The 144,179-nt window shown below is 39.5% G+C and overlaps 1 protein-coding gene and 1 long non-coding RNA gene across 2 annotated transcripts; one reads left to right on the top strand and one right to left on the bottom strand.

Moving 5' to 3' along the window:
• Window positions 1-36,789: 36,789 nt before the first annotated feature.
• On the bottom strand, window positions 36,790-40,011 carry LOC105465639 (transcription factor 21). Its single transcript, XM_011714190.3, has 2 exons — window positions 39,212-40,011; window positions 36,790-37,336 (listed from the first exon to the last, which is right to left on the bottom strand). The coding sequence occupies exons 1-2, from the start codon at window positions 39,659-39,661 to the stop codon at window positions 37,247-37,249; spliced, it is 540 nt and encodes a 179-aa protein (XP_011712492.2). The 5' UTR covers window positions 39,662-40,011; the 3' UTR covers window positions 36,790-37,246.
• A 107-nt stretch (window positions 40,012-40,118) lies between these two features.
• LOC112423832 (uncharacterized) lies at window positions 40,119-107,750 on the top strand. The gene is made up of 3 exons (XR_011623371.1): window positions 40,119-40,471; window positions 80,729-80,803; window positions 104,977-107,750. It is a non-coding gene; the product is annotated as an uncharacterized lncRNA (long non-coding RNA).
• Window positions 107,751-144,179: the final 36,429 nt, after the last annotated feature.

Genomic DNA, 144,179 nt, shown 5'->3' with positions numbered 1-144,179 from the left:
TGTTATCTTTAATTTACTAATTCCTAGTTTATTCTGTTGTGGTCAAAGAACATAACCTATATAATTTTAATTCTTTTAAATATGTTGAGAGACTTGTCATATGATCCAGGATATGGTCTTTCTTGGTGTATGTTTATATGCACTTGTAAAGCACATGTATTCTGCTGTTGTTGAGTAGAGCATTTTATAAATGTGGAACACACCCTATTATTGAAGTTCTTCTATATCCTTGCTTATTTTCTGTCTAGTTTTTCTGTCAATTATTGAGTGAGGAGTATTGAATTCTTTAACTATAATTAAAGATTGCCTATTTGTCCTTTAAGCTCTATCAGTTTTTACTTCATATATTTTCTAGACCTGCTGTTTAGTTTATACACATTTAAGATTAAGCTATGTTTTCTGGATGGATTGCCATTTTATCATTATATAATATCCTTCTCTGTCTCTGGTGAATTTCTTTGCTCTAAAATCTATTTTTAATATATTAATTATAGTCACTTCTGCTTTTTTGATTAATATTTGCAAGTTATGTCTTTTTTCATCTATTTACTTTTAGTGTATCTGTATTATGTTATTTAAATTTTCATGTAGACATCATATAGTTGGATCATGTTTTCAAATCCACTCTGGCAATCTCTGTCTTTTAATTGATATATTTAGACTATTTTACATTAATGTAATTACTGGTATGTAACAAACTTAAGTCTGACATTTTGTTTTTTAATTTTTAATATTTCTTAGAGATGGGGTCTCACTCTATTGCCCAGGCTGGAGTGCAGTTGTATGAACATGTCTCACTGAAACCTCCAACTCCTGGGCTCAAGCAATCATTCTGCCTCAGCCTCCCGAATATTATAGCTGGGACTGGAGGCATACACCACCATGCCCAACTTGTCATTTTACTTTTTTGTTTATTCTAGTTTTTTTGGTTTTGTTTCTTTTCCCACCTTCCTGTAGCTTACATGAACATTTTTAGAATTCTATTTTATTATCTATAGTGCTTTTTGGTGCATCTCTTTGTATCATTTTATTAGTGGTTTCTCTAGGCATTACCTTACATGTTACTGTCTACTGGTGTTATTTCACCAGTTCAAGTAAAGTATAAAAATCTCACTGCTCTTTATGTGCATTTCCCCTTTTTCATTTGCAATATGATTGTCAGTCTGAAATATTTCCTCTACATATATTTAGAACTACATCTGACAGTGTTTTAGAAATTTTTGATTCAACACTCAAACATAACTTAGAAAACTCGAGAGGAGAATAAAAGTCTATTTGTATTCATCTATATTTTTCCTTATCTTGTTCTTTCTTCCTCCCTGAGTTTCCAAAGTTTCTTCTTTTGTCATTTTTCTTTCTACTTAAAAAAGCTTACTTTAGCCTTTTTTTTTTTTTTTTTTGTGATGGAGTCTCACTCTATCTCCCAGGTTGGAGTGCAGTGGTGCAATCTCAGCTCACTGCAACCTCCACCTCTCTGGTTCAAGCAATTCCCCTGCCTCATCCTCCTGAGTAGCTGGGAGTACAGGCGCATGGCACCAAGTCCAGCTAATTTTTTTTGTATTTTTAGTAGAGACGGGGTTTCACCATGTTGGCCAGACTGGTCTCGAACTCCTGACTTCAGGCAGTCTGCTTGCCTCAGCCTCCCAAAGTGCTGGAATCATAGGCGTGAGCCACCACGACCAGTCTTTTAGCCATTTTTTAAGGGTATGTCTGCTAGAAACTACTAATTAAAACTTAGTTCTCCTAGTTTTCCTTCATCTGAGATTGTCTTTATTTTTCCCTTTATTCCTGAAAGAAATGTTTTATGGGTGTAGTATGCTGCCTTGACAATTCTTTCTTGCAGCACCTAGAAATTATCATGTCACTTCTTTCTGGTTTACATTGTTTCTGATGAGAAATACATTGTTATTCAAATTGTTTACCCACATAAGTAAAGCATAGTAAAAAAAAAGATTTTTTTTTTGTCTTTCGTTTTCAGAATTTTAATTATAATGTATCTTAGCTTGTATTTCTTTGGGTTTATTCTGTTTTGGGTTCACTCACATTCTTGAATATGTAGTTTTATGCTTCTTGGAAAATTTAGGACGTTTTCAGCCATTATATCTTTGAGTACTTTGTAGTCTTGTCCTCTTTTTCTCTCCTTATAGGACTCTGATGACACGAACATCAGATCCTTTGTTTTAATTCCACAGATTCTTGAGGCTCTAATCATTTTTTTTTTCAGTGTACTTTCTCTCTGTTGTTCAGATTGTTCAGATTAGGTAATTTATATTGTCCTATCTTTTACTTCAGAGATTCTTTTCTCTGTCCCTTCCATTCTGCCATTAAGTCCATCAACTGAGCTTAATATTTTGGTTACTATATGTTTCAGTTCTAAAATTACTATTTAGGGCTGGGTGTGATGGCTCATGCCTTTAATCCCAGCACTTTGGGAGGCTGAGATGGGTAGATCACTGAAGGTCAGAAGTTTGAGACCAGCCTGGCCAACATGGTGAAACCCTGTCTCTACTAAAAATACAAAAAATAGCCAGGTGTGGTGGTAGGCACCTGTAATCTCAGCTACTTGGTAGGCTGAGGCAGGAGAATCACTTGAACTCAGGAGGCAGAGGTTGCAGTGAGCCAAGATCTTGCCACTGCGTGCCAGTCTGGGTGACAGAATGAGATTCCATCTCAAAAATAAAATAAAATAATAAAATAAAATTACCATTTAGTTTTTCTTTATATCTTCTTCCCCCTTTCTCCTTCCCCTCCCTTTCTTCCTCCTTCTCCATTCTCCATTCTTCTTCTTCTTGGCTGAGACATTCCATTTTTTTTTTTGAGGCTTCACAGTTTTTCATTTGTTTCAACCATATTTGTAGTTCCTCATTGAAGCATTTTCATCATGGCTGCTTTCAAATATTTGTTATACAATTAGAGCAGCTCTGTCATGTCAGTATTGGCATTTATTGATTGTTTTTTTTCATTCACTTTGAGATCTTCCTGGTTCTTGGGATAATTTTTAATTTTAACCTGAACATTTTTGTATCATGATATGGTGTGTTCTATTTAAAACTTCTGTTTCAGCTAGCTTTCTCAAACACTCCTTTGGCAGGGTCAAGTGGTAGCCACCTTATTACTTCCAGGCAGAGGTAAAAGTCCAGGTGTCCTGCTTGTCCTCCAGTGATACCTGAGGGTGGGGTGGGCAAGGGTAGGAATTCTGGTTTCTGTATCGTCTCCACTGACAGTGCAGTGAAGGGGGCCTTGTTACTGTTAGGTGATGGTCTTGACTCTCCCTTAGACCTCCTTTAATACCACCCCAGCCAGGAGAGGAAGGGCCACCTTATTACTGCTGAGTGGGGGTGGGAGTTCAGTTTCCTCACTTGGTCTTCACTGACACTGAAATGAAATCATTCCATGTGTTCCTCAGATTCCAAGGTCACTGTCTGGTTTGAGTCTTATGTTTGCTTAATATATATTATGTCCAGAGTTTTTAGTGGTATTTAGCAGTCTGAATAGAGAAAAATACATCTACTTCAGTTTCCTGGAAGCAGATGCCCTCAGTGAAAATTTTAAAAGTTTGATAACACTGAATATTGTCAAGAGTGTGAAGAAATCAGTACTAGGAGTATGAACTTTTTCAAATTTGGAAGAGAGCAATGCCCAAAATTCAAAAAGATCAGGAATCCTACTTGTAAGGATCTACTCTATACAAATACTAACATCAGTGATTTAAGAATAAAAATGTTTACTTTAGCATTGTTTGTAACAGGGAAACTAATAAGCAATCTAGCTATAAATAATGTATATAAAGAATATATGTGTATATATTCTCTAAATAGAGAAAAGTTTAAATATATATAAAATATATTAATTATCGTATCCATACAATGAAATTATAGGTGGCCATTATTAAAAAAAAAAAAAGAAGCAACAAAATAGGATATATAGCACTTTCCTTTTTTATTTTGGGTCAGTCTCTGTCACCCTGGCTGAAGTGCAGTGGTCTTATCCCTGCTCACTGCAACCTCCACCGTCCCAGGCTCAAGTGATCCTCCCACCTCAGCTTCCCTAGTAGCTGAGACTACAGGCATGAATCACCATGCCCCGCTAATTTTTGTATTTTTTGTAGAGATAAGGTTTTGCCATATTACCCAGGCTGGTCTCAAATTCCTGGGCTCAAGTGATCCACCTGCCTCGGCCTCCCAAAGTGCTGGGATTACAGGTGTGAACCACCACACTGGCCCTTCCCATTTTTTTAAAAAATGAAAATTGTTGAGTAGGATTTTGTATGTTTCTTAAAATTGATAACTAAGGCTATAAACTGTGGACAGAGAGACATCAAGTGTCCTATTTTAAGAAAGCTCAAACATTTGTGGGCTGACAACTCTATTAGAGCTTATAAGCAATGAGGCAAATTGGCACTACTACCTCCACTCATTATCCCTGTGCATCCTCCTTCCTCTAGTCTCAACCATTGCCCCAGTGCTCCCCAATAGCCCTATAAGCAGGAGACCTTGGCTAGTGGTAAGGTAGCGAAAAATATCTGTGGAGTCAGATGTTCTTGGTATACATGAAAATCCCGTTAATTCTCCGTTGGCTTCCCATGGAAAAGGGTGAGGGGATGCTTCTCCCTGTACACAAATCAAGTGAGGAAAAGAGGGGCATGATAATTGCTTAAGACATTGAGGGTACCTGAAAAAAAATCTCACACTGGCATCTTGTTCCCTAAAGGAATTTTTTGGATGCTAGCCTAAGTAGTTGCTTCATCAACTATGCACCTACATGAACAGGTGAAGACAGAACTGGAGACAAATGGCAGACAGATGAGAGTTGGCCATGGGATGAGGACCCTGATGGCAAGAGCACAGAGGCTGACGGGATTGTGAAAGCTGGATACAAAGATACAGAGACAAACTCCATTCCAGAGAGCTGTGCAGAAGGGCGGCTCCAAGGCATCCTGTCCATTCCCCTCTGGAAAAGGGCCTGCAGAACTTATTGTTGAGCCCACGGGAGAGGAAATATTTAGACTCTTGCTATCTAAAAGTTAGCCAGAGCAAGTGAGAAGCGGCAACAACCAACAGAGGATGAGGCCAGTGGGCAGTTAATAATAAAGAAAAATCCTGTCTCATACTCCCTTCAACCCCCAACACCAGAGACATAAGACCTTGAAGAAGGTAAAGGAAAAGATAAGTCAGACTCCTGGCCAGGCGTGGTGGCTCACGCCTGTAATCCTAGCACTTTGGGAGGCCGAGGCAGGAGGATCACTTGAGGTCAGGAGTTTCAGACCAGCCTGGGCAACATGGCAAAACCCTGTCTCTACTGAAAATACAAAAATTAGCTGGGTGCAATGGCGGGCGCTTATAGCTCCACCTACTCGGAATTGCTTGAACTCGGAAGGTGGAGGTTGCAGTGAGCTGAGATCTCACCACTGCCCTCCAGCCTGGGCAACAGATTGAGGCCATCTCAAAAAAAAAAAAAAGCTAGACTCCAGGCTCCTTTGCCCTCCACTTCAACCAAAGTGAATGAATTGGTGGAGAAGCTGAAGAGCAAACCCACTGCAGGTCCCTGGAGGGAGGGCCCACAGTCAGTGGAGGAGATGAAATCTACATCACATATGAGATCTGAGTGGTCAACTGGAAATTATTGAATTTATCTCTCAATAATAAGGTGTTGGAAAATGCTGTGGCATCAGCCCAAGATATTATTAGGGATCTGTTCCACACTAAGGAAAGGAGATTTGACACAGCATAGATTATAGAAAAATGAAACTGGTTTATGAATTATTCGTGTGAAGTTGAAGCTGTTAATCAACATGTGATATGCACATGTATGCACTGTACGTATGTTTGTATATATCTGTTTGTATATTCTTGTTAGTTTATATGTTTACATTTTCTCTAAGGGAAGAAAACTATTTAGAAGGATCCACACTCCATTATTAACAATAGTCACAAAATAGTATCTCTAAAGTTGGAATTTATAATAACCAACATGTTTTACATTTAAGAAACAAAAACGTTTCCTTTATAAACAATGGGTTGTACAGTTCCAGACAGATAAGAGCATGCCCATAAATTTCATAAAGATGAAAAAGGCTTTATTGATTGATGAGAATAATTGTTCACCTTTGCACCCCACACATCTCAAAGCTCCGAGCACCCACTGGCTTCACTGCCAAGCTGTGGCCTTTTGATTAATGAATTCCTAAGAGAATGACCCTGTCTAGGGTCATTTTAAATATAAGAATCCCTGAGGAATAAGGGGCAAGGGCTGGGCTGAAGTTTGGAGCTACTCCCTTAAAGTTATCAAAGTGGTGGCTCTGGCTCCATTGGGTCAGTTTTGGCTCCTCTTACCTTTCTGCTTTGTTGAAAGCTTTCATTCTTCTACTTGAAACAATGTCAGCTTCTTTGGGACAGCTATCTCCCTCCCCTCCTGTGGGTTCCTGCCCCTATCTCTGCTGATCTTCTGGGAACAGCTTCCTGGTGTTCTTTTCCCATTAGCTATAGGAAATCTCCTAGTTTCGATTCTGTGACTCACTCTTTAAAAGAGGGTTCTTACAGCACAGCAGTTTGCTTTTCTGGGACACTGTTCTTTCAGCTCTCAGTGGATAGTTTAGGGGGTGGTTGATTCAGTTGCTCACTCTCCCTGGAACAAATGCTCTCTTCATTATCCAGGCCCTGTGAAGCAGCTTGGCCTACTCCACTCCAGTCCTTTTCACTCATGGTGGTGTTTTTCTTAAGGCCGTCCCTATTGTCCTTCCACTCCAGTTTCCTTTGGGGATACACAGGTTATCAGATCTGCATGTTCCTTACCCCTAGTTGTAAACAGAGCTCAAGTTATTTCTCAAAGTACTTCTGAGTCCACGCAAGCCAAGGGGCATGACTGAGCCTTTGCTTTACATGTCTCTCAACATTTCGTAATGGTAAAGTTCATCAAGAGGCAAACATGACCAGACCACATGGTGGGGTGGTGGTGTCTAACTTCTGCTGACTACATAAATCAGTAGTTACTCAACTCAAATGCCACAAAGGGAAGTAACTTGCCTTTCAGAGCAATCCTTGGACAATTCTGGGAGTGGAAACTTTCTTTCTTTTTCTGTCTCCCTTTCTGTCTGTCTTTCTCAGTACAAGATCTATAAGTAAAGTTCCCAAAACCTGATTTGAAAACAATCTGGAAAAATAACAATGAAGTCAATGAAATATCTTGGACAAAGATTTAAAGAATAATATTCAGTGTTGATAAGGGTTTATTGTGATGGGCATTCTTGTATACTGCTGGTGAGGGTTTGAATGGATACAACCCTTTCGTAAAGCAATTTTGTAATATGTATTCATAAAATATTACTACTAAGATTCCATTACAAAAAACATAATCTAATAAACAAAAAAAAGTAAAAGAAAAAGAAAAATAATTTGAAAGGCAATCAAAGATTAAGGATGTATGAAGCTGTCCAATGCAGAATTACTTATAGAAAAATTGGAAACAGGGGTGCCCAAGATGGCTGAGTAGGAACAGCTCCAGCCTCCAGCTCCCAGCGTGAGTGACACAGAGGATGGGTGATTTCTGATTTCTGCATTTTCAACTGAGGTACCGGGTTCATCTCACTGGGGCATGTTGGACAGTTGGTGCTGGTCAGTGGGTGCACCCCAACCAGCGAGAGCTGAAGCAGGGTGAGGCATCATCTCACCTGGGGAAAAGCAAGGGGGAAGGGAATTCCTTTTCCTAGCCAAGGGAAACTGAGACACAACACCTGGAAAATCGGGTAACTGCCACGCTAATACTGCACTTTACCAAGGGTCTTAGCAAACAGCACACGAGGAGATTATATCCCACACTTGGCCTGGAGGGTCTCATGCCCACGGAACCTCCCTCACTGCTAGCACAGCAGTCTGAGATCTAACTGCAAGGCAGCAGCGAGGCTGGGGGAGGGGCACCCGCCATTGCTGAGGCTTAAGTAGGTAAACAAAGATGCTGGGAAATTCAAACTGAGTTTAGCCCACCGTAGCTCAAGGAGGCCTGCCTGCCTCTGTAGACTCCACCTCTGGGGACAGGGCATAGCTAAACAAAAAGCAGCAGAAAACTCTGCAGATGTAAATGTTCCTGTCTGACAGCTTTGAAGAGAACAGAGGTTCTCCCAGCATGGAGGTTGAGATCTGAGAAGGGACAGACTGCCTGCTCAAGTGGGTCCCTGACCCCTGAGTAGCCTAACTGGGGGACATCCCCCACTAGGTGCAGACTGACACCTCACACCTCACATGGCTGGGTACACCTCTGAGATGAAGCTTCCAGAGCAACAATCAGACAGCAACACTCACTGTTCAGCAATATTCTATCTTCTGCAGCCTCTGCTGCTGATACCCAGGCAAACAGGGTCTGGAGTAGACCTCAAGCAAACTTCAACAGACCTGCAGCTGAGGGTCCAGACTGTTAGAAGGAAAACTAATAAATAGAAAGGACACCCACACCAAAACCCCATCAGTATGTCACCATCATCAAAGACCAAAGGCAGATAAAACCACAAAGATGGGGAAAAAGCAGTGCAGAAAAACTGGAAATTCAAAAAATCAGAGCACATCTCCCCATCCAAACGAATGCAGCTCATCCGCAGAAATGGAACAAAGCTGGATGGAGAACGACTTTGATGAGTTGAGAGAAAAAGGCTTCAGTCAATCAGACTTCTCAGAGCTAAAGGAGGAACTACGTAACCAGCGCAAAGAAACTAAAAATCTTGAAAAAAGAATGGAAGAATGGATAACTAGAATAATCAATGCAGAGAAGTCCATAAACGAACTGATAGAGATGAAAACCATGACACGAGAACTACGTGGCAAATGCACAAGCTTCAGTAATCGACTTGATCAACTGGAAGAAAGAGTATCAGTGATTGAAGTTCAAATGAATGAAATGAAGTGAGAAGAGAAGTGTAGAGATAAAAGAGTAAAAAGAAATGAACAAAGCCTCCAAGAAATATGGGATTATGTGAAAAGACCAAATCTACGTCTGATTGGTTTGCCTGAAAGTGATGGGGAAAATGGAACCAAGTTGGAAAACACTCTGCAGGATATCATCCAGGAGAACTTCCCCAACCTAGCAAGGCAGGCCAACATTCAAATCCAGGAAATACAGAGAACGTCACAAAGATACTGCTTGAGAAGAGCATCTCCAAGACACATAATTGTCAGATTCAACAAAGTTGAAATGAAGGAAAAAATGTTAAGGGCAGCCAGAGAGAAAGGTCGGGTTACCCAAAAAGGGAAGCCCATCAGACTAACAGCAGATCTCTCGGCAGAAACTCTACAAGCCAGAAGGGAGTGGGGGCCAATATTCAACATTCTTAAAGAAAAGAATTTTCAACCCAGAATTTCATATCCAGCCAAACTAAGTTTCATAAGTGAAGGAGAAATAAAATCCTTTACAGACAAGCAAATGCTTAGAGATGTTGTCACCACCAGGCCTGCCCTACAAGAGATCCTGAAAGAAGCACTAAACAAGGAAAGGAACAACCAGTATCAGCCATTGCAAAAACATGCCAAAATGTAAAGTCCATCAATGCTAGGAAGAAACTGCATCAACTAAAGAGCAAAATAACCAGTTAATGTCATAATGACAAGATCAAGTTCACACATAACAATATTAACCTTAAATGTAAATGGACTAAATGGTCCAATTAAAACACACAGACTGGCAAATTGGATAAAAAGTCGAGACCCATCAGTGTGCTGTATTCAGGAGACCCATCTCACATGCAGAGACACACATAGGCTCAAAATAAAGGGATGGAGGAAGATCTACCAAGCAAATGGAACACAAAAAAAGGCAGTGGTTGCAATCCTAGTCTCTGATAAAACAGACTTTAAACCATCAAAGATCAAAAGAGACAAAGAAGGCCATTACATAATGGTAAAAGGGTCAATTCAACAGGAAGAGCTAACTATCCTAAATATATATGCATCCAATACAGGAGCACCCAGATTCATAAAGCAAGTCCTTAGAGACTTACAAAGAGACTTAGACTCCCATACAATAATAATGGGAGACTTTAACACCCCACAGTCAACATTAGACAGATCAACGAGACAGAAAGTTAACAAGGATATCCAGGAATTGAACTCAGCTCTGCACCAAGCGGACCTAATAGACATCTACAGAACTCTCCACCCCAAATCAACAGAATATACATTCTTCTCAGCACCACATAGCACTTATTCCAAAATTGACCCCATAGTTGGAAGTAAAGCATTCCTCAGCAAATGTAAAAAACAGAAATTATAACAAACTGTCTCTCAGACCACAGTGCAATCAAACTAGAACTCAGAACTAAGAAACTCAAGCAAAACTGCTCAACTACATTGAAACTGAGCTACCTGCTCCTGATTGACTACTAAGTACATAACAAAATGAAGGCAGAAATAAAGATGTTCTTTGAAACCAATGAGAACAAAGATACAACATACGAGAATCTCTGGGACACATTTAAAGCAGTGTGTAGAGGGAAATTTATAGCACTAAATGCCCACAAGAGAAAGCAGGAAAGATCTAAAATTGACACCCTAATATCACAATTAAGAGAACTAGAGAAGCAAGAGCAAACACATTCAAAAGCTAGCAGAAGGCAAGAAATAACTAAGATCAGAGCAGAACTGAAGGAGATAGAGACACGAAAATCCCTCCAAAAGGTCACTGAATCCAGGAGCTGGTTTTTTGAAAAGATCAACAAAATTGATAGACCGCTAGCAAGACTAATAAAGACAAAAGAGAGAAGAATCAAATAGATGCAATAAAAAATGATAAAGGGGATATCACCACTGACCCCACAGAAATACAAACTACCATCAGAGAATACCATAAGCACGTCTACACAAATAAACTAGAAAACCTAGAAGAAATGGATAATTTCCTGGACACTTACACTCTCCCAAGACTAAACCAGGAAGAAGTTGAATCCTTGAATAGACCAATAGCAGGCTCTGAAATTGAGGCAATAATTAATAACCTACCAACCAAAAAAAGTCCAGGACCAGACGGATTCACAGCCAAATTCTACCAAAGGTACAAGGAGGAGTGGGTACCATTCCTTCTGAAACTATTCCAATCAATAGAAAAAGAGGGAATCCTCCCTAACTCATTTTATCAGGCCATCATCATCCTGATACCAATGCCTAGCAGAGACACAACAAAAAAAGAGAATTTTAGACCAATATCCCTGATGAACATCGATGCAAAAATTCTCAATAAAATACTGGCAAATCGAATCCAGCAGCACATCAAAAAGCTTATCCACCATGATCAAATGGGTTTCATCCCCGGGATGCAAGGCTGGTTCAACATACACAAATCAATAAACGTAATGCAGCATATAAACAGAACCAAAGACAAAAACCCCATGATTATCTCAATAGATGCAGAAAAGGCCTTTGACAAAATTCAACAGCCCTTCATGCTAAAAACTCTCAATAAATTCGATATTGATGGAACGTATCTCAAAATAATAAGAGCTATTTATGACAAACCCACAGTCAATATCATTCTGAATAGGCAAAAACTGGAAGAATTCCCTTTGAAAACTGGCACAAGACAGGGATGCCCTCTCTCACCACTCCTATTCAACATAGTGTTGGAAGTTCTGGCTAGGGCAATCAGACAAGAGAAAGAAATCAAGGGTATTCAGTTAGGAAAAGAAGAAGTTAAATTGTCACTGTTTGCAGATGTCATGATTGTATATTTAGAAAACCCCATCATCTCAGCCCAAAATCTCCTTAAGCTGATAAGCAACTTCAACAAAGTCTCAGGATACAAAATCAATGTGCAAAAATCACAAGCATTCTTATACATCAGTAACAGACAAACAGAGAGTCAAATCATGAATGAACTCCCATTCACAACAGTTTCAAAGAGAATAAAGTACCTAGGAATCCAACTTACAAGGGATGTGAAGGACTTCTTCAAGGAGAACTACAAACCACTACTCAGTGAAATAAAACAGGACACAAACAAATGGAAGAACATACCATGCTCATGGATAGGAAGAATCAATATTGTGAAAATGGCCATACTGCCCAAGGTAATTTATAGATTCAACGCCATCCCCATTAAGCTACCAATGAGTTTCTTCACAGAATTGGAAAAAACGACTCTAAAGTTCATATGGAACCACAAAAGACCCCGCATTGCCAAGACAATTCTAAGCCAAAAGAACAAAGCTGGAAGCATCACGCTACCTGACTTCAAAATATACTGCAAGCCTACAGTAACCAATATAGCATGGTACTGGTACCAAAACAGAGATATAGACCAATGGAACAGAACAGAGCTCTCAGAAATAACACCACACATCTACAGCCATCTGGTCTTTGACAAACCTGAAAAAACAAGAAATGGGGAAAGGATTCCCTATTTAATAAATGGTGCTGGGATAATTGGCTAGCCATAAGTAGAAAGCTGAAACTGGATCCTTTCCTTACTCCTTATATGAAAATTAATTCAAGATGGATTAGAGACTTAAATGTTAGACCTAAAACCATAAAAACCCTGGAAGAAACCTAGGCAAATACCATTCAGGACATAGGCATGGGCAAGGACTTCATGTCCAAAACACCAAAAGCAATGGCAACAAAAGCCAAAATTGACAAATGGGATCTAATTAAACTAAAGAGCTTCTGCACAGCAAAAGAAACTACCATCAGAGTGAACAGGCAACCTACAGAATGGGAGAAAATTTTTGCAATCTACTCATCTGACAAAGGGCTAATATCCAGAACCTACGAAGAACTCAAACAAATTTACAACAAAAAAACAAACAACCCCATCAAAAAGTGGGCAAAGGATATGAACATACACTTCTCAAAAGAAGACATTCATACAGCCAACAGACACATGAAAAAATGCTCATCATCACTGGCCATCAGAGAAATGCAAATCAAAACCACAATGAGATACCATCTCACACAGTTAGAATGGCAATCATTAAAAAGTCAGGAAACAACAAGTGCTGGCGAGGATGTGGAGAAATAGGAACACTTTTACACTGTTGGTGGAACTGTAAACTAGTTCAACCATTGTGGAAAAGAGTGTGGCGATTCCTCAAGGATCTAGAACTAGAAGTACCATTTGACCCAGCTATCCCATTACTGGGTATATACCCAAAGGATTATAAATCATGCTGCTATAAAGACACATGCACACGTATGTTTATTGAGGCACTATTCACAATAGCAAAGACTTGGAGTCAACACAAATGTCCATCAGTGACAGACTGGATTAAGAAAATGTGGCACATATACACCATGGAATGCAGCCATAAAAAAGGATGGGTTTGTGTCCCTTGTAGGGACATGGGTACAGCTGGAAACCATCATTCTCAGCAAACTATCGCAAGAACAGAAAACCAAACACTGCATGTTCTCACTCATAGATAGGAATTGAACAATGAGATCACTTGGACACAGGAAGGGGAACATCACACACTGGGGCTTATTGTGGGGAGGGTGAAGGGGAGAGGTATAGCATTAGGAGATATACCTAATGTAAATGACGAGTTAATGGGTGCAGCACACCAACATGGCACATGTATACATATGTAACAAACCTGCACGTTGTGTACATATACCCTAGAGCTTAAAGTGTAATTAAAAAAGGATGGAATAAAATATTCCCTGCAAACTCCTCAAAAAAAAAAAAAAAAAAAAAGATTGGAAACATCTTAAATGTTCAAAAATAAATTAGTATTTATGCATTAAATGTGATATTTAAAAAATTTTAGTATAATGTTTTCCAAAACAATCGTATGACGTGGCAACAAGCTTATTCTGTAATATAAAGTGACAAAAGTAGAATATAAACTGCATATACAATATTAACCTAATTTTGTTATGTTTATCCTCTATGTCTCTGGAAGTAAACCCTTTCTTCCCAAGTGCTTTAAAATAATCACAATGATTTTTATGGTTAGAAAATCAAATTAGTTAACAGAATCTGTTTTAATTTGGCAACAGTCTGTTTTCGGGGTTCCTGGTTTTGGAGTAGAAGCCTCTCATCGTGGACTGTGTCTTTAAAGATTCTTAGCATTGGACTGGAAAAGCAAGAAGTTGGAAGCCAGTTTATTCACTCCCCCATAGAGGTGGTTTTAATTGTTCTCATTGCTTCATGTTCTCCTTCAGTCTTTGCCCAAGAACGTTTTTTAAAAAGTTGAAAATTGATGCAAAAGTGGTCATGGTATGAATCAGTGGAGAGGAAACAAATTCATTCATGTCAGCCAATCATTCTCTTAACCTGCAGAATGGTTAGACTTCCGTCTGTGGCAAGAGAAAAAAAAAGTTAAATTAAAAATTAAGTCCAAGTTGTGAACTAAGCAATTGCTAGTGGGGCATAAAATCAGAAGCAATTTAGAAATGTGTATCAGCATCCTAAAACTGGTCATGATCTTTGGCCCAGAAGTCTACTTCTGGAAGATGGAGACAAGGATCCAAGATGGGCATCCCAGCCCCAGGTGAAACTGCAAAATCAGACACAACCTAAATACCTGGAAATCATGGAATGGTTAGCTAAACTGTAGATGGAAGCAATAAAATATGATAAAATATTGAATGTCTTGAAAGTTTAGCAAGTTCTCAGAGTACCATGCTCTCTTCTCAGAGAGGGCCATCATCCTTCTCTTCTCAGCCCCATTTTGCTTATGCAGCCATAAGCAAAGTGGAGATGGCTCCCAGACGTAGTTTGTCCGGAATTGGTGGGTTCTTGGTCTCGCTGACTTCAAGAATGAAACCGCAGACCCTCGTGGTGAGTGTTACCGTTCTTAAAGATGGTAGTCTGGAGTTTGTTCCTGCAGATGTTCAGATGTGTCTGGAGCTTCTTCCTTCTGGTGGGTTCGTGGTCTCACTGACAGGAGAGAAGCTGCAGATCTTCACGGTGAGTGCTACAGCTCTTAAAGGCAGCACGTCTGGAGTTGTTCGTTCTTCCTAGTGGGATCGTGGTCTCACTGGCTTCAGGAGTGAAGCTGCAGACCTTCATGGTGAATGTTACAGCTCATAAAGGCAGCGTGGACCCAAAGAGTGAGCAGCAGCAAGATTATTGCGAAGAGCAAAAGAACAAAGCTTCCACAGTGTGGAAGGGGACCAGAGTGGGTTGCTGCTGGCTGGCCCTGGCAGCCTGCTTTTATTCCCGTATCTGGCCCCACCCACATCCTGCTGATTGGTCCATTTTACAGAGAGCTGATTGGACTGTTTAGATAGGGTGCTGATTGGTGCATTTACAATCCTTTAGCTAGACACAGAGTGCTAAACAGAACAGTTCTCCAAGTCCCCACTAGGTTCGCTAGATACAGAGTACCAATTGGTGTATTTTCAAACCCTGAGCTAGACACAGAGTGCTGATTGGTGTATTTACAATCTCTTAGCTAGACATAAAGGTTCTCCTAGTCCCCACTAGATTCAGGAGCCCAGCTGGCTGGCTTCACCTAGTGGATCCTGCATTGGGGTTCCAGGTGGAGCTGCCTGCCAGTCCCGAGCCTTGCCTGCACTCCTCAGCCCCTGGGTGGTTGATGGGACCATGGAGCAGGGGGCGGTGCTCATCAGGGAGGCTCGGGTCATGCGGGAGCCCACCTCGGGGCAGGGAGTGTTTGGGCATGGCGGGCTGCAGGTCCTGAGCCCTGCCCTGCAGGGAGACAGCTGAGGCCTGGTGAGAATTTGAGTGCAGCGCCTGCAGGCCAGCACTGATGGGGGACCTGGCGCACCCTCTGCAGCTGCTGGCCGGGATGCTAAGCCTCTCACTGCCTGGGGCCATCGGCGCTGGCCGGCTGATCCAAGTGTGGGGCCTGCTGAGCCTGCACCCACACCCACCGAAACTTGCGCTGGCCTGTGAGTGCCATGCTTGGCCCTGGTTCCCATCAGCGCCTCTCCCTCCACACCTCCCCGCAAGCAGAGAGAGCCAGCTCTGGCCTTGGCCAGCCCAGAGAGGGGCTCCCACAGTACCGTGGTGGGCTGACGGGCTCCTAAAGCACCACGAGAGTGCACGCCGAGGCCAAGGAGGCGCCAAGAGTGAGGGCTGCTAGCACATTGTCACCTCTCAATCCCCCCTCTAAACAGGACACCCCAACTGCTATTGGGGATTTGGCTGATGACTGCTCTAGCTAATTCCTGCTGAATAGAGGTGATGAAGGGGCCCTGCAGTTGTAGTGTCCTCCAGAGGGGAGCTCTCTATGCCAATGAAAGTACCAGTGGGTTGATCCAGGGGTCCTCAGTAGAAATTGTTAGTTGAGCTCATTTGGGGTTCCATTTGTAAGACCATCTGTAGCTTGATGGCCTCAATTCTAGAGGAAACAAATTTGACAAGAAGGTTAAAGATACAGGCCCAAAGGCTAGTAACAGCAAGATGACTGACAAGGGACTTAGAAAGGGGAGAAGCCATGTTGCCCAACTCCAGAGGTTGGCATAAGAATTTGAAAGGCATTGTCTGATTTCAGAAGCCTTTTCCTGTAAATACCGGGCGGCATCTCATACTATCTCTGACTGCTTAGTGTAGAAACAACACTCTTCCCCTAAGAAGGTGCAGAGTCCTCCTTTCTCAGCAGTGAGGAGGTCTAGGCCCCAGTGGTTTTGGAGAGTCACTACTGCCAAATAGTCTATTTGGGATTGTAAAGTAAGGATAGATTTTGTTATTTCTTGCAAACTGAGAGGCAGATATCAGTTCAAGTTCCACATAAGAAGAATATGCCTTGGCTGGGTAGACATTTAGAAATTTACCCCGGGGGCTTTTAAAGGAATAGGGTACACTGTTTTTTCTTTACTACTTCTCTTTTTCTTTCTCTTTGACTTCTTCTTTGTCTCTCTCTTTCTGACTCCGTTTCTGTCTTTCCTTCTTTGACTTTCTTTCTGTCTGTCTCTTCCTCTCTGCCTCCTTCTTTTTTTTCTCTCTCTTTCTCTCCCTCTTTGTCTCTCTCTCTCTGACTTTCTGTCTCTTTCCATTCTGCTGCCTCTGCCAGCTGCTCATGCTGCTGTTCTCCCCTCTCCTTCCCATTTTGATGGCTTTGGCAGTGTAAGACTGCCACCTTTTTGAGTTTTTGCACTGCGTGCAATAACTCTATAATTTCTTTGTGGTATTTAATGGGGGTTCCCCCAGAGGTTAGGAACTCCCATTGTTTCCATATTGCAGCATGGGCATGTAGGATTAGATAAGCATACTTGCTATCTGTATACACATTTATTCTTTTTCCCTTTCCCAGTTCTAAGGCTCGGGTAAGTGGCACTAGTTCTGCTAACTGGGCACTGGTCCTTGGGGGAAGAGGCTTAGTTTCAAGTACAGTTACATCACTAACTATGGCGTAACCTGCCCTTCGTATCACATTCTCCACAAATGAACTTCCATCAGTATACAGGTCAAGGTCAGGATTAGCTAAGGGAACTTCTAAGAGATCATCTTGGGTGGCATAAGTCTGGACTATAATTTGTTGGCAGTCATGCTCGATTGGTTCCCCATCCTCTGGGAGAAAAATGGCAGGGTTGAAGGCCACACATGTGTGTATTTGAAGCACTGGTCCCTCAAGGAGTAGCACTTGGTATCTAAGTAGGCAGTTGTCTGTTAGCCATAAACTTCCTTTGACACCTAGTACACCATTTACATCATGAGTAGTCCAGACAGTGAGATCCTTTCCTTGTATTATCTTGATAGCCTCTGACACTAAGACAGCCACCACTGCAACTACCCCAAAACAGTGAGGCCAGCATTTTGCTACTATATCAATTTCCTTACTTACATATGCCACTGGTTGTAGGGTTGTCCCACAAGTCTGAGTAAGGACTCCAAGAGCTATACCTGCTCTCTCTGTGACATATAGAGAGTTTTGTCCTGTGTGAAGGCTTAAAGCTGGAGCTTGTGCTAGGGCCTGCTTTAAAGTTTTGAAGGCTGTTTCTGCCTCTGGTTCCCATTCTACTAGATGAGTATTTGCCCTCTGGGTTTCCTTGATTAAAGTATAGAGGTGCCTGGCTATCTCGCTGTATCTGGGGATCCATAGTCGGCAAAAGCTGGTAATTCCAAGGAGCCCCCGTAACTGTTTTAATGTCTTAGGGTGAGGATAAGCTAGTATAGGCTGTATTCATTCCTTGCTGAGGGCCCTGGTCCCCCTGGCTAAGATTAGGCCTAGATATTTGACCTGCTGTAGGCAAAGCTGGGCCTTCGACCTAGACCCTTGTACTCTTGATCAGCTAGAAAGTTCAAGAGATCTAGAGTAGCCTGCTCGCATGAGGCTTCCAAACTGGTAGCCAAAAGTAAATCATCCACATACTGAAAGGCCAGAGTGCCTGGACTTGAGAAGTGGCCTAGATCTTGGGCCAGGACCTGACCAAACACGTGAAGGCTATCCCTAAACCCATGGGGCAAGACCATCTACGTAAGTTGGGACGTGTGGTCTGTCGGATCCTCAAAGGCAAAGAGAAACTGGGAGTCAGAGTGCAGGGGAATACAGAAAAAGGCATCCTTGAGGTCCAGAACAGTGAACCATTCTGCTTCCTCTGGTATTTGAGAGAGCCGGGTGTAGGGGTTGGGTACAACTGGATACAGAGGAATTACTGCCTCATTGATGAGCCTAAGATCTTGCACTAGTCTCCACTGACCATTTGGTTTCTATACTCCTAGAATTGGGGTGTTGCAGGGACTGCTGCATTTCCTTACTAAATCTTGAGCTTTAAAATGTTTAACAATATTCTGTAATCCTTTATGAGCTTCAAGTCTTAAGGGATATTGCCTTTGGTAAGGAATAGTGTTGGGGTCTTTTAACCTGATTTGGACTGGGCAGGCATTTTTTGCCCTCCCAAAGTGTCCTTCCAATGCCCAGACTTCAGGGTTGATTCCCTCCTCAAGTAGGGGACAACAAATGGGTGACTTGCTCCCCATATTCATGTAGATAACAGCTCCAGCATTGGCTAATATATCCCTCCCTAATAAAGGTGTGGGACTTTTAGGCATAACAAGAAAGGCACGTGAAAAGAGCAAAGTCTCCCAATTACAACTGAGGAGGTGGGAGAAATACCTGGTTACAGGCTGTCCCAGGATTCCTTGGATGGTAAAGGACCTTGAGGACAGTTGTCCAGGACAGGAGATTAACACTGAGAAGGCCGTGCCAGTGTCCAGGAGGAAGTCAATTTCCTGGCCCTCAATGGTTAAGCATACCCGGGGTTCAGTGAGGGTAATGACATGAGCTGGTGCTTGGCCCGGTCACCGTCAGTCCTGTTGTTGGATCATCTGGTTGGGGGGCTTCTCACCCAGAGAACCTTCCAGCGCTTGCCTCGGCATAGTGGACATGGATGAGGGAGCAGCTTGTTTCTCATTGGACAGTCTTTTTTTAAAGTGTCCTAGTAAACCACACTGATAACAAAGCCTACTGGGTGATTGGCCTGCTCCATTTTCTGTCCTCTCTGAACCACAAAGGTTTGTTTGTCTGAGGGCCATGACTAAGGCCGTGGCCTTTCTCTGATATCGTTTTTGCTTTTGGGCCTGTTCCTCTTGGTCCCTATTATAGACCACCAAGGTTGCCAGGTTTAATAATGCCTCCAAATTTTGTTCAGGGCCCAGGGCTTGCTTTTGGAGCGTTCTCCTGATATCTGCAGCTGATTGTGTAATAAACTTATCTTTTAGAATCAATTGACCCTCAAGTGATTTGGGTGACAGGGGATTATATTTTTTAAGGCCTCCCATAGCCGCTTAAGGAAAGCAGAAGGATTTTCTTCCTTTCCCTGAGTTATGGTGGACATCATTGAATAATTCATGGGCTTTTTCCTAATTCTCCTTAGTCCTTCTAGAACACAAGTCAACAGATGTTTACGACTCCAGTCCCCATGATCTGAGTCAAGGTCCCAGTGGGGATCCATACTGGGGATGGCTTGCTGACCGGTAGGGAATTTGTCCCTTTCTTCGGTTGTCATTCTATCATTTACTTGACTAAGATACCAGATATCTCCAAACTCTCTGGCTCCAGCCAAAGCCACATTCTTTTCATTAAAGGCCAGGGTTTGATCTAACAATAGCATGACATCTCTCCAAGTGAGGTCGAAGGTTTGCCCTAGACCCTGTAGGACATCTATGTACCTATCAGGATCATCTGAAAACTTCCCAAGGCCTTGATCTACTTTATATCAGAGAGGGAGAAGGGGACATGTACTCAGTTTGGGCCAAATTCCCCTTCCCCTACAGCTTGAAGGGGACATAACTGATAGCCTGGGTTTTTTTTTGTGGTCCTTTGGAGATTTCTTTGCTTATTTCTTTCTCGGCAGGGGAGATTAGAGGGGGATTATCATTAATAGGAAGGGGAGCTATAGGGAGGCTAGAATATGGGGGTAAGCTGAGAGGTCCTCCTGTGGGATGTAAATTGTAAGCTTTGCATAGTTGTGTATTCTCCCTCAATGAAAAGAAAGCTTGGACATAAGGTATTTCAGTCCATTTGCCTTCCCTCTTACAGAAAAGGTCAAGCTGCAGGATAGTACTGTAATTTGTACTTCCCTCGGGTGGCCATTTTTCCTCATCAGAGAGAGAACATTGGGGCCAAGCCATAGTGCAGAAAAAAATGAGCCACCTCTTTTTCAGGGTTTTTGGGTCAAACTGGTCCCAATGACTTAGGATGCATTTCAAGGGTGAGCCTGTTGATGCCTGAGTGTTTCCCATCTGAAAGACAAAACCACCCACAGTTTTGATTTGCTTTGTTTCTCCCCCTGTGCAAGAACCCACAACAGTCCCTGGACCCTGCTGATCGGAATAGTTGTGCTCACTGATGCAGCAGCAGAAACAACCCCTGCCCAAGAACCAGCAATGGTCCCTGGACCCTGGTGATTGGAATAGTTGCACTCACCAACACAGCAGCAGAAACACTAGTTTTTCCCCCAGACCACATGGAGGACTGAGGAAGGTAGGATTTAGTGGCCCTAACTGATGTATTCTCAAAAACCTGCACCCTTGCCAGTCCACCCAGACCACATGGAGGACCGGACCGAGAAAAATCAGATTTAGTGGCTCTTACAGATGCATTCTCAAAAACCTTTTAGAGTCCTAAGCATTCTCCTGTTAGTATTGGGACTTTACCCCTGTCCTGATGTTATGCCCCAAAAATGAAATGGAGGGCCATACCCTGAGGGAGGGAAGGGATCTCCAGGGTTGGAAGAGTTACACCTTTTGTCCTCATGTGAATACGAAGGATAAAATTGCCGAGGATCCCCATATCCTAGCTTCAGGAACAGCTTTTGTTAGGCCTGCTAGTCTAAGGAGGGACCCTAAAATTCCAGGTAGTCCCCTTATGATGGGGCTTCGGGCAAAAATTATGTCTTTCTGATTGGTGAGTCCAGATGCCTAAAGAAGGTAACAGAGTCTTGGAGTTTATACTAGAAGTCATTCTTATAGGAGAAACTAGAAAAGCACCAGAGACAGGGAGTGATTTTTAGAAGTGGGACTAACCTCAGAGAAGAGAGGTGAGAAAAAGTTTGTCTGGCTGGCATTAGGACCCAGGGGGCAAGAGTAAGGGTAGATAGAATAGATGGGTGAGTCTCGCTTGGGCGACATGCCTTTGAGAGTTCCGCTCATGGCCACAGGGTCAAGCAACTTGTTGTCAGGACTCCGGAGCTGCATGGCTTTCCTCTCAGTGGACTCTTGGCTCAGCCCAGAAGTACAGGAAAAGCGGAAGCTGATTCTAGGCAAACCAATGCTCCCAACTCCGAAGAGGCAGGGGTTGTTAGAGAGCCCTTTCCCAGAAAGCCTGACACCCATGTCTTAAGTCTGGCAGCCATGCTAGTCGCTTTTAACTGGCAGACAGGTGCCCGGTATTTAGCCCCTGAATTCTAAGGAAAAACAGGACAGAATAGCAAGCGAAAGGGGTCCGTTGGTGCTCACCACTCGGTGATAGTCAATGTCCCACTGCTTGGCCATAGGTGAAAGTCTCACTGTGATAGGCGAAAGTCTCACCGCTTGGCAATAGGCGATAGTCCCATCTGGGTCACCAAAATGTGTCCAGAATTTGTGGGTTCTTGGTCTCGCTGACTTCAAGAATGAAGCTGCAGACCCTCGTGGTGAGTGTTACAGTTCTTAAAGATGGTAGTCTGGAGTTTGTTCTTTCAGATGTTCAGATGTGTCTCAAGCTTCTTCCTTCTGGTGAGTTCATGGTCTCACTGACAGGAGTGAAGCTGCAGACCTTCGCGGTGAGTGTTACAGTTCTTAAAGGTGGTGCATCTGGCACTACTGGGGGACCTGGCACACCCTCTGCAGCTGCTGGCCGGGGTGCTAAGCCCCTCACTGCCCGGGGCCTTCGGAACTGGCTGGCCACTCCAAGTGTGGGGCCTGCGGAGTCCCTGCCTGCGCCTGCCAGAACTCGCACTGGCCTGAGAGTGCCACGCATAGCCCTGGTTCCCACCCGTGCCTCTCCCTCCACACCTCCTCGCAAGCAAAGGGAGCCGGCTCTGGCCTCAGCTAGCCCAGAGAGGGGCTCCCATAGTGCCGTGGTGCGCTGAAGGGCTCCTCAAGCACCACCAGAGTGGATGCCGAGGCCGAGGAGGTGCCGAGAGTGTGGGCTGCTAGCACATTGTCACCTCTCACTAGGGTCATAACAGTAACTAAACAGATGTGAATGTATAATTCGTTTCAGGATTTTCCCTAAATATTATGTAATGTGGAAAACGAATTCATTCTAATGAGAGAGAGAGACAGTCTTAGAAGCAATCTCATGCTCTTTTTGGTATTGGTCCTAACTAGTTTTTAAGACTTCCTGCTGCATACAGTTGAGACTGGGTGGGGTATTTACCAGGTCAAATAATAGTCTGGTTCAAAAACCTTGGGATTTTTCTCTAGAGTTATGACTTTTAAAAAATTGTTTTTAATGTTGGAAGGAACTTTAGAAATCTTACTGGCGAAGAAAACAAGGCACAGAGAGATTAAGTGACAGTCTGGATCATAATACCAAAAGACACATTTTTGAATACCATAATCCTTAATGTTGAAATCCTGAAAGAGCAAAATCCCCAAACTCTAAACTTCTAATATCTAAAATCCCCAAAATCACCATCACAGGATAGTTGGATCATATTTGACAAGCTCTTTTGAACCATCTCCATGCAAATTGCCCAAATCTATCCCTATTTTATACTTTTTTATATGCTGAATTTTCTTTTTAGTTTTCAAATTTTCTTTTCCTTTCTTTAAAAAAAATTTCACTATTTTAAATTGTCAGCATTTTTTTTTTTATAATTCTACATGCTATGTATTTAATCTTCACATCATTTCAGTATTGGAGGTACGAATTGTATAGAGACTTTTAGAGCATTCTAATTTGTTTTATACATGTTTTGCAAATTTGACTCCCTGAAGGTCCATTATCAGAATGTTGCCTTTGTATGTAAGCGTTGTGCATGTACATAAAAATGTTAAAACTTCTTCAATAAATGAATAGATGTTCTTTTGTACATCTGCATTTGTGAAAGATAAGATTTCTCAAGGTCTCAGCTCTTAGGGTAACTGTATATGTATGTGGTGGTGACCCATCAAGGTTTTTAATTGATCTTATCAGAAGATTATGGTTGTTCATCATGGTATTTCAGATGACCACAGTTATAAAGCTGGGTACACTCAACTACCAACCATAGTGATATGCATTGATCCATTTCCTTTTCTGACCTACTTCTTTATGAATACAATTTGTCTGCTCATAACTGTTTTGTCCATGTGACTGTTGTTAGTATACCTGAGTGTCTATGCTTGCAAAAATATATACATTATTATGGCCTATTTTATTATGTAAAGTGGCCTATGAAGTCTTCTGTTGCATTTTTATGCTTCTCAAGTAAATCCCCTTTTAAAAGTATAAGTAAAAATCTTTTAAAAAATTAAATTTTTTTCAGAATTATATTTTTGAGGTTTTGATCTTTTGGAATTCCAACATTCAGGTTTATAGCATTTGGGATTGTGTCTTTTGGAATTATGATCAGCTTCCATTAAAGGATTTGCTTGGGGTCAGAGCAGCTAGATGGCAGAGCCTCCATGTTCAAGTCTGCCTAAGAGCTTTTGAAATCACCACTTTTTGGTTGGTGTTGTGGGTCACGCCCGTAATTCCAGCACTTTGGGAGGCTAAGGTGGGCTTATCGCTTGAGCTTAGGAGTTTGAGACCAGCCTGGGTAACATGGAGAAACCTTGTCTCTACAAATAATATTAAAAAATTAGCCAGGCAAGGTAGCACACAGTAGTCCCAGCCACTTGGGTGGCTAGGTGTGAGGATCGCTTGAGCCCAGGATGTAGAAGCTGTAGTGAGCCAAGATCCTGCCACTGCACTCCAGCCTGGGTGACAAAGTGAGGCCTTGTCTCAAAAAAAAAAAAAAAAAAAAAAAAAAGGGAAATATTACTTTTTAAAAACCTTATTCTAATAAATTTGAATGTACCTGATATGAAATATTGAGAAAGATAGTGGAATTCAGTATTATATAATTTATGAGTTAATGTATAAGATTCAAAAGAGAAGAAAAAGCAAAAGACAGGTTCTAGAGACAAAAAGGTTTGGAAAGTTGATGAACTGTTTGAGGGGATGATCCCTAAGATGATCCAGAGGGCCTTGGTAGGTGGGGAATGAAAAGTAAGCTTAGCTATCACTGAGTTAGCTCTGACTCTGATGGTCTGTCATTCATAGGTTTTGAATTGATTTTCTAGTAATGGAGGTAAGTTTCTGTGAATACAGCTATCATACTTAAAAAATTTTTCACTTAGGACCAAAAGAACATATTTACAAGATGGCTGCCCATATCCATGTAGCAGAATGATGGCCCACAATGTATAGCTCATCTCCAAATGGCCAGAGTTCAATTTCAGCCTTGGGAAAATAAAAACCTCCAGGACAACTACCTTAGATACAGGGAGGGACCTTTTGGAATAACTTCTTCAGATACTTGCCCACTGTTGGTTAATTGATTAGTCTGGGATAGAGGCAGGTGGGAGTACTCCATTTTGGGCTAGCTGCATGAATGGCAGGCTGAGGTGTCAGTAGCTTAGTGTTAGAGTACGAGATGGGCAGCCAGCATGTCCTGGTAGCTGACCCTTTTGGAAACTGGCACAGCTGGCAGTTTTCAGAACACAAGACTGCCCTGTCCTGCCAAGTCCTTGCAGAAAAGTGATCGGGTCTTCTGAGGAAGACCCAAGCTGGAAGTCAGGAACATGTCCTCTCATTCAGCTACTTCCAATGCGTAGCACAGGGTCATGCATACAGTGGCCACTCAGTGATGATGCATATAGCCAGCCGGCCACAGATATAAGAGCAAGCCCCAGCAATAACAGTAGAGCCCAGCTCAGAGTGAAATAGGGTACCATACATCATCATTCTAAGATGCATTTTCTCCCCACATTTTCACTTTTTAAAAAAATTTGAGATGGAGTATCTCTCTGCCACCTAGGCTGGAATGCAGTGGCACAATCTCAGCTCACTGCAGCCTCTGCCTCCTGGGTTCAAGCAATTCTCCTCCCTCAGACTCTGGAGTAGCTGGGATTACAGTCACACACCACCACACCTGGCTAATTTTTGTATTTTTAGTAGAGATGGGGTTTTACCATGTTGGGCAGGCTGGACTCAAACTCCTGACTTCAAGTGATCCACCCGCCTTGGCCTCCCAAAGTACAGGGATTATAGATGTGAGCTACCATGCCTGGCCCGTTTTCACATTTCTAAAACCAGGGTGCATCTTAACATTGGTCTCTTTGTTTCAATGATTTGTATTGTTGGACCTATAATGGAATTAACTGCAGTTAAAGAATGTCTTTACAAAGATGATACTCTGATTCCACATTTAAAAAAAAGTTATTTTATGCAAAGAAAGTAATGGAAATAACAAAGTAATGTGTAGTAACAAAGGCATTTGCCATTGGAAGAATATCCGTGATTCCAGATTTTCTCACAAATTAACATCCAAGTGCTTTTTGGGGCATAAGAAAAAAAAGTAAACAGTAAGTAGATGATCCTGTAATATTTGGTTACTGAGATACAAAGGATTGCCTAACACATGCTGTGTTAGTTTCCTGTGGCTGCCTTAATAAATTACCACAAACTTAGTGCCTTCAACTGACAGAAATGTACTCTTCTCTTAGTTCTGAAGGCTGGAAGTTCAACGACAGTTTTGCTGGTTTGAAATCAAGGTGTAGGCAGAGCCACGCTCCCTTGGAGGCTTTACAGGACAATCTCTTCCTTGCCTCTTCTGGCTTCTGGTGGCTGCTACTCTTTCTTTGCTTGTGGCTACATCATTTAAATCTCTACTTCTGTCTTCACATCACCATTTTCTCTTCTGTGCATCAAATCCCCCTCTCCCTTTCTCTTATTAGGACACTTGTGATGGCATTTAGGGCTTACCCAAATAACCAAGGATAATCTCTCCATCTCAAAATCATTAATCATACTGCAAAGACCCTTTTTCCAATTAAGGTAATATTTGTGGTTTTCAGGGATTAGAATCTGGTCTCCTTGAGGCCACCATTTAGCCCACTACACAGGCCAAACAATGCAACTGGGGTCAGGGAAACCTCCAAATTTGTAAGAATAAGTAAAAGAAAGCCTGGTGTGACTAATTTATGTTGGCATTTTCATTATGATCCCTGCCAAAAATATCAAGAAAGAGTCAATATTCGAACTATAGCATGGGTATCAAGTTGCTCGGAAGAAAATTACAGAGATAACAGAGAACTCTTCTAAGAAATGTTCTTAATAAACCAGAAGATAAAAATGGGTGATAAATCACTAGATACTCACATTTCAAAGTGGAAAATTATTCAGTAGGGCCAAAGAATTTTTTTAAAAAACTTTTGTATGGTAGATTAATTATAAAAATGGTTCTAAATTTCCATACTTACACAGTCTCCACGTTCTAAGCAAAGTGTGTTTGTAGCTTCTTCTATTTTTTTTTTTTTTTTTTTTTTTTGAGACGGAGTCTCGCTCTGTCGCCCAGGCTGGAGTGCAGTGGCGCTATCTCGGCTCACTGCAAGCTCCGCCTCCCGGGTTTACGCCATTCTCCTGCCTCAGCCTCCCGAGTAGCTGGGACTACAGGCGCCCGCCACCTCGCCCGGCTAATTTTTTTGTATTTTTAGTAGAGACGGGGTTTCATTGTGTTAGCCAGGATGGTCTCGATCTCCTGACCTCGTGATCCACCCGTCTCGGCCTCCCAAAGTGCTGGGATTACAGGCTTGAACCACCGCGCCCGGCCGGCTTCTTCTATTGAGAGGTAAAATTTATTTCCCTATCTCTTGAATCTGGGATGCCCTCATGACTGGCTTTAGCCAATAGAACACAGCAGAAGTGGCACTATGCCTGTTCTAAACCTAGGCCCAAGAGGCCTTATGTCTTTCTGTTCTCTCCCTAGTTGTCACAAGAACAAACTAGCCTATGGGATGATTAGAGATGCATGGGTTAGCTGGGCCCAGTGGCTCACGCCTGTAATCCCAGCACTTTGGGAGGCCAAGGTAGGTGAGTTGCTCGAGGTCAGGAGTTCGAGACCAGCCTGGTCAACATGGTGAAACCCTGTTTCTACTAACAAAGAAAAAAAGCTGGGTGTGGTGGTATGTGCCTGTAGTTCCAGCTAATAGGGAGGCTGAGGTGAGAGGATTGCTTGAGCACGGGAGGTGGAGGTTGCAGTGAGCCAAGATTGTGTCACTACACTCCAGCCTGGGTGACAGAGCCAGACCCTGTCAAAAAAAAAAAAAAAAAAAAAAAAAAAAAAAGATGCGTGGTTCAGTTTTCCTCATACCCTAGCCAGTAACCAGTCAGCCACAAGACATGTGAGTGAGGCCATTCTTGACCAGCTAGCTCCTAGCCAAATAGACAGCCAGCCAAAAATGAATGGGCAAGCCCCAGCAAGAACAGTAGAGCTCAGCTCAGATCAGCAGACCCTCTTAACTGACTCAAAGACTCCTGAGTAACAACTAAAGCGCATTGCTTTTAAGCCATTGGGTTTGAGAGTGGTTTCTTCTATGACAGAAACTGTTACATAATAAAAAATCACAAGACTTTCATGACTGGGATTGACTAAATGATTCAGAATGAATTAGGCTCTGAATATAAAATAATTGTTGGAATATTTTAACTAGTTTATTTTGCATACATTTTCCTTTTATGTATCCTGAATGGCAATATAGGATTAAAATAAAGTTATAAATAAGTCTAAAAGGGATCCTTAAGAAAGTATAAAATACAAATTCTAATTTTAAAAAGGCTTAATGTCATGCTTTTCTTGGAAATATTTCTTTCCTTTGTACGGCTACAGTTTTAAAAATTTCTTTTATTCAGGGGCCCTCCTACATTCAAAGCAGTTTCAACAAAATACAAGAATTCTATACTCAGCTTTCTGCTGCTTTTTCACTATATAGCTCTTGGTAACTTATTTTCCATCTCTGAGTTTCAGTTGCCCTATTTAAAAAAGTGAGGATGATAATACCTCTGGGTCAGGGTTGTTTTGAAGATGAAATATGATAGCGTCTATACATGTGCTTTGTGAATGCAAATGGATGAAAAAGATTAAGAAAGCTGAGTCTGTCCCGGTATTTCTTAAATGTGCCTTATAATAACATTTTACTGGCTAAAAAGTGCTACTGATTTCCTCAATAAAATTGTTCTAGTCCGTAAAGTAGGTCATTTAGGTTATATGAATTTGTTTTGTTGTTGTTGTTATCTCTGCTCCTTCTCCACATCATAGACACAATAAGACCTGAGAACGTGGCCTTTTTCCAAAAACATGTTGCTCCCCATTGGAGGAGCAGAATAAACCCAGGTGGTCCATATGTAGACATCCCAGCCCTTATGGCATTATATTATGTTTGTAGCAAACTGATTTGGGATTCTTGTTGCATTCAAAGCCTCCATTGCAAAAAGCTGCCCCAGCCAACAGCCAATCCATCTCCTGCCAACTACAGCTGATGGGATAAGAGGCATACAACTGCCTGAAGAATCTAATCAGAGCCTTCTAGAAGAAGTCAATAGTGGTCCCTATCTTGAAAATTCAAATTCAAAAGATGTGGAGATGTAAGCTTTGGATAGTTGAGTTTGCAACTGAATTCAGTTCTTGTAGAATTGGGGCCGCAGTCAGCAACTTAATAAACCAAACCTATGTGAAACAGAGAGTTCAGAAGCCGTTGAAAGTGAGCCAGCACAGAAAATTAGGTTGCAGAGGACAAAATGCAGAAGACTGGCAGCGAAAACAGAGACAAAGGTCCAGAGAGCTCCAGCTCAGAGAGGAGAGAGTTTCCCTCCTAACTTTTCAGTTTCCCAGGAGATATTCCCTAATTCCCAGTTACAATTTATTTTCTGCCAGGAGATGTCAGCCAGATTCCCTGGACTATCTTTACAATACCTCATTCCCCTTTTTATTTGAGCCAGTTTGTATGGATTTTTATTCCTTGTAACTATATGACCCAGTTAGTTTTTTAAAATCCTCCTGGATTTAGAGATGTCTTAGATTTCTTTTATTCCTTGTTGGAGAATATTATTTTGTGACATAATGTAAAATATAGATTTGGTCTCTATCCTGGTTCTTGGCACAAGAGCTTCTAAGACCTTTGGAATCTCCTGAGTGATAAGAATTTTTTTTTTTTTTGCATGCCAGTGAGATGGTTGGTGGCTGGAATCACTGCATGGTCCATAGACAGCTACAGCATAGGGGCTGGTTGCCCGAGGAACAAGCCTTGTGATTGGAGGGTTGGCATTTTCAGCTCCACTTCACCTCCAGAGAGGCAAAAGGGACTGGAAATTTGAGTTCAATCCCTAATGGCCAATTGTTTAATCAATCATGACTATGTAGTGGGATCTCCACAAAACCCCTAAGCAACAAGGCTCAGAGACCTTTTGGGTTGGTGAACACATCCTCTTACTGGGAGGGTGGGACACTCTGCCCCCATGGGAACAGAAGATCTCATGATGAGGACCCTTTCAAACCTTGCTCTATATACCTCTTCATCTGGCTATTCATTTGTATCCTTTGCAATATTCTTTATAATAAACTAGTAACTGTAAATAATAAACTAGTTCATCTGTGTCCTTTGTAATATCCTTTATAATAAACTAGTAACTGTAAATAAGTGTTTGTGAGCTGTTATAGCAAATTAGTGAGGAGTTAGCATCAGAATGGAATTGTAGGACTCCTAGTTGGTGTCCATAGAGAATTGGAGAATCCATTTGTATGGGGGAAACTCCACACATTTGGTGTCAGAAGTGTTGTGACTGTATAGAAAAGGAGAGTTTTTCTTTTAGGTAGGATAAGTATGATTGTTAAAAAAAAAAAAAAAAAAAAAAGGAAAAAAAAAGGCTGGGCACGGTGGCTCACACCTGTAACCCCAGCACTTTGGGAGGTTGAGGCAGGTGGATCACCTGAGGTCAGGAGTTTGAGATCAGCCTGGTCAACGTGGTGAAACCCCGTTTCTACTAAAAATACAAAAATGAGCTGGGCGTGGTGGTGGACGCCTATAATCCCAGCTACTTGGGAGGCTGAGGCGGAAGAATCGCTTGAACCCAGGAGGCGGAGGTTGCAGTGAGCCGAGATCTCCTCATTGCACTCCAGCCTGGGCAACAAGAGTGAAACTTGGTCTCAAAAACAACAACAAACAAAACAAAACAAACAAACAAACAAAAAAAACCAAAAAAAAAAAAAAAAAGAAAAAGAAAAGAAAAAAAAAGGGGGGAGCCAGGAGTAGTGGCTCTTGCCTGTAATCTCAGCACTTTGGGAGGTCAAGATGGGCGGATCACCTGAGGTCAGTAGTTTGAGACTAGCCTGGCCAAAATAATGAAACCCCATCTTCACTAAAAAAATACAAAAATTAGCTGGGTGTGGTGATGTGCACCTGTAGTCCCAGCTACTTGGGAGGCTGAGGCAGGGGAATTGATTGAACCTAGGAGGTGGAGGTTGCAGTGAGCCAAGATTGCATCACTGCTTTCCAGCCTGGGTGACAGAGAAAGACTCTGTCTAAAAAAAAGAAAAAAAGAAAAGAAAAGATAAGAAAAGAAAAAAAATGGTAGGGGAAGAAGCTACTGAGTGGGAGATGGGTGCCTAAACTTAAGAGATTTGAGGGCAGCAGAAGATGGTGGCATTCACATAAACTACAAAAGATGAATGATGCTAGATGAGATTCATTAGTAAATGATCCCAAGAACCAAGCAGAAAACTTTAGAGGTGACTGTTTCTCAGCAATGGTCAGAGTGCTGGTGGAAGACACATTGTTTTGAAGGACACAGTGCTTATTATGGACCCTTGTCTGAGATTTATTGTGAAAAAAAGAATCCATGTGTGATGTCATGTGGACCAATGTTTCATATTAATCCCCCTTCAACAAGATTGATCGTGTTTTTTTCCAGTATAGATTTATTTTTACTACGGAATAAGTGTCTGTTAAATGTTTAAGTATTAAGGTGTATAACCAAATTCTGAAATTAAAATTAGACAATATATTTAAGCCACTCTATGGTCCTCGAAGTGCAACATAACCTCACTCAGCAGACACAGGTATCTCTAAGAAGCTTATCACTAAGCTTTGTGCATTCCTTTTTGAGCACTTGCTGTGTACCTGAGACTGTGGTAGGTGCTGAGAAAACCAAGGGAGCCAAACAGACGTGGTTCTTGCTTTCATGGAGCTAGAAGAGATAGAGAAAAACAGAAAGGAAAGAAAATAACAATTACCTATTATCACTAAGTTGATAAGTGCTGAAATACAGAAATAAGGGCAGGACCTACAGTAGATAAGGTGGTGAGATCTCACTAAAGAAAGAAGAGATCTAAATGATAATCTGTTTTAATCTAAATGATAATCTGTTTTAATCACACTCAAGGTGATTTGATGCTATTGGATTATAAGCATTCAATGATTGTTTACTATTGTCTAGCTAACTAGGGGAAATGCATATCGTCCTTTCAGGCACTTTTGTAACTTAGTGACCAGAAGAAGCGGGGGGACCAATATTAATTAGTGTCTATTATGCTCCAGGCATTGTCCAATTACACATTATCTCAAAAAAGTAGTCATTATTATACCAGTTTTAGAGATGGAAGAACCAAGGTCCTGAAAGGTCTAGTATCTTGTCCAAGGACTTAGTCAAAAGCTCTTTCCACTATACCAGGGTCTCACCTATATCTGTGAAAAGCAATACGCTATTTCCTCATCACCAACTGGATTAATTTTAAAATAAGATCATGTGAACTACTTAATGCCTCAAATCATTTTCATTATAAAACAACCTTTTAAACTAAAGATTCTAGTCTACAGGCCATGTAAATTAACATTTAGTAATATATTTTACTGGAAAACGGGAGAGCGTATTTCTTGAGCGCTGCCAACAATCCACCGCCACCTGATTTCGCCCAGTCCCATCATACCTACTTGCTTTATTCTTTTCTCAAATGTGCACCCAGACTTCAAGGTAAGAGGTTCAAGTTCAAGTTCAATTTAACCACAACAGCCCCATTGCCATTTTGCCCCACTACTCTCTATCTTTTCTATCTTAGAGCCTCAAAGAGTTAATGATTCATTCACGATTCAACATTTATTGAGGTGTCAGGCACTACACTGAGTGCTGGGTACAAAAGACCGCCTGACTTTGTTTTTGAGAAGTCTGTTCTCATCACTCTGGGGCGTTCTAAACGGATACTCTCTCCTCCCTTTCCCACCCTTTCTCCCCGTTCGGCCCTGGGAGGGGCTCTTAAATAGCCCTTGGAGGTGGTTAATCTTTCGGTGAACTGGAAGGAGGGTGGGCCCGCGCAGCCTGCCCAGACCCGAAGATCAAAGGCGTGTTCCTCTCAGACGCCTGGAGGAAACCCGGCGGACTCTGAAGAATGCTGTTGGCAACCAGCGAGTTTCCAAGGGCAGAGCCAGCATTTGGAGCGAAGGATGCAAAGCTAAGAAAGGATGTTGGCAGGACAGCTGTGCCCCACTCGCACCTGGGTTCCCCGCGGTGTGCGGATGTAACCCAGAACCTGCCCTGCGCCTCATCTCTGAGCCAGCGGATCTGCGGCGAGACACCAGCTCGCTGGCCCGGAGATTGCACCCGGAAAGGGACGGAAAGGAGGCTGTTCGGGCTGGGGCTCAGAACTCTTTCCCCGTCTCGCCTACTTCCAAAAACTCTTCTCCCAGGCGGGGAAGCTTCAGAGGCTGCTTCGCTCCTTTGCCTTTGCGCTCAGCTTCCCGCTGCCCGCGAGCTCCCCAAGCACTCCTGCTGCCCTCGCCCCCAGCCCTGGCTTCCCTGCAACCCGAACTCCAGGCCGACTTCCCGACGTTTACAGTGCCGGACCAGAGCAAAGTCAGCCACTCGCAATGGAGTGATGGGGAGATTTTTTCTGGCCTGAGAATGGACAAAGGGACTCTCCTGCAGGGGACGTGATTCCAGGGCGCCCAGATTTCTCTCTCCCTTAGAGGTCGCAACGCAGCCAACAGAAGTCTGGCTTTAATCCACTCAGGACTTAAAAACATCATCTAATGACTGAAATCTGTCTGAGAACACAGGATGAGCGCATCCACGTCCACACACCCGAGTGGAACAAATCTTTTATTTTCTGAAGACAAGTGATTTGAAGTCCAGACTGAATCGCATTTAAGAATTAGGAATCCACTGCGTGCCATCCTGGAGTGAATAGAAAGTTAAACTAAATTGGAGTCCAGAATATGCAGCTTCTTTAAGAAAAAAATTCCCTCTGAAATATTCTTTCCCACTGCATTAAGTAGTGTTCCTCATGAGAAATCTGAAAACATTGATTGTTAAAATGTGGTCCTGGGACCAGCAGCACTGGCATCACCTGGGGCCCCACTTCAGACTCCTGGACTCAGAATCTCTGGAGGGTGGAGGCGTCTAGGTGATTCTGAAGAACCACTGGCTTAAAAGTCTCCTTGGTCAGTGTTTTCCACTAATCAGTAAACATATAGAGCCAGCGGAGCTGGAGCTCTGTTTATCACTTCTCCTTTTAGAATGAAGTCTCTGTTTGACAGTGGGAAAACCTGCTAGAAGGATCCTGAGTTGCTTGTAAAGTCATACAAGCAATGAGAGAGAGAGAGAGAGAGAGAGAGAGAGAGAGAGAGAGAGAGAGAGAGAGGACTTCCCTGGCTATAGTCCAGATTGGATATCTGTCTGCTGCTGAGAACTTGCAGACTCACTTACTTGAAACACTTCATTCTCCGTTCAGGCATCTGTAAGATGCTTTGGTTGTTCTCCTGGTTCTTTCTAAAAGCACCTTCTAAGATAGTTTTCATAACCTAGAGGTCACAGGCAGGATACTCCCCACCCTTAGCACCCCCCACTCCCAACTTCCAAACTATACTGGCTTGAGGTCAGGGGAGTTCCCCATTCTTTCTGTGAAGCTACTCACCCCCTATTCAAATTGAGACACACCAACTACCTGGGCTGGAGCTGGAGCAGGGTAGGCTGGGAGTTTTACCCTTCTGGGAAGACCAGAGGAGAGACACCTATGGTGGGTGTGGGTGTGCTGATGATCTGGAATGGGAGAAGGGCCCACTGAGAAGAAGAGATGGTTAGACTGTGAGTGAGTGTTGGAGGTATGTGTGGTGTGGTCACGTTGTCATGTTCCTGGGCTAGTGGCAGCCACCACCCAGTCATTCCCACCTTGATCCTCACTCCATTCAATGGGCAACCATGGGGACCTGAGTGTGCCCAGGTCCCTCCTTGGCTGAGGCTCCTGATGGGACTGGGCAGCCTCATCATCAGACACCAGTGTCAACCTACCTGCAGGTGCCAGGCCCTGACTTTCCTCTTTGGATTTCTAGGAAAAAGAAAGTTCTGGACAAATTTAGAGAACATTGGGGAGAGGTGCAAGGTGAGAGAGAGACAGAAAGAGAGAGAGAAAGAGTCAATAGATACCAAAAAGAGGTATTTTCGTTCATGGAAAAAAAAAAGATCATTGCCTGGACGCTATAAACATACACCCCTTGGAGCTTCCTGCCTGAGATACTTTCAGTTTGGATCTAGGCACAGATAGTTCACTACCCGCCACTTAGTAAAAGTAACTGACATTTTCATTTAATCTTACCTTTACCAAGGGATTTTACAGATATAATCTCATTTGAGCCCCACTAAGGCTCTGTAAGATGAAAGGGGAAGGTCTGCATATAATGATTATTATCATTCTCATCACCTTTATCCCTGCTTGCAGGGATGGGAAAACTGAGGATCCAGGCTCTTTCAAGAAACAGCTACATGGATGCAGAACCAGGGTCAAATCTACGTGTTCCCTATTCATAGCCACATGCCTCCTGCTTAAAGCAAAGGCTTCAAATTATTGATAGGCAACTATAGACAGCCATGAAGGCTTTCTAAAAACCCATGTGTAGATTGGCATTGTAAGGGAATGAGCAAGAAAAAGCTATTTCTCTATGGACGGCCTGCCTGGAATCCTCAGAATTTAGCGCATTTTTTTTTTTTTTTTTTTTTTTTTTTGGTAAAAACGTGAGTGGGAGATTGGAAAATTTGCGAAACTTGAAAGACAAACAATTGAATCACACTAGGGACTCTTTGATTTGAACTCTGGATAGGTTGAGGCATGGGCTCTACCCCTTTGGTAGAAAGGACAGAACACATGAATTTGAGGAAGGGGACTCTGGCCAGAGCTTGAAATGTGTTCTTGAAAGTCAAGTTGGGGTGGCGGTGGTGGGGTGATGGAAGGGTATCTTGATATCTTGAGAAGTCCTCCATGTGCAAATAGACAGGCGGAGAAGTCACCGAAGTTCTCAGCCCTTGGAGAATGAGGAATTGCGCTTGGTAATGTGGTCGCCACCCCTTGGTAATGAGGTCACTATAACTGACAGAGAGCACACCTGGCAGAGCAGCTTCTCCAGTCAGGACCAGCCTAGCAGGATCCCTCCTCTATGGCCAGGCAGAGGGCTCCACCCGAGGAGCGAGAAGCGGCCTGTGGGGTTGGTGGAAGGGCGGAGAAGCTCTCGCTCCAGGTACCAAACTAAGCCGAGAAAAAAGGGTAAAAAATCGAAAAGAAAGAGCAAATGAAGCGGAAGTTTCAAGGCTCTCTGCGAGGAATAACAGTATAAATAACCGAAGACGTCTTGTAAACACTGCGGTCATAACCCCGAACATTAAACAGCCCCGGTGGCATCTGGCGCATCGGCTGCCGCGGGCTGCTCTGGGGCAGTGAGAGAGCCGGGTCCCAGGCTCCTCTGCCTTGCTTCTCTGTTTATCTCAACTTAATCTTCCCCTAGGAGCTGTTCCGTAGCCTGGAAAATGTTTAAATTAAAACCCAGTCCGCCGGAAGTCGTGGTGGGAGCTAAACGCGCCGGCTAACCGCAACCAAAAGGCAGGCATGCAGGTTTGTTGTTAGAATTAATTAATGGGTTATTAATAAGAAATGTAGATAATGTATGCTGCAGAACTCTGAAAATCCTGAAACACACCCTAAGGGTTATGGAATTTACATCTTCCATAGCTTCTATTATTTCTTCATTAGTTTGCAGCTATACCCACACCTGGAAGGTGACGAAAGGTGGAGTTTACTTTCTCGCCCGTGTCAGCAGTCATACTGTGGAATCCATGAAAGCTGGATTTCCTTTTTCTGGTGCGTTTTTACTTTTGAACTGTGTAACTGTGGATAACTCTAATACTGCCCATTCTTTGTTTACAGTTACATAATTTCTATTGTCCTTAAAAGTAACCGACATATTTCTTTTTTAAGGTTTCAGTAAAAAACGTAATCTGCATCTTCATTATGAAACTCATATGCAATTTTCTTCTATCTCTAGAATTTAGATTGATGTTTAAAAGAATCATTTTCAAGCTTCCCCATAGTTTCCCACTTTTCTATTCCAAATATTTTTAAAAATCACACAAAATGTCAGAGCTTTTAGCAATATAAAGAAAGATTTTTATTTTCAAAAGTAGCAAAACTTGTTTGAAAAAAATATATATCTTTAAGTGAATTACTTTATAAATGTGACTGTCAAAGTCAGCTATCCTATGATCTACATTTTACAACATATTGTACAAAAGATACATTGATAGGCTCTTATCTATTTATACATTTATAATTACATATTGCACTTGGACCAGCAAGGCTTGCAGAGTCATTCACGGTAGAAGTTAATAAAGTTAAATAGATGGGAATCTTTGCAAGTACAATTGATCTCCTCTGGTTTGGAAACGAATCTCCTCGTCGTTGTAAAGTGTTCTCGCGGGGTGGGACAGCGAGAGGAGCATTGCGAGGGGGAAGCAGAGACAGAGAGCACGGAGGGCAGGGGTCGACTTCCCGGGGCCCGCTCCCCCCGGGGGCGCGCCTTTCCCAGACTCGCACCTCCAAGGTCAGGACGCCGTGGTTCCACATAAGCGGCTCGCTGTCACCACTTCTTTCAGGTCACTCTCGGGTTTCCCGGCCACCAAGAAGGGCCACGTCTGCGGGAAAGAAGAGGGTGGAGGAGGTAAGTAGCCGTGGCGGAGGGGGTGGGGTGGGCTCCGGGCCAGAGATGAAAGGAGTGGGGGCGGTGGGGGCAGGCAGTGCGCTGGAGAGACCGATTATCTCTGCAATGTTCTCCCGGTCCTAGCGCACCCTGCGGCTGCATAAAGCAAAAAGCTGCCTTGGCGCCAAGTCACAGCTCGAGGTGGTGGTGCTGATGGTGGTCTTTTAGAACGAGAGCCAAAAGGGCTCATACTGGGTTCCTTGTGAGACCCAATGCAGGAAGCCCTGGGCAAGCCGAGAGTGGGTGGTGCTGTGGCACTGCCTGGAAGCAGACGCTCTGGCAGCCTGAGCGGGGAAGCCCAGAATGACCTTGTGCCTGCTGGGCACCGAGTTGGGGGCGAAGCTGCCTCCTGGCCTCTCTTCTGAGGCGGTGGTCGGGTTTCAGGGCCCTGTCGCTTTCATCGTCTTTCATCGCCATCTATTTCCCTAGCCCCGACTTTCGTTTCTTCCATCGCAAACACCGACTTTGACTACAACTTCTAAATTAATCACCATCTCTTAAGGGAAAAAAGAAAAAAGCTAAAAAAACTACATTGACTTTTAATTTAAGATCGTCTTCATGCTGGACTGAGAAAGCATGCTTTCTCTTCCTTTCTCTGGGCTGTTTTATAATAAAGTTCATTTAAGTTTCTTATTTAAAGATGAAGAGAGTAACAATTGTAAATATTCGAGGCAGCACTTTCATTTTAGGTGAAGATATTAAAAAGCTATTTACTCATTGGAAAAAAAAAAAAACCCAAACTTTCAGTTGGAGGGAAAACTATTTTTCATGGCAAAATGTGGTTTTGCATCTTCTTCTCCCTCAGTTCCAGAAACCAATTCGGTGAGAAGACAATTCAGACCTCTCTCACTACTGCTCTAGTGCTGGCTGATAAGACTTGCCTTTTAAGAGGAAAAATCTCTCATACTTATCATATACAAACAGAGGTCCTAGTAAGTTGTTGTTACTGTTTTTCTTTAGATCCTAGAAGTTTTAAAATAAAATCAAATAAAAAAATTAAAATGTATTTCTTAAACAGTAAAATGCATTTGAGAAAAAAGTAGACTCAATGATTATCAGTTTTTTGTATTAAAAAAGTTAGACTCAATGGGCATTACTTTTTAAGATAAAAGGTAACTTTTCTTAAATCTTGAATGAGAGTGACCTGTTTTAATATTTATTAAACTCATACTAGTGAGGATTTACTGATTTTGCTGATAATTACTGGAACTTCTAGGATTTAAAAATACTAATCCACTTATAGGAGAAGCACAGAACATTTAAGTGGTTGGGGGCTTACATTGACAATTTAGGGGGGGCATAGATGTGTCCTTATATAATGGTCCTAAATATGCTTGTGAAAGAAACGGAGGTGGGTGTTTTTATTTACAAGGAAAGGAAAATCAAAATCCACTCTCAGCTAAAAGAAGAAAAAAGGATTAATAAAATGCCTCCTCGGCGTGAGGTCTTGTCAGTGTTCTCAGTTCCGCAGCAGCCACTCTACCCCAGGGAGGATGGCGATGGAGCGGGCTCGGGGGATCCCTCCTCTGTGCCAGCTCAATACACTTGCAAACCTTTAATTGGGCTGCCACGTCAAACCCTTGCATAAATCACTGGGCTGGTAGGGCAGAGAGCGAGGGTCATGTCTAGACCGCCCGCCTCTGGTCCCTGGAGGCTCTAGGCCCGCGGTGGCCGAGGTGTATAAGTCACCGCCACGCCCGCAACCCCACTCCCAGCCCCGCGCGCACTCGCGCCCACCGCTGGCGGGACTGCGGGCGCGCCTGGACTGCAGGCTTGCCTGGACTGCAGCAGCAGCCCCCAGGGCACTCACCAGATTGACGGGGTGAATGTACCCGTTCTCGTATTTGTCGTTAGCCAGGATCTGCCTCAAGTGGGCGATGTAGCTGGACGCCAGCCTGAGCGTGTCCAGCTTGGAGAGCTTGGTGTCCGGGGGCACCCAGGGCAGGGTGGTCTTGAGTCTGGAGAAGGCCTTGCTCAGCACTCGCATGCGGGCCCGCTCTCGCGCGTTGGCGGCGTTGCGCTGGACCTGCTTCCCCTCCTGGCTGACCCCGCTCAGGGAGCTCTTCTTGGTGGGCGCCTTCCTCCTCTTGCCCAGGCCGCCGCGGCCCTTCTGGGGAGACCCATTCTCACAGTTGGAGCTCTCCTCGGTGCTCTCGTTGGAAGTCACAAATTCCTTGTTCGAGTCCATTTTCAGCCCGTCACATTCCAACATCTCCACCTCTTGAAGGTCCTCCACATCGCTGAGGGAGCCGGTGGACATGTTTGGGGGAGTGGACGAGGGAGAGAGGGAGAGAGAGAGACAGAGAGAGAGAGAGAGAGAGAGAGAGAGGCAGAGAGAGAGAGAGAGAGACCCTGAAAGCAAGGGGCCTCCCGAGTGTGGCGCAGCCACCTCCTGTTGGGAGCTGGAGTTGGGGTCTGGTTGGGTTTCACAACCCTTTCCCCTTCGCAGAGTTGTGAGAAGGAACCTAGAGGACTTCTGCAGCAGAGGAACCGGCTCTCTGTTTCCCCACTCCCAGAGTCGTGGCCGTAGAGGAGTGTGAGCGAGCGCTGAGGAATTTGGTGGACACTAGGAATTTATCTGGGGAATAGAGGGGCGGATCTTTGCAGCCCAGGGGAGGGGCCTGCCAGGCCCCAGCAAAGCGCTTAGACCCCTTTCACAACCGGAGGGAAACTCATTGCACAGACCCTAATTTGCAACTTGTAATGTAAATCAACTCAACTGCATCATGTACTTACCAGCCACCTCCTCCCAACTGTGGCCGGCCGAGGAGAATCATGTCCTGTCCATCTCTAAAAGGCCTTTCCCTCTTAAGACATCACAGCTGGTTGTTACTGAGAACTTTAGAAAAACGACTAGGTCCTTTGGCTCTTTCTGGGCCTTCCACCTACGAATCTCACAAGCACTCCATTCCCTCTCTCCTCCCAAGAAAACACAAGTTAAAATACAGGGAATATCAACTGCATCCTGCCAACACCTCATAAGACTCCAAGGCTTTACCAAGATCTCCTTCCACCTTCCCCGGGATAAATGAGGACAATTGCTTCCTAGAATCTTTATGGTGATGGAAAAGTAAGTATAAAAAATTTCACCTACACCTGATCATTTTCAAGACATCAAAGGACTGTCTATGTGTACACAAACCTACTTGATTTGCACACTCAAACCCAACACACACAGCTTAGTGGGAGTGGGTAGAGAATGAGATAGGGCAGTATGAGTGTGTGGAAAATATTATGTTAGTTGATCATCTTTTCCTAATAAGTGGAAACTTTCTCCTCTTTTTTTTTTTCTAGAAATGCATTTAATATTGCCTTGAGAGTCTTAGTTGCTCTCAGACATCACCTTGCCTGGCACTTTTTGTGATGCACCATCCCTTTCAATGCTGCTGTTTTTGTCCTCTTCCAGCCTCTTTGGTGCCAGTGTTCCTCACATGAAGCTGACACTACAAAACACAAAGCAAGATTATCCTTTTGAGAAAGGTTCTTTTCCATCTTTAACCCCAGCTCGAGCCATCTTTCCTAGAGAATAACAAAGTCTCCTGGGAAGTAGGTAGAAAATCACAGGGAACCAGAACCTAGGGACCAGATGAAATTGATGCAATGAAACCAGGGAAACTGAAGGTGTAAATCTCTCTTACAATTTCTTTGCCAGGTTTTCTTCCCTTGCAGATAGGCATTGAAGTTGGGCTGGAGCAAAATGTGAGAGTGGTTTCTGAGTGGTTGTCTTAGGGTCTGAAGGCTTCTCCTACATTAAGATATCATATCTCTAATCCTAGGCTCAGCTGGGAATTCACTAACCTCTAACGCTTTGTTTTGCTAGCAGGGTCTTGTTTGCTTTCCCCCTATGCTGTAAACTAAACAGGTTGTCAGCAAATCAGTCTTTATTAATGAATTAGTGACCCCTCTTCCATAATATCTTCGCTGAGGATCCAAAATTTGTTAATCACCAGTGTAAAGATTTATGAGCTCTCTTATTTTCTGTTGTTTGTGCAGGTGGAGATTTAAATGACCACATCCACCCTAAGATTTATTGTGAGAATGATTGATGTTATAAACCAGGAAAGGACTCTTCCCACAGCAGGGATGACAGAAATATCAAGTTGAAGTTGCCTTTGTCTTCACGTACAAATGACCCAGTACTACAACACAGAAAGTATAATAATTTCATCTGAGGTTCAAGACAGCAGTAAGAGAACACCCAGCAGGCCTGTTAAAATTTTCTTTACTAACTCCCCAACTAGTTTCCTGTGATTTGCTCTCCCTTCTCTCAGTCTTGGTAAAACATGAAAGTTAAAGTTATTTTTAGAGTAAAGAGCTCTATGAAAATGGGCATTGGCCAATACTTTGTGAAATGTGTGTGTGTGCGCGTAGCTACTAAGATATCTGCAAAATAACTACAAATAATTAATTTGGGCTCTGGAATGTGATAATTATTATAAAAATCCAAACTATGGCCTTACTACATACCAGGCTATTAAGCTGTGATTTTTCTTGTTGGAGTCATTTTTTTTTTTTCTTTTTGGCTCTGGTTCTCTGTTACACCTTAGTTAATGGACTGCTCAGGCTGTCTGGGGGGATAACAATCATAGTAATATGTACCACTGAAAAGATTTCTGTTGTCTGTATATTTTTCAATGTTGGAAACTTAAAAGTACCAATTTCTGGAAGCATGTAAAACCAGCCTCATGTCATAGGCTTGTTTTTATGCTTAGCAATTATTTTTCTTTATAGCCATATAAGAAATAATTGTCGCATGTCCATTTATCTTGCAGTGAGACGTTTAGGCTGAGAAAGGCTAGTGGTCTGATAATACATTTTGGAGTGTTTCTAAAATTCTGTAAAAGATGGCTTCCAGTTTGGGAGTAAGATTTGAAGAATGCTGTTGCTTATGTATCTTGATTTGAAGTCTTGGAGAAAGAATATTCATATGAAAAATACTTTTTTCTTTTAAAATTTTGTGTCTATCCCTGCTAATAAACACTTAGGGACAAATGGGTGGGGCAAATGACTTCTTGTTGGACTCTACTGAGCAAATCAGTTAAGCTGTAACTTAAGCTGTGCCAAATTCTCCCAAAATGTAAACTATATTCTGTGAGAAGAGAAGCACTTTGGAGAAGCTGTATTAACCCTTTTGGTACATTGACCATTTCTGTTCCAAAGCATGAAACAGAAAACTAGTGATTTGAAAGTATGAGATCATTTCTAAAAGTTCTTACCTGACTTTTAAGAAACAGTTATGCCCCAGAGGCATCTGGCCAATTTGCTGCTCACTTCTAACAATTTGTTTTGCAAGAAAGACTATCTTTGAAAGATTTTAGTGCTAAGGAAATTTTATCTCCAAAAGCTGTAAAATGAAGATTAGGCATGGAATGTACCCTTGAACTTAAATCCTGGTTTATCAACTGATACATTTACAGGAAGTTCAAATTTGATTCAGTTGCACTTGGATGGAATAATTTGCTTCCTTTTTTATGAGAAGGAAAACATCATAGGCTTCCTTTGAACTGACTTCACATGCCATTACATAATCTTTCTCAGGGGAAAAATATGCGTTTAAATTTAAATTTTAATCCTTTTCTCTTTCTACTCATCATTTGGTCAGGAGAAACATAGGCTGGCAAATCGGCAAAACTGCCCATTCTCTTTTTTCTTCATTTCTAATTAGCACCTCCAGATGTTTTATTGATTTTGTTTGATGGTAACTACCACCACTTCAAACATTTGCCAACTTTCTATGCAAGTTGATGCCTTTTCTTTTTTTCATGGAGTCTGTCTTGCTCTGTCGCCCAAGCTGGAGTGCATTGGCACGATCTAGGCTCACTGCAACCTCCATCTCCCAGGTTCAAGAGATTCTTATGCCTCAGCCTCCCGAGTAGCTAGGATTACAGGTGCCTGCCACTACGCTTGTCTAATTTTTATGTTTTTAGTAGAGGTGGGGTTTCACCATATTGGCCAGGCTGATTTCACACTCCTGACCTCAGGTGATCTACCCACCTCAGCCTCCCAAAGTGCTGGGATTACAGGCATGAACCACCATGTCCAGCCAGGTGCCTCTTTTTTGATTTTACATAATTATCTCCATACCCTTTGTTGGCTGCTGATTGATTATTGTCTATCTCCTACCTATATGCTTACCAAAATCTGACTTTGTTTCATTAAATTTTAACTTTATTTCATAAAGTGAGCATTACCTCTCTTTGCTCATTCTAAATTACAGTGGTGCTGGCCTGTTATGTTTTGGCAGCCAAAGTGAATATAGCACTAGTGAGCTTGGTGGCTAGCTAAGAAGGTCAATAATAGTGATGCTAGGTGTTGCTGCTACCTTTACCTGGCACCAGCTGGGAGATGGTATATATCCTGGATGGTATAAATCCATTCAGTAATCAGAAGTCTTCCACGTGTTCAGTATACCCTAATGCCCTTTTTTCACATTTAATTCAGTGAATTGTAGATAAGATGCCACAGTGCTAAGATTTAAAGCTGGCAAATAACAACAGTAAAGTCTAGAGAAAGATTCTGCATGGTTCTTTGAATCCAAGAATTAATCTTGCATTTCACATGTTCCATTATACAGCTTTGAAAGCAGCCAAGCCTATGTGCTTGAAAGTCGGAGTTTACCCTAAGGTGTAAGTGGGCCAGAGAAAACTCAGGCAGACAAAGAGAGTTAAAAATTTTGCAAAGCCAGTTTAATGTCCTCCTAAATTTTCTAATACTAGAATAATTTTATTAGACCCTGTCAGTGTTAGGAAAGAGAGAGAAAAGGACTGAACGACTCCTGAGTCAGGTACCATGCAAGGACCTTTGCCTCCATTCTCTTGTTTCATGTATTTTCTCTCCTTTCTGTTGGCACTACTAAAGAAAGAGCTGCCACATGAAATGAATATTGTATTAGAAATGCATGCCAGAGGCTTTCCCCTGTAATAAAGTTTTAGAAAAACTGGCTTGAGTGATGACTATTCTGTATCTTAAAATAAAGCTTGAAAGCAAAACCTCCCAAGTTTTCCCAAAAAGAATAAATCTTCTAGGTTGTATGGGAGACCCCTTTAGTGCACTTACATGTTACATATAGTTTATTGATGGGCATAAAAAAATACAGGCCAACTTGCTGTCAGCCTCCTTCCTGTATGGAGGCACTGGAATCAAAGGCTCCTTTGGGTGATTATCTCTTTGGGATTATTTCCTTGTGGCAGGTGCTTTCAGTTTTGAGGAACCAAGAGTCGCAGGAAAGTACTGAGTGTGAATCCTGACTTTAGGAAGATGAAATATTTCCAGGCAATGAAGCATTTTAAAATAGAGACACAAAGTAATAGTTTGTCAGAATTGGATAGGGCTGAGGACCAAGGAGGCGGTAAATAATCACAAACTCTGTTCCAATGAGATGTCAGGGACAGTACTGCCCACCTAACCCTGCGTCCTGATTTGCCTCGTATTATTCCTTCCACTGAGTCACATTGCCATGAATGGTTTTTGCTGTTTGAATAATTATAGTAAATGTGAGAAAGTTTCTATTCTGTTATTCCCTATTTAGAATATATAACCATTGATCCCTAAATTATACAAAATGAGATAGACTTGAGCTGTCCTGGGATATAATGCTTAGAACCCTGTCTAAGATGGTTTAAGTAATGTAATCGCCAGAAGGACTTTGTTAAAATAGAAATCTCCTCTCTACCGTAGAAACCTGATGGGCCACCTGAGGGCCACTCATTCAACTAACATATCCCCAAATCTGCCCTCTTCTCACCGTCTCCTCTGCTAAACACTGGATCAAGTCACTCAAGTCACTCAGATGATAACAGTCTCTTAAAGGGTCTTTTTGTTTCCATTCTTGTCCTCTTAAAATCTATTGTCAATAAAGTGTTTCAAGTCATTCTCCTGCTTAAAATCTCTTAAAGCTTCTCATTGTGTTTAATATAAAATCCACACTTCCGATTGTGGCTTGGGTGACTCTGGTTTGCTTGCTACCCTTTAACCACGCCGGCCATGTCTGTGCTCCTCCAAGACACCACACCCGTGCCTCCCTCAGCACCCTTGCCTTGCTGGTTTTCCTGTTTGGATGTTTTTGTCTGGCTCTCTGCATGGCTGAGCCCTTAGATTTCAGATCTAAGCTCAACTGTCATTTTCATGTGAGAACTTTCCTGAGCATCCAATGAAGAATATTTTTGTTCCATGATTCTACTTTATTTATTAATAATAAAAAACAGTAGCTAACATTTACTATTTACTACATACCAGGCACTGTTATAAAGCCCTTTCCAGTTTAACAAATTTAGCCCTAGTAAACAATTTTATAAGGTAGAAAACTTATAGATGAGAAAACTCAAACACAGAGAAATTAAGAAACTTATTTAATTCATAAAATTAGTGTCCTACTCGTCTATTGCTGTGTAATACCCAAATTAGTGACTGAAGTTATTATTTCTCTTGGTTCTATGGGTTGACTGGACAGCTGGGTGGTTCCCACGTGGGGACTGTCACAGTGTTGCAACCAGAAGGCGTCTTACACGGCTAGAGTCATGTAAAGGCTGGACTAAACTGAAATCAAAGGGGACTTCTTCATTCACACATCCAGGCCTCAGCTGGGATGGCAGGGGCAGCTAGTTCTGGGCTGGCATCTCTCTCCAGACAGCCTCTCCATGTGGCTTCCTCAACCTGACAATCTTAGGTGGCTGAAGTTCTAACACAGTAGCCAGCTTCCTTCAGAGTGGGCATCCCACAAGACCCAGATGGAAGATGGAAGTCTTCTTATGACCTAGCCTTGGAAGTTATACAACGTCACTTCTGCTTCACTCTGCTGGTCAAAAGCGAGTTCTGGGGCCATCCCAGATTCAAAAGCAGGGCTTGTATAAGAGCATGAATACCAGATATGGTTCAGTGGGGGAAGTGGGGGGTTGGGTGGGGGTCATCCTTGGAAGTTGGTTACCACAGTGCATAAATGCCAGAGTCTGGACTAATACACAGACAATCTGACTCTTGAGCCTTCACTTTAAACCACCATGCTCTAAAATTATTATTTTTTAAAATTTTATTGACTTTGTTATTATCTCTCTGCCAACCCCTCTCTAACTATAATCAAAGCTTCATGAGTATAGGGACGTGATGTGTCTTGCTCAGTTGGGTACTCAGAACCTAAAGCAGGGCTAATATATAATATGTACTTTATAGTTGTTGAATGAATGAATGAATATCTTATCTTTTTAAAAAATTACTCAGCTCCCAATGTCAGGTATTTTAGATTTTCACATTTGGAAGGTACACTGTAAACTGTAAAGTATAATAATTATTTAGGGTACTAACAAACCTTCAAAACACAGTGGCTCAGACAAGCCACAGATTTACTTTTCTCTTTCATATCAGTGCAGACCTAGGCAAGTGGGTGACTCTGCTCCGCAAGGACACCCAGGGATCCAAGTTTTTTCTACCTTGTTAGTCTGTCATCCTTTGGGGGTGACATATCTGAGTGAAGCCAGCTTACCTTCACCAGCCCTGAGGAGGTGGGAAAAGAGGATGGGGGGCAAACAGATTCCTTGTAATAATGGGATCTGAAAGTTACACATATAAGTTCCACCCCCATCCATTGGCTTCTTTAGCTTCAGGGGAATTTGGAAATATGGTTTCTAAATATGCTGTGCTAAAACTTAGGGTTAGGGGGAATCTATTAGAAAAAAGAAGGGGAGCCTGTTCACAGAATCTGCCAGTGTATTTATAGCATAAATGATAAAGTTAACTATAATGTAAAGACCTGAATCTTTTGTTTGACCCTGATGTAAAGTTTACTTTCTGTATAAGCTAGCTTTATTGTTTTTATGCAGATGACAGTTCTCTGTGAAATTATAATTAGTCAAAATCTAGTGCTAATGGGCTTCAGGTCTCATTTGGAGCTCAGAATCAGTTGAAAAACATTTAACAACTCACCTCTGGCTACATGTTTGAGGTCACACACCAATGTGAGGCATTCCAACGAATGTTGTCATTAACTTACCTTCAAAATAAAAGCTTTATAAAATTACTACTTTTGAGGCTAGACCAGTAGAAATGTATAGGTTATATTTACTAACAATCATTGGTACTCACTAAAGCCCTCCAAGTTGTTTTACAAGAGTTGAGAGCAGCTCTTTAAAAAAAATTGCTCTGTCACTCAGGCTGGAGTGCAGTGGCACAATCTTGGCTCATTACAACCTTAGCCTCCCAGGCTCAAGCGATCCTCACACCTCCTCTTCCCAAGTAGCTGGGACTACAGGTGTGTGCCACTATGCGTGGCTAACTTTTAAATTTCTTGTAGCGATGAGGTCTCATTATATTTCCCAGGCTGGGCTCAAACTCCTGGACTCAAGCAATCCTCCTGCCTTGACCTTCCAAAGTGCTGGGATTACAGGCAGGAGCCACCACACCCGGCCTGACATATTTTCAAGGTTTGATAGTAGGGTGCTGTTCTAGTCAGTTTAGGCTGCCATAACAAAATACCGTGTGGCTTAAACAACAGAAATCTGTTTTCTCACAGTTCCGGATGTTGAAAGTCCAAGATCAGGGTGCCAGCACGATTAGGTTGTGGTGGGGGCTCTCTTCCTAGCTTTAACTTTAACTTCATTTAACAGCCTCCTTCTCACTGTGTCCTTATGTGGCCTTTCCTCTGAGTGCATAGAGAAAGACAGGCAGAGAGAGAGAGAGAGAGAGAGAGAAAGAGAGAAATCTCTTCCTCTTATAACATCATTGGCCCTATTGAATTAGGAACCCCCTTTAAGACCTCATTTAAGTGTAATCATCTCCTGAAAGTCCTATCACCAAATACAGTTACACCGGGGGATGGGACTTCAACATGAATTTTGGAGATTCACAATTCAACCCATAAAATTCACTATTAGAAATTATAACCAAACAATGTTTTTGTTTTATTATTATTCCCAACTTTCCGCCTATTCAGGATTAAGAGAAGATGTGCTTAGGACTCTTCTCTCGTTTGAATATTTACTGTAGATTTTATACCATTGGCAATAATGGCAACAACAATAATCCTCAAGCATTGGCTGTCTTGATTTTCCTTTTTGAGGAATCATTAGGATGAACTGTACATCTAGATTCATGATCTATGATGGGGGCGGGGAGGTCATCTGATTCTCATTCCTAAAATTTGCAGAGAGAGGAGGACTATTCTTTAGTTAGAAGCTCTAAATGAATTTTAAAGAACCATTAGTAGAAGATTTTAGGAATTCTTTATCTAGGGCATTTGAGTATACCACACTGCTCCCACACAGCAATAGACATGGGTTAGATCAATTTACTAATAACATTTGCCAAATGATTTTGGTGGGTTACTCCATAGACAAAACAAACAGTTGATGGACTGCACTGGGGTCTTTTCAACTGGTCACTCTGACATATTTTGGATAAAGCCAATATTATTTTAAGCTAGAATGTTAAGCAGATACTACACTTCTTCCTCTCACATGAATAAGTGAATTCTTTTTCCTCTCAATCTAATTGCAAAGCCATCTACAGTGAAATAACTTGCCCAGGAAGGATAGGATTCACACTTCTCAAATGAATTTGAGTGGAAGAGTAAACTAAATGTTGGATGGAAAGTATAAAGCTTACATCCTATCAAATTTTAAAACATGAAAGTCCTTAATAGAATTATGATTTTCTGTTCATTTTATATTTTTCTCTTAAATTATTGCAGTGGGAAAATACTCCTGGACTGTGAACCAAAGGACCAGGTCCAAGTTCTGCTTATACATGTAACTAGTTGCATGAACTTGGACTGAGCCCTCTAACTTCATTGGGTCTCAGTGTCCTTTTTAATGTGCTGACAGCAGGGATGGGTTCCATAGGGTTAATTGAGATGATGCATACAAAGGGATTTTGTTTAGTGCTTAACATGTAGTAAACATTTATAAATACTGGTGGTTGCTGTAATGGTAGTTGTTGCCATCTCTTAGGCCCTTTTTAACAGCAACATTCCATTTTTTTCCATTTCCATTTTTGGCTAGGGGTAAGATTTTATAGACTATAGCAGGGATAAGATTTTATAGAACATAAGACTTTCAGCAATAACAAGATAATAATAATAACTCAAAATGAGTAAAAGATGATAGTCATATGTTTGCATCCTGAAAAAACATAGACTTGCATTGGATCTTTTATGGAAAATGGAGCCAAATTTGCTATTGCTGATGAGGGAAGCCCTCAATCAACAAACCAACCAAATAAACAGAAATGCTTTTTAAAATGATGCTGTTGATACTTTGGGAGGCTGAGGTGGGAGGGTCACTTGAAGCCAGAAGTTTGAGACCAGTCTGGGCAACAAAGTGAGATCCTGTGTCTGTGAAAAATAAAAAAATTATCTGGGTGTGGTGGCGTGTGCTTGTAATCTCAGGTACTCAGGAGGGTGAGGCAGGAGGATCACTTGAGTCCAGGAGTTTGAGGCTGCCGTGAGCTCTGATTACACCACTGAACTCCGGTCTGGGTGGCAGAGCAAAACGCTCTCCAAAAAAGAAAAATGATGCTATTGAATAAAAACTTTAAACTTTTAGAAAGAAGGAATAAATAATCCATGCCTCTCTAATAATAATATTTACATATGATTTCCCATTAAATGGGGGCAGATAATAGAATCATTAAGCATCCATTTCAGTTTCACTTAAATATATACATTTTATTTTAATTTTCATATATGCATTCATATTCATATATATTTTCAAGTATTAAAAATCACCTGAGAACCAAATCAGTTATTGCATGTATTGTTTATCATTTTGTCTTTAAGAAGAAATTTTAAAAATTATAGTATATTGTTATGTCATAAAAAGCATTGAAAGGCTTAAATGTTTCACCTTCAATTTTTCTATTTCTACCAAGTGACTCTACTTGATACCGATTATTTTGCATCCTTTTCTCCCCCTTTAATTATCTTTTACAAAATGTTCAAAGTCAGTATCTTAATGATGAATAATCTTAGAATAACTGTAGTTTATCTCCTCATGCCTTGTGGACTTTTATCCACTAGATAAAAGCTTCATGGACTTCCCAAGCAATAAAGAATTAGCCTTAGAAATTTTACATAAACCATTTAGGTTAGGCAGCATTTCCATTTTTCCCCCTTATTTTTAAATAACTTTTCTCACTGTGGAAGAGACTCTTGATCTGACAGATGTCTTTTCTTTTCCCCTTGGGCTCTTTCAATTTGTGTTGTAAATTTTTAAAAAATCCTTAAAAGACAACATGAATTTAATATGCTTGGTAAGATGTGTTCTTTTTTTTTCTACAAAAATTAAACATTGACATATAAAAACAACTCACGTTGTAAGGGGCTTCCATCTTTCATACTGAAAGTGTTACTGACACATACCATGTGAAACGAGTTAGAGAGTAATTTTATCTCAAAGCGTCTACAGATTTTTTTTGTCCTTCACCTATACAAAATGACAAATAGGAATAAAACATTCTTTATCACATCCTAGAATACTCGTGAATTTTTATATCAAGTGACTGATGTCTATTTTTCAAAAAATATTGTTTTCGTGACATGAAAGAAAAATGTAGTATACACCAGGCTGATGGCTGTTTGTAAGATGGCAGCATACTTTGTCATCCCACAGATTTTTTCGACAGGAAAAATGTTGAGAGGGACGATATCTTTTTTGACTGCTTGTTTCTGAAATGTTAAATAAGCTACATTAACATGCTTCACTTACATTGTTTCTAAATATGCAAAACCATCAGAGGAATTTTCGTCGTTAGGATAATCCATGCCAATTTTTTTTCTCCAAAAATATAAAGATAACAGACAAACTGGTATTTTGGGAAAGAGCTTAAATTATCTAAACAATTGCCTTCCTTCCTCCCTCTGCTTCACAATCATTGTAAGTTCTTAAATATTCTAAAATATTTTAGCTTTCTTTTCTCATATTTTAATTTTTGGTCTGGGCCAGATTGAGGTAAACATGCTCTGTTTCACTTACAATTACATCCAAAATAGTGGGATCACTTTGTCCAAATCATCTTTTTATTTCTAGTTTCCATAGTTGATTTCCTTTGATGACATGCACAATGTTAACTTCAGTTAACAGCTACCACTCCACAACCAAACTCGACTGAGAGTTGTAAACTTGTGGAAACAAAAAAACTTAAATGCCTCTGACAAAAGGGAAAAGGAGTTTTAAAAAGGTGGGCAAGGCAAAAGTTATCATGAGGGCTGTGGGTAACTCTACAGTGTAAGTAGCTATTGACCTGTCTACCAAGTTACTGAAACCTCTCCCCAAGCTCCAGGAAGGAAAATAAAGTGTTAGTAGAAGTTTCCTGTAATCCTTCCTCATTGTGACATAAGATCCCTTGGGAAATCTGCTGCTGTTGTTGGATTTCTCTGCTTCTATGTGGAATAGTGGTTATCTTTCCAACGCCATATTCTAGGCCCCTTAGCGAGTGGTCCAATTCATTCTTACTCAGATACCATCTTCATCAGCAGGTCTTCTCAAATTGCTGTGTTTTTAAAATTCTACTTTCACTTCAATATGGGCACATAAACAGAGTGTGTAAATATTACAGTTTAGCACTGGAGCTCTTTCTTCAAAATGGCAAACAGCGTATAGATTGCATTAATTGACTGAAAAGAAAAAATTAACCAGACTTAGTATTTTAGGGATATTATGACAGAATTTCACTTTTTAGCAGCTTTATGGAAGTATAACTTGCATACCATAAAATTACCTCTTACAATTCAATGATCTTAGTAAGTTTTTAGAGTTGTGAAACCATCACTACAGTCCAATTTTAGACCATTTCCATTACCCCAAAAGTTCTCTCCTGCCCATTTGCAGTTAATCCTCACTTACCTAGCCCCAGGCAGTCATTGATCTGTTTTCTGTGTCTAAACATTTGCCTTTTCTAGACATACTATAGAAATTATAAAACACATGAATCAGAGTATGTAATCGTTTGTGTCTTCTTTCTTTCACTTAACATGTTTTTGGGGTTCATCTATATTATGGCATATATGTATGTGTATTTTGTTCCTTTTAATTGTTGCATGGTATTCTTGCATTTCAATTTTTAACCAGATATTTGGCATATTATGGAAACACAGATTCAGCTAAAGGACAGCAGTTTTGACTTTAGTATTAAGAACTATATATTAAGTGTTTTAAAGAGAAACAAAATAAGTACTTTCCTTTCACTTCTGAAAACCACAGTGGAGTGTGATGACTACTTCTTCCAGTTCTTACAACACTGTAATTTGTTGTGGGAAGGTTATAATAGATAGACCAACTTTTTCTTTCTATCAGTAATTCCTGAGAAAGAAACTATGTTACTACCATGATCTTTTCATGCAGACACTGGCTTGGATATATTATTTCCGCTTCTATTCTGGGATTGCGTTAGGTATGAAGAAGGAGGAAAAAACTGAACAACAATACAAGATAGAAAGCAAAAGCTTAATATTATGCACCAGGGATATTGAGACAAACTACAGCTATATTCAACATAATGGATGAATCATAGAAATGTGCTTAATCATAGGAATATTGAATGAAAAATCAAGCCATAGACTACATACAATATGATTGTATATTGTATATTGTGTGTGAGAAAACTATATAAAAACATAAGGGATTGTTGAAAACAAAATTCAGAATGTGATTTTATCTGGGATTTCAGGGGTATGTGATTGGAGGAGCACAAAAATAGATTTATAGGTGTTGGCAATGTAGTTTTTAGGTGTTGAATGGTGGTTCTGGGTGTTTTAAATGAATGGTGGCTAAGGTGTTTGTGTGGATCAAATATTGTGTAATTTTGTACTTGTATGATATGAAACCATGAAACTCAATATAACCTCAGAAGTTTTATAAAATCATTAATTATACCTTCTGGAATAATGTAGAAACTGATTTATATTTATGATGATGATAGCCATTCTTTCATAGTACTGAATTATTTCCATTGTTAACATTCAAAAGAAAAGCTACAGTCCACTCTCCAGCCATATGCCAGGAAGAATAAACTGTTGAAAGTGGTAACTTCAGTGAGACCAAACACTTTTTTTACCCAGTTGACTGAATATATTTGGGGTTTACCACGTTAGCCTTTGGGACTGATTGTTAAGTTATTTTTTCCATTCACCTTTTGAGATTTTTCACTACTCATTAAGCACCTCCATTAGAGAGGAGGGAAAGGGAAGGAGAGGAGGTGAAATTCAAAACGCTCAATGTTATTTCAGTGTTGGTTAGCAAGCTGTACTGGTGAGAGTTATGGGACAGACACCGAAATTAATAGCCATACCAAATACTTTGGATTATCTGTGAAACTCACTATCTATTGAAAGGTGTTCTTTAAATAGAGTTACAAATAAAAACAGCCCTTTTGGATGGGTTCTGCATCAAGTGACAGAAAACCCATTTTGACTTAAGAAAGAAATGGGGAATTTATTGGCCTGTATAGGTCAAAAGTCCAAGGATATAGTTGCCAACTATAGAGCTTAAATTATTAGAAATCAGTCCACATTTCTCTCTGCCTTCTTTTTAATCTTTATTTTTCGAGAGAGACTGTCACCTGTTGCCCAGGCTGGAGTGCAGTGGCACCACCACAGCTCACTGCAGCTGCCTAGGCTGAAGAGCAGTGGTGCGATATTGGCTGACTGTAGCCTCAACCTCCCACGCTTAAGCGATCCTCCCACCTCAGCCTCCCAAATAGATGGGACTACAGATGCACGCCACTATGCCTGGCTAATTTTTATATTTTTTGTAGAGATGGAGTTTCGCCATATCAGCCAGACTGGTCTCAAACTCCTGGGTTCAAGCGATCTTCCCACCTTGGCCTCCCAAAGTGCTGGAATTACAGGTGTGACCCACTGTGCCTGGTCTTCTCTGCCTTCTGCTGGTTGACTTCTGTGTCAGGCTCCAAACGGCATTAGAGTCACTGCCTGATGGTCCAGACCTCCTCCCAGGCATAGCCTTGGTGGGAAGAAGAGGGAATGCTCTTCTCTTTCAGCTCCAGCAAAAGGTTTGCAGCTGTGAAAGGCCCACTGGACAGCACAGACTTAAACCTGAACAAATCTGTAGGTTACTTGTTCTCTCTACTCTTTCCCCCAGGCACAGATGAATGTTTTCATGTCATATCTTTGACCCCCACTTTCACCTATACTAACTCTTGTGATCAGAATTTTTTCTTTCCCAGTATTCTGAGCTTGCTTTTGTAAGGCCACTGTCACATTTCTAATGAAAAATACCAATGGCCTTTTTCTTGGTTTTCATCCTTTTTGTTTTTTTCGTACAGCATTGGTAGCTGGCTTATTATTGGTTTATTATAAACATTTTATAGTGTTTACCACCAGTTTACACAAAGAATGCATAAGTATATTTTTTATGGTAAAGCTTCAAATAAAGCAGAATCAAAATGAGAAAGTTTCACTTCACACTGCTGTCCTACGCTCCTTTTTTCTCCATGTGGTGGCCAAGCTTGAAGTCCACCAAATACTTGTAGTCTATGAATATCTATCATCTATCAATATAGATATATAGACATGTTTGTGAGTATATATTTTACATATATTTTATAATGTTTTAAATTTTCTTGTTACATATTTGGAAACTTAACCACACATATGTTATTCTGTGATTTAATAATAGGGCTTGGAAATCTTTCCATGGTAGCAAGCATAGGATATTACACAACCTTTCCCAATGGTTGTGTAATATCCTGTGGTATTACATCATGATTTAATCATTTCCTGATTGATAGGCATTTAGGTTAACTTTTAAAAATGTTATTTCAAATAATGCTATATCACTTTCCAAGTCTTTAGTTAGTAGTTGTACATGTATGGTTGTCCAATTAGGTTTTTCTTCTGGATTTAAATCCTGCAGTTCAGAAATGAATCTTCAAATGCTTTCTGGTCATTTCCTTATGCACTTGTCTCACAGGCAGCATGCTCCAAGCTAAGCTCTTTACTTTCTCTTTCAAACTAACTGCTACATGTCAGCATTGATCATTGATGAGAAGGAAGACTTGGCTATTTGATAAGAAGAAATAACTGGGATTTCAATGAAATATTTGAGAGAATTTTGATTGAATTAATTTGAAATCATTACTGAATGTTAGGTATTTTGTTAAATTATAAATTTTGATTTATTAGTTGTATAAGTAGGGTTTGCATTAATAAAACCATAATATCAATAAGTTGATCAATATAAAAAGTACAAACAATAGGAATTATTCCTGTCCAAGCAGGACTCTCCTTAAATATATAAAATAATGTTATCAATACCTATAACAACTCATGTTTCTTGCCTGCCCCTCAAGCTCCTTTTTCATTTAGCAAATATTTATTAGTACCTTCCATGTATCAAGTAATGTACAAGAATCTGTGGACTTTTATGGTTTGCATGTCTCTTGTTCATCTCCATTTCCATCTTATTCTTTGGGTTGAAATACAAGGCACAGCATCTTGTTTCAGCCAGCAGGCTGTACTTGCAAGCTGCAAATCAACAGATGAAATGCTGAATGGGCATTTATTTTCTCCTTTCATTTAACGCACATTTTGAACTGTCATATTTTCCTGTTTTAGTCTGTTTTATTAATTTAGATTTGTGCCTTAAATAAAACAATTGAGTTTTTTTGGCTGCAAAATAGCCAGGTCTGAAGCAAAAGGGGATCTTTAGTTTATAGTGACCTTTCTCTTCTTTCAGTGAACTAGCTGCTGGAGGGAAATGAGTGTCTATGAAAGGCAGAATAGTACAGCTAGGTTTGGTGCCAGATGAATGGATCATTCTGCTCCTTTCTGGCTGCATGAGCTTGGGCATAATTAACCTATGTAGCTTCATATGCTTGTTTTGAGAATGATGTGAGGTTGTACAAATACACACACACAAAAAAAATTAGCACATTTTAAGTACTCAATAAGTATTAACTCATTATTACATGCTCTATTTGTGTTTCCTGTATGTTCCAGTTTAGAGGTCTTTTTCTGCCATTTTTTAAAGTAAAATATATTATTTCACTTATTTAGATATATACCTTAATCTAAACTTTCTAGAGAAATCATCATTCTCTGTATAATGTGAACTTTTAATGAATTGTCAGCTATCAATCCCAATTCTATGTGCTTGAGCAAACAAAGTTACCATGGAAATCTCTATATAACAAAATGATTATAAAACCCATATAATTTATGTATTTTAATAAACAATGACTAAAATGTGAATTTCAAGGCAATCAAAATATTTGAGATTTTAAAATACTTGAATTTTTGCTATAAAAGAATTAGATCCACAGTGTTGTCATAATTTTGGTAAAACTACGGAGCTGTGTTATACATGTGACAGATATAAAAACACCGTTCTACATTTAAAGAAGTTAAAAGCAAAGAAATATATTTGAAAAATCTGAATCCCATGCCTCTTTAATGGCCATATTTCACTGTGATAATATTATACTTTACAGTTCTTCAACACATTTGGTAATTTCATACAAATATAAACTTTATATGATCCTTTGTAACAATTCTTTCTGCATCTGGTGTTAAGTATTTACAAGAGTGCAAGCTCATTTCTCAATATTAGCCTCCAAAAGTATTGTTTTCATATAAAAGGTGGTAAAATAATTTGTACCAAGTTGCACAGAATTAGCTGTTTTATATTCACTAATTACTTGCTTATTAAAAGCAAATTTAGCAATTCAAAAAACCCTGTAATTTGAAGGAAAAGATTTACTGTGTACCAGGTGGGTTGAGGGCTTTACATGCATCATCATATTCAATCTCATAATAATGTGTCTAAGTAGATAATATCTCCCTTTACACACATAAAACCAGTACTTAGTAAGATTGTTTACTCAAGTTCATTCTTTCAAATCAGGAAGAAGCTGATGAAATCCAAGTCTTTCTGAGTGATATTTCTCCATTGCCTCACACCACTTCCTAATTATCTGCTTGTTGTAGAAATATTTCTTAGTAGAAAAACTTCCAAATTCCTTTATTTGTTAGGGGGACTGATGTTCTCTCAGAGATGGACTCTTGGATCTTTATAGAATTGTTCAAACTATTTCATTTTTATTTTATTTTACTTATTTATCAACAAAATTTTAAATATTTATGTATTTATTTTTTAGAGACAGGGTTTCACTCTGTCACCTAGGCTGGAGTGCATACTGCAGCCTTTAACTCCTGGGCTAAAGTGATCCTCCCGCCTCAGCCTCATGAGTAGCTAGGACTATAGGCACATACCACGACATCTAGCTAATTTTTAAATTTTTTGTAGAGACGGTGTCTTGCTGTCTTGCCCAGGTTGGTCTTGAATTTCAGTCCTCAAGTGACCCTCCTGCCTCAGCCTCCCAAAGTGCTGGGATGCCCAAACTATTTTAGGGACTTGGCTTAGTATCTTTGTAACATGTGTAGATAGCTACTAATTGCATATATATATATAAACTTATTAATTATGTCTCTATTTACTTGAGTTTAAAAATTGAGATACTCCTGTTCCCAGGGGAACAGTCTTAGTCCGTCCAGGCTACTATAACAAAATGCCCCAGACTGAGTAATTTAGAACCAATAGAAATTTATTGCTGACAGTTCTGGAGGTTGGAAAGTCCCAGATCAAAGCATCAGCAGATTTGGTGTATTTTCCTCATAGATGACACCTTCTGTGTCCTCATGAGGCAGAAGAGGCAAGGAGGCTCCCTCTGGCTACTTTTATTAGGGAACAAATCCCATCCATTAAGGCAGAGCCCTCATAACCTAACCACCTCCTAAAGGCCCCCTCTTAATACTATTGCATTGGAGATTAGGTTTCAACATATGAATTTTGGGGAGACACAAACATTAAAACTATAGCAAAAACCAATACTGGTTTTTGGTGGGAGATAGACGGAGTGTGGCACATATACTTATTTATTTAGTGTTTTAAATATATAGAAATGAGTAGTGCCTTCAATGTGTTTTCTCATGGTTTAATATTATGAAAAGTTACTATTACCTGCTATGAAGGTGAAACTTGTTTTTGTAGATAATTTTCTGAGTGATCATATTAGTACTAAAACTCACTTATAAGACCAACGTGATAGATAGGAAGTACAGTATAAAGAGTATAGACTTTCCTGGAGTCAGACTGCCAATGTTTGAAACCAGCTTGTTTTGCTACTTCCTCACTAGAAAACCTACTTGAGCTCTCTGGGCTTCGATGTCTCCATCTGGAAAGTAGGGACACCAACAGTTCCTATGGTGAGGATTAAAATACATATAAACTCTGCTTTGGAGAGCTTGGCACATAAAAGGTATTCAGTAACTCAGAGCTGTTTTCATTAGGTTCTTTAGTAGTTAGCCAAATCTCGTAAAGACTTACACAAAATATTTTACCGAACTGCCATTACTTAGATCAATAAATGAGAACTGAGCAAGATCACTGTTCTTAAATGTTAAAATAAGATTTAAGTTAGAAAAGAGAAAGGGAAAATTATCACAGACAATTAGGGAATCAGAAACATTTGAAGAGATTAATTACTAAATTACTTTAAAGAAATTTCTCCTTAAAGAGTAAACACCGATTATTTTGGAGAAAAATATGATATAGCAAAACTTAAACTAGAAGAGACAAAAAAAAAAAAAAAAGGAAAAGAAAAGAAAAGAAAAAACCCTAACAGTTCTTAGAAGAATTGAAAAGCTGTCAAGACTTTCCACTGTCCCCTCATCAGAAAAGCAACAAGCTTAGATGTTTCTTTCATGGGATTCTATCTCTAAGGAACTGATAACTCCATTATTACTTATACAGTTTCAGAGGATAGAGGGAAAATAAAGTTTCCAAATTATTTTTATGAAGTGTGTATAACATTGATACCAAATGTTAAGAACGCTAGTGCACTTGAACCTGTGCATACGTATACCCAACCATCCACCATATCCAAGAACTGTGGCCTATTTTCATCTAAATCTTTGCAAAAATCCTAACCAAAATATTTATAAAAAGAATGAAGCAACATATGAACAGACTAATATGATACATATAAGTACATTTATACAATTTTATGTGTATGAAAATGATGTTTTAGTATCAGGCACTCTACTATCTATTAACATACTCATTATATTCATATGTCAGGAAAGTCACATAGTCATTGCTATGGTCTGTGCATTAGTCAGGGTTCTCTAGAAGGACAGAACTAATGGAATATATATATATATATATATATATATATATATATATATATAAGTCTATGTGTATTTACATATATATATGTATATGTGTATCTGGCCCTGATGCCTTCGCTGTATATGTATATGTGTGTATATATATATATATATGGGAGTTTATTAAGTATTAACCCACATGATCACAAGGTCCCATAATAGGTTGTCTGCAGGCTAAGGAGCAAGGAGAGACAGTCCAGGTTCCAAAACTGAAGAACTTGGAGTCCGATGTTCAAGGGCAGGAAGCATCCAGCATGGGAGAAAGATGTGGGCTGGGAGGCTAGGCCAGTTTCTCTTTTCACATTTTTCTACCTGCTTATATTCTAGCCATGCTGGCAGCTGATTAGATTGTGCCCACCCAGATTAATGGTGGGTCTGCCTTTCCCAGCCCTCTGACTCAAATGTTAATCTCCTTTGGCAACACCCTCACAGACACACCCAGGATCAATACTTTATATCCTTCAATCCAATCAAGTTGACTCTCAGTATTAACCCTCACAGTCTGGCTCTGTGTCCCCACCCAAATCTCATCTTGAATTGTAATCCAAATTGTAATCCCCATGTGTGGGGAGAGGGACCTCATGGGAGGTGACTGAATCATTGGAGCAGTTCCCTCATGCTGTTGTCATGATAGTGAGTCAGTTCTCACAAGATCTGATGGTTTTGTGAGGGGTTCTCCCCCTTTGCTGTGCACTTCTTTCATTCTTCTCCTTCGAGATGCCATGTGAAGAAGGACGTATTTGCTTTCTCTTCCGCCATTATTATAAGTTTTCTGAGACCTCACCAGCTCTACGGAACTGTGAGTCAATTAAACCTCTTCCCTTTATAAATTACCCAGTCTCAGGTATTTCTTTTTTCTTTTCTTTTTTTTTTTGAGACAGAGTCTCGCTCTGTCTCAAAGCGAGACAGAGTTGGAGTGCAGTGGCGCATCTCGGCTCACTGCAAGCTCTGACTCCAGGTTCACGCCGTTCTCCTGCCTCAACCTCTTGAGCAGCTGGGACTACAGGCGCCCACCACCACACCCGGCTAATTTTTTATATTTTTAGTAGAGACAGGTTTCACTATGTTAGCCAGGATGGTCTCGATCTCCTGACCTTGTGATCTGCCTGCCTCGGCCTCCCAAAGTGCTGGGATTACAGGCGTGAGCCACCGTGCCCGGCCAGGTATTTCTTCATAGCAGCATGATAATGGACTAATACAGTAAATTGGTTTTGATAGAGTGGAGTGCTGCTATAAGGATACCTGGAAATGTAGAAGTGACTTTGGAACTGGGTAATAGGCAGAGGTTGGAACAGTTTGGAGAACTCAGAAGTAGACAGGAATATGTGGGAAAATTTGGAACTTCCTGGAGACTTGTTGAATGGCTTTGACCAAAATGCTGATAGTGATATGGACAATGAAGTCTAGGCTGAGTTGGCCTCAGATGGAGATGAGGAACTTGTTGGGAATGGGAGCAAAAGTGACTCTTATTATACTTTAGCAAAGAGACTGGCAGCATTTTGCCCCTGCCCTAGACATCTGTGGAACTTAGAACCTTAGAGAGATGGTTTAGGGTATCTGGCCCCGATGCCTTTGCTGTTCCAGCCTTTGGGCTTTGGAGTGTCTGAACCGACTCAGGGCAGAAGGGATCCCCCAGCACAGCACAGCCGCTCTACCAAAACATGGCCAGACTGCTGCTTTAAGTAGGTGCCCAATCCCATTCCTCCTTACTGGACTGGACCTCCCACCAGGACCTCCAGCCACCCCTGGCCAAGCTCTCCAGCCAACACAGATCTGAATTCCCCTGGGGCAGTGCATCCAGAGGGAGGGGCAGGCCACCATCTTTGCTGTTTAGGCAACTTAGTTGTTCTAGCCTTTGGGCTTTGGAGAGTCTGAGCCGACCTGGGGTGGAAGGAATCCCCAGCACAGCACAGCTGCTCTACCAAAATGGGACCAGACTGCTGCATTAAGTGGGTGCCTGACCCTGTTGCTACTTACTGGTTGGGACCTTCCAAACAGGGCCTCCAGACACTCCTGCCTGAGTTCTCCTGCTGAGAGAGATCTGAATTCCTCCTGGAGCAGCTCTCCCAGAGGGAGAGGTGGGCCACCATATTTGCTGTTTGGGCGTCATATCAGCCTTTGGGTTTCAGAGTGTCTGAGGTGACCGGAGGCTGAAGTGGACCCCCAGCATAGCATAGATGCTGTGGCAAAACATGGCCAGACTGCTTTTTAAAGCAGGTCCTGATCCCAGTTCTCCTCATTGGGTGGGACCTCCCATCCAGGATCTCCAGCCACTTCCTACAGGTGTCTTTGGGCCAGCAACAGTTCTGTAACTCCCTGGGACAAAGCTTCCAGAGGAAGGGGCAGATTGCCATCTTTATGATTTTGCAGTCTTCACTGGTGACACCTTTAGGTTCTGGAAAATCCAAGGTGACTAGAGACTGGAGTGGGCTCCAACCATACCACAGCAGCTCTACAGAAAAGTGGCCAGACTGTTACATGAATGGCTATTCCCGTATCTCTTTACCAGGCAGGTCCTTCAGGCCTGGGCCCCCAGCCACCTCCTGCCAGAGCTATTGAGCCAGTACCAACTCAGCAACTATCTGGACGGAGCCTTCAGGGGCAATTGAAGGCCTCTTGGCCACTCCCCCTGTGGTGGAACTGTCCTTGCCACCTCAGACTAATGAAAGAGCAAAGACCCTAAGTGCCTTATCCATACCTCCAACAAGTTGTAGTCAACCTAAGGAGAGGAGGCCAGTCCCTTTCCCATAAGTCCCACACATTCCCCCTGGCTCATCACTAGACAGGGAACCCCTGGCTTGAACTCACAGCACAAACCCTCCATCTTGCTGAATGAACTGTGTGATTGCTGACCTGCATCTCTCTGGGATGGAGCTCTCAGGAGACAACCAAATGGCCCATGGCCACAGCCACTACTAAGATCTCTTCCTCTGCTGCCTCTAAGCTGGGGAAGGAATATAAACACTGAGATTGTCCCAGAGCTACAGTGGGCAGCCCAGGAGTGCCAAGTTGTGAGCTACAGGCAGCACTCAAGGGGGAGAGGAATCCACACTTTCAGAGAACTGAGAGGGAACATGGCTGCAACTGTGAGGAAACATAGGGGAGCCACACAACTGGGCAAGAGTCTACTAACTGAACAATATGCCTCGGTGTCACCCACTGGATCACACCCAAAGGCTTCAACACCAAAAATACTTCACTGACATACCTCTGAAGCCAGAGGCAAGAAGTCAGCTTCAAATAGAGACCCTACATAAAGCCTTGTTCCAGTGAAAACATCCAAAAAAGAAGTCTATTGACCGTACTCAGTGTACACTGGAGTTAAAGGAACACTCACACACAAAGAACTCCAGTAACTCAAATGGCTGGAGTGTCATATGTCCTCCAAACAACTACACCAGTTCTCCAAAAAGAGTTCCTAAACAGGCTGAACTGGCTGGAATGACAGAAATAGAATTCAGAATATGGATATGAACAAAGATCATCAAGATTCAGGAGGATGGCAAAACCCAATCCAAGGAAAATAAGAATCATGATAAAGTAACATAGGAGCTGAAGGACAATATAGCCAGTATAAAAAAGAAACCAGTGGTTCTGACAGAGCTGAATAATACAATGTAAGAATTTCACAATGTAATCACAAGTATTAACAGCAGGATAAACCAATTCAAGGAAAGAATCTCAGAACTTGAAGACTGGTTCTCTGAAATAAGACAGTCAGACAAAAATAAAGAAAAAAAATAAAAAGGAATGAACAAAACCTCTGAAAAGTATGGGATTAGGTAAAGAGGGCAAATCTATGAATCAGTGAATCTATGAATCACTGAAAGGGAGGGGGAGAAAGCAAACAACTTGGAAAATATATTTCAGGATATAATCCATGAAAACTTCCCCAACCTTGTTAGAGAGGCCAACAGTCAAATTCAGGAAATATGGAGAACTCCGTCAATATCCTACACAAGAAGATTATCCCCAAGACACATAATTGTCAGATTTTCTGAGGTTGAAATGAAAGAAAGAATGTTAAATGCAGCTAGAGAGACACAGCACGTCACCTACAAAGGGATCCCCATAAGGCTCCCTGTCACCTACAAAGGGATCCCCATAAGACTAACAGTAGACCTCTCAGCTGAAACCCTAAAAGCCAGAAGAAATTAGGAGCCAATATTCGACATTCTTAAAGAAAAATATCTTCAACCAAGAATTTCATATTCAGCCAAACTAAGCTGCCTAAGTGAAGGAGAACTAAGATCCTTTGGAGATAAGCAAATGTTGAAGGAGTTCATTACCACCAGACCTGCCTTACAAGAGAGCCTGAAAGAGGCACTAAATATAAAAAGGAAAGACTGCTACCAGCTAATACAAAAACCCACTTAGACACACAGACCAGTGTCACTGTAAAGCAACCATACAAACAAGTCAACGTAATAGCCAGCTAACAGCACAATGACAAGATCAAATCCACACATATCAATACTAACCTTGAATGTAAACAGGCATAAATGAGCCACTTAAAAGGAACAGAATGGCAAGCTGGACAAAAAAGCAAGACCCAATGGTATGCTGTCTGCAAGAGACACATCTCACACATAATGACACTTACAGGATTAAAATGAAGGGATGGAGAAAAATCTACCAAGCAAATGGAAAATGCAGGGGCTTCAATTCCAATATCAGAAAAAACAAATTTCAAATCAACAAAGATATAAAAGAACAAGGAAGGGTATTACATATGGTAAAGGGTTCAATTTATCATGAAGACCTAACTATCCTAAATATATATGCACCCAACTCAGGATAATGAGTTCTTGATGAATTGAGCACCCAGATGTATAAAGCAAGTCTTAAGAGACATACAAAGAGACATAGACTACCACACAGTAATAGTGGGTGACTTCCACACTCCACTGACAGTATTAGACAGATAAGGCAGAAAATTAACAGAGATGTTCAGGACCTAACCTTAGGGTTGAGCCAAATGAATGTGATAGATGTTTACAGACGTCTCCACCCCAAAACAACAGAATATACTTTTTTTTCATCACTACATGGCACATACTCTAAAATCGACCACATAATTGGAAATTAAAAAGTCCTCAACAAACGTAAAAGAGGCAAAATTATACCAGACACACCCTTGGACCACAGCGAAATGAAAATAGAAGTCAACACAATTAATCTTGCTCAAAACCATACCATTACATGAAAATTAAACAACATGCTCCTCAATAACTTTTAGGTAAATAATAAAATTAAGGCAGAAATCAAGAAGTTCTTTGAAAATAATGAGAACAAAGATACAACATACCAGAATCTCTGGGACACAGTTATGGCAGCATTAAGAGGGAAATTCATAGCACTAAATGCCCACATGAAAAAGTTAGAAAGATCTTAAATTAATAATCCAATTTCACAACTGAAAGAATTAGAGAAGCAAGAAAAAATCAACCCCAAAGCTAGCAGAGGATGAGAAACAACAAAAATCAGAGCTGAACTGAAGGAAATTGAGACAGGAAAAACCATTCAAAAGATAAATGAATCCAGGAGTTGGGTTTTTGAAAAGAATAATAAATAAATAGGCCACTAGCTAGGCTAAAAAAGGAGAACAGAGAGAAGATTTAAATAAATACAATTAGAAATGATGAAGGCGATGCTACTACTGACCCCACAAAAATAAAAGCAACCATCAGAAACTACTAAGAACAGCTCTAACCACACCAGCAACAAAGCCTAAAAGAGATGGATAAATTCCTGGTCGCATACACCCTCCTAAGACTGAGCCAGGAAGAAATTGATTCCTTGAACAGACCAATAATGAGCTCTGAAATTGAATCAGTAATAAATAACCTACCAACAGAAAAAAGCTCAGGACCTGATGGATTCACAGCTGAATTGTACCAGATGTACAACGAAGCACTGGTACCATTCCTATAGAAACTATTCCAAAAAACTGAGAAGAAGGGACTTCTCCCCAACTCATTCTATGAGACCAGCATCATCTTGATACCAAAACCAGGTAGAGACATGACAATAAAAGAAAACTTTGGGCAAATATCCTTGATGAACATTGATGCAAAAATCCTCAACAAAATAATTGCAAACCAAATCCAAGAGGACATCAAGAAGCTAATCCACCATGATCAAGTAGGCTTCATCCCATGATGCAAGATTGGCTCAACATATAAAAATCAATAAATGTAATTCATCACATAAACAGAACTAAAGACAAAAACCACATGGTTATCTCAATAGATGCAGAAAAGGTGTCTGATAAAATGCAACATCTCTTCATGTTAAAAGCTCTCAATAAACTACATATTGAAGGATCATATCTCAAAATAATAAGAGCCATCTATGACAAACTCACAGCCAACATTATACTGAATGGGCAAAAGGTGGAAGCATTCCCTTTAAAAACTAGCACAAGACAAAGATCCCTTCTCTCATCACTTCTATTCAAGATAGTATTGGAAGTCCTAGCCAGAGCAATCAGGCAAGAGAAAGAAAGGGCATCCAAATAGGAAGAGAGGAAGTCAGACTCTCTTTGTTTACAGATGACATGATTCTATATCTAGAAAACCCCACAGTCTTGGTCCAAGAGCTCCTTCAACTAATAAACAACTTCAGTAAAGTTTTAGGATACAAAGTCAATGTACAAAAATCACTAGCATTCCTATACACCAACCACAACCAAACTGAGAGCCAAATCAAAAAGGCATTCCCACTCACAATTGCCACACACACACACAAAAATAGCTAGGAATATAGTTCATCAGGGAGGTGAAAGGTCTCTACAATGAGAATTACAAAACACTGCTCAAAGCAATCAGAGAAGACACAAACAAATGGAAAAATATCTCATGCTCATGCATAGAATAATCAATATCATTAAAATGACTGTACTGCCCAAAGCAAGTTACAGATTTAATGCTATTCCAATCAAACTACCAATGACATTCTTCATAGAACTAGAAACAATTATTTTAAAAAGTATATGAAAACAAAAAGATTCCAAATAGCCAAGGCAATTCTAAGCAAAAAGAACAAAGCTGGAGGAATTGTGTTATCCAACTTCAAACTATACTACAAGGCTACAGTGACCAAAACAGCACGGTACTGGCACAAAAACAGTCACATAGACCAGTGGAATCGAATAGAGAGCCTAGAAATAAAGCCGTACGTCTACGACCATCTGATCTTTGAGAAAGCTCACAAAAAGAAGCAATGAGGAAAAGAGTTCCTATTCAATAAATGGTGCTGGGATAACTGGCTAGCCATATGCAGAAGATTGAAGCTGGACACCATCCTCATACCATATACAAAAATTAACTCAAAATGGGTTAAAGACTTAAATTTAAAACCCAAAACTATAACTACCCTGGAAGACAAACTAGGCAATATCATTCTGGACATAGGAATGGGCAAGGATTTTATGACAAAGACTCCAAAAGCAATTGCAACAAAAGCAAAAATTGACAAATGGGATCTAATTAAACTTAAAATTTTCTGTACAGCAAAAGAAACTATAAACAGAATAAACAGGCAGCCTAAAGAATGGGAGAAAATATTTGTAAACTACGCATCTGACGAAGATCTAATATCTACCTCCTATAAGGAACTTAAACAAATTTGCAAGAGAAAAACAGCCCCATCAAAAAGCAGGCAAAAGACATGAACAGACACTTCTCAAAAGATGACATACGGGCTGGGCATGGTTGCTCATGCCTGTAATACCAGCACTTTGGGAGGCCGAGGCAGGCAGATCACGAGGTCACGAGATCGAGACCATCCTGATCAACATGGTAAAACCCCATCTCTACTAAAAATACAAAAATTAGCCAGGTGTAGTGGCTTGTGCCTGTAGTCCCAACTACTCAGGAGGCTGAGACAGGAGAATCACTTGAATCTGGGAGGTGGAGGTTGCAGTGAACTGGGATTGTGCCACTGCACTCCAGCCTGGTGACAGAGTGAATGGAACTTTAAATTCTTTTAATTCATTTCATTCTTATTACCACTCTCTGAAGCAGGTGCTATTGTTATTTCTATTTTGTTTGTGAGAAAATGGAGGTACAAAGTGTTTATGCAACTTACTCAAGGTCTCATAAACGTGAGTCTATGCTCTTAATCAGTATAATATACTTCTTCCTGTACAATCTAAATCTCACCAAGGAGCATTTTCATAACTTGGGAGAAAACCTTCTGCCATAAAACCATAGTTGATCTTGGGTAAGAAGATTCAATATTTTGAAGACACCAATTATCCTTATCTAATTAATCAATTCAGTGCAATCTCAATCATAATATATGTACATTTTTTAAAGCTAGGTACACTTGTCCTTATATTGCCAGAAACATTAAAGAAAAGAATAAGTAATAAAGTAATGAGGGAGGAATTTTTTTATGTATATAGATACACTAATATATATTAGTATAATTAGTATATATACTAATATATATTAATATATATATTAACTAATATATATACTAATTTAAATAATTATGTGTTGACACCTGAGTAAACAGACACATTATTCAACCAATGTGAAGAGCCTAGAAACTCAAATATAAATAAAAATTTAATTTATGGGATAGCTGATATTTTAGATCAATGGAAAAATATATTCCATAAATTGTGTTAGGACAAATAAACTGTATCCTTACTTCACTGTTTGAACCCAAATAATTTCTAAGTGAATTGAAGATTTAAAAGTAAAAAATGAAGGCTATAAAAGTACTAGAAGAAAAATGAGAAAAGTTTTAAAAAATGTAATTTTATCGTGTGTGTATGTATACAGGGGAGGGGAAGATTTAAAAGTAAAAAATTAAGACTATAAAAGTACTAGAAGAAAGTGAGAAAAGTTTTTAAAAATGTAATTTTATCGTTTGTGTGTGTATGCAGGGGAGGGAGCTTTCTTAGCAAATATAAAACCTAAAAACCACGAAAGAAGATTGATAAATGTGTTTACATATATGTGTAAAAATAAAAAGACACATTTCAAGTAGAAAAACATTTGGAAATATATGATAGAAAGACAGCTCATTTCCTTAATCTATCAAGAAATTTTCAAACCAATAAGAAAAAAGCCAACAACTTAAATTGCAACATGGATAAAGGAAGAATACTTCTATCGTATAATCATTTTGTATTTTAAAATTATATACACGTAAAACTTTTGAACAAAAAAGTAGAACATCATTATCCTGTGATAAACCACCTCTCTATATATCTTCTCAGATCTTTTTTATGATTTTATTTTTCACAAAAAATGAATTATGTTTTATGATAATCCATTTTGTCATCTAACATCATAAACATCTTTGGATGTCATAAAATTTTCTTCTATGACATAATTGATGACAAAACAATTTTTCATGTTGTATATATTTATTCCTAGTTTTTTATTACTGTGAATATTCTCTAAGTAAAATCTTTGTGTCTATCCTTATTTTTTTTATCAAATAAACTCCCTGAAACAGAATTGCTAAATTTAAAGGGTATATGCATTTTAAAGTCTTTCACTAATGCCTTTGGACATTCCTAGGTGGTTCTAATTTACACATTCTCAAACAGTATTTGGGAGTGGCTCTTTCGTTGAATTCTTGTCAATATTGTGTGTTACATATTAGGAAATTTTGACTAATTAGACCACTCAAAAGATAATACTATTATTATTTTAATATTACATAAATGATTACAATTGAGATTGAATTTTAATATATATGCATATTGGGTTTTTTTTTTTCTTTTGTGAGTTTAGGCATCTATTTAGAAGAAATTAATGCTGTGCCTACTTGGCTAAAATAAGTATCTGGACTGATCATTTTGCTTTCCATAATCATTAAGTAGGTAGTCTTGCAATCAGTTTAACAACAGTGCCACAAATAGTATCTTGACTAATCTCTTAAATCGCTGCTTTTGTCGGGAACCTATATGTGCAGATTCCCCAAGCAGTCATACAAGAAGGAAAGCCTGATGAATTTTCACAAAATTTAGATGGTTCTCCAGTGTTCATGCAGACAGTAGAGTTTTTACAATTGCTTCCTCTACTTTTTTTCTTATAATTTCTTTACATAATAAACCCGATAATTAGAACTCTCCCTTCAACCGGATTGGTTTCATTTCCAACAGTCAAGGGAAGACACAAACAGCTCGGTGTTACATTGTCAATTAAACCAAGGTGGAGGAGGGGGAGGGTGGGCACAGTGATAAATGAGCAGTCATTTCAATGTTTTCTTTCCAGCCGAAATCAGAGCCAGATTACACTTTATCTCACCCTGACTTTTAGCAAGATAGATAGCCACGCAAAATTTTCAGGTTCAAATAGTCTCCATCAAAAGGGCTAAAACCCTCATCTTCTGGCCACATTGAACTTTCATCTTTTTAACTCAAGGGATCTGATTCCTTTTACTGAATAAGAAAGTATTTTATTCAATTTATTCTCCCGGTCTTAGGTCTTTAACCAAAATAAAGGCAAACAATTAAACAAATTAACCTCGCTGCTTCATGCGCAGCTTTTTAGATATTGTCCTATCTAAAAAGTGCTGTTTAAGATCCTGAAAGCAAAGTGATTAGGTTTACTTGTTATCAACAGGGGAGTTCTTGTTCAGAACTACGTATTTTAGGTATCTAAGGCTGCATATTCTGATAAAACAGCGCTGGCCTTAAAGCTGAGGCAGCAATAAATTACATTAAAAGTAATAGACTTCCTGAAAAATAATTCATTTTGATTGCATTGCAGTTAGAAATTTACCTATTTATGTTTGTGCGTAGATATTTAATACAAATATCTTTGTTTTCAAAGGATTTTAATGTATCACCTAATATGCTAACAACAGAAATAAAGCTCAGAAAAACAGAACGAATGAATTTGGCGGTGGTTTGTTCTTTTCACATTAGGAGCAAGGCTTGCAGGGTTTTGGAGCGGATCTACTGCAGAGTCGCTGACACCAAGGGTTATCTGCTGTTAGGAACTAGTATATTTTAGTTACCTTTAATATTAAGTGGAATTAAATTTCACGTTGAAATCACTTGTCAGCGCAAAAAAAAAAAAAAAAAAAAAAAAAAAAAAAAAGAAAAGATTTCTAAACGACCTCTCAGATCTATGACCCGGCTGCTGCCAGATCAAATGCCTTTTATCCAGGTGAACCCTTCGCGGGTACTGGGTCACCTGCAGGGTAACTGGGCAGGAGCTCAGATTTGGTGACCGTCCCAGAAGCTGGGGAGAAGGTACCCACGGAGAGTTAGCGGAAATCTCCCTTGGAGGCCTGGAGGCAGCAGTCCGAACCCTTCAAGCCCCTCAAGCCAGAGGGGGCACCCTGGCTGGCTGGGGCCGGCAGGGCTGCAGCCGCGCGTCCGCAGGTGAAGATGCGCTCCCGCGGGGCATGCACGCCCCCTGGGGTCAGCAGCAGGTGGGAGGATCCTACCTTCCGCCCCAGCACCGACTGAGGTCAGAGGGACTGTCCTCTCTTGCACTGCCCAATTTGTCAAGGTCCCGTATCGAATAAATAGCTGTCTCCCCAGACCTTTATAGTGACTAATCCAAATAAATCGCAGTCACTTTTACTGTGCGTTTCAGCGGGCAGCCTGGCTTTAATGGCTCTGCCTCCTAGACCTCCGGGGAAGACTCGCCGCGGCCTCTCCGCGATCCTCAGCTCCCCTGTCTGGCCTCAGAGCCTCAGCCTCCCCTCCGGGTTTCGTAGGGTCACTGGGAGCGGTCGCAGCCCACCACCTGTACGCTGGCACTATCTGCTGACTGGAGTTGCCCTCTGGGGTCCCCAAGGTTAAAAGCGAGGGTAAAGCCTCCCACCTTCCATGTGCGCCTGTCTAATATGGGCTCTCCTCTGAGATCTTGTTTACTCCCTACCTTTCCACCCTCTTCCCCCTGCTCCTCTAAACCTCCGAAATTCGAATTATCTTTCACATTCCACTTAAACCCCTTCGGCCAGTCAATCCGGATGTTACCGATTTCCTCTGGGATCTTTAAAGCTTTGATCCGCAGGTTTACAGCTCCATCTTACGCACTCCCATCTTTCCCCTCTGGGATCCCTCTAGCTGCCTGCTCAAAATACCTGCTGGCGCCAGAGGAAATTCACATGTAACAGATACCCAACGGGTGTGAAACCAGCACTCTGCTTCCAGGGTCGTTTTCCTCCTCACCTTCCCCATCAAATTGTCGATTAGTGAGTGCTAACACTAGGCATTATTGTGAATCATGAGTGCGGGGCTGGAAGATATGGAACCGCTTTAATAGAGCCGATGATTGCTAACTTACACGTGGCATCGAGCGCTCCTCCCTCCTCTACTCGGGGCAACCCTGGGTGCCCGACGTCTGTAAAATTAATATGAGCCCCAGGATTGGTCCGCAGGTAGCTTTTGTAAAGGGGTCCAGAATGACTTCAAGCAAACTTCAAGATATCTAAAGTAAAAGATAATTATCTTTTAATTAGAAGCAGTTTTGCTTCTAAAACTGTTACTGAAGTAGAAAAAAAAAATCAGAAGAAAGCAGCAAATCTCACTCATTTTATTTTGGTGAAAATAAACTACTAGGAAGATGCTACTTCTAGTAGATGAACTACTACTAGATGTTACTAGGTAACATCAATTTTGCAATGAATTTATTCCAGATGTCTTTTACATTTCATATATAAAGTGAATTATCCATGAAAATAACCACATTATATGAATGCAGATGGCCAGGATGTTGAAACAAATGAAATTGGCTTCAGAGAGAAACAGTAAATAAAAGGGAGACACACTTTCCCTCCCTAAACATTTGCAAGAGTGTCAAGTAGGTTTTATTTGAACCAAAAACCTTATTATAATATTTTTTTCAAAAGAGCAAAAACTGGTGGTCCATTAATAACTTTTTTTATTGTTGTATTTTTCTCATTCAATTTATTATTTAATATCTGATCTTTTTCAAATTTTACACTTTACAAATCATTTGGCATACATGTGATTATCATCAAAACTGTTGAACTTTATAAAATACTGAAAAAATGTATGTGTTGTGTTTAGATTCCTAACATTTGAATTTCTTGGGGAGATAGTGGATAATCCCCAGTGATTTTATTTGAACATCTCACCTGACAATTGTCTTTCAGAGGAGGTGTGGCTCTGGAGTTTCTGCCTGGCTCTGTCTTTATGCTACTGAGCAGAGTTCTAGGCTCTCAGTAGAAGCTCACAGAATTCCTTTTGATTGATGGTGAGGGGTGATGGCCCATGCAAAGGTCTCTACTTCCAACTTCCCTGTCTGCTATGGCAGCTTCAGATTAGCTCGGTGAGTGTGGGGTGGAATTTTCAGTCAAGATGCATAATGCCTCATGGTTTACTTTCTACTGTAGCATCACTCTTACTTATGGAACACTGTTGAGCAGTTGCCTCATTATCGATTTTGGAGATCTTGGCCTATTTGTTATTTAGAGATGGATTTTAAACCGTGATAAAGATAAGGTACAGATCTACACTGAGAATTAGTAAGATCTTCCTTTGGAAAAAAATCTACCACATTTCAGAGGTTTGGAACTGTTAGTGGAGCCAAGAATGACATATAATTTTTGTTACTTGAGGTCTTTCTCATTTATCCAGTTTTCCAGTTTGCTTTTCTGCCAAACAGAAATGGCAGAAAACATCAGCATATGAAAATTTTAACTAGAAGACAATATCGTCTAGGTTCTGGGAAAGCTAGAATGATTTTAAGGAGAATACCAGGGAGAGCATAAGAAATATTTTACAAATTACATTTAGATGTCAGAGTTACAATTGTTGTTTCTTGAACCTTTTAGAGAACATGAGGGATTAGGATTATCAAATTAGATTTCTAAGTTGTCCATCATAGATTTTTTGTTTGTTTGTTTGTTTGAGACAGGGTCTCACTCTGTCACCCAGACTAAAGTGCAGTGGTACAATCACAGCTCACTGCAGCCTCAACCTCCTGGCCTCAAGGATTCTCCCACCTTAGCCTTCCCAGGTGCACGCTACCATGCTTGGCTAATTTTTGTATTTTTAGAAAATATAGGGTTTCACCATGTTGCCTAGGCTAGTCTTGAAGTCCTGGGCTCAAGTAATCCACCTGCCTCGACCTCCCAAAGTGCTGGGATTACAGGCATGAGCCACCAAGCCCGCATATGGAATTTATTTGATGGTTAAATTGTGCAAGGTCAGTTACACTGATTGGATTTTCTCACTCCAGAGTTTGGTAGGTGGTAGAGCATAACACTGTTGCTTGAGATATTAACTTATCCTAAAAATAAGTCATTTTTGATAACACCTAAGGTAAAATTATTAGCTTCAGGTTAATAAAGCATGAAAACAAAGTTTCATTTTGTTAAAGTTGAGGTAAGTTATTATAGCATTAGAACAGACAAAAAACAACAACAAATGAATGGGGAATAAAATATTAAGATCAAAACAATAATTTAACGCCAATTGTGATAATTATATCACTTTTGATTATCTTCTTTTGAAAGTAAAATTTACAAAAGTCTATTGTACTTTTAACTGTCTCAGTATTTTTTTTTTAAAGGGAGAGATTAAGAAAAACCTTAAAAACAGTTTAGAAATACAGGAATTACATTATTAAAAAAGTACAGCCAACAGTAGTTTTCTAGTGAATTTGAATTGTGAAGGAAATTAAGTAGGTAACAGTGCTTCCAAATAACAAATCTAATCTCAGATAATTATTCAAACCTCTTCTCCACATTTTCACCAGAAACCTCTTGCTCATTGGCAGTCACTCCCATTCTCCTCTCCCAACCCCAGCCCTATGCAATGACTAATCTATTTTGTCTTTATAGATTTGCCTATTTTAGAATTTCATATAAATTGAATAATACAATTTGTGGTCCTTGATGGCTGGCTTCTTTCACTTAGCATATGTTTTTGAAGTTCATCCATGTTGTAGCATGTATCAGTAATTTATCCTTTTTAATGGCTGAATAATATTCCATTGAATAGATGCACCACATTTTGTTTATTCATGCCTCAGTTGGTGGGCATTTCGGTTGTTTCCATTTTTTGACTATTATCAATAATGGTGTTGTGAACATTCATGGCCAAGTTTTTGTGTTCTCTGCCTTGATTGTGTAGATAGCACCAAGCATGACTTGGTCTGTATGTCCATGTGATATTATGGAAATTTGCTCCCCACCTTGAAGAAGTAGAATTCTAATCCAAGTTTTTCCTGTTCATTTACCAGGTTGAGAGTTGTTTTCTCTGATACATGCATGTGGTTTATCTCTAAGAAGTACCATAGGAATGAAGAGTTGTCTATTTATTTGAACCAGTTGGAAACAAGGGATCTAGAAAACAGAAAAATATTTGTATTGTTTGCATCTAGGCAAATTAATATAATTAACCAAATTAAGTTACTTTCAAGTGTTAGGAACTAACTATATTTGCTTATGGACTTTCCATCTGGTACAATTTGGATGATTTTTTTTATTCTGCTAATCCCCAATTCTTTTCTCTTTTTTTTTTTTTTTTTTTTTTTTTTTTTTTTTGAGACGGAGTCTCGCTCAGTTGCGCCCAGACTGGAGTGCAGTGGTGAGATCTTGGCTCACTGCAAGCTCCGCCTCCCGGGTTCATTTCCTGCCTCAGCCTCCTGAGTAGCTGGGACTACAGGCGCCCGCCACCAGCCCGGAAAATTTTTTGTATTTTTAGTAGAGACAGGGTTTCACCGTGTTAGCCAGGATGGTCTCATCTCCTGACCTCGTGATCCGCCCGCCTCGGCCTCCCAAAGTGCTGGTATTACAGGCGGGATAGACTGTGCTCGGCCTACTAATACCCATTTCTTGAATGCTTGCTATTGTACTTCCTATGCAGAAGGCCCCCGATTTACAATGGTTTAACTTAACAATTTTTCAATTTTACAATGGTGTGAAAGCAATATACATTCGGTAGAAACCACACTTTGAATTTCGAATTTTGATCTTCTCCTGGCCTAGGGATATGTACGATACCCTCTTCTGATGCTGGGCAGTGCAGCTCCCAGGTAGCCACACCATCCCAACAGTAAACAACAGATACTACACAGTGCACTGTAGTCAATAAATTACATGAGATATTCAACACTGTATTATAAAATAGGCTTTGCATTAGATAATTTTGCCCAACTGTAGGCTAATGTCAGTGTTCTGAGCACACTTAAGGTAGACTAGGCTAAACTATACTGTTTGGTATATTAGGTGTATTAAGTGCATTTTCAACTTATGATGGTTTCAGCTTACAATGGGTTCCTCAGGAGGTAACTCCCATCGTAAGTGAAGGAGTATCTATATTCCCATAGAATATGCATCTTACACTTTATGTAATATTCTATTCCATTTGGTAAGCATAGCTTCTTTAACCTTTTTTTGGTTTGATCCTATCTAGGAATATTTGATTTCTATGGCAGCAGGCTTATTTGTGTGTGTGTGTGTGTGTGTGTGTGTGTGTGTGTGTGTGTGTTTAGGAGGTTTAACAGAATACTTCTGGTATTCTGTCTTGCAATGGTGATGAATCTGGCTCCACCACGTATTTTAAAACAATGTTTCCAAAGTAGAACTCCAGGGTCATAACATGGTATGATATTGGATTGTCTGAATGGCTGTTAGCACTTATACATGTTCTCTGTATAAAGGGGTTATACATTCATTCAACAGATATTTATTGATTTCCAACTATAGCTATTAAAATCTCTCTGCTTTAGGATATTATAAAAGTGTTATTTATTATACAGATTCACCTGGCACCTCTTAGACTATCTGAGACCTTTTTGGAACTCAAAAGTTACATGGAACATGATCTGTAGCACACAGCAGTTTACTGTCTTTGAAATAACGAATGTAACTCCAACTGAATTAAGGTTTACATTGCACAGAGTGAATTATAGAGCTAGTCGTTATTACTATATAGTTAATACACATTAATAATTGCAGATAATTCAGAAAACTTACTTTGGTAGTATCAGCAACGCTTTTGCAAAAGTCTCAATGTATATGTTTTTTTTGTTTGTTTAGTTTTGTTTTTTGATTATTTTTGAGACGAATCTCACTCTGTCAGCTAGTCTGAAGTGCAGTGATGTGATCTCAGCTCACTGCAACTTCTGCCTCTTTGGTTCAAGTGATTCTCCTGCTTCAGCCTCCAGAGAGCTGGGACTACAGGCGTGTGCCACCAACTATTTTTTGTATTTTTTGTATTTTTAGTAGAGATGGGGTTTTGCCATGTTGGCCAGGCCGGTCTTGAATCCCTAACCTCAGGTGATCTGCCTGCCTCGACCTCCCAAAGTGCTGGGATTACAGGCGTGAGCCACTGTGCTTGGCCAAAAATCTCAACATATATAATATTTCAAATGAAATAAAGTAGATCTCTTTCAATTAGCAAGAAAGAATCTTAGATTCTAGTTATTCAGGCAACTATGGCATCAGGGTTAAAATAATAACCCCTGAAAAAGATGTCTTTGACTCTTTTATAATCTCAGCAGTCCACACCCAGTATTATATCTTGTTTGAAAGAGAATATGGGCTTTCCTGGACTGTGTAAGCTGTACAGTTAATGCAATGAGATTCAACAGGATTTTAGAGCTTTCCAATTCCCTTTCTCTCATGTGTGATCTTGATTAAATGCATCTGTATTCTAAACCTTGATGCAAGCTAATCCCTTACCTTGAAGTCGCTTTTTAAAAACCTGTATAGGCAAGAAGCGTGTTTTGGAATTGGGTACAGCTAGTTGTCTAAGAACAGAATTTTAAATATGGTAGCATGGTTCTTGTGGTATGGAGTTCAGGTGAGGATACTTCACTCAGTTGACATCTTATTGGCTAAAGCTTTTTACTGACTAGCACTTCAAAAGATACTCTACACAGCAAACATTCTCTTGAGTGTTGGAAAGCTTGGTTCCAAGTGTGCTTCTACATGGAACCAAGGATATTTGGGTGTTGAATACCGTAGGAAGGTGCTTTGGTGCAATGAAGAATGTCAGAACTGTTTGACAAGGTACTTGGGCACACCAGACATAAGCTTCTTCATTGCACAACTATTCTCTAGTAATTTTCTTTGCAAGAAAAGAGACCTGACTTCCTTTCATGGATATAAATAAACGTAATATTTCTTATAGCTGTGTATATTTATCTTCTTAATGACACAGAAATTTATAACATAAATATGTTACTTACATATCACAGGACAAGTAGCAATTTATAACATAAATATGTTATTTACATATCACAGGACAAGTAGCATCTTGACGAACTGTCCTCAGAATAGAATACAGTAATTAATGTTTGTGTGTGTGTGTGTGTGTGTGTGTGAAAACAAACACTTTTTTTTTTTTGAGACGGAGTCTCACTCTGTCACCCAGGCTGGAGTGCAGTGGCCCAATCACTGCAAGCTCCGCCTCCTGGGTGCACCCCATCTTCCTACCTCAGCCTCTCGAGTAGCTGGGACTACAGGTGCCTGCCACCATGCCTGGCTAATTTTTTATATTTTCAGTAGAGATGGGGGTTCCACTGTGTTAGCCAGGATGGTCTCGATCTCTTGACCTTGTGATCCGCCTGCCTCGGCCTCCCAAAGTGCTGGGATTACAGGCGTGAGCCACTGTGCCCGGCCGAACAAACACTTCTTTAATAATGACTTTTGAAACAAATGATGAAAAGTTATAAATGAACCATCAGTGTTCAAATGAGGTTTCTGTGATTTTTATAAAGGCATAGCATCTTACAAATACTACAAATTAGTTGGTGGATATTTAATATGATAGAAACTATTCCATCTGAATTTTCTAGGAAAGTCAAAGTAAATTTGGTATTGTAACTCTTTTAAGCCAAATTAATTGGGTTATGTTTTCTTTTTTTTTTTCTTTCAACTTTTATTTTAGGTTCAGGGGATACATGTGCAGATTTATTACATGGGCAAATTTCATGTCGCTGGGATTTGTTGCATAAATGATTTTGTCACCCAGTGAGCACAGTACCCAAAAGGTAGTTTTTTGAACTTCTCCCTCCTCCCCAACTCCACCTTCAAGTAGGCCCCAGTGTTTATTGTTTCCCTCTTTGCACTCAATGTTTACCCCCCATTTATAAGTGAGAACATGTGGTATTTGGTTATTTGTTCCTGCATTCATTCACTTAGGGTAATGGCCTCCCGCTGTGTCCGTGTTGCTATAAAGGTCATTTCATTCCTTGTTATGGCTGCACAGTATTCCATGGTGTATATGTGCCACCTTTTCTTTAGCTAGTCCACCATTGATGGGCATCTAGATTGATTCCATGTCTTTGCTATTATGAATAACGTTGTGATGAACATACATGTGCATATGTCTTTTTAAACTATAGATATTTTGACATTAGTAGCATGCAAATCACTTTCTAAAACCATTATATAGACTGTCTAATGGTGTCCAGTTAAACTTAAAAGACACAAAGATAAGTGAATAAATAAGAGAATGAATGATGGAATAAATATACTATAAAATCCAGGTATCTGTTTTCTTTGTAGGAGGGAAGAACAAATTTATCATGGACTTTTGAATCTAATTTGGAAATTTGCATTTTATCATCTTCTCTCTTGTCTCCTTGCACTATAAGAATACAAGTTACTATTATTACTACCTGGAAAGTTAAACAGTTTGGGCTATTTTACTACACAGGCTTTCAAGGCTTATATTCTAGGGAAGAGGGAATGAATATTTGGAAGATAAGCATGTATCTCATTGGGAATTTAAAATGTTTTAGTTTAATTCTTTTGTAGATTCTGTGTTAACGGGAGGGGGCTGGATCTTGATGAAAATACAGAGGACAAAGCAACTGTGGTAAACACTGATCTTCCCACTTTAGGAACCCGAGCTCTATTATTGTCTAACACCATGAGTGCCCAGTGAATGTCCAATGATTGCTTGAATAATTACTATGTGTTCAGAGATACAACTCTGTGCTTTTGTGTGTGTGCACATGTGTGTGAAAAAAGGAGATTTAAAAGACCTTGAACTTGCCACTCTGTAGTAACTAACAAAATTAGGTACATAGTACTCAAAATAAAATTTCATATTTAGGATTGTTAGAAGAACAAACAGAAAATTATTAAATGTTAAATTTTGTAATAGGAGACAGAATAAACTCAGTTTTAACTATAGTACAGTATTTTTTTTAGCAGCAATCCTTACAAAATACAACTGAAAATCAATTACATAATTTTTCCTTCAAGGAAAGAACTCTTTGGTTTCTATTACTCCTGTGTTTCTAATGTCTTTGTGTATTTAAAAGATGGGTTAGGAGATCAATAGACAAGTCCTTGGAACATTAAAAACTATTATCCTAATTTCCTTCTTTTAAAAATATGCATATTTAATCTATTTTGGAACAATCTGAAAATTCAGGAAGCATAAAGTAACAGATAATTATAACCATGACTCAATTCTGATTAAATCTCATAATACGACTATCTTTCTTTTTTTAATGGTTGCCTATTCAATGTGCTAAGTAATTAACACCTTCTATATATTACACATGCAACAGAAAGATTACAGGATCTCATTGTGCAAAATTGGTGTAAATGAATGTCTCTTAAAGCTTCTGTCATTTTGCATGGATAAACAGAAATAATAACAAGTATAACAAATAGACCAACATTTGCTTCTTTTATTTTGAAATTAAGGGAAATACGTCCAGCCGGTGGTAAGAGCTACACATTGTTTTATTTCAGAGGAAATGGACCTTTGAAGAATTATCTGTGTTCCTTTTGGTTGTTAAACTTTCAAAACATGTACTAAAACAAGAAATAATAAATTATTGTTGTATACAACTCTTTTTTTCCCAGGAAAGAACAGTGGAAAACTGAGAAATTATTTATTCAGTCCAATTGAATCACTCTCATGAAATAAAAAATACCGCTCTAAGAAACTGTGACTTCTTTTATTTCAGATAACCCAAACCTGTCAGGGTAAGCCCAATCTACACCATCACTTAAAGCTGACAGGAAAAAAAATGTATACTATAACTTTTAGTTCAAAATAAATACCACTATGCATGTTTTTATAAATTATTCAAGTCAGAATTTAAAAATTATGTAGCATTCAATATTAACTGAACAATTCAGAATAGCAGGTTTTTGTAATTAATATTTGCACAGACTTCTAATAATTATTAAAATGGCCTTTATTTGTTTTTTCTTGCCACTGACCTATAGGATATAGTAAAAGAAGACAGATCAGTCTCTCTCCTGATAAGAAGAGTCACTAAGAGGAACATCTGCAACAACTAGGTTGTGTGAGGAATTTCTTTTTTAAATGTACATAAAAATATGTTAATGTACACTGCCTTGGGTAGATGAGATGTGTTATTTCTTTAATAAGTTTGAAAACATTTACAGAAAAACAGTTAACATAGGTACTTGTTTATTTCTTATAAAGGAATTAGTAAAAATGGAAGTTCCAGAAAATGCTAATTTCTTAGAATAAGATCTGTTTAAATTTTTCCAGTGCATAACAAAACACTTAAAACATTTTTTAAAACATTAAATTTAACATACTGTGTTTTAGAAACTATATGAAAGCAACCTGGATTTAGAGGGTTTAGACCAAGCCTTTGAAGTATCTTAAATCTCCTTGAGACCTAAAAGACTTGTTTATAACTAACAGTTGCTTTGTAAAAACAACATTATGAGATGTTTGAAAATTTTCTTGTTAAATTTTTATAAGAATATTTCAGTTGGGGAAGGAAGCATCTGCATTGCAAGATGATTTTTATTATTGATTTATTTAATCTCAGGAATGGAGAACAGGATGCCTTGCAGGGAAGTTTATCTGTGGCTTGTAAACATGAAGCGACTGAAAATATGGCAAGTTCTATCATCTTTGGATGGGCCTAATAATTTCTCATTATGAGTGTAAGACTAGTGATATGGCATCTTTAGTAGATTTTTGTGTGTCTTTTTTCTGTAAGACTACTGGAATTTAATCCTGGTTCACCCAAGTTTGAGAGTACACTGTGAGACTATTGAACAGATCAAAGCCACTAACAAGTAATTTTCTCCCAAGTTTTGCTTTTAAAGTGATCAGAATTTATTTAAAACAGATTGACATAAGAAACTTATTTGGAAATAAAGTCTGCATTAGTATTTGGAACTATTGATAGGGAGAGAATTTTTTTCTAAGAAAAACATTTCACTGTCTTGCTGTATAATAGAAGAGCAGTTTTCACATTTGATCTGTGCCTCACTCACTCTTGGCTATGTACTTTTGTAACATCGTCAGACTTTGCAAGAGAAGGTCAAGAAATAGAGGGAGATTCAACAAAGATACCACATTCGAAAATGCCAAGTTCTTATTTCTCTACTATGAATTAGTCTTCTAGTCATTATTTCACTAATTAAGTCCTCCAGGAAAATGTGAACTTAAATTTGTACCACTGTTGAATCCTAAAGTAATAAAACAGTTAGGTTTTAATTAAGAGATTTAGTAGAGAGTTCAATATACTTTGCATTTTACTTGTATTATTAATATATACTTTAGTATATATTAATACTAATATAAATATATTTAATAAATTTAATAAACATAAATATATTTAATATTAATATATTATCTAAATCTATTTAATGTATATTAATATATTATCTAAATATATAAATATAGATGAAGTGTACTTATTTTTTCTCTTTTCGATCACATATGCATTCTAGAATTTTCAGAATTGGTTGCAGTGACCCCCACAGTTTTCCTCCTGTTTTCTCTAGATTCATTATTCAGACTATTAACAACTTACAGTCTCCAATACTTTGTCCTTACATCTCAATAATAAATGTATTTTGGTCTATTTTTTTCTTTAGATTTTGAGGGCTTTATTATTACAGGGTAATAGTTCTAGATTTCTTAATATTTTGGAAATTCTATCATTAAATTACTGAGTGATTTGGGGAAAGCTGTTTTTTTTGGGAAGAATTGCTTTGCATTTGGTGTTTAGTTTTGTGTTTTTAATCCTAAATCCTATACTATTGACAAATTGGACATATTTGTGCTTATGTTGAAAAAAATGATTTGAGATTAATCTTTTTCTTTTTTAAACAATCTTGCCCTGTCACCCAGGCTGGAATGCAGTGGCACGATCTTGGCTCACTGCAACCTTTGCCTCCCTGGTTCAAGTGATTCTTCTGCCTCAGTCTCCTGAGGCAGAAGTAACTGGGATTGTAGGTGTGCGCCATCATGCCTGGCTAATTTTTTGTATTTTTAGTAGAGACAAGGTTTCACCATGTTGGCCAGGCTGGTCTCAAGCTCCTGACCTCAAGGTGATCCATCTGCCTCAGCCTCCCATAGTGTTGGGATTATAGGCGTTAGCCACTGTGCCCAGCCCTAATTGAAATTAATCTTATAAGAGTTATATTTCTACTTCTCTAAAGAATCAGTGTTTATTGAGTAAATATATTCATTAAAAAGGGCAGGCTATAAAAAATGCATTAGATATGATGTCATTTTTCTAAAAACAATATACACATAGGAAAAGATTTAAAAGGATTTACGTCAAGGTACTTGGTGGGTTTTAAGGAGATTTCCCTTTGTATATCTGTATTTAGTAATTTTTCTACAGTGAATCTTAATTGATTTTATAAGTACAATAAATTTTAAAAATAATTCATGTTTTGGAATTGAGTATAGAAAGCTAGCCACACTGGATCTTGATAGATTGAGGTACACTTTATACTTTGTCAGCAGTTAGGTCAGAAGCCACATCCTCATCTGAGAGCTGAAATTGGGTGTGGGGAGGATGATTATAACTCAAGAATTGTTGAGTGCTCAGCTTGCAAAGAACTCCAGAGCTGCTGCTAGGGCAGTCTTCTCCTCCATCCTGCGGATGAAGTCACTGAAGCCCTAGCTATGAGGTCATGAGTCCAAGTTCACATGGCTACATGGCTAAACCTGGTTTCAAGAAGTTCTTTTCTTAGAGGTCACAGATTTGTGAAACATTGGCTGCTATGTCAGGTCTGCAGGCCTATGAATATTTAAGAATTTGGGATTTGTGTCTGCATTTAACAATCAGGAGTATTCATATAAAAATCCAGATATCTAAGTTATCTTGAGAAAAATCTTGAAAAGCCATACTTCATGTTCTTTTCCTGAGGTAACAGGTGGAATGGGACACGGATTGCCCATTTATGAGGGGCACAAAATTTGTTCTCCATTGATCTCACAAGAACCACCTGGCCCCATAGGCCTTGGAATTAGCAACTTCTGTATACTGGCCCCAAACAATGAAACAGTGAGAGCGTGATTCTTCATTGATAGTAATTAGGATCACCAAACACCATTTCTCAGAATGTCTTCTCAGAATGCTTCTTTTCCTCCTATACTATGTCATTTGGGAATCATTACTGAAGAGTGAAAAAAACTCATTACTGAGCTATTACTCAGTAATAATGAAGTTCTTATTAGAGTGAGAGGGTGATTCCTAAACAACAGCTTCGAGCACTTAGTGTCAGACTAAGTTAGGAAACAAATGTGGATTTGTCAATCCTATGATACCTGGATAGTCAGAAAAGAGAAAGCAGCAGAGGAGATGGCTCTGGCTCATTGGGCTTTCCTGAGACGAGTTTTAGACAGCAGGAGGTAACATTGCCTTCTAAGGGTCTTTTTTCCCTTGACTCATAAACCTTCCACTTATATTCATTTATATAGTTATTTATACTTGATTTTTAACTCTGACAGCACCATGAAGAAAGCACGTTTAATCCACAATGTGAAAAATGCATTGCTAAGTCTTGACTTGAGTTCAAAGTCAAGAGGATGTCTTAGCTGTGATGTTATTTCTAGAGTATCCCCTCTGAAGGCAAATTATCAAGATTTGTTAGAGATACCTATTCATGTGCATCTTACTAACCCTTTCCCAAGATGGAAGCGGATTCTGAGATGGATGTTAGCATGACAATTAAGGGTAAATGGCAGGACATTTTTCTCAAGAGGCAAAGAAAAGCCATATATGGTTTAAATGGGATGCCAAATAAGGTACTTGCTTTTCCCATACTTTATAATGCTGACACTTACATCTTGAAGACATTGTAAGTTTGGATTTGTTTGGAGGTTCCATTATACACTGTCATACATGCAAAAAATTTTATACATGCTATAGTTAGAGATTCCAAAGTACTTTTGGTTATTTTATACTTTTCTAGAATAACTCTCATATGTTGGCTCTGAATGACCAGATGACTTGCTTACATCTTTATAGCTGCATTATTGAACTTGACCAGTTTTATTTGAAGGAAAATATTAATCTAAGCAGAAGCATTCAGAACATGTGTGTAAATCATTTCTCCCAGTACACATTTGTTTTGTTGACTTTAGTTCTCAGTGTCTCACCAAGCTGCCTCTAGCACCATTTTCTTGTTAATCTAAATAGAGAAGTCTTCTTCAGTCCTGCATGACTGTTTACAATTTTGCATGACTGTTGATCAATTTTGTTTGATTTTTAAAAGTTTTAAAATTTTAAATCAATTTTGTTTGATTTTTGTTTGATTTTTAAAAGTTGTTATTAAACCTAAAGAGAATACTTAATATTTAAAGCATGCCACTTTAAACATATTTTTCCTGGTTTTATTCCTAATTTAATAATTAGGACATGAGAAACTGATTCCTAAATAGTTTTTGGCTTAAAATTACACACTTTTTTTTTTTTTTTTTTTTTTTACACAATGCTTAGCTATGGCTTTTGGCCAGCGTTTATTCCTTGCATGTCATTTGTGAATGCCTTCAAATAAAAAACGTGCAGAGTTGAATTTATATTTTTGGCTTCAGAGACAGCATAAAAACTGTTTCCATTTTAATTTTAAGCTAGTTCTGTAAAGAGATATAATGCTACTTAAATTTTAAACACATCAAGAATCTCAAACGGGGCTGTGTTACGTTATCATATCTGGTCGTTCTTTGCATTAGGATTATTCCTAATGTTTTGCAATGTTCACTACTTGGGCATCCAAAATCTCAATAACAAACCAAGACCCTACAGGGTCCCTATTCGAGAGATACTATCAAGAGTAAAGAATAGTATTGAAATACACTTTTGTCTTTAAGACCAGTTTTTAAAGTTTTGGGTTCACGGGTTTCTCTGAGAATCTAACGAAAGCTGTATAGCCTTCTCCAGAAAAAGGCACACACAATGGAAAAATCTGAATATTCAGTAAAGCTCTCATCATGTCTCTAAGTTTATAGATCACAGGTTAGAGAGCCCTGTGACAAACTGATATAGATACATGTTCATAGATATGTATGTATGCACTGTATATGCTATAGGATATACATATATTTAATTTTTTAAAAACTTCCTTTAAAATCTCCTCAAGTAGTTGAAAGCTCAGAAATCTTGGTTGCGTCTAAGGATTGTTTACTTCCATAGAAGGCAGGTAGATGTACTGAGTTTTAGGAATCAATATATTAATGAAATAAGAATGTGTCTAAAACAAGCAACTGACCTAAAGGTAGGTTATCTAACTGCAGTTGTATGACGCCATCATACCCTCATCCCTTCAACAGTTTTTGACTTCTAGCATTCATGACATGCCATTTTTCAGACGTGTTTATAAAAACAGATATTACATTCATTGTCTTCAGTCACATTCAGATCAACATGTTTCTAATTTTACTTTTGATGTCTTCTTTGGATACAGGACAAATTGAGAAGTTTGTTGTATAATTCCAAAGTTCTTAGAAATGTCTTATTAGGTTTTTTCATGATTTTCAAGTATTTTGAGTTTTTATATATTTCTTTTTGTTTGTGTTTTCTGTTTTCTTTCTGTTATTCTCAGAAAACATACCGTGCATGATTTCAATCCTGTGGAATTGATTGTAATTTGGTTTTTATATAGCCCTTTTAGTTGAATGTTTTGGATGCACTTAAAAAGGCTATTCTGCCACTGTTGGTTATAGTGTTCTGTATATGTCAATTAGATCAAGTTGGTTGATATATCTTTACTGATTTTTGTCTATTTTCTTGATTACTGAAACTGGAGTGTTAAAATCTCCAAATATAATTGTTGTACTCGGTTGAGTGGTATTCCTCCAAAATCTATGTCTACCCAGACCTGTGCATGTAACCTTATTTAAAAATAAAGTCTTTGCAGGTATAAGCAGGTTAAAGTGAAGTGGGGCTGGATTAGGGTGGGCCATAATTCAATGGTTGGTGTCCTTACACACCTAGAGATCTGGACACACAAGTAGAGGGGAGAAGGCTATGTGAAGAAGGAGGCATAGATTGAAGTTATGGTCAAGGAATGGCAAGGACTGACAGCAAACACCAGTAGCCTGAAGAAGGAAGGAAGGATCCTTCCCTAGGGCCTTTAAGAGAGCATGTCCCTGCTGATACCTTGATTTCAGACTTATGGTCTCTATAACTGTAAGACAATAAATTTCTGATGTTTTAGGCCTCCCTCCCCCACAAAAATAAAAGGTGTTAGGATGCAATAATTATTTTGACAAATTTCTCTGAAAAGCTTTAAAATTTTTAGAAAGCAAAAATACTCCATCACTATCCTGATAGCAATCAACATGTAGTCAGATGCTTTAGCTAGCATAGTCTTACTAATATTTGTGTCAATGAGTAGGGTTGTAGTATTAAGATTTTCAACATGGTAGCAAATATTTGTCCCCTGCACTTCCAATTATAAGGTCAAATTCAAATAAAAGTAAGGACACAAAGATGAGAACCCTCATCCAAATTTTGACGTAGATTATTATTTATCAATCATCAATAGACTCTGTGCCAAGCACTGGGCTGGGCGCTGTACCTTTTGAGGATTCAAAGGTAGAGTAAAAGCAGTCCTGTCCTCAGGGTGCACTGGACACTGTGCCGGGGAAGACATACAACCAGCGACACCGTAATATGGGCCATCAGTACTCTAATAACGCTGACAGGAGTGATGTTTCAGAAATATTTCTCAGTTCGTGTTTCCTTATTGGCTAGCTACGCTTTCTCTCCCCGCTCCTTGCCGATCTTAAGGAATACAAGAAAAGGGCAGACCACAGCTATTCAGGAGAGAAGAGCAGTCTTGGTGAGATTGCAGCAAGAAGGGGAAGGTTGGTGGGCGTGGTGGCGAGTGCCTGTAATCCCAGCTACTCTGGAGGCTGATGCAGGAGAATCTCTTGAACCCGGGAAGTGGAGGTTACAGCGAGCCGAGATAGCGCCACTGCACTCCAGCCTGGGCGACAGAGCGAGACTCCGTCTCGAAAACAAAAACAAAAACAAAACAAACAAAAAGGCTGGGAGTGGTGGCTCATGCCTGTAATCCCAGCACTTTGGGAGGCCGAGGCAGGTGGATCACCTGAGGTCAGGAGTTCGAGACCAGCCTGACCAACATGGTGGAACCCGTCCCTACTAAACATCCAAAAATTAGTCAGGCGTGGTGGCACATGCCTGTAATGCCAGCTACTAGGGAGACTGAGGCAGGAGAACAACTTGAACCCAGGAGGCGGAGGACGCAGTGAGCCGAGATCGTGCCACTGCCCTCCAGCCTGGGCAACAAGAGCGAAACACCGTCTCAAAAAACAAAACAAAACAAAACAAAACAGACAAAAAACCCTGTACTAGAATAAGTGCTAGTTCTCTCTTTTCTTTAAAGACAGGCAAGATGCAATGTTTTAATTCTCATTTTACCTAATAATAAAGGATGTACCGTTAAAATCAAGTAGGAATTTATCCTTGTCTTATTGTCATTTTTTAAAAATTGTGCTATTCTGCACAGGACCAGTTTCTCTAGAATGTTTCCTTGCTGACTTTTCCTCTAGTAGTATCAGTTATACTGAAAATCACTTGTATTCTTTTGCTTTATTTTACTGGGCACCATCAAACTAACAAAAGAGGAGAATAACAGAGAGTAGAAGATGGAGGATTCAAGGGAATAGGACACCTGTGTCCTAACCTCCTCCTGGGTATAGATCCCAGGTTGGGGAACTCTTTCCACAAGCCCAGAGAGAACTGGTAACAAGAGGGCTGGGCGCGTGCCAGTTTCGATCCAGGCAGGGCCTCCTGGTGGAGCGCCTGGGATCTCACGGGCACCTGGTCCCCGGGCGGGCGGATTCAGCCCCTGGGGAGCAGGCGCGGGAGGAGCCCCGATTGATTCTGCACGGGATGGGCCAGGACTCACCGGGCCAAAGGCGGCGCCCAGGCAAGGGGCGCGGATCCAACACAGCTCCTTCCCGGTCCAACCGAATAAAACTCCCAGCAGACCACAGTGAGACCCAGTGGAAAAGGCGCCCTCTGCCGGAGAGGCACAGAGGGGCGGAACTGGAAGAGACAAAAGCCAAAACACCTGAACATTTATTCCAGCGACTAGAATACTTCAAGGAGGAGGCAGGGGGGACGCGTGCCTTGTCAAGTTAAAGCGGACAACTTGTTCCTTCTCAGCACACCTCACTCCCAACTATCCTGCAGGATGGAGGTGTATCAGGAAAAAGAGAGCAGCCGGATCCCTTACCTGAGATCTAAAGAGGCCACATTTTCTTCGCAAGCGTTCTTAAGTCAACTGGGAGGACAAAGATTGCCTGAGTGCTTGGCTTATATGGTTTCATTTCTGTTTTCCAGTTGTCCCTGTAGGCATGGTCAATCTCTGCATAAACAAAAAGAATAGGTTTAGGAGTAAAGTATCCCTGAAATTAAGATTCTAACTGTTCCCTTTCTAAGTGTATTTTAAAAAGACACACCCAATTTCTTGATGTTTTGGATTTATTATTATTATTATTATTAAAGACTGGGTCTCACTCTGTCGCCCAGGCTGAAGTGCAATGGTCCGATCATAGCACACTGCAGGCTTGAACTCCTGGACTCAAGCGATCCTCCAGCCTCAGCCTCTCAAAATGCTGGGATTACAGAGGTTAGCGATTTCTCCCGACTGCATTTTGTTATTCTAATTGCGCGGCTTTGTCTAGTAAATGATGGAGGACTCAACGGAATAGGGCACCTGTGTTCTAACCTCCTCCTTTTGGGTAGAGATCCCAGGTCGGGGGCCTATTCCACCTGCCGGAACAGAGAAGTGCGGCTGCGCGTTTCGGTCCGGAAGAGGCCTTGTATCAGTGGTAGTTCTCCATGCCTTTGTATACCTCTTCTGTTAGTTTGATGGTGCCCAGTAAAATAAAGTAAGAGTACGACTGATTTTCAGTATAACTGGTACTACTAGAGGAAAAGTCAGCAAGGGAACATTCTAGAGAAACTGGTCCTGTGCAGAATAGCACAATTTTTAAAAAGTGACAATAAGACAAGGATAATTTCCTACTTGATTTTTAATGGTACATCCTTTCTTTATTATTAGGTAAAATGAGAATTAAAACATCGCATTTCGTTTGTCTTTAAAGAAAATAAAGAACTAGGACTTATTCTAGTGCAGGGTTTTTTTTTTGTTTGTTTTGTTGTTTTTTGTTTTTGATGGAGTCTTGCTCTGTCGCCCAGGCTGGAGTGCAGTGGTGCGATCTCATCCCACTGCAACCTCTGCCTCCCGGTTTCAAGCAATTCTCCTGTCTCAGCCTCCCGAGGAGCTGGGATTACAGGCATCCGCCACCACGGCCACCTAATTTTTGTATTTTTAGTAGAGGCAGGGTTTCACCATGTTAGCCAGGCTGGTCTAGAACTCCTGACTGCAAGTGATCCACCTGCCTTGGCCTCCTAAAATGCCGGGATTACAGGCCTGAGCCACCGTACTCAGCCTTTAGTGCAGGTTTCTACATTAATCTTTCTCTCCTTTCTTCTTGTGAGCTGACTATCAAGACCAGATTAGGGTATGGGGTTGTTTCCTAAGAGACCTATGCTTGGGGGACGTGTGTTTGTTTTGGGAGTATGTCAGTGTGTATGTGTGTGTGAGTATGGTGGGCAAGGGAAAGAAAGATGAGATCCACCCTCTCAGTTTAAGGTAGCCTAGGTCTCAGGAAAGAAATGAGGTATGAGCTGCATAACATTTGGGTAATGAAGCAGGGCTGTGAAGAACCAATAGGCCTCCAATATCTCCATTGATGGCCATAGGCATGGAATCAATGAAATGGATGAGAGTAGGTTCCAGGTCAGGATCATGACCAGGGAGTTGAGAATTCACTTTTCTTTCTTTCAGAAGACCAATTTTAATTTTTCCACCCAACAGGGGTCAGCAACACACAGAAACTTGTCTTAACTAACTCTTTCCCCTTCTTTAAAATATTATGTATATATAGATAATTTCTCCTGCTTTAAAAATTATCTATAAAATTCTCTCTCTACATATATTGATAATTTTTAAAGAGGAAGATATATACATAAAGATATATATGTTTACTATATAGATAATTATGTATATATAACTTTTATTTTATATATTTGATAAAACAAAAGGGAAAGAGAGAGACATATGCGTGTGCACTCTCTTTTTTACCCAAGTACCTATGGCTTTCTAGTGCTTTGCAGAGTACTTTGAATAAGAAGGTTCAGAGACATCTGAACATTATCTGTGAAATTTTGCTATTCTGATTCTTTTAAGGTGGTATATTATAAAATTTTTAAATGTACAAAGTTACTTTAAAACAGCCAGTGGGTTAGTAGTTGGTAATGCTAGTAGCTAATAGTAGATGACATGTAAGTGCTCACTATGCCACTATGCTGGGCAACACAAGCAAATACCGCATGTACATTATAGGACTTGATTCTCTCCAGCCTGATAATACCAGCATGTCTCAGGCTTTCTGTGTGGTATCCACTGCACTAAACACTTCAGTATCCACTGCACTAAACACTTCAGTGCATTTATTTTTTCTTAACCTTACAAAATGGGAACTGCTATCAATTCCACCTTAGAAATGAGAACACTTTTGATTACCTCTGTAAAAAAGAAAAAAAAAGGAAAAATGAGAAAATCAAGGCTTAGGAAGGTTAAATAATTAGCTTAAAGTCACACTGGTAGTAAATGGCGGCACTGAGATTTGAGCAGGCAGACTGGTCTTCGCCACTCTATTTATTATACATTTTACACTATTTTACAGAGGAGTTAGTTGAGATTCTTTAGAGGTAAATCAAATCATGTTACTCTTATTCAGTATCCTTCAGTGATTTCCCATTTCTATCAAAGTAAAATCCACATTCTCTATTATCACGTACAAGGCCCTCTGAGTTCTAGTTCCCTGTTACTCTGACATCACCTGCTACTGCTTTCTTGTTCTCTGCCAGCCATAGCTGTCTCTTTGCTCAACATGCCAGGCAACACTCTTCTGTCTCAGGGCCTTTGCACTTGCTGTTTCCTCTTTTGGGAATGCTTTTTTCTCAGCTATATGCATGACCTCAGGCCTGGTGAAGCATCACATCAGGAAGTTAGGGACTACTCTATTCCAAGTTGCTACCTTCCTTTCTACTCCTAATCTTGACATTCCCTATCCTTCTCTCATTCCTTATATTTTTTCTTAAATGTCTGTGTTTTTAAATCCATCTATTTATTAACAGTTATTCTTCCTCTTTAAGATATAAACATCACAGAGGGTGGGTTTTGCTTCCCTGTTTAAATTGCAGCATCAGCATTTACAATAGAATGTAGCATAGTAACAGGCACTCAATAAGTATTCGAATGAATGACAAGAGCTTAGGAAACTCACCCAAGTTCACACAGTTAGCAATAGGTGAAGTGATCTTTGTTACAAATCCAGTATTGGATTTATCCACCTATCAAACACATAAACCATCTTCCTGGACTCTTCTTAGAATTCCCTTGGTCTTTAATTATAATAGACTGGGTAAGCATGAATAAACAAACCAAACAGGAAAAAGGCAGCATTTGTTACTGTCTCTTAAAGTGGGATACTTTAAAGTGAGATCAAATCAGAGGCCAGGTCAGGGAAAGGGGACACTGGTCTTTAACAGAAAGGGAGTTGACAAGTGATGAAGTCAGGAATGTGCTGATGTTTCTGGGCTGCGTGAAGGGGCAAAGTGTGGGAAGGTCCTGGATGAAGCTGGTGTTGGGTTAATTAATTAGGGTGGGATGCCTGTGCATTAAGGGGAGGAAGGAACCAAGGGGATTGATTTGGTGTAGACTGGAGTCTCAAGTAGCATTTACAAAGGATCCTGGAGGCACAGGAAGGATGGGAGAAGTGTTGGGTACAGCTCAATTTGGCAAGTGGCCAAAGAAACATGTCAGATATTAGTGAAAACAGGCCACAGCTGCTGCACTTTACAAGCTAAATGGCAGGCCTTTCCTTAGCCCTCCCCCACCCCAGCCCATCTTATGTCTTGTAATAGTTATTTTCTTCCTGAGACAGCCAGCCATAACTCAGTTCTCACTTGAGGGCACAGAAGAAGCAAAAGGATGCCGAGGCTTCATTGCTAAAGGAAGAGGGTTCAGAGCATGAATGAAAACTCAATTTATCCTGAAGCTGAGAATTTAAATGTTAGTGTATTGAAGACCCACCTCTTTCATTCCCAGGATCATTAAAAAAAAAAAAATCATGGTTATTTCTCTTTAATCTCATGATATCTAAACTTGTCATTTCTAAGATTTCTAGAATACTTAAAAGTCTTTGAAAACTGTTTTCCTCTTCAAAATGTATTCATACATTTTGCATATTTGTATATTTCTCCTTTCTAGAAAAAAGATCCTAGATAGTTCAGAGTAAAATAAATGTGTGTGTGTATTTTTATACACACACACACACACACACACACACACACACACAAACACTGAAAGAGAACACATGTTGTTACTGAATAATACAATTTGGTTAAGCTGCTTGGTGGCATCTCTTCCCCTGTCTTTCCCACCCTTACCATACAAAACTTTGCAATTAGGTGCATGGACTCTGGAACTCATAGCTTCGTTTCAATCCGGGCTCTGCCACCTTCTGGTTGTGTAATAGTGTCCACATTATTTAGCTTTTATTTTCCTTAATTTTCCTCATTTGTAAAATGAGGCCAAAAATAATTAACTAAAGGACATTCATAATAAAATAGTATTAAATGTTAAATATTACTATTATTTGCAGACATTATAATTTTTTTTTAAGTTCAGGGGTACATGTGCAGGCTTGTTACATAGGTAAACACTTGTCATGGGGGTTTGTTGTACAGGTTATTTCATCACCCGGGTATTAAGCCTAGTACCCATTAGTTATTTTTCCTGATCCTCTCCCTCCTCCCACCCTTCACCCTCGATAGGCCCCAGTGTGTGTTGTTCCCCTCTATGTGTCCATGTGTTCTCATCATTTAGCTTCCACTTAAAAGTGAGAATATATGGTGTTTGCTTTTCTGTTCCTGTGATAGTTTGTTAAGGATAGTGGCTTCCAGCTCCATCCATGTTCCTTCAAAGGACATGATCTCATTTTTTTATGGCTGCATAGTATTCCATGGTGTAGAAGCACCACATTTTCTTTATCCAGTCTATCATTGATGGACATTTAGGTTCACTCCATGTCTCTTCTACTGTGACTAGTGCTGCAATGAACAGAGGCGTGCATGTGTCTTCATAATAGAAAGGTTTATATTCCTTTGTGTATATATACATCCTTTGTGTATTTTTATATTCCTTTGTGTATATATATAGAGAGAGATTGCTGGGTTGAACGATCTTTCTAGCTTTAGGTCTTTGAGAAATCACCATGCCGTCTTCCACAATGATTGAATTAATTTACACTCCCACTAAAAGTATATAAGCATTGCTTTTTCTCTACAACCTTGCCAGCATCTGTTATTTTTTGACATTTTGATAGTAGCCATTCTGACTGGTGTTAGATGGTATCTCATTGTAGTTTTGATTTGAATTTCTCTAATGATCAGCGATGATGAGCTTTTGTTTCATATGATTGTTGGCCACATGTGTCTTTTTTTGAGAAGCGTCTGTTCATGTCCTTTGCCCACTTTTTAATGAGGCTGTTTATTACCTCTTATAAATTTGTTTAAGTTCCGTATAGATGCTGGATATTAGACCTTTGTCAGATGCATAGTCTGCAAAAATTTTCTCTCATTCTGTAGGTTGTCTGTTTACTCTGTAAATTCTTAAATAATTTTTGTACATATTTGGAACTTCATATTGGCTACTCATCGTTTAAAGTCTAAAGGGGGTGGAAAACTGGTTTCTTAACCGGTTTTATACAGCACTTAGGAAAACTACTTCAACACTTTTATCATGTTGAGGAAAAGAAAACATAATTACAGTTCTAGTCAAATGATGCTTCTTATTCTTGATGAAAATATAAATGTACATGGCATATGAAAAACCCTTCTATTTAGTGAAATAAAAGTTAATATAAAATTAAGAGCAGGTTCAACATTTAGGAAGTGAATTTATTAAGTTTTCTTAGTATCAATTTTTCTTTCTGACATTGTCCAAATGTTGTGTGAAGGTTTTTTAAATTATTTATTTATTTGTTTTGGTAATAACACTCATTTGAATGCTGAGATGGTGTAAGGTCCATAACCCCAGGAACTACCTGCTGTTTAAGATGAGGAAAGTGGTGGTTTATCAAGCACATCTGATAAGAATGAAGATTTTACTGCAATTTCTTCCTTGATTTCTTCTAACATGAATTGATACCTATGAGAGCATTGTAAAGTATGGATAAAGCTTGTGAAAAGCATTGAAACCAAACTAAATCCTATGTAAGTTATCAATGAATAGATTTACCTCAAATTGCTAATTTTAAGTGCTTTATTGGTTAATCAGTTGTTCTGTGGTCAGTTGATTATTTAAACTAAACGAATTACTGATTTTTAAAAATCAGGTGCTGAACCTTGTTAAAGCGACTAGATATAAAAAGTCGCATAAGACAAGTCCTGCCCTTAATAGAAGTCATTTTGTATTAGAAGAGATAGAAGTTATCATCTTTTAATTGTAATGCACATGGTAATGCTATGAGAATATAGATCAGAAGGATGCTAAAAAGACAAGGGCTAATTCTTCTAGAAGTAAGGGGTGTGGGTGATCTTGAAGGATGAACAGAGGTAACACAGTGTTAACTCAAAGAGCAGCCAGAGAATACTTGGTGTTTCTGGTACATGCAAATAGTCTGTTGAAGCAGGAGTGTAGGTTGCATGGTGGAGACTGTCATGACATGTGACTGGAAAAAGGATAAAGCTGAAAACAAGGCAATGATGATGAAAATGGAGAGGAAAGTATTTACTTGATAAACATTTTGAGGTATGATAGACAAGACATGGTGACTAATAACTGTGAAGGTCTAGGGAGCTAGAAATTGGGGATAAAGTGGCTTGAGTTTGTAATATTATCTGAGATAGGAAACACAGCACAAGTTTATTTTTGTTTTATGCTTTGCTTTTGCTTGGCAAGGATGTGCGTATTGCTAATTCAGATTAAAGTATTTTGAGTTTAAATATTTTGTCACCATGCAACCAAAACTACCTTTGCCTTACTGTCTCTGGTATTCAGCTAGTCACAGCATCCTCTTAACTTGTATTTGCATTGTGTCACGCATCTCATGGCTGGTCTCATTCATTTTTCATCTCTTATGGAATGTTGTGTACCTTTTTCAGGGCTCTTAGTTTTTAATGCTAGCCACAAGCAATAGAACTGGCTAGTACCAACTAAAATAAAACAAAGAAAGCTCTTTCTATGATTCAAATAGGACACATACCCAAACAATGTAACCCATTCCCCTGGGCACAGTATTCCAGGTGACTGTTTTGGGCCTTAGAAACTTCTAGATCCCCAACCAGACATGAGAGTTAGCAAAGGAAGTAAACAGTTCATTTGAGTGCACCAGGAAACTTCTCTCCACTCACAGATACATTCCTATTCCTGCGAGTTATGCACAAGTCAATAAATATTAACTAAACAGTTGCAAATACAACTAAATAAAAGCTGAGACTTTTAAAATCACTCAAGAATATGCACATTGTAAGCCATTTCATAGGAAACCGCTGCGTATTTGTTTTTGCTCTATTTCTTAACACAGTTTCTTAAAAAATCAGCTTTGGACCCAGGTGCGGTGGCTCCCACCTGTAATCCCAGCACTTTGGGAGGCCGAGGAGGGCGGATCACGAGGTCGGGAGATCGAGACCATCCTGGCTAACACAGTGAAACCCGTCTCTACTCAAAATACAAAAAGCTGGGTGTGGTGGCAGTCTCTTGTAGTGCCAGCTACTTGGGATGCTGAGGCAGGCAGATCACGAGGTCAGGAGATTGAGACCATCCTGGCTAACACGGTGAAACCCAGCTACTTGGGAGGCTGAGGCAGGAAAATGGCGTGAACCTGGGAGGCGGAGCTTGCAGTTAGCCGAGATGGCGCCACTGCACTCCAGCCTGGGCTACAGGGCAAGATTCCGTCTCAAAAAAACAAAACAAAACAAAAAACAAAAAAAATCAGCTTTGGCAGAAGAATGGAAGATCCTCTGTAAATGGGTACTTGAGAACTTGGGCTGTGTTCATAATTTTCTTCTTAAACTGACAGCCTTAATTCACACTACTGATGGATGAGCTATATATTTTCTCCCTTTAAAACTGATTTCTAACTGTAGTGTAAAATGTAAACATAGGCTGGGGTGCGGTGGCTCACGCCTGTAATCCCAGCACTTTGGAAGGCGAAGGTGGGCAGATCTCTTGAGGCCAGGAGTTCGAGACCAACGTGGCCAACAAGTGAAACCCCATCTCTACCAAAAATACAAAAAAATTAGCTGGGCATTTTGGTGTGCACCTGTAAACCCAGCTACTTCGGAGACAGAGGCACTTGAATCGTTTGAACCTGGGAGGTGGAGATTGCAGTGAGGCGAGATAGGGCCACTGCACTCCAGCCTGGGTAGCAGAGCGAGACTCCATCTCAAAGAAAAAAAAAAAAAAGTACACATATAAAAGTGATGTATATTAAACAAAAGCATATTTTAAGAGTTTTTAAAACAGATGAAGGCAAATATTCTTTTGGTTTATTAATTTATATTTAGATGTTAGTCTAAGAGTACTTTAAAGTACATATAATTGTGACTAGTATTTAATTTTAGAGAACAGTTATCCAATTTGTGGACTCAAAGATATATGAAGTTTTAAAAAATGTCATTAACTTTTTACTTTTGGTCTTGTTGTAATTAATTTGTGTATTTTTTCAGGATGAGGATAGAAAAATGAAGCAAATCAATTCTGCTCCTTGAATATAGCTCTAGTACAAAGTCAGGTGGAGTTGAGAAGATTTAAATTACTCTGGAAACTGGAATAAAGTTTCTAATGATGTGTACATTTAGATTTATTTGCACCAGTTCTTCCAGTTACAATGTAGAATTGAAAAATGGATTTAAATTATAGGAACCATGCATATTTCAATGCTAGAATGTCTTCATTGGAGAGAAAGAAATACAGAGTCAATAATTTGATAGCATATTTTATTTTTTTCCTGTAATTTGTACAAATGTATGGGCTACACATGCAATTTTGTTACATGCATAGATTGTGTAGTGGTCAAGTTAGGGCTTTTAGGGTATTCATCACCCAAATAACGTACATTGTACCTATTAACTAATTCCAAATCATCCTTCTCCCTCACACCCCTTCACCCTTTCAAGTGTCTGTTATCTATCATTCTACTCTCTACATCCATGTTAAGACATTTTTTGTTTGTTTTTAGCACCAACTTATGAATGAGAACATGAGATATTTGTCTTTCTGCTCCTGGAGTGTTTAGGTTAAGATAATGACCTCCATTTCCATCCATGTTGCTGCAGAGGACATGATTTCATTCCTTCTTAAATGGCTGATAGTATTCCATTGTGTATATATTCCACATTTCCTTTATCCATTCTTCCACTGATGGACACTTAGATTGATTCCCTATCTTTGTTATTGTGAATGGTGCTGCAATAGACATACGAGTGCAGGTATCTTTTTGATATATTATTTCTGTCCATTTGGATAGATACCCGGTAGTGGGATTGCTGGATTGAATGGTAGTTCTATTTGAGTTGTTTGAGAAACCTCCATACTGTTTTTCCATAGAGGTTGTACTAACTTACGTTCCCCTCAATAGTGTGTAACGGTTCCTTTTTCTCTGCATCCTCACCAGCATCTGTTATTTTTTGTCTTTTTGATAAGCGTCATTCTTGCTGGTGTGAGGTGGTATCTCATTGTGGTTTTAATTTGCATTTCTCTGACGTTGATAATATACTTTATAAAGAGTTAAAAGTTGATTTATTTAAAATCTTCAAATGCTTTAAATATCTAATAACTCTTATTTGTGGTTTCCAGAAGAAGAATTGAGTCAGTATTGCTGGTTGTTCTGCTCAGAGTAAGGGCTCCTCTCTGGCATAAACAGTTATTTTACTCATTTCCTTTTTTAACATTAAGTTTGAGAATGTAACAGTTGCTAGAAAAGGAAAACAAAAGTTTTTTAGACATAAAAATCTTAAGAAGATATTTTAAAAAAGTTTTAATACTTGATGAGTTCATTTAAAAGATTTCAAAAGTATTTCAGATTTGACTAATGTACTTATGTCAGAGTTCTTATCAGTTTTGAATAATTTCATTTTCAATTCATTTAAACTTGAAATGCTAGTACAGACTATAAAAATAATAAAATTAGTTATTTAATATTGATTAAAAGCTATCGTAGTAGTTTTAATTGATAATTTCAGTTTTATTTTTTCCTCAGTTGAGGTTACTAGCAGAGCCATTTCTACATTGTTGACACGCAGAATTTTCCCTCAGAAAGTAATCCTCTCTTTCTTACCATGAAGCCAGAAACCTCATGTATTTCCTTAAATAAGATTACCTACTGTAGAGACTCCATTTCATGTTCTAGAATTTTCTTTCATTTTCTCTGTTAAAACTTCTTTTGTCTTTCCTCTTGGTTTTGAGCTCTGTTCCTAGACCATCATTAAAGCGTTAATGGCCAATAGGCCTTAATAATAAGGTATGCCTTCCAGGCAACATCTTTCTATACTTCTAAGACAAAGTAATTTTAAGGAAAAAAAATCAGGAGTGCTTTATTTGAAAGGGAGCCTTTTCATTGTTTCCCCACATCATACTTCTAGAATCTGCTTGCCTAGTTTGGTGCAGTAATTTCTAATAATCCCACAGAGCATTTTATAGGTCACAACTTGAAACCATATGAGATTGCTGACTTGATGGGCATTGTCATACTCTAGGGCAGGGTTCTGAAAAGAAGATGATGTCCCTTTCCCTCCTCCACCCCAAAGATATTTGGTAATGTTTGTAAACATTTTTTATTGTCACAACTGGGGAAGTGCTACTGGCATCTAGTGGGTAGAGGCCAGGTATGTTGTTCAACATTCTATAATGCGAACAGTATCCTCCTACAAGGATTACTTAGCTCACAAATGTGAATAGTGCTGAGGTTGAGAAATCCTGCACTAAGACACTACCAGCCTAGGATGCAGATAATTAATCTAGCCAAAAGGCTTTCCTGTTAGTCTGGAATCAGAAGTAAAGTAAGTTTTGATTTACCACCTAGAGTGGCATGGCTATTTATGAGATAGTCTACTACTTTCTTGCTTTGGCAGAGATAAATAGTTAAAATATATATATTTTCAAATTGGAATTTAAATTAAGCATTCTGTAATAAATGAAACAGGGAACTTTAGAGTTTTGCCTTGGTCATTAATATTATAGTTTTAGAAATAACATTTTTAGTGCTTTTTCTTAGTGTTATTTCCCCACTCAGATTCTTTTCATTTTCTCCAGTTTGGGACAGATAACCCAGCAAGCTTCTTGGGTTTGTGTGAATGCACAATATTTATTAATATTTACTGTATTTTCTTCTGTTTCTTTAAGTTACATCTTTCTATGTTTGAGTTCCTCAAAGCTTTCTATAGTTTGAATCATTCACGAATTTATTCATTAAATAAATGGTTATTGTCAATTGATCCAGATAAAGTATGTTAGGGCTACAATAATGAATAAAATGGACAAAAATCCATACAGTCAAGGAGTTTATATTCTAGTGGAACAGAGAGACAATAAGTGAAAATACACCAGAAGATTGCATAGGGATGAGTGCTGTGGAAACAAGAAAGGAAGAGAAGGGGGAGTTTCAGGGTGAGGGATGGGGGTAAAATTTTAAATTGATTGACAGGTAAAGACTAACTGAAAAAGTGGCATCTGAGCAAATACCTGAAGAAGATTGGGGAGTGAGCTGTGTGGAATTCTGGGAGAAGTACATTTCAGGAAGGGGAAACTACAAGTGTGAATGTCCTGAGGCTGGAATGTGCTTGGTCTGTTTGAGGACAACAGAGCAGTCCGCATAGCTGGAAGAGAGCGAACTGGAGATGAAAAAGCAGCAATGGAGTCAGGGAGGTGATGGATGAAAGGATCATGTCAGAATTTACAAGGTTGTTGGAGACATGTTGGCTTTTACCCTGAGTGAGAGGGGGAGCCATTTGAGACTTTTGAGCAGAAGCATAACAGAATCTGACTTGTGTTTTAAAATGATCACTTTTGACACTTGCTTATACACTGTTGGTGGGAATGTAAATGAGTTCAGTCACTGTGGAGAGAAGTTTGGAGATTTCTCAAAGAGCTAAGAACTACTATTGGACCCAGCAATCTGATTACTGTATATATACCCACAGGTTCTACCAAAAACATGCACCCATATGTTCATTGCAGCACTATACACAATAGAAAAGACATGGAATCAACCCAGGTGCCCATCAATGGCGGATTGAATAAAGAAAATGTGGTACATGTACAACATGGAATACTATGCAGCCATAAAGAACTAAATCATATCCTTTGTGGCCACATGGATGCAGTTGGAAACCATTATTCTAAGCAAACTAACACAGAAACAGAAAACCAAATACTACATGTTCTCACTTATAAGTGGGAACTAAATATTGGGTACTCGTGGACTTAAAGATGGGAACAATAGATACTGGGGAATACAAGTGGGAGGAGGGAAGAAGAGGGGCAAGGAGTGAAAAACCACCTATTGTCTACTATGCTCAGTACCTTTATAACAAAGGTATGATTAGACCTGCACATATATCCCTGATTCTAAAATAAAAGTTGAAAATACTTATCAAATAGTGTTGTAGAATTCCAAAAGAAGATAATTTATTAAACTAAAATTTTAATAATTAAAATAAATAAAATGTTCACTTTTGCCCACTATCTGGAGAATAGGCTAGTGGAGAAAGGGTATAAACCGGAAGACAGGATAGAAACCTGTACATGGTGTCTGGACCAGGGCGCTCGAACCTAGAGTGGCAGATCTATTGGTGGATTTGATTTAAGAACAAGAGAGGAGCCAAGAGTTTTAGCCAGAGCAACTGGGGGACCAGTGTGCTAGATTGTTTTACTCTTTACCAAATATTTTAGTTTTACTCCATGTAGGCTCCCTTCCTGTAAGGGGACAATACACCCTTTCCCTGTGGAAAATGGGAAACCATTTGACTTGCTTGATCAATGGAAGTGGTCAGAAGCTTTAAGAGCCAGCACTTGGTTCATGTGTCATTTTTCCTTTTGCCACAAACCCAGCAATTTTCCAGATAAAAGTTGCTCTGTCAGTCTGGCTCCTGGAGTAAAGCTGATGTGGATGGCAACTACAGGAGACAGGCAGCAAGAAATAAACCTTTGCTTTTGGAAACTGGTACAGTGTTCAGTTCATTTATTGCTGCAGCAGAACCCAGCTGAGCCTGACCAATACAGATAGGGTGGGCATTAACTGAGATGGCGATGTCTGCTGGAAGAGCAGGTGTTGGATGTGTATGGAGAGACCAGGAGTCTCAGTTTAGGTAAGTGAGATTTGAGATGCCTATTAGACATCCAAGTGGAGCTGTCAAGTAGCTGGTTGTCTATAAAGAGCTGGAGTTCAAGGAAGAGGTCGTGGGTAAGGATCTACATTTGAGAGTCATCAGCCTGAGACTGAACAAAATTACCAAGGGAGTGTGTAGATGTATAAGAAGCCTAGGAACTGGGCTTGGGAGTATTCCAACAATGAATAAATGAGACTGAGAAGGAGCAGCCATAAAAGAGGAGGAAGACTAGGAGAGCATATTATCCTTTAAGCAAAGTGAAAAAAGTATCTCAAGAATGATCAGCTTGTCATATGGTACTGATACATCAAGTGAGGTTAAGACTGAGAATTGACTTTGTGATGCAGCAATGTGGAGGTCACCAATGACCATGACAGGAGCAGCTTAGACAAAGTGGTCTGTAGGAAAGCCTGAATGAAACGGGTTCAAGAGGGAATGGTAGGAAAAGAGTGAGTCAGCAAATATAGATAACACTTCCAAGGAGCTTTCCTGTAATATGGAGCAGAGAGTGATAGCTGGGTGATATGGTCTGACTCTGTGTCCCCACTCAAATCTCATCTTGTAGCTCCCATAATTCCCATGTGTTGTGGGAGGCACCCAGTGGGAAGGACCCAGTGGGAGGTGATTGAATCATGGGGACAGGTCTTTCCTGTGCTGTTCTTGTGATAGTGAATGGGTCTCATGAGATCTGATGGTTTTAAAAATGGGAGTTTCTCTGCACAAGCTCTTTCTTTGTCTGCCGCCATCCATGTAAGATGTGACTTGCACCTCTTTGCTTTCTGACATGATAGTGAGGCCTCCCTAGCCATGTGGAGATGGAACTCCATTAAAATATCTTTTTCTTCCTAGTCTCTGGTATGTCTTTATCAACAGCATGAAAACAGACTAATGTACTAAGGAAGGAAATGGGGCAAAAAGGTGTTTGTGTTTTGCTTTTTTTTTTTTTTGGTGAGATGGGTAAAGTGAAAACTTACTGATTTGCTAATGAAATGATCCAAGAGAAGAAAAACAATTGATGACGCAGGTGAGGAAGGGAAAATTGCTGGAGACATGTCATTTAATAGGCCAGAAGAGATGGGATGTGGTACACAGATGGAGATGAAGGACCACATACAGTCCATTTACAGGAAGAGGATGGGAAGGAAAGTACGTGGATATAGATGGGTGTGGGGTGAGAGCTTGTAGAACTTCTGGTTGCTTCTGTTATTCTCATTAAAAATGGAAGTCAGGTCATCCACTGAGTGCGTGGATGGGGAAAGAGCTGCTAAAGATTTGACATAGTTGTGTGTTTTTCTCCATCTATGTTCAGTTGGATGTAATGTAGGTGTGGAGTGATGGAGAGATGCATATAACCATGGTTGGAGGTTTTCCTGGCAAATTCAGCAAGGCAAAGGAGGATGAAGTGTTTGGGGGTATATTCAGGGGAGCAATTACAGTTAACAACCATGGAATTTTAGGTGGGTAAGGAGAGATGTGAGGAAATGGGGGCATTGAGAGACAGTGAGAAGACGATACTGTAAATGGATTGGTGAAGTTGAAGTAGAAGGAATACATTGCAAAAACAGAAGCTGTTGGTCAGAGAATGGGCTGCTTAAAGTTGAGATTCTAGAAAGGCTGCAATTGGTAATGGCAAAGGCTAGGGTATGTCAATGGAAATGAGTAGGGTGTAGGGCAAGATCCTGGAAGTCTTTTACTCTGAAGTTGTTCTATTTAATTCATTTTTTTCTTAAGCATTTTCTTTCATTGAAATTCCTCAATTAAACTCATATTTCTTGTGAGTTCCATCCATACGGATTTCAAATCTAATGAAAATGGACAAAGCCAAATTGAATAAGGAAGGAATTTGTTGAGTATTATTTCAATAACTAAGATGTGTTTATATCAAATATGACCTAATCACTCATTAAAGTCCCTAAATATATTAGACAGTTAAAAATTGGTTATTTATTTGTTTAATATTTGGCTTCATGCTACCTTTATAAATTATTATCTTTAATATCACTCTTCTTACCATCATCTATTGAACTATTTATATTCTTAAGATATTGTTTAGTGTTGGGCAGTCACATTGTTATGTTGTGAAAATCAGATAGGAGATACCTAATTATTCAAAAAGGTGAATGTATTGTTTATCTTAAACAATGGAGAAAGTCCTGTTTTATACTTATGAAATCACAGAAATATAAGTTAACTTTGAAGCATCAGTGCTGCAGGTCAATTTTGGATGTTTAGAAAAACTTGATGGTAATCATTGAATTTATATGAAAAAATAATTACAAACAATTTAAAGTCTGAGATTAAGAATGAGACTTATGGCTAAGGAGAAGATAAGCTTATTGATCCTAACCTGACTGATTTTATGTCAGTCTTTTACATTGACATTTGATTGATATAAATCTCATACAACCCCAAATTTTGGATTAGTTTTTTTTCCAAATGATTTCCAATGAATGCAAATTCATATGTATTTCTAATTTACATATATGTTATATAAATTTAATTTTGTGAATGATTCTGAGGTTGTTAAAGGTCTCTAAGGCAGAAGCTATTATCTCCCAATTATCCTTCTCCTTTCTTTAATATAAATACCTGATTTTGTCATAGCATTTTGCAGCTTAAAGACTGCATTTTCCAGGCCTGAAAGCAGCCCAGTGAGCTTTGGGAGTAGGTTGGGGAATTTTAGGTGGTTCTTCTTAGAAGTCTTCTTTAAAGTGAGCATGCATGCCCTTCTTTTCTCCCTCTGTCTAGTTTCCTGGAACTCAGATATACACGTGATGTCTGGAGCTCTGGCAGCCATTTTGGATGATGACATGAAGGAGTTACCAGCACTAAAATTGCCAAAGAAGACCTGGAAGGTGTCTGGGTTGCTGAAGAGCTCATGAAGCCACTGCATCAGGCTGGACTGCTGAATATCAGTTTTCTTGACAGAACAAAATCTTGTTTGTGTAAATCACTATTATCCAGGTCTCTCTTAGTTGCAGCAAAATTCAGTTTCTACAGATAAAGTAAGAATCATTCATTCTCATCCCACCCATATGTCTTTTCAAGAAATTTTTCTTTTATTGACTGATCTTCTGATACCTCCTCATTTCTCTATAACTTCCTAGGGAAAGACAAACTTTGGGTGGGCCACTGTTTCCATGTACAAGATTTCTAGCCATTTGTCTTGGTGTTCCACATCTATGACAGCAGTTTGATCTCATTATGAAGTAACAGCTCAAACAGTAGTTCTACATGAGGATGAGGGTGGGGGAGTTGTAGAATCATTTTGGGGAGTTTTTCCAAACTACACATTCCTAGCTCCATTATCTCTGCAGAGATTCTGATATTCTTTATCAGCTCACATTTGAGACTTACTTATCTGTAGCACATCCGCAAGTTTCTACTTGCTTCCAACTGGCAAAATGTAACATTAAAAACAAACTAGAAATTCTGTGAAGTGAAAAACTGCCTAGAGCATTACAAGATAGTAGAAAAAAGGTATATATTTTTTAATATTTTGAAATCCAGTTAGAGGCTCACAACCTTTTAATTTAAATGTGTCTTGAATCTTAGTTTGAAAAGCCTCAGTCAAATATAAGTGGCCTAATGTAAATGACCATATATTTTTTCTCCACTAGTTTCTTCCTAGAATTGCTCCTTCAGAAATGTGGGGAGAAAGTTTGGAGGAAGACACTGGGCTATATGTCTGTCAAACCACTATTTTTCTTTTCATTATCACACTTTCAGTAATATATATTAAACACTAAACATATGTGTTGCTGTGCTAGGTACTATATGCATTTGCCAATGGCAAAACACAATTATCTCCTGTTTCCATCAAAAGCTCTTCCAGGTCTCTGTGGGAGGACTCAGGGTCTTCTTTTTACTCTCTTGGTGGGTGGCCTGTTGATTTGGGCTTACACGGCTCAGCATGTACTCATTTGGCTAAGCAGTAATTAGACCAAGACTGTGGCATTTCTTGCTTTGTCTACAAGATGTGGTGATAGAAGGGACAAAGACTGAATTATATATATACCTGATATATTTGATGAAGAAGTAGTGTGTTCAGGACAGGGGAACTCTATAAATAAAAATAATCAAAAACAGAAGCAAAAAGTGAAAAGAGAGCAGGATTACATATAACAAGGAAATAACCTTAGCTCAGATGTGTGGCAGCAGCATTGCCGATTTTAAAATTGAAAAACAAATCGTAGACTGCCTTCAATGATTAGTTCCACAATTAGAGAGAAACTATTAGGATGCAAATACTGTACTTGTGTGTACTCAGAGCACTGCAGAACAGTGTCTTGTGCAAATCATATGCTCAGGGAATGTGTATTATTGACTACTTTTTTTTAAGTAGTAATTTTATGCTTTGGGTGATACTGAAAGTTCATTTCAATTTGAGTATGCTTTTGATTTAAAAATTTTATTTGTGCAACTTTAATTGTACAGTCTTATATTCTTTGCTAATTTATATAAGTTGTGTGAAGTCAGGGATTTATTATGGCATTCAGCACAAGCTTTTAATAAATAATGGGTGGATTCAGTAAGTACAAGGGTAAAACCTCAGCATTTTTCTGAGATTTGACTTTTTACCTTATCAATTTTCTTTTTACCTTATTGACTAAGACATAAGCCTTACGTACTGGATTTGAGAGAATGACTGTGGTCGTCAGCTGTCTACCTGAGTCCAGTCTCTTCTCTGCTTTAGTGAAGGGAATATTGCCAGGTAAACGCTAAGACTTCTTCCTTGGCTTTTGGGTGAAAGTGACTTGTGTCAGATCTGGGCTGGCTGAGGCTTTTTATAAGTGTACCTGTGTGGTTTTCCATGCTCTTCTCCAGTTTCTGCCCACTGGATACAGATGATGATGCATCACTAGAAGATAGGAGAGCCACATGGTAGATTGTGGAGAGAGGCCCACTAGTATGAATACCAGCCCTCTGCTGCTACATATGTGAGAAATAAACGGCTATTGCTTTAACTCACTAAAATGTCCAGGTCTATTGATTACATAAGTTTAGTTTATTTTAACCAGTACAGATTTTAACTTATTTATTTTACATGAAAATTAATTATTCAATCATTAAAATGCTAATACATAATTAAAGTAGAAACAGATATATGCTATGTACTACAAAAGTCTGAAAAAGTAGCTGATATAATGACCACTTTCAAAGATGGGAAAGATTTTAGAAAAATGAGATTTCTGGGAGCAAACTCATAGGATGGAGACTGTATGTTGAGTAAAGATCTTGATTTTTGGTGCCTTAACATGACTGGAGTTCTATTCCTTGTTTTGCTGCTTAAGTAGTTGTGATCCCAGGAGGCTTGGCTATGGTTTTCTCATCAGTTGAAAGAGGTTAACCTACTGCTACTTCCAAAAAGGCTAAAATTAGGGAAGATACTCTATTTTTGATGAGTTGCCATAGTTTTTTGGGCAATTTGAGATTATCATTGGGTTTTTATTAACTCTGTCCTATCACAGCTTGCTTCTGTTACTGTACACAGTGTTCATACTTTGTGAATTATAAGTAAAATGTCATCAGCTTTTCTAAAAAAATTACTTAGATTTCTTTCAGTCTCTTGCTTTAGTATATTTTCCAATTTATAAAACTAATAGTGCATGGAATAAATGTATTGACTTACACATTTAATAGTATGCTAAATAAATCTATTTATTTCTATTCAGTAGCATATTTAATACTGATGTGGTTTAGGCTGTGCCCCATCCAAATCTCATCTCGAGTTGTAATCCTCATAATCCCCACGTGGCAGGAGGTGATTAGATCATGGGAGCTGTTTCCCCCACTCTGTCTTCATGATAGTGAGTGAGTTCTCAAGAGGTCTGGTGGTTTTATAAATGGCAGTTTCCCCTGGGCTTTTCTCTCTCTCTCTCTCCTGCGGACTTGCGAAGAAGTTGCTGGCTGCCCCTTTTGCCATGATTGTACGTTTCCTGAGGCCTCTCCAGCTATATGGAACTGTGAGTCAATGAAACTCTTTCCTTTATAAATTACTCAGTGTCAGGGACGTTCTTTACAGCAGTATGAAAATGGACTAATACAAATACATTTAATAATATTTGGCACCATATTGAATAAACGCATTTTCCTCATGTCTGTGTTTAGGTCATAATGAATGAGCTGGATTATTTGCTGTAAGGTTCTTTTCTAAAAACTGAGATGTATTTTTACAGGAGGAAGTTTACCGAAATGCTATAAAAGGGAAGCATTAGGCAAAGAAGAGGCAGACTGTCCAGTCGGCTCCAAGACAGACACAAGCTGGGAGTCTTTGCTTTCACGGGATAATTCTTTTTAATCCAGTACATAGCAACAATTTTTGGATTTCTTCTTCACTCTCAGTTCTCCCCTCTGCAACTGTGCTGTTCTACTGCACCATGCTGGCACTGTGGTTCTAGGAAATACCTTGACTCTAGGGCCCAGGTCCTGGCTTTTTTTTTTTTTTTTTTGAGACAGTGTCACTCAGTCGCCCTGGCCAGAGCACAGTGGGGGAATCTCGGCTCACTTCAACCTACGTCTCCCAGGCTCAAGCTACCCTTCCGCCTCAGCCTCTGGGGTAGCTGCGACTTCAGATGCACACCACTGGCATGCGAGAATTTTTTTTTTTTTTAATACTTTATGTTCTAGGGTACACGTGCACAATGTGCAGGTTTGTTACATATGTATACATGTGCCATGTTGGTGTGCTGCACCCATCAACTCGTCATTTACATTAGGTATATCTCCTGATGCTATCTCTCCCCTCTTCCCCCATCCCACAACAGGCCCCGGTGTGTGATGTTCCCTTTCTTGTGTCCAAGTGTACTTCTCCAGGTAGATAGGTATTGCCCAGGCCCAACAGGCTGCGTGTGCAGAGCCTCACTTGTCCAGTAGGGGCGCCAGCCACACTATGTTTGGTTTAAACTCTAAATTCCCTTTGGGTCTGGGGTGCATATTGTGTAACGTTCTTTCTCTCTGCAATCACTCCTGAAACACATTTTTATTTTATTTTAAATCTGTAATTTATTTTACCTACTTATTTAAAGTCCTTATAACACTTTTACATTAGTTAGCAGATTGCTTAGGAACAAAATAGTACTTGAGGCTCTGACTTTTAATTATGGAGTAAAACATTTGATTAAGATATAGATGTTCAGAATAAGGCTCCTAATTCTTAAGAGCTGGAATCATCTTTGCCTAAATATTTGCTGTTGTCCTGAGCAATTGTTTGGTCTGACTCTGCCAGCACTCATCTATTTTTAAAAAGGGTATTTTGGCCGAGCATGGCGGCTTACAGTTGTGATCCCAGCACCTTAGGAAGCTGAAGCTGGAAGGTCGCTTGAGAACAGAAGTTCAAGATTAGCTTGGACAACATAGGGAAACCCTGTCTCTACAAAAATAAAAACGATCAAACAAATAAAAATGGTATTTGTGTTTAATGTGTCATGAATGAAACATTTTCCTTCTCCTTCCATTTGCAACTGAGAGGGAAGTCCTGACATTACCACAGCATTGTCCATTATACAAGCAGCATCTGCAGGCCTGTTCTTCCTCTCCCACTGCCAACTCATTATGGATATATTGGGATGCATAGGTATCCAAGGCTCATTAAATACACAGTAAAAAGTTGGACAGGAGAAAAAGGGGTCAAAATCTATGCAGAACTCTCCCAGAGAAGCTAAAAGGCAAGAAGGTCAAAGTTTCCTTGTGTGTGTTTCAAATTTTTTTAAGTGAAAGAAGACACTGTTTTTATGTTCTGTGTGTCCAAGTGTTAACAGAATGAGAAATACTTTTTGTTCACATTCTCTTGTAACCTTGAACTAACTGAGAATGTTGAAGTTTTTGTCTTTCTTTTTTATTGCATCCCACAAAAAGGTTATTCCAAATTCACTTGGCAATATTCAGACAAGCTATTTCCTAATTCTCAAAATAGCTTTTGTTTTGAGTGTTTCCCGAAAGTCTTAAAATATGTTCATGTTCATGAACTGTATATATGCTTCATTACTAAACTTTTGGATTGAAAATCCTTAAAGGAAAAAATGAAACTTGAAGAGCAAAGATTTTTAAATATTGTAAATCTAGATAAGCAGAAAAGCACTTTAAAATATCATCTTTTTACTAATAAATAGAAAGTAGCTTAAAGTTACATACTCAGAAAAGAACCTCATCAATACTGGAAAGTTAAATTTTTGTTGTTCTTCTTGCGAATCATACTAATTTATTGATTTTTCAACCACAGAAATTTTTTTACTTAACATAAAATTACTCATGGAGTAACAAAGTAATATTATGAAATCATTCAAAATTGAATGTCCTTTCGAAGCATTCCACATGGTGTGGATTTTCTCCTAAGGAAACACATTCTGTTTTCTGAAATTGTAAACTCATTCATTTACTTATTCAACAAATACTCATCGAGGTCCAGCTGGCACTGTACTGGTACTGATAATACAATAGTGGAGGAATTAGACATTAATGAAATAATCACACACAACTCTACAATCACAGATTGCGATCTGTATGATGAGGGAAATAAGTTGGGAGTCTTGAGAGACCTGATTGAGGCTGAAAAATTGGGAAGAACCTTGTGAAGAAGTAACCCTTGAGCTGTGATGTGAAGGATGAGTAGGAGTCAACCAGGCACACAGCAAACCAGGACCGCATGCATCATGGTCCTGGCATGAGAAGGAGCACAGCATCTGTGAGGACCTGAAGGAAGGTGAATGTGCCCACGGCACAGAAGGTGAGGGAGGATGTGTCCCCTGAGTTCAGCCAGGTCTGGATCTTGTTGGATCTGAAACTGTGCTAAATATTTTGATTTTATGTTAAGCCCAAAGTAAGTTTTTAAGGTATTTTAAGAAAAAATGGAGAAAGACCATATGAGCATTTAAAAAATTGCTCTGGCTGTATCGTGGAGGATAAATTAGAGAGGGAAATAGGTGTGGATGAGAGAAATCCAGATAAGGAGCAGTGTTAGTCCGTTCTCATGCTGTTATGAAGACATACCTGAGACTGGGTAATTTATAAAGAAAGGAGGTTTAATTGACTCACAATTCCACATGGCTGGGGAGGGCTCAGGAAACTTACAATCATGGCAGAAGGCACCTCTTCAGAGGATGGCAGGAGAGAGAATGAATGCGAGCAAGCAGAGGAAATGCTAGATGCTTATGAAACCATCAGATCTTTTAATAACTCACTCACTATCACAATAACAGGATGAGGGAAGTCGCCCCCATGATTCAATTACCTCCCACCAAGTCCCTCCCATGACACCTGGGGATTATGGGGATTATAATTCAAGATGAGATTCGGGTCCGGTACAGCCAAACCATATCAGGGGCTATTAAAATGGTACAGGGGAGAGTTGTCAATAGTAGCAGTGGAGAGAAAGTGATAAGTAGAGAGGTTCAAGAGATTTTTAGAAGATAAAATCGATAGGAAACTTTCTAGAGTTCTCACATAGCGAACCTTAGAAGTATGGGCAAAAGCCTAATTTGATGAGGCACCCATCTTCCTCATTGTTGAAAGGTAAACGGCATTTATGTGACATCAGCAGAGGCGGTTGCCGAAGAAGGTAGACAAGTAATAGGCTATTGTATGCCAGAAGTTTCAATCAGAAACAGAAGAGTCAAAGTTAAGGCAAGATAGTGGCCAAGCTAAGGCCAGCAGCAACAGCTGGGATCTCTCTTAGGAAGGCTCCTTGAATGAAGCAACTAAGTTGACATTCAATGCAGGCTCTATATGGGGTGGCTTGTGATTCTCAGGCAGATCTGCTTGTTCACCAAAGTAACCCTAGAAAGCTAAACCTGCCAAGCCACGTGACTTATCTCTGCAACTGTTTGATGTGTTCTCTCTCTTTCCAGGTTGCAACACAATAGTCAGGGTTCCTCATCCCTCCCTCACTGAAGAGAAGTTGATGTTCTAGAAAGATTTTGGAATAGGGAGTCAAAAGGTTGGGGGCTAAACGCTAGCCCTGAATTTTTTTAGTAGTGTAAATTTTAGAGACACAATTTCCCTCCTATTTAAACTATGGGTAATAAGATCTACAACCTTGCAGTGTGGTTGTGAAGATTAGGTAACAGGTACTCTGCAAATGGTAGCAACAGCAATAATAATATGTAATAATTTTTTTATTGTTGAATATGCTTTTCTTTCACATGTTTTTTAAATAGTTATTTTTGAGATCACTTTTTTTTCCACAATTATAGCTTCACCTATATCTTTATTTGGCAAATGTTGCATACTAGTTAGGTGCCAGATACCACAGAAGGTGATGAAGTTAAAGTACAGGAGACGAATATATTCTCTGTCCTCACAGACTTTTTATTTTAAATTTTCATTTTATATGTATATTTTTTGAGACAGAGTCTTGCCCTGTTTCCCAAACTGGAGTGCAGTGGCATGATCTTGGCTCACTGCAATCCTCTAGAGCTTCATGCAGGGGCAATGGTGATCACCTGCTAACTTATAACATTCCCAGCAGCCTCCCTCACTTTCAGTCTATGCTGCCAGCCCCTGTTACATTAGCCTTCTGAAAGCATGGGTGTTATTACTTCCTGCTTAAGTTCAGTGGCTTCTCCTTATCTATCTAAGTGAACTCTGTAGCCTTGTATTCAAAGTTTACTGTAACCTAGTCTCATTTTACATCTCTAGCTTTTTCTTCTACCATTCTTACCCATGATTCTTAATGCAAACAATATTGGCCTTTGGGAGGGAATATTATTTGTTGAGCCATAACTTCCCAGGAATTATAGAGCATTTAGCCATGCTGAGCCCATCCACTAAATGCCAGGAGAACTCTCTGGGCTTTATAAAATAATAAACATGTCCACAAATTTTGGAAAAGGGAGCAGAAGACTGTCCCTGGTTGAGAACTCATATGACTACACCATTAACAAAAGACAATATGTATTTATTGAGTCTGCACCACTCTGTTATTTCCTTATTTAATCCACATAACGACTGCCTGAGCTAGGTGTTATTTTTATAAATATAGATATTTGGAGAAAAGTTTGGCTCAGGAAAGTGAAAAAGTTACATAGCTACTGAGAGAAAGAGAGCTGGCTCAAAATGTTCACTTGTATACTTCATCCAAACTGGGCTAACACGCTCTATTTTATACTGATTCTCTTCATTCTGCTTATTCTGCCTGATATGGTTTGGATATTTGTCCCCTCCAAATCTCATTTTAAAATGTGATCCTCAGTGTTGGAGGTGGCCTAGTGGGAGGTGTTTGGGTCTTGGGGGCAGATCCCTCATGAGGGCTTGCTGCCACCCTTGTGGTAATGAGAGCGTTCTTGCTTTATTAGTTCACATGAGATCTGGTTGTTAAAGGAGCCTGGAACCTCCACTTCTCTCTCTCTTGCTCTCTTTTGCCATGTGACACGCCTGCTCCCTCTTCATTTTCTGCCATGTGTAAAAGCTTCCTGAGGTCTCACTAGAAGCTGAGAAGCTGAGTAGAAGCTGAGTCTCACTAGAAGATTTTAGGGCACTAGAAGTGCCATGCTTGTACAGCCTGCAGAACCATGAGCCAAAGGAACCTCTTTTCCCTAGAAACTACTCAGTCTCAGACATTCCTTTATAGGAAAAAAGAAATACATTGCCTAAATACCCCTAATTTCTTCCTTCCTTCCTTCCTTCCTTCTCTCTCTCTCCCTCCCTCCCTCCCTCCCTCCCTCCCTCCCTCCCTCCCTCCCTCCTCTCTCTCTCTCTCTCTCTCTCTCTCTCTTTCTTTCTTTCTTTCTTTCTTTCTTTCTTTCTTTCTTTCTTTCTTTCTTTCTTTCTTTCTTTCTTTCTTTCTTTCTTTCTTTCTTTCTTTCTTTCTTTCTTTCTTTCTTTTCTTTCTCTCCCTCTCTCTCTCTTTCTCTCCCTCTCTTTCTCTTTCTTTCTTCTTTCTGTTTGGCTCTTGTTGCCCAGGCTGGAGTGAAATGGCACGATCTCAGCTCACTGCAACCTCTGTCTCCTGGGTTCAAGTGATTCTCCTGCTTCAGCATCCTGAATAGCTGAGATTAGAGGCACACACCACCACCCCCAGATAATTTTAATTGCCCAGGCTGGAGTGAAATGGCACGATCTCAGCTCACTGCAACCTCTGTCTCCTGGGTTCAAGTGATTCTCCTGCTTCAGCCTCCTGAATAGCTGGGATTAGAGGCACACACCACCACCCCCAGATAATTTTTGTATTTTTTAGTAGAGATGGGATTTCGTCATCATGGCCAGGCTGGTCTCAAATTCCTGACCTTGGGTGATCTGCTCACCTCGGCCTCCCAAAGTGCTGGGATTAGAGGTGTGAGCCACTGCACCTGGCCACCCTTTGCTCTGTCTTCAAGCATGAGTTTCTATACCATTCCCTTTAGGAAATCTTCCTTGATCACATTAACCAGGGACCTTTAAGGACCCCTGTGATGCTTTCTTCTGCTGCTCAGCCTTTTCCACGGTTTGTATTGGACCATCCTCTGTGCATCCTCTTTTCCTCCCATGTTGGGGCATATACTCCTTAAGGGCAGGACTAATAATATTGAAGCCATTGGGTTGCCATGAGAAGTAAATAAGAATGTATAACATATTCAGCAAATTAATGGGAGCTATTGGAAGTAATAATGAAAATAGTTACATATCAGGGCTTTAAAAAAATCAAAATAAATGTTTTTCAATGCTGACTTAGGCATTTTCCTGTAAGTCTAGGACTGAATTATCTCTTTACGGGCGTGTCTGGGACTGGTGTCCATGAAGTGATTTTGGTTTCAATACTCACTTTTCTCACACTATTCAGGTTGGTTCTGAACCTGGGAAAGCACAGAATTAAAGGGCAGGCTTTCCCTAATACCCCCTAGTAAGTTCCTCTATAAACCTGGCTATAAAGGTAAAAGAGGAGAGCTCTTATTCTGATCCTCACAGGAATTTCACTGGGACATTGTACATATAACTTTATAAGATTGTGATATGAAACCAACCATTCATTTATGCATCCACCTATCCATCCTTTCTTCCTTCCAGCCATTCATCCATAGGACACCTGGCATTTTTAAATGCCACCTATGTATCTGTATTATGCTAGTAACTAGAGCTGTAATGAGTAAGAAGACATAGTTTCTGTCTTCAAGAACATTATAGTCAAGAAGGTCAGAGAGAAATGTAACAAATACAATGAACACAGTTATCAAATCAATTGTAGAAGCATGCATAAAATGCAAAGTCTTCTGGATCTCTAGACTGCCAATAGACTTGAGGACTATTCTTAGACTTTAAAAGAAGTGATAGAAAACAGCTTGCTTTGTCTAGTAAAGTAGGGTCATCCATTGTGTAAGTTAACTGTGAAGTTAGAGGGATCAGAGCATACAAGGCTGCCGTCATTTCTGATACCAGTTGCAAATTCAGCAGATTCCCAAAACTACTTCAGGTTTGATAACTTGTGAAAAGGGCTCACAGAACTTACTAAAAGCTGTCATGCTCACAGTTATGGTTTTTGGAAGGGAAAAGAAACAGGTTAAAATCAGCCAAAGGAAGAGACACATAGGAAATGTACAGGAGTACATCAAAGAGGGAGCTTCCAGTTATCCCCTATGGTTGACTCAGGACAACATTACTTCACTAGTGTCAATGAGTGACAATATGCATGGAATACTGCCAATCAGGGATTTTTACTTGATGTCCAGAGTTTTTATTGGGGCTTCATCCTATAGGCATGATTGATTGCTCATATAGCTGATTTCAGTCTCCCGTCTCTCCAGAGGTCAATTGATACCACATGACCCCAAAGTCCCTACCCTAATGACATTGTTATTATTAATTTAATCAGTAGCCTAATAAAACTACCTGGTGTTTCCAGCCCCCACTGTAAATCAAATTGTTAGGCTATCCAGTATGACTCAAGTCTGCCAGACAAACAAAGACACTCCTATTGAGCATGATATTCCAGGAGCTGAGATTCCTTCCAAGTAGCCATGGGCAAGGCCAGACCTCTTTTTGGGCAATGCTAAATTCTTTACCACAAATTCATCTATAGGACTTTCAATTTAAAAATTCTCACAGTTTATAGTAACTGAATTTTTATTGTCTGCTCATAATCACCTACCTAAATGAATTTTGGAAGTTCTGTTCAAGGGTTGAGGATGAAGTGATTAAGATGACTAGATGAATTTGGTGGATTATCAGATACATTATTTGGGATTTTAGTTACAAATAATAAAATCTCTGCAGCTCTGGTATGAGAAAAAAAGTGGGATTTATTAGGAGGGTAAGTTCATGAAATTCACATATGTGCTTCTTTCTTCCTGAAGTCTAGAAGGAGGAACTTGGTCACTCCATGGTTCAAGATATATATGATTTAGGTTGAGTAAAGGAGACACTGATTATTTCTTTTATTGTACCAATTCCAAATTTCAGTTAGAAGGAATTTGATGGGCTCAACGTGAAGAAGCTATTTACCTCTGGGTCAATAAGCTAGGACCAGTGGAATAGGGCTACCAGTTGTAAATGTGTGGCAGGGAGCCAGAGAAATATGACAGGGAAGCTGTCCTATTAGATGTTAACTATAGAGATCCAGATCCACTGCAAGGGTTGATCACCCATGAAATGTCATATAGCAAAAGGACTCACGGGCAGCTTAAAAGCAAGGTAGGCTAGACGACTGGGTAAACCCTGGGATTACAAGAAGGATGCTTATGTTCTCCTTTTAATTTTGCCACATATTTACAGCATTATTTTATGTCAGACTATGCATTAACATAAGAAAGATGTGGCATCTGGATACAAAGAAACCACATTTAGCCTCTTACTAATGTCTACGTTAATTATCTTCTTGGAGCCTTTGTTAACTTTTTTGTGAAATACGGAAATTCCCAACTCATGAGGTTGTTGTGAATAACAAATGAGATCATGTATGTGAAAGCACTTCCTAAAATACTGAGCACACATTAACAATTATCTTTTGGAAGTAATTTATTAACTTAATCCAAAGATTTTCTAATTTGTGTACTGAAGAAAATGTATACATTTAATTAGTGTATTAAGTATTTTGAACTCAAAATTATATGCAGATCTAAGCATAAAGATTCATTTTGATGCAAAAAAATGTTTCTCAAGGAACTATAGGACTTATTCAACAATATCCTCGTTAAACTTGATGATTGATTGTTTTATAGCTGATGAGATGGTTAGTTAGGGATAATGCAACGTGTTTCAACAATTCTTTAAAATCTCAGAATACTTCAGTTAAAAAAATGTTGAGTGGTCATGATGTGCAAAGAATTGTTTTTCCTTAAAAGGAAAGAGGGAAATCTAATTAATACCATGATTCAGAAGGTTGGTGCTACTTCTTTAATCCTCTTTTTTGATGTATTACAAAATCTAGATAGAATCTATTTATTAGACCCTTACTGAATTACTATAATAAAGGAATTTATTTTCCCTGTGTTTCTAAGTTAGCAGATATAACTGATATCTCTTATTTCACCTTGGGGTATATAGTATTTAGATTAAATGACTGAGCATGTGGTCTACGAATAAGAAAATGTCTTACTTCTTTCCCAGAGATCTTCTTCCAACAATAACTTCGAGATCCTCCCTGAAATGTTTATATAGTCCAATGAGTCTGTCCTACTTCCTGTTGTCCCATTGAGAGAACAGGAGAGCTTAGGAGTCTCACTGTGACTGTCACTGAAACACAGATGTTGTGGTCTTTCTAGTGGTATCTTCATTTTTGTCTACTAAAATAAAAAAGTCCTTCAATGACAGAGTCTCCACTGCCATGGCTAGCTGACTTGTGGTTTCTCCAGTCTGGTTTCCCTGTGCTGCTTTCACCTGCCTTAGTTGCATGCTCATACCATCATTTTCTCTCTGGCATACCTGAAGGCCAAGAGAGTTGGGTCTGCGGGGTTTCCAGCCTATGTGACTGTATTAATCCATTTTCATACTGCTTTAAAGATATTCTCGAGACTAGGTAATTTATAAAGAAAAGAAGTTTAACTGAATCACAGTTCAGCAGAGCTGGGGAGGCCTCAGGAAACTTACAATGATGATGGAAGTGGAAAAGACAGTTCTTACATGGCAGCAGGCAAGAGAGAACGAAGAGCAAGGAGGGAAGAGCCCCTTATAAAACCATCAGATCTCATGAGAACTCACTCATATCGTGAGAACAGCATCAGGGAAACTGTCCCTATGATTCAATTAACTCCGTCTGGTTTCTCCCTAGACACGTGTGATTATAGGGATTACAATTCAAGATGAGATTTGGGTGGAGACACAAAGCCTAACCATGTCGGTGACATACTGTGCCAGCCTTCTCCCAAACCTTCACATCCCAGCATCAGAATGTGACATTCAGTGCAGGGGAAAAACTCCATCTTGTTACACAGAGATGGAGAAAATGTACTTCCTAAAGGCAATTCAGAAGACATATTTTAAGTAATACGTAGTATGATTTAAAGCTAAAATAACTGCTTCATCTTGTTTACAATTAACAAAACCTTGTGCTATGCAAACTACTATTCCTCATTATTATGCATATGCTTAATTTCTCTTTGCAGTTGTGGCCATAGAATGCTTGGGACAGCTTGGTTACATAAAGAAGATAACAAATTCAATGAAGAAACTCAGAAACCGAAAACTGACAAATAGAATAAACAAGTTTATCATATTTCCAAAGGGAAAACATAAAGGGTTTGCCAAGGGGATTGTAAGATTTGCTAAACTTCAATGTGTGTGAGTGTATAATGCAGTTTCTAGGAATTTTGGCCATTTCCCTCATATAACACTGCTAAGTTACAGAGAAAGCAGACAAGTAAACAAAATATTTACAAACATCTCAGAGGACATTTATGGGCCTTTGGCTTTACACACTCTCTTTGTGTTTGCTTCTTACCTCAAGTTGTTCTTCGTTTCCCAACAGAAAGATATCATGTCTGTTTATTATTTAAGTCAGGCAGATTTCCTCTAAAAACTACATTCTCACATATCTCCATAGAAATAATGGACACTGGTTTATTTCAAATCTTCCAAATATAACCAGAAGTAAAAAATGTAAAAGGCATTAATCATATTATTCCCTATCTTTTAGACTTATTTGGCTGGATGACTCTATGTGTAAAAATTTATTTTGATTCTAACTAAAAATTTAATACAGTAACTGCTGCATTTCAATTATTTGGGGGCCCCCAAAAGTTGACAAAACGTAGTACTGGGGTTTAATCTGCTTTTTATGGAGTTCCCTAAATTGCTTCAAATGCATTTTCATTTTAACCCTAATGTCAACAGCTGGAAATCGAATCATGACATGCTTCATTAGTTAAATGAAAAATATGAAAAATAAAAATTTGATACACTAGTGTTAATATAAAGGTTACCTTTTTTTGTTCCTTCACATCTCTAGTCAATTTCACTCAGGAAGAGAAGGATACTCCTCCTGCAGAAAGGGTATTTGGCTGATCCCACCTCTGTCTTGTACATACAGAAGATGATTCTCCTCTCAAAGGATTTCCTACTCATTATTCCTATGATCAGTGTGCCTTTTCATAAACTAGGAAGAAACAAGTTTTCTATGCATGTGGCAATGAGTAAATTGAGGCTTATGGTTACTCAAAGCCCATCTCAGTTCTGAACGATGATTCTTTAGATTTTCTAAAACAATCATGTTTTTGTGGAAGTGGGCAGTCTGTTCAGGATTGGCCATGAGCCGTGAAAGGAATCAGGGAAAGTGATCTCTGTGAGCCCTACTCCATTTCCCTGGTGTACTCGCTTTCCTCATCTCTGAGAAGGCAAATTGATGTCATCTCCTCTGTCATCAAACTTTCAACTTCACTTTCCCATTCTTCACTATCAGCTGGTGACCTCATTTGTTATTTCACTGAGAAAACAGAAGCATTCAGAAGAATATGATCTCATCCTTGCATCACCAAATTGACCAACCTTTACATGTTCTTGTATATCAACTTTTCTCTTGTTCAAATGAGGAGTCCTGTGCTCTTCTAAGGTCACTGGTCCCATCCATCCTTCCACAACTATCATCTCTCTCTTGCATCATTATTTTATCTAACTAAATTATTCCCATGAGGCTTCAAGTATAAGGCCTTTTGTCTTAAATAAAAACAAACCCTCTGTTGACCGCATACCCATGTCTAGCCCACTTCTTTGCTCTTCTTTAGTAAAATTCCTGCCATGACTGGGTATACTCAATATATTCTTAATATATTGAACCTACTGTAATCAGCTTTTCACCCTCACTATTTCACAGAAACAGCTCTTGTTCATAAAACCACTCACCTCCCCTTTTGACAAGCCAAAGGTCAGTTCTGTGTCACCTCCTGGCTTGTGCCCTGTGTAATATTTGGCACTGTCAACCACTCTCGCCTTTTTGAATGCTTCCTTCTTTGAGCATCTGAGATGACACCACTCTCTTGGGATTTGTTACCTCACTGATTGCTCCTTCCCAACCCTGACCTCTCAATGTTGGCACACCTCAGGTTTCAGGCCTCAGCTCTCCTTTTTCTTCCATTTGTACACTTTTCCTAGCTGACCTTATTCTGTGTAAAATTTTTTTTTTTTTTTTTTTTTTTTTTTTTTGTGATGGAGTCTCGCTCAGTCACCCAGGCTGGAATGTGGTGGTGTGATCTCAGCTTACTGAAACCTCCGCCTCCCAGGTTCAAGTGATTCTTCTGCCTCAGCCTCCTGAGTAGCTGGGATTACAGGGCATCTGCCACCATGCCTGGCTAATTTTTGCATTTTTAGTAGAGACGATGTTTCACCATGTTGGCCAGGCTGGTCTCAAACTCCTGACCTCAAGTGATCCACCTACCTCGGCCTCCCAAAGTGCTGGGATTACAGGCATGAGCCGCTGCGCCCAGCCCTGTGTAATGGTTTTAAACACCTTCAGTATGCTAAAGTTTATATTCTTCAGTCACGACTTCCCTCCTGAGATTCAGATTTGTGGGTGTAACTGGTTATTTTAAGTTTCTGCTTGAATGTCTAATTGAGATCTCAAATGTTAGCGTGTCCAAAACATAATTCTTTATATTCTTACCCAAAACGTATGATTCCCTAAGCTTCTCCAACTGAATAAGTAGCATTATATTTTGTTCTTGTCCTCAAACTAGGAAGCATAGTGGATTTCTCTCTTTTCTTTACCCTCCATAGCCAATCCGTTAACCAGCGCTGTTGGTTCTGCTTTTCTAATACATCCTGAATCTGATCACCCCTCACTGTTGTCGCTGCTCCCATCCATTCTGGAACAGTTGACTGTCATGCTAGGCCTGGCCTCCCAACATAGCCTCTTCACTGGGCTTCATGTTTCTTTTGTGCCATTTCTGTAATCAGCTTCTCATTGGTTTCCATCGCATTTGGAATAAAGCCTGTTATTCTGCATTATCTAGTGTGGTCAAACTCTCCTACTACTTTCTCCTTGACTCCCTCCACTTGTGCTGTACTTACCATTTTGACATTCTTCGAACCATCTGTGCTCCTTCCTGCCTTAGAGCCTTTCCACACCTCTTCCCTTAATGCCGATGCTCTTCTCCCACTTCTTGATATAATTCAGATCTCTGCTCAGACATCACCTTTTCGAAGAGGCCTTCCCTAATTGCATGATTAAACACATTGCTGTCCTCCTCCTTTTATTTGCCATTTTCTCTCCCCATCCCTGTTTCATTTTCTTCATATCCCTTATCACCATTTGACTCTAATTATTTATTCAATTTTGGTGTTTTTAAAAATCTCTTTTAATAAAATTTCTATTCATTGATATATTTACATTACTCTCTCATAAAAACACCTCTATTTCTTGGCATCTGGGACACCACTTTCTTGGTATTGTTTATCTCTTTCCCAACCTGACTTCAGACTTCCTGTTGCATAACTCAAACAGAATGGTATGGGGCCAAGGAATAGGGAACTGCTAGGCTGGAAAAATTGGGAAATATTTAGGCTGCTCAGGGAAAGTCAGAGGGGCTATCAGAAAATTTCAAGGTCTAGACAGCTTGTCTGGAGCCAACCTAGGGTCAGAGTTGCCCCTGGGAATTCTCCTACAGAAACAACAAAACTGAACATTAGTGGTGGTTTTAAAATGGAGTGGCTCAGGCTTTCCCAGTCATGTTCTGGAGCAATCTTTCTCCATCTTAAAGATAACATGCTCTGGTGGGTAGACGAGGTTCTCATGTCAAGCTTTTACTTTTATTTTCCACCTCTTTTGTCATCTCTCTTTCTGTTGTCATCTTCTCTCCTTCTGTTGTCTGCCCTTGCACTTCGTAAGGTTTAATTTTAACAAGTTAGTAGAAGTAACTCTTAAGAGGATAGAATATATATGATAAGATGTTTTATGCAAGAATCTGAAGGTAAAATGGTGAGCAAAAGAGACTTTTCTGAGTTTTATTGAATACTTTTTCAGCATCTATTAAAAAAATTATATGGTTTTTGTTTTTGATTCTATTAACAATATGCCTCAACATGATAAAGGCTACATATAATAATCACACATTTAATATATTGCACTGGTTTCACCAATTTTATTCAACATAGTATTAGAAGTCGTAACCCGAGAAATGAGGCAAGAAAAAGAAATAAACAGACATTCAATTTTGAAAAAAAGAAGTTAAATTATTATTGTTTGCAGATGACATACTCTTATATTTAGAAAAACCAGACTCCATTAAAAAAACTCATAGAACTGATACACAAATTTAGTAAAGTTGTAGGATACAAAATCAACATACAAAAATCAGCAGCATTTCTGTACACTTAACAGCAATAAATCTGAAAAAGAAATCGAGAAAGCAATCTCATTTAGAATAGCTACAAAAAATAAAATACTTAGGAATAAATTTAACCAAAGAATTGGGTAATCACATTTAGAAGAATGAAACTAGACCCTTACTTCTCATTATACACAAAAGTCAAATAAAAGTGGATTAAAGAGTTGAATCTAAGACCTAAAATTATGAAACTAACTGAAGAAGAAACATTGGGGAAGGCCGGGCGCGGTGGCTCAAGCCTGTAATCCCAGCACTTTGGGAGGCCGAGACGGGCGGATCACGAGGTCAGGAGATCGAGACCATCCTGGCTAACACGGTGAAACCCCGTCTCTACTAAAAAATACAAAAAAAAACTAGCCGGGCGAGGTGGCGGGCGCCTGTAGTCCCGGCTACTCGGGAGGCTGAGGCAGGAGAATGGCGGGAACCGGGGAGGCGGAGCTTGCAGTGAGCTGAGATCCGGCCACAGCACTCCAGCCTGGGTGACAGAGCAAGACTCCGTCTCAAAAAAAAAAAAAAAAAAAAAACAAACAAACAAAAAAAAAAACATTGGGGAAACACTGTAAAACATTGATTTGGGCAAAGATTTTTTGTTTAAGAACTCAAAAACACAAGCAACAAAAGCAAAAACAGACAAGTGAGATTATAGCAAACTAAAAAGCTTCTGCAAAGCAAAGGAAACAATTAATAAAGAGACAGCCCACAGAATGGGGGTTTTGAAAAGTATTCATCTGACCAGGGATTAGTAACTAGAATATACATGCAACTCAAACAACTCAATAGCAAAAAACCAAATAATTCAATGTAAAAAATGGCAAAAAATCTGAACAGACATTTATCCAAAGAAGACACACAAATGGCCAATAGGTATATGACAAAATGCTTAACATCACTAATCGTCAGAGAAATGCAAATGAAAACCATAATGTGATGTCATCTTACCCCAGCTAAAACGGTTTGTATCAAAAAGAGATGGTGAGAATGTTGAGAAAAAAGAACCCTCATACACTGTTGAAAAAAATGTAAGGTAGTACAGTCACTGTGAAGAACAGTATGGAGGTTTCTCAAAAAACTAAAAATAGAACCACAGTGTGATCTAGCAATCCTATTACTAGTTATATATTCAAAAGAAAAGAAATCAGTATATCAAAGAGATACTACACTCCTATGTTTATTGCAGCACTATTTGTAACAGTCAAAATATGAAAACAACCTAAGTGCCCATCAATGGATGAAATGGATAATGTCATATGTATATGCAATGAAATATTATTCAGTCATAAAAAGAAATAGAATGATTTTAATTTCTTATATGGTTCCTATATGGTTTTAACTAGAGTGATTATGTTAAGTAAAATAAGCCAAGCACAGAAAGACAAATATTGCATGTTCTCACTCATATGTGGAAGCTAAAAAAGTGGATCTCATGAAGACAAGACTAGATTGGTGGTTATCAGAGGCCTGGAAAAAGGGACAGGAGGGAAATTAAGAAAATATAAATTTATTTATTACCACTGAACTGTACACTACAAATGTTAAAGATGTAAATTACATATGTATATGCTACCTCAATAAAAATAAATTAAAGAAGTGAAAGATCTCTACAAGGAAAACTATGAAATACCAATGAAAAAAATATAAGAGGACACAAGACATGAAAAGATATCTCATGCTCATGGATTGGAATAATTAATATTGTTAAAATGTTTCTACTACCCAAAGCAAAGTACAGATTCAATGCAATGAAAATACCAGTGACATTCTTCACAGAAGTAGAAAAAACAATCCTAAAATTTGTATGGGACTACAAAAGACTCCAAATACCTAAAGTAATTCTGAGCAAAAAGAACAAAGCTGGAGGCATCACACTATCTGATTTCAAATTATACTACAAAGCTATGGTAACCAAAACAGCATGATACTGGCATAAAAACACATATAGATCAATGGAACAAAATAGAGAACCAAGAAATAAAGACACATACTTAATAGCCAACTCATTTTCAACAAAGACACCAAAAACATATGCTGGATAAAGGACAGTCTCTTCAATCAGTGGTGCTGGAAAAATTGGATATCCATATGCAGAAGAATGAAACTAGATCCCCATCTTTCACCATATTAAAAAATGGACTCAAAATGGATTACAGACTTAAATGTAAGACCTGCAACTATGAAACTACTGTAGGGAAACTTTGGAGAAATGCTTCAGGACACTGGTCTGGGCGAAGATATTTTGTTTAAGACTCCAAAAGCACAGGTAACAAAAGCAAACAGAGACAATTGGGATTATATCAAGCTAAAAGCTTTGGCAGAGCAGAGAAAATGTTTCCAAACTGTTAATCTGACAAGAGATTAATAAGTAGAATATATAAGGAACTCAGACAACTCAATAGCAAGAAAACAAATAATCTGATTTTAAAATGGGCAAAACAGTAGGGCATAGTGGTTTGCACCTATAATCCCAACTGCTCAGGAGGCTGAGGTGGAATGATCACTTGAGTCCAGGAGTTTGAGACCAGCCTGGGCAACATAGTGAGATCCTGTGTCTAAAAAATTTAAAAGAATTAGCTGGGTGTGGTGGCCTGTACCTGTAGTCTCAGCTACTCAGGGAGGTTAAGGCAGGAAGATCACCTGAACCCAGAGTTCAAGGATGCAATATAAGGTCACGCCATTATACTCCAGCCTAGGCGACAGAAGGAGACCTCATCTTTTAAAAATAAATAAGAACCTGGCCAAGATGGTCAACTAGAAGCAGCTAATGTGTACCTCTCTCACAGAGAGAAATAGAAAGTGTAAGTCAATAAAGCATTTTGAACTGAAACGTCTAGGTACACACATTGGGATTCATCAAGAAAACAACTCAACCCTTAGAAAATGGAGAAAAGCAAGGCAGGACGACTGCTTACCCAGGAGCAACATGGGGCCAGGGGAGCCTCCTCTACCCAGGGAAGCAGTGAGTGACTCTGGGATCCATGCTTCTCCCATGGATTTTTGTAACTCTGGGGTCAGGAGATCCCCTTGTGAACTCATTCCACCAGGGCCTGCTGTCTGACATGAAGAGCTATGTGGAGTCTCAGCAGAGCAGCTGCTTAGGCACACTTGGAGTCGTGGGAGCTTTAGATATCTGAGCTTCCCAGCAAAAGTGGCTGCAACCGTGGCAAAGCAGGAGGATAGACCCCTTTAAATACTCCTAGGAAAGGGGCTGAATTCAGGGGGCTGAGCAGCAATGATCTTCAGGCCCCACTTCCATGGCACCTTGTAGGATAAGGCCCACTGATTTGGAACTCCAGCCAATCACCAGTAACAGTGTTACACCTCCCTGCGATGGAACTCCCAGAGGGAGGGGCAGGCCACCATATTTGCTGTTTCTCAGCCTTAGCCCTCGTTGCCTTCAGTAAAGCTGCTGTAGGAAAAGCAGCCAGATTGCTTTTCTTATATGGATCCCTGACCTTGCTTCTTCTCACTGGGTAGGACCTTCCAACTGGGGTCACCAGCCACCCCCATAAGTGTTTTCCAGCGGGCAGTGTTTCTGAAACCTCCCTGGGATGGAGCTCACAGGGAGAAGAATGGGCTGCCATCTTTGCTGTTTCACAGCCTAATCCATTGTTGCCTTCAAGCTGTAGGGAGTGTGAGGTGACTAGGGACTGGAGTGGTCCCCCAGCACAGTGCAACAGTTCTACAGAGGAGTAGCCACACTGCTTTTTCACAGGGGTCTCAGATCCTGTTTCTCTTCACTGAGTGGAATCTCCTGACTGAGGACTACAACCACCCCTACTGGTGTGTTTAGGCTGGCAACAGGTCTGTACTTTCCTGAGACGGAGCTCCTGAGAAAGGGGAAGGCTGGTATATTTGCTGTTTTGCAGCCTTCGCTGTTAATACCTTTAGGTGCTGGAGAATCTAATGTGACTAGGGACTGGAGTGGAACCCCAGCATACAGATTTTTTGTTACATGGGCCCCGGATCTTGTATCTCCTCACTGGGAGGGTCCTGGGTCTCCAGGCACACTCTGCTGGGGCCTTTGGGACAGTAGCAGCTCTGCAATTCCCAGTGGGAGGGGTGGATTGCAATCTTTGCTTTTTCACAGCCCTTGCCCTTGTTGTTGACAGTCTCTGGAGAGTCCACAGGGACCAGGAGCTGGTCTGGACCCCCAGCACAGAGCATTCACTTCATGGAAAAGAGGCCGACAGTTCTCCTTGCAGGTTCTAGTCCTCACTGGTTAGGGTCATCTCACCTGGGACTCCAGCACAACCACCCTGACCCCACCTGACCACTTCAATCAGAGGCAGCCCAGCAGTTAAAGGAACACCCACATGCAGAGATAAAAAAGAACCAACACAGTAACTCCAGCAACTCAAATGAACAGAATGTATTATGTCCTCCAAACAATTGCACTAGTTCTCCAAAAAATGTCTTATGTCCTCCAAAACAACTGCACTAGTTCTCCAACAAGTGTTTTTAACCAGGCTGAGTTGGTTGAAATTACAGAAATAGAATTCAGTATATGGATAGAAACAAAGATCATTGAGATTCAGGAGAATGGCAAAACCCAATCTAAAAAAAGTAAGAATCACAATAAAACAATACAGAAGCTGACAGATGAAATAGCCACTATAAAAAAGAAACGAACTGATCTGATAGAGTTGAAAAACACACTACAAGAATTTCATGATACAACCACAAGTATTAACAACAGAATAGATTAAGCTAAGGAAAGAATTTTGGAGCTTGAACACTGGCTCTCTGAAATTAGACAGATAAAAATAAAGAAAAAAGAATGAAAAGGAATGGACAAAACCTCCCTAAAATATGAGAGTATGTAAAGAAACCAAATTTAGGAATTATTGGCATCCCTGAAAAGAATGGGAAAAAAGTAAACAACTTGGAGAATATATTTCATCATATCATCCATGGAAACATCCCCAACTTCACTAGAGAGAGCAACAGTCAAATTCAGGAAATATAGAGAACCCTTGCAAGATTCTACATAGGAAGATCATCCTCAAGATATATAATCATCAGATTTTCCAGTGTTGAAATGAAAGAAAGAATGTTAAAGGCAGCTAGAAAGAAAAGCAGGTCACCTACAAATGGAACCCTATCAGGCTAACAGTGGACCTCTTGGCTGAAACCCTACAAGCCAGAAGAGATTTAGGACCTACATTCAACATTCTTAAAAAAAAGTCTTCAACCAAGAATTTCATATCCATCCAAACTAAGCTTCCTCTGTGAGGGAGAAATAAGATACCTTTCAAGTAAGCAAACTCTGAGGGAGTTTGTTGCCACCAGATCAGCTTTACAAGAGATCTTGAAAGGAACACTAAATATGGAAAGTCTATTATCAGGCAATACAAAAATACACTTAAGTACACAGACTAGTGACTCTGTAAAGCAACCACGCAAATAAGTCGGCATAATAACCAGCTAACAAGACAGTGACAGGTTCAAATCCACACATATTAATACTAATATTGAAAGTAAACAGGCTAAATGTCTCATTTAAAAGGCACAGAGTGACAAGCTGGACAAAAAAGCAAGACTCAATGGTATGCTGTGTTCAAGAGACCCATCTCACATGCAATGACATCCGCAGGCTCAAAATAAAGGGATTGGCCAGACACGGTGGCTCATGTCTGTAATCCAAGCACTTTGGGAGGCAGAGGTGGGCAGAACACAAGATCAGAAGTTTGAGACCAGCCTGACCAACATGGTAAAACCCCGTCTCTACTAAAAATACAAAAATTAGCTGGGTGTGGTGGCATGCACCTGTAATCCCAGCTACTCAGGAGGCTGAAGCAGGAGAATCGCTAGAACCTGGGAGGTGGAGGTTGCAGTGAGCTGAGATTGTGCCACTGCACTCCAGCCTGGGTGACAGAGCAAGACTTCATCTCAAAAAAATAAAAATAAAAATAAAAATAAAGGGATGGAGGAAAATCTACCAAGCAAATGGAAATCATAAATAACAGGGGTTGCAATCCTAGTTTCAGTCAAAGCAGACTTTAAACCAACAAAGATTTAAAAAGACAAAGAAAGGCATTACATAATGGTAAAGGGTTCAAATCAACAAGAAGACCTAAGTATACTAAATATATATGCACCTAACACAAGATCACCCAGATTCAAAAAGCAAGTTCTTAGAGACCTACAAAGAGAGTTAGACTCCCACATAATAATAGTGGGAGACTTCAACATTTCACTGTCAGTATTAGACAGATCTTCAAGGCAGAAAATTAGCAAAAAATTCAGGACTTGAACTCAACATTGGACCACATAGATCTGATAAAGCTCTGCAGTACTCTCCACCCCTAAAACAACAGAATAGACATTCTTCTCATTGCCACATAGCACATACTCTGAAATTGACCACACAATCAGACATAAGACAATCCTCAGCAAATGCAAAAGAATTGAAATCACACCAAACACTCTCCTGAGCCACAATGTAATAAAAATAGAAATCAGGCTAAGAAAATTGCTCAAAACCATACAGTTACATGGGAATTAAACAACCTCTTTCTGAATGACTTTTCGGTAAATAATGCAATTAAGGCAAAAATCAAGAAGTTCTTTGAAACTAGTAAGAACAAAGATACAGCATACCAGAATTTCTAGGATACTCCTAAGGTAGTGCTAAGAGGGAATTTACAGCACTAAATGCCCACATCAAAAAGTTAGAAAGACCTCAAATTAACAACCTAAAATTGGAACTAAAGGAACTAGAGAAGCAAGAACAAATCAGCTCCAAAGCTAGCAAAAGACAAGAAATAACCCAAATCAGAGCTGAACTGAAGCAGATCAAGACAAAAGAAACCATTACAAAGATCAATGAACCCAAGAGTTGGTTTTTTGAAAAAAATAATAAGCTATGCTGTTAGTTAAACTAATAAAGAAGACTAGAGAGAAGATCCAAATAAACACAATTATAAATAACAAAGGGGGTGTTACCATTAACCCCACAGAAATACAAATAACCATTAGAGACTACTATGAACACCTCTATGCAAAATACTAGAAAACCTTGAAAAGATGGATAAATTCCTGAACACATACACTGTCCCAAGACTGAACCAGAAAGAAATTAATTCCCTGAGCAGACCAATATCGGGGCTTTGAAATGGAATCAGTAATAAATAGCCTTCCAACTAAAAAAAGCCCAGGACCAGATGATTTACAGCCAAATTCTACCACATGTACAAAGAAGAGCTGGTATCATTTCTGGTGAAACTATTTCAAAAAATTGAGAAGAGAATCCTCCCCAATTCTTTCTATGAATGATACCAAAACCTGGCAGAGACACAACAAACAAAGAAAACTTTAGGCCAGTATCCTTGATGAACATTGATGGAAAAATCTTCAACAAAATATTAGCAAACCAAGTTCAGCAGCAAATCAAAAAGACCAATCCACCCTGATCAAGTAGGTTATTCCTGGGATGCAAGGTTGGTTCAACATACACAAATCAATAAATATGATTTCATCACATAAACAGAACTAAAGACAAAAACCAAGTGATCATCTCAGTAGATGCAGAACAGGCTTTTGATAAAATTCAACATCCCTTCATGTTAAAAACTCTCAATAAACTAGGTATTAAAGGAACATACCTCAAAATAATAGGAACCATCTATGACAAGCCCACAGTCAACATCATATTGAATGGGTAAAAGTTGGAAGCATTGCTTTTGAAAACCAGAACAAGACAAAAATTCCCCCTCTCACTACTCCTATTCAACACAGTATTGGAAGTCCTGGCCAAAGCAATTAGGCAAGAGAAGGAAATAAAAGGCACCCAAGTAGGGAGAGAGGGAGTTAAACTATTCTTGCTTGCAGATGACATGATTCTATAGTCTATAGAATCAACCCAAAAGCTCTCTCAGCTGATCAACAACTTCGGCAAAGTTTCAGGATACAAAGTTGACATACAAAATTACTAGCATTCCTATACATCAACAACAGCCAAGTCAAGTGTCAAGAACACAATCCCATTTACAACTGCCCCAAAAAGAATAAAATACATAAGAATACAGCTAACCAGGGAGATGAAATATCTCTACAATGAGATTTATAAAAGACTGCCCAAAAAAATCAGAGATTATACAAACAAATCAAAAAACATTCCATGCTCATGAATAGGCAAGAATCAATTCCATTAAAAAGGCCATACTGACCAAGGCAATGTACAGATTAAATGCTATTCCTATGAAGCTACCAATGACATTCTTCATATAACTAGAAAAAACTATTTAAAAATTTATATGGAATCAAAAAAGAGCCCAAATAGCCAAGGCAATCCTAAGCAAAAAGAACAAAGCTGGAGGCATCATGTTACCTTACTTGATTCAAACTATGCTATAGGGCCACAGTAACAAAAACAGCATGGTACTAGTACAAAAACAGACACATGGACCAATGGAACAGAATAGAGAACCCAGAAATAAGGCCACACACTTACAACCATCTTTGATAAAACTGACAATAAAAAGCAAGAGAGAAAGGACTCCCTATTCAATTAACAGTGCTGGGATAATTGGCTGGCCATATGCAGAATATTGAAACTAGACTCCTTCCTTACACCATATACAAAAATCAACTCAGGATGGACTAAAGACTTAAATGTAAAACTTCAAACCATAACAACCCTGAAAGACAATCTAGGCAATACCATTCTAAATATAGGAACTGGCAAAGATTTCATAATGAAGATGCCAAAAGCAATTGAAACAAAAGCAAAAATTGACAAATAGACTAAAGAACTTCTGCACAGCAAAAGAAACCATTAACAAAGTAAACAGACAAGTGACATAACGGCAGAAAAATATTTGTAAACTATGCATCTAACAAAAGTCCTAAAATCTAGCATCTTTAAGGAACTTAGATTGCAAGTAAAAAACAAACAACCCAGTTAAAACATGGGCAAAGGACACAAACAGACACTTCTCAAAGGAATACATACATGTTGCTGGCCAGGTGCGGTGGCTCACACCTGTAATCCCAGCACTTTGGGAGGCCAAGGTGGGCAGATCACGAGGTCAGGAGTTTGAGACCAGCTTGGCCAATATCATGAAATCCCGTCTCTACTAAAACTACAAAAATTAACCGGGCGTGATGGCGTGCACCTGTAGTCCCAGTTACTCAGGAGGCTGAGGCAGGAGAATCGCTTGAACCCCAGGGGGACGAGGTTGGGGTGAGCTAAGATGGTGCCACTTCACTCCAGCCTGGGCAACAGAGCCAGACTCCATCTTAAAAAAAAAAAAAAAAAAAAAAAAAAGACATACATGTTGCCAACAAGCATATGAAGAAAGCTCAATGCCACTGATCATTAAAGTTGTGCAAATCAAAACCACAATGAGATACCATGTCACACCAGTCAGAATGGCTATTATTAAAAAGTTAAAAAAGAACAGATACTGGCAAGGTTGTGATGAAAAGGAACCCTTACACACTGTTCAGAATGTAACTTAGTTCAACAGTTGTGGAAAGCACTGTGGCAATTCCTCAAAGAGCTAAAAACAGAACTATCATTTGGCCGAGTAATCCCATTACGGTATAGTCCCAAGTGAATATAAATTGTTCTACCAAAAAGACACATGCACAAATATGTTCGCTGCAGCACTACTTATAATAGCAAAGACATGGAATCAACCTAAATGTCCATCAATGACAGACTGAATAAAGAACATGTGCTTCTTATATACCATGAAATACTATGAAGCCATAAAAAAGAATAAGATCATGTCTTTGCACAAACATAGATGGAGCTGGAGGCCATAATCCTTAGCAAACTAATGCTGGAACAGAAAATCAAATACCACGTGTTCTCATTTACAGGTGGGCGCTGAATGATGAGAACACATAGACACAAAGAGGGGAACAACAGACACTGGGACAAATTGAGGGTGGAGGGTAGGAGGATGAAGAACATCAGAAAAAATAACTATTGAGTAGTAGGCTTTGTATGTGGGTGATGTAATAATCTATACAACAAATTCCCATGACATGATTTTACCTATATAACAAACCTTCACATGTACCCCTGAACCTAAAAGTTTAAAATAAGTAAAGAAATAAATAATAAAAATAAAAATAGGCAAAAGACCTGAATAGACATTTCTCAAAATAGAGATACAAATGCCAACAGGTATATGAAAAAATGTTCAACATCATTAATCACCAGGGAAATGAAAATCAATACTACAATAAGATATCTCACCCCAGTTAGAATGATTATTATCAAAAAGACAAAACATAACAAATGCTGGTGGGGATATGGAGAAAAGGGAATACTTGCACGTTGTTGGAAGCAATGTAAAATAGTGCAGCCAAAATGAAAAATGATATGGAGTTTCCTCATAAAACTAAAAATCGAACTAACATATGATCCTGGAATTCCACTGCTGGATATATATCTGTAAGAAAGGAAATAGGTATATCAGAGGGCTACCTGTTTACTGCAGCACTATTCAAAATATGAAATGTTTTTCAATGGACTAACAAATGATGGAACATTATTCAGCCACAAGAAAGATTAAAATCTTGTCATTTGCAGTAACAAGGATGGAACTGGAGATGATTATGCTAAGTGAAATAAGCCAGGCACAGAAAGACAATCATCACATGTTGTCACTCATATGCAGGGGCTAAAAATGTAGATCTCATGGACCTCGAGAGTAGAATGGTGACTACCAGAGGCTAGGAAGGAAAGTAAGGAGGAATAAAGAGAAGTTAGTTAAATGGGTACAAAAGTACAGTTAGATAGAAGGAATATGCTCTAGCATTCGATAACATGGTAGAGAAATTACAGTTAACAATAATTTATTGTATTATTCAAATTAACTAGAAGAAAAAGATTATGTTTCCTACACAAAGAAAAGATAAATGTTTGAGGTGATGGGTATCTCAATTACCCTGATTTAATAATTGGACATTGTATCAAAATATGACATGCACCTTCAAAATATATACAATTATGACATATCACTTTTACAAACATAAAAAAGACTTTTCTGGGGCTTAAAGCTTAGTAGGAGAGACATACGTGATTACATCCATGCATGCGTGTGAACACACACACATACACACACATAATTTTCAACAGAGAGGAGTAAAGGAAATCACTCATCAGCCTGAGTCAGAAGTGACTTCCCTAGAATTCAGACTGGAAGGTTGACTAGGAGTTAATAACTGCTTTGACAATCTGAGCCACATCACTCCCCATTTACAAGTTAATACTCTTTTCTGTGCAGAACACAGTCAGGGTGTTTCTCTCTTCAATTGTGATAAATGTGTGCCCAAGGTCAAGTCTGGCAAAGCAGCAGAAGTGAGGCTGAGAAGGGTGGAGGCTCTGGAGCTTAGTCTATGGAATCAATAAAAAATCATTATGAGGTTAGGTTGTGGTTTTCACAGAGACAATATAACCATGTTGGAATTCATATTTTGTGTGGCACAGGCTCAGGCCAGCTATTCTCCCCAGATGACCCACAATAAGAGTCTGAAATACACAATACCTTCATGAGATCATGGTAGACATTATTATTACTAGCCCTGTTTTCTGCTGAGCCAGCCTGGCTCAGAATCCTTCTGAGGAATGTCTTCTAGGTGTCCTTCACCAATTGGCTACAGTCAGCATGAGAAGAATTCTATTTGCCAATGTGAGCATAGGTAGTGTATATGCTGATAGTAGCATCCATTAATAAATTCAGTAATGGTTGCTGGTGAAGTTATGTAGTCCCCGTCAGTGAAAAAACGAGCTGTGATATCTTAGAGCTGTAACTTTCAAACCTTAAAACAAAGTTTAATACCTTCTTTCTCTAATATAACTTTGAAAAACTGGCAATGAACCATAACTGCAGTCTATAAACCATATAACAAAAGAATTAATGTGCTCGCAGCTGGAAGTGGATTCTCCCCATCTTTGTCCTAATGTTTTTATGTTTTTCAAACATACAGAAAATCCCGAACCATCCACGGAATCCTAACCACTATTGACACATTCTGAAAACCACTGTCCCAGATGATTGTCCTGACATGACTTTTGACTATGGTTCATAGTTTGGGGGCTCATGAATTATAAGATTCAAGTTTGATTGATACCCACTGGCCAGGGTCTTCTAAGACTACAAGAATGGCACTGGTCTAAAATGTCTTCATAGCTGACATCTTGGTTGATAAAGACACTTGTTCACAATTCAACTGAGATTTAAAACATTTTTGGATCAGGGACATTGATACGGTTTGGCTGTGCCCTCTCTCAAATCTCATCTTGAACTGTAATTCCCATAATCCCCATGTGTGGTGGGATGGACCCAGTGGGAGGTAATTGAATCATGGTGGTGGTTCCCCCATGCTATTCTTGTGATATTAATTTCTCATGAGATCTGATGGTTTTATAGGGGGGTTCCCCCTTGGCTCGATTCTCATTTTTCTTTCTCCTCCTGCCTGTGGACCTCCCCAGCCCTCTGGAACTAATGAAACCTCTTTCCTTTATAAAATACCCAGTCTCATACGTGTCCTTATAGCTGTGCGAGAACAGACTAAAACAGTAAATTGGTACCACAGAGAGTGGGGTGCTGCTATAAGGATACCTGAAAATGTGAAAGCAACTTTGGAACTGGGTGATAGGCAGAGGTTGGAATGGTTTGGAGAACTCAGAACAAAATAGGAAAATGTGGGAAAGTTTGCAACTTTGAACTTGAGAGAGATGATTTAGAGTATCTGGTGGAAGAAATTTCTAAGTGGCAAAGTGTTCAAGAGGAAACAGAGCATAAAAGTTTGAAAAATTTGCAGGATGATGATGCAGTAGAAAAGCAAAACTCATTTTCTGGGGAGAAATTCAAGCCCTCTGCAGAAATTTGCATGAGTAACCAGGAGTCAAATGTTAATTACCAAGACAATGGGGAAAATGTCTCCAGGGCATGTCAGAGACCTTTGCAGCAGCCCCTCTCATCACACACCCAGAAGCCTAGGAGGAAAACATTGTTTCATGGGTCAGGGCCCAGGGCCCCCCTCCTGTGTGCAGCCTAGAGACTTGATGCCCTGTATCCCAGCCACTCCAGATGTGGCTAAAAGGGGCCAAGGTGCAGCTCAGGCCATAGCTTCAGAGGGTGCAAGCCCTAAGCCTTGACAGTTTCCATATGGCATTGAGCCTGTGGGTGCACACAAGTCAGGAATTGAGGTTTGGGGACCTCCACGTGGATTTCAGAGGATGTATGGAAGTGCCTGGATGTCCAGGCAGAAGTTTGATGCATGGGTGGAGCTCTCATGGAAAACTTCTGCTAGGGCAGTGCAGTTGGGAAATGTGGTGTCGAAGCCCCCACACAGAGTCCCCACTGGGGCACTGTCTTTAGTGGAGCTGTGAGAAGAGGGGCACCATCCTCCAGATCCCAGAATGGTAGATCCATCTACAGCTTATACCCTTGTGCCTGGAAAAGCTGCAGGAACTCAACACCAGTCTGTGAAACAGCCTGGAGGGGGCTGTACCCTGGAAAACCACAGGGCTGGAGCTGCCAAAGGCCATGGGAGCCCCCCCTCTTGCATCAGCATGACCTGGATGTGAGACATGGAGTCTAAGGAGTCTAAGGAGATTATTTTGGAGCTTTAAGATTTAATAAATGCCTTGTCAGATTTTGGGCTTGCATGGGGCCTGTAGCCCCTTTGTTTTGGCCAATTTCTCCTATTTGGATTGGGAGTATTTACCTAATGCCTGTACCTCCATTGTATCTAGGAAGTAACTAACTTGTTTTTGATTTTACAGGCTCGTAGGCTGAAGGAACTTGCCTTGTCTAAGATGAAACTTTGGACTTGGACTTTTGGGTTAATGCTGGAATGAGCTAAGACTTTGAGGGATGTTAGAAAGGCATGACTGTGTTTTGAAATGTATGGACACAAGAGTTGAGAAGGACTAGGACTGGAATGATATGGTTTGACTGTACCAAATCTCACCTTTAATTGTAGTTCCCATAATCCCTGTGTATGGTGGGAGGGATCCAGTAGGAGGTAATTGAATCATGGGCGTGGTTTCCCCCATGCTATTCTCATGATAGTGAGTAAGTTCTCATGAAATCTGATGGTGTTTTAATGGGCTTCCCCTTTGGCTCAGCTCTCATTCTTCTCTCTCCTCCCATGTGGTGAAGAAAGATGTGTGTGCTTCCCCTTCTGCCATGATTATAAGTTTCCTGAGGCCCTCTCAGTCCTGCAGAACTGTGAGTCAATTAAATCTCTTTCCTTTATAAATTACCCAGTCTGCAGTATGTCCTTGTGGCTACATGAGAATGAACAAATATAGACACCCTTTAAAATCTAATGAAATCTATTGCACTTCTTCCTTTAAAAAATTCTTAAGCAAACATGGACACATTATTTGACATACAATTCCAAGGACTTTAAGGACCTTTAGAAGCTCTTGATTTAATGATAGAGGCAGTCTGGAAGATGGAGCTCCTGGATGTTTATAGTTAAAGAAAGAAAAAAATGAGCTGATCCTGGACAGGACCATGGGTATTGGGCAGGAACATGAGTTTTCCATACAGTAGTATTGAGAATTTCCTTTCTCTTAAAAGACCAGTGCTTATTAGAGAAGGCCCTGGTATAATGTTCACATCCAAAATATAAATAAATGGTAATTTGCCTTCATCATTGTTCCCTCTCTTCTCTGTCAGCCATTCCCATCTGCACCTATAGGAAATTGGGTGTTAGATCCAAAGGCAGTGGTGGATCAGCAAGGACATGACCCTACCCACCTGGGTTCACAAAGGCTGTCCTGGTCTGGTCTGCCAAGTAGGCTTTGTCCCAATGAGATAGCATCCTCTAAGCATGAGGCAACTTGCACAACTTCCTCATAAGGATTTTGAACACTTTTCTATGGTTTTATCCATCAAGAAGAGCTCTGGTCCTGCAACCTGTTAGAAAGATCATAAGTTTAGAAATAAATCAGAATTGAAAAGCTGTGCTTTGGAGCTGTGATTCATTTTGATGGGGAGAGGTCATACCCCTCTTCTGGGGCCCAGAGGGTACCCATGAAGTGGGTGCACACTAGCATTGTGCTCCAACTTGCTCAATGCTAGTGTTATGCAAGTTGCCTGTAGTTGAATTAGGTGCTGTAGACTGGGGTTTGGTGAATAGATTTTGGGGCAAGATCAAGTAACTGACTGTCGGTTGCTGCTGGTGAAGGGTACACAGGTGTATTTTACAGATGACAGGAGGCTGGATTAGGCACTCCAGGTTAAGCTTGGTGAGTAGAATTAAGAACAAGATCAGGAAATCCCTAATTGGCTAGGAGTGATGGAAAAAGGGAGGTCATTGCTCATGAATAACCAATAATGGGAATAAAATTGTACCTTTGCTGGATAAACAGCCCCCTCTGGAGAAACTTAGAGATACATGGCATGGCAGATAGACAGGAAACAAGCTCCTAAAACATGAAACTGTGGTCACATATTGGTGAAACCACACAAGCAGTGAGGCAAGACTGAGACATGGTCAAGAACAATAGTTGGTATTTCTTGTTGGTGGTCAAGCTGTCTCAGCATAGCCTGCTTCAGTATCAGAGTTTATTGTTAAACCAAGTGGCTCAGCATTTCCCAGGCAACTTCTTAGCTATCTCAGCATTTGGTGTTAAATGGGCTACTTCTTGGGGACTTGAGGTTTTACGCTGACACCCAACACTTGAGAGACTTCTGTAAATTTACATGAGGGAAGATTAGAGCACTCTAGAGAAAGAAAAACTCTTGGGCATAGACTTAAGAGGTTGAACAACAGACAAGCCGAGACCGTCAACTAGAAGCTACTGGAACTTCCTCTAAAGCAAGCTAGAAGTCTTTAGTTATTGTAGGTAGTGAGAGGAGGGGAACAACATAAGTTTGAAATAGAAAGACTGAAGAATAGAAATTTATAATTATAAGGGTTAGGAAATAAGTTGCTTATATGCAATTCTTCAAATTGTGATATAAAATACATTTTGCAATAAAATAGTTAATATTTATTCTTAACATTTTAGTAAAATCACATTTGTATCAAGACAGCTTAATTTAGTTGAAAAGAAGTAACTCTCCGTGTCAGTTATAAAAAAGTCTAACTGGAGCAAAAGACACCTAGGCACCACCATCCACTGGGTGATAATATGTCTTAATTGAGAAAGTAAACCTGGGAATGGTGTTTCTCAACTGGAAATATACATACATGCCCTTTTTGTCAAAGTAATATCTCCTGTCCCCACAGCTGGCTACATAAATTGTTGACTATAAAAGAAAAATGCTAGGCTCCTTATTCAAAATGCAGGAAAAAAGCATTTTCCTTTTTTCTGTTGTCTCTATTGACCTGTTATGGCATTCTTTGTTATTTAACATCAAACTTCTGTACCCTCGCTGGCATCCAAGGGTCACATACCATGACTTGGTGTGTGGGTTGGACTCTATCGCTTCCTAGACCTGTGCTCTGACCTCACCTGCGGCAAGAGTAGCAGGGTCACTGGGCAGGGGTTGGTGCAGGCAGCTGCAGCCCTTACTGGGGAGGTAGCAAAGTGGTGAGAAGCAGGTGCTTCTGAGCAGAGGCTCCAAGCCTCTGCTCATGCTCTATCACCCCATCAGACTTCACTTACAAACACAAATTCAAAGATAAAAATAAGAACATCAAAACTGCAGAGTACTGAGCCTCATGTGCAGGACGGGGAGGGAAAGGAGCCCTTCTGAGAGCTCCTAATCAAACCCTCATTAAGCTGGCCCTGCTCCCATGCCATCAAAAATTCTCATATATATTGTCCTTAGTTATGACAAAGCCACTTTGTCATAAACCAGTGTGTTCTTCAATGTGTTGGTCATCAAAATCGTCTCCAGAACTTTACACACAGATTCCTGGGTCACACTAAAGAGATTTCTGTTGGATTACAGAAATCCAACAGGAATGTTGGAAGAAATTATTTCCTCATCACTTCACATATTTACTGAGCACCTACCAGGTTCTAGGCCCTGGGGTAAGCTTTATGCACAGAATGAAGACAATAACAGTCAACATCTCTGTCTTTGTGGGCCACGTAGTCCACTGAGGAAGACTGTCCCAAAACAAACAAACAAACAAAAATCTAACCATATTTTGTGGAAAGAGCGGTGAAGAAAATACACCAAAGGTGACTGGGAAAGGTTTAGCCTGGAGGAGAGGATGGATGATATTTAAAGCCTACAGTGAGAGTCACCTCTATTTATAAGAACCTTCTCAAATAATCCTGATTATTTACCAGGTTTAGAGTTTTAACTAAAAGTCCGACTGCTATCTTCACCATGCAAGAGAAATTTGGCAAATGCACCCTCTCTAGCTCGTACTATGAAAGCAATATGAAATCACCAAATCCTATCATAATAATGAATATGCTTTTCATATGATAAGTGCTCTGTAGAGATTTCTCCATCCCACCTCTTGGTTGTGAATCTGCAAATCTATTAATCTTCCAAATACAGTGAAGACGTGTTTCACAGGCACCGAGAAGGTATACTACGGGCCAAGGCAAGGTTGTAGCATATGACAGAAATGTGGCCTAAAAAAACCACGTCTCTTAATTCCCAGTCTGTGAGAGACCACAGATGTCGTCACATGTCCGTAACACTTAATATCGAACATGAAGCTTCCTTGTTGCCTTCATAGAATCACTTGTATCTGTCACAGTGTAATTAATGATGGCTGTGGCAAATGGGTCAGTGTGAGGGTAAGGATCTTTTTGTTTTTAACACAGAAAAGCTGTAAGAGACACTGTAGTTCCACAAAATGCCTAACAAATCTTAAATGCATATCTCAATTGATCTTTTCTTCTGTTTTATGACTTTTCTCATTACAGTGCTGCAACTGAACTAGGACATGAATAAACAGGCCTAAAAACCTTCACTCATGAAAGTTGGGGATGGTAGACTTGCCCTTCCACATTTCAGGACATCCAGTAATAGAGAATGATGGAAAGGTGATGTCCAAGCAGAACTTTCTGAACCAACGAAAAATGTGGATCCTTGGGAAATCTCCAATAGGATACATTTAAAAAATATCATCACCTAGATACATTGTGTTGGAGCATTGGAGTAAAACAACAAAACTTAATTAGACCAAAAGAAAGAACAGAGAAAACTATTGCAAAATCAGGAGATGCAGCACAAAACAAAATTGTAGAAATAAATTCAGATCTATTAGTAATAGAAATTACTATAAATTCAATAGACTTGACAGTTAAAGTTATAGATTGTTAAGGAGAATGAAAGAAACATCTAAATTATGAGTACAGAGAAAGGTCAAAAGTAAAGGGGAAAAGATATACTACACCCCAATCAACTAACATCATGGTGAAGCGACAGGCCAGTCAAGATAGTCTTCAAGGTAAAATATCATTAAGCATAAAGAGTATTGCTATATGATGATAAACATTTAATTGCAAACTATAAACTTTTTAGCATAGCCTCAAAAAATGTATAAGGCCATAAATCTATAATAACAGTGTAAGAATTTACAAATTCCTCTGAACAACTGATGAATCAAGCAGCAAAACATTTTTATGAGTGTATTAAAAGTTTAGATAACATCATTAGCAAGCTTGAGATTAAGAAAAATGACCCCCAATGAAAGAATAAACCGTATTCTCAATTATACAAGGAGCAGTTGTCAAAATCGACCTTACCCAATAAACCATATTCTCAATTATACAAGGGAGAGTTGTCAAAATCAACCCTATCTACAATTTTGTAGAATTTTTATCATCTAGACCATTTTTCCATGTCAGAAATCAATAATAAATAGTTACATAGGGAAAATTTATATCTTTGAAAATTAATTTTAGAAAGCATTTCTAAAGAACTCATAGCCAAAGGTGAGTAATAACAAATACATGCCCAAATTGCAAGATACAATTGAAGCATGCTTTCTGGTGAATTTACAGCTCTAAATGCTTATACTAGAAAAGAAGAAAGCTGAAAATAAATGAGCTAAGCAACTTAAGAAGGTAGAAGAACAACAAAATAAACACAGAGAAAGCAGAAGGAAGGAAACTATAAAGATAAGGGGAAATTAATTAAATGAAAAACAAATATACAGTAGAGAGAATCAAGTAAGGCAAAAGTTCATTTTTTGAAAAAAACTAATAAAATAGACATTTTTGGGTTCTCAGAAAATATGAAACAACACAAATAAACAATATTAGAAATGAAAAAGAAAATAGTTATAGATAATGTTGACTAAAAAGTAAAACTATGAAATTAACTTTTGACAAACACAAAAACTTGGATAAAGTGAGAATTTCTTAGAAAAGCTACAGCTTAAAAGTGGATTCAAGATGAAATAAAATGCATGAATCTTCTTCTCCTCATTATAAAAGTTTAATTAAGATTGGAAAGGTACTCACACAAAAGCCAGTTCCACGTGGTTTCAGAGGTAATTTAAATCAAACAGTCAAAAAACCCTAATTTTTCCTTGAGAATCAAAAAGAGGGACATCTTCTAATGGTTTTACATGAGACTAGTATAACTTTGCTACCTAAATTGGATAAGGAAAATATTAGAAATGAAAATTATGGGCTAATCTCGTTTATGATCATAGATGTAAAATGCTAAATAAAACATTATCAATAAAATAAAAAATTAGATCAATTTAAACTGGGTTTTCCCAGGAATAAGAGGATTATTGAAAATAAAAGAATCAAAAGAATAAAAGAGGAATTAGTTTAATTCTTCAAATAAGAGATGAAGGATCATCTCAAAAGATGCAGAAATATTAAAATATTAAACACTTCTTTATGATTAATGATGTAAAAGATCTCTCAATGCACTGGTAGTGGAAAGCATCCTAGTTTGGCTTCCCCTAACAGCAGAGACTGAGGCAGAGAAGCCAGTGCCTCTAGTATTTGGGAGATGATTCAAGAAACATGGATGAATCTCACAGATACAAGTTCAGTGAGACAAACTTTACAAATAGGCAAAACAGCACTATACATTGCTCAGGAAAATCTATGTACATAGTGGCAGTATAAAGCAATGCAAAGGAATGATGCACACAAAATTTAGGAGAGTAACTTGCTCTGGTGTTGGTGCATAGATTTCTTCGAGGAAGAGCAAACAGGGGTTTGAATTCTTTTAGTAAGGTTTACTTTCCTAAGCTAGGCAGTGATGTAAGTGGTTAATGTGACCATTCTTTATGTTTTCGTTAAAAAAGTAAACAAGAAAGAAAAAATATAGAAAAGATACATGTAAATATCAGGGATATAGAGAACACAACTATAAGTAAGCAATAGAGTACTGGCTGGGCATGGTGGCTCAGGCCTGTAATCCCAGCACTTTGGGAGGCCAAGGCAGGCGGATCACGAGGTCAGAAGATCGAGACCATCCTGGCTAACATGGTGAAACCCCATCTCTACTAAAAATACCAAAAAAAAAAAAAAAATAGGCGGGTGGGTTAGTGGGCCCTTGTAGTCCCAGTTACTGGGGAGGCTGAGGCAGGAGAATGGCGCGAACCCGGGAGGCGGAGGTTGCAGTGAGCCGAGATCACGCCACTGCACTCCAGCCTGGGCGACAGAGAGAGCCTCCGTCTCAAAAATAAACAAAACAAAACAAAACAAAACAAAAAACCAAAAATGATAGAGTGCTATAACCAATACATTACTAAGATATGCAAAGCATTGATCAGAGTGATTTGAGAGAGACAAAGAGAAAGAGAACGAGAGAAAGGATATGTTATTATATATAGAATAAATAACTACAAATGAAACATGAAAATATAGTAAAAGTATTTATAAAGATATGTGAGCAAATTTGAAAAATTACAGAAATATAAATTGCCAAAATTGACACTAGAAGAAATTTAAAAAACCTTGAGTACATTAATAATCATTAAAAAAAATCAAAGTAGAAGAAAAATATCCCACTCACTCCCAATTATAAGCCTCAGGCCCAGAAAGTTTCTAGATGAGGTTTACCAAATTCCTTGACTTCTTCCAGAAAATAGAAAAATAGCTGTTTGGCTTTTCAAATGTGGTTAGTAAAAACTGACTTTAAAACTGGATCAGAATAGTGCAGAAAAGGAAAATTATGGGCAATCAATATTTAAGAATGTAGATGTAAAGCTGCTAACTATAATATTGAGTAACCAAAATGGAGGACAGATACAGACAGATACAGAACATTCCATCCAACAGCAGCAGAATGTACACTCTTCTCAAGTGCACATGGAACGTCCTACAGGATAATTCAGATGTTAGGCCACAGAATAAGTCCTAACAAT

Source organism: Macaca nemestrina, chromosome 5, assembly GCF_043159975.1.
Source record: "Macaca nemestrina isolate mMacNem1 chromosome 5, mMacNem.hap1, whole genome shotgun sequence".
NCBI lineage: Eukaryota > Metazoa > Chordata > Mammalia > Primates > Cercopithecidae > Macaca > Macaca nemestrina.
Note: the sequence above shows the minus strand (reverse complement) of the source record. Positions and strands in the feature narration are given on the sequence as shown.

Excerpts from the sequence above, each read along its gene's own strand:
- LOC105465639 (XM_011714190.3), bottom strand. The coding sequence starts at position 39,661 with ATGTCCACCGGCTCCCTCAGCGATGTGGAGGACCTTCAAGAGGTGGAG. Across the intron at positions 37,337-39,211 it reads ACATTCACCCCGTCAATCTG|ACGTGGCCCTTCTTGGTGGC; the intron begins GTGAGTGCCCTG and ends TCTTTCCCGCAG.